Below are 117,895 nucleotides of genomic sequence, written 5' to 3' on the forward strand. Positions count from 1 at the left end.
ACATTGGAGAGTAGACAAACATCTCCGCTGATGTTGGTCATAGCAGCCAATCAGCATTTTGATTTCAGCAGTCACCTACAAGTTAGAAAACAAAAGCAAATATCTTATTGGTTGCAGTGATGTTTGTCTTCAATGTTAATATATATGCCTCTTAGTTTGGAAATTATTCAGGCAAGGTAAACATAAATATTTTAGGTAGCACTTATTATGTCAGAATGCAGCCTAACACCTGAACTGCATTACTAGATTGTTAGCTTCAAGGCAATACCAGATTGCCCCTATGGGGAAAGAAACAGTACATTATTCAGAGACATCTGCTGGTGAACCCAACTCATCTGTGACTGCCCAGGCTAGAATTCTAAAGATCTGTAACTAACATATTTGGCTACAGTTGGTTACCGTAGCCAACTGTTATGTCTCTCTCCTAGACTTTAGCATTAACTTGGTGTGCACTAATTTAAAGAACACTTTCCAGGTATAGGTTACAATGAATGTAATTGTGCTTCTTATCCGTAAAGGGATTCTGACACATCTAAACTAAAGAGACAAAATCGTGAAAAAAAAGTCACACAATTTCCCTCCCCGCCCCTGATTTGCATATGCAAATTAGGATTTGGATTCAGTTCGGCTGGGCAGAAGGATTCGTCCGAATCAGAATCCTGCTGAAAAAGGCCGAATCCCGAACCGAATCCTGGAATCGGTGCATCCCTAAAGTCAACCCCAAAATTAAAAAACAACAAAACAATTCTAAGCAACTTTCCAATATACATTTTTCTTTTTTAAATTTTCAGTGCTTTTAAAGTTATTTGTATAAACAATTGCTATTGAAAGCAGCATTTGATTAAAGGAACAGTAACACCAAAAAAATCAAAGTGTTTCAAAGTTATGGAATCATGTACTGTTTCTGTTAAAACTGATGTGTTTGCTTCAGAAACACTACTATAGTTCATATAAACAAGCTGCTGAATAGCAATGGCGGAAATTGAAAAAAGGCTATATGGCACAGGTTAAATAGTGGATAACAGATAACACCATTATGTTCTACAGAGCTTATCTGCTGTGTAACCTGAGCATTTTCTTCTTTGAATGGCAGCCCCCATTGCTACACAGCAACTTATTTATATAAACAATAGTAGTGTTTCTGATGTAAACACAGTTTTACCAGTGCAGGGGAATACTGCATTATATTTGTATTACTTTAAAACACTTTTCTTTTTTTGATGTTACTGTTCTTAACTCCTGTTGTTTCTTTTTAAACAATTTCTGTATTCCCCAGGTCTGTTAATCAGCTTCCTTGTCTTACATTGTATCAATAGTTTGAGCCACCAGGCAGAGAATAGAAAAAGACAGACAAACACTGCTTTCAATAGTATTCCATTTACAACTATTTTGAAAACCACAGACAATTTGTATACTACAGAGTTGCTTAGAATTATGTTTTCTTTTTTTAGGCATAAAATAATTTTTTGGGTTGACATTCCTTTTAAGGGACTCAAGAATGTATTTGCTTCTTGAGAAGTCCAGATACAGACTGATTAAAATAAAGCTATAACCCCAAAATGAATACTTAACCAACAGATAGTTTATATCATATTATGTGGCATATTAAAGTATCTTACCAAACTGAAAAATATCAGTAAATATTGCCTTTTTACATCTATTACCATGGGCCCCCATTTTATGATGTTCTGTGTGCTTAATCAAAGATCACCTGAACAAAAATACTGCTGCTGTCTGGAACAGGAAGAAGTGTGAGAGAACGTTTTCCATTATTTGGCTCATGTGACCTAACATGTACTGTATGTGTGCCCTTGATTTGTGTGCACCGTGAATTGTTTTGGGCATGGGGGCAGTTCTTAGTTCTTAAAATGGCAATATTGTAATTAGGATTACCCAATGCCACATGCTACTAAAAATGTATATTTTTATGAGAATAGTTTAGTTTAGCAGGGTTTTACATATTAGTTGTTTTATGCAATATATTTTTATAGAGACCTACATAGTTCGTAGTATAGTTTTCCTTTAACATTTGAAAATCCGCCATATTGCCAGGACAATGTTTGTCAATGTTATGCCTAATGAAACCTGCCAGAAAGAACTCTCATAATTAACCTGACTTCTGTTTTTGATTAACGTGCTGATAATATAATTGCATTTGTTACTGTTCATATTGTCTTGGAAAACGATCAACTGCAATGGGAACTCTGTCCAGCAGAGGGACACAGTGTATTTGAGAAGCCACATCTTTCTAACGCACCATGAAATGGGACCGGCTACTTTGATTAACTTGTTCATTTAAGATAATAATGATGAGAAGGTGCTCAAGGGAATTATGCTTGATCCTGTTTAGTTTATTTTAGAGATGAACAAGCACATCACCACCTTCTTAGATTAAGAAATCAGTGCTTCTTTTCTATTAAAAATGAGTATAAAACTGCCTGTTTTCCAGGAAGCAGCACCTGACTATTCCCTGAATGGATAATTTATATGACCTATAAAAAAAATGTAGGTTCTATTCGTATATAATTCTGTGTTATTGTTTAGAGATCATCAAAGCAGAAGAAGCAAAAAATTTATTTTATGTCTAATTTAAGGTAAAACACATACCTGGCTGATTTAACCTAATTTGTTTGTGTGCCTTTGGTATGTAAATAAGCGCATGAGCCAGAAAAATTAACTCCAGGACTAATTTTAAGATGAAACATTATTATTAGAAAAATTTAAGATTAAGATTCAGCTAATTTTTGACTGGTTGCTATGGGTTACTGCCCAGATGCAAATATGCCCAGTATTGAAAAATTAGCCTCCCAGTGTATCATCATCTTTGGCTCCCACTCACACACATAAAGAGGTGGAGCTAAAAGCTACAGCACAATGAAAGTAAATGCTAATATGTGTGTGAAGGCTGTTTGTTGCTTTGATTTGAAACTTCAATTAAGGCCTGACAGTAACAACGGGACAGGTTGCTAATTACATACACTTATTTGTGCTAAAGAAAAGGATCGTAGATCAAGGAAAACAAATAAAATTACTTCCCAGCAAAGGTTAAACAAAACATTAATCTCAATGCAAGGTCACCTGACCTTACCAATAACCCCTTGCTAAGGGATTCATCAGTGCAGAATCTATTTTGAGTTGTTCACCCTTGTGTAGCTTTTAATGAAAAAGGGCAACTGACTTTATATGAAATTCACAATAATTAGTTCACAGCAGTGGTGTCAAGGAGGGGGAACCATTCATCCTAATGCCTCAAAACTCAGAGACTTGCATGACTTTCCTCACCTGCTCTTCAGATGCTTGTTTGACTTCTACAGGCTTACAAGTTTCTAAAAAGTAAATGACTAAAAATGTTTTTTTAGACATCTTAGGTTCAGATGCCTCTTTGTGACTAATCCTTTGGCCTGGCCCAAACATGGTTAAAGACATATGGAATATATGCATCATGCTGCAACTGGAGCTTGCAGTAGTTTTATGGTTTTCTAAGATAGTATATAATATCACCTCCAAGCCTACCTTAATTTTCTTGCGAGGGCCCTCTCATAGCACTGCATTTCAAGTGCCTGATCAATAGGAGCAATAAAGAGTAGGACTACTAGGAAACAAATATACTCATAATTATTAAAAATAGTAGATGATTTAGGATCAAAATTACTCTTTTTTTCAATTACCTTCCATTTTCCATTTGTGATCATTTTTCTATTATTGAAGCTTATATCTAGGGCTGCAGGTTGACTTCAGCCCCACGATGCAAGCAGTATCTTCATTTGTCTTTCACGGAAAACACTCACCGGAATAAACATGAGACTTTGCATTTCGCACCAAAATCCGCCTAGGGTGTTTACTCCTGAACCAACACAAGGTTTCCAGAGGCAAAATAAGATACTGTTTGTGTCTGGCCCTAGTCTAAAGTTTCATTTTTCACCTTATGTCTTTCTAAAGCAGCTTTAGCAGGGGGGTCACCAACTCTGTAACTGTTCAAAATTGATACATTAGTTGATACATTTGTTATGTTTGTTCCTGCTGAGCAGAATTCCCAAGTTTCAGTAAAGGCAGCTGTTAGCATAAATACAATAGTTGCTAATACTCTAAAGATGCTGCTGAGAAATGTATCAACTAATGTAGCAAATTGTAACTATTCAGAATCTGCACCTGAATTACTGAGCTGCCAGACTCAAATACCAGAGACCTGAACATTAAACTTTAAACTTCATTTTTGGTAAAACGATAAAAAAAGGGAAAACAAATGAAAACTGAAAAAAGTGTTTGGAAGGTGACCAACCCTTTTAAAATAGAAAATTATTAATTTTCATTATTTTCCATAGGAGGATGACAAATATTTTTTGAAAATAATTTCTCAATAGTTAAAGGGACTCTGTTGTGGTTTTTATGGTGTAGTTTTTATTTCTAAATTACACTGTTTAAACTGCAAATAATTCACTTTACCATATAAAAATAAAAATGTATTCTTTTTTTTAGCTATAATATTGGTGTGTAGGCAGCCAACTCAGGTCATTGTGCCTGATGCTGTTTTCAGAAATAGCCAGCACTTCATAATGAAGCTGCTTTCAGACAGGCTATTGTTAGTCCATCTCAATGAAACTGGAGGAGTCGCAGCGAGACTTGGTTTTTTACTATTGAGTGCTCATATCAACCAGGGAGCTGTTACCTTTCCATTGTTCTGTTGTTAGGCTTCTGGGGGTGGAAGAGTAAAGAGGGACTGAAGGTTATCACAAGTCACATGACTGAGGGCACCTGGGAAATGGAAGTTATGTCTAGCCCTATGTACAATTTCAAAATTAAATATTATATTAAATCTGTTTGCATTTTTAAAAAACAGATTTCAGTTCAGAATTCTGCTGAAGCAGCAATATTAACTGATATTAACTGAAAAAAAAGTTTCCCCATGACAGAATTCCTTTAACTGCCTGGCATATTATTGGGATGCCAAAGTCATCCTATTCCTCCAAGGGCATTGCCATTTATACATTAACAGATATATCTATATTTGGGCAAAAAGTTTTAATGTTTTATTACTACAGTACTTGGTGCTTTATGATCAGAGGAGAAAGTAATCCAGCAAGTGGATGGAACTCATTACTCATATTCTTACCTACTGTAGTATAATTATGTAAGGGAGTAATGCAGATGAACCGATTTTAAAATGCTTATATGGTTGTATTGCTGCAACTTCTGCTCTGTATTGTAATGCAGCATATTAACTTTGTACTAGTCAATAATCCTTGAATGGGACCTTTGCTAATTACACACACAATAAAGTCACTACATCCTGTCTTACTAATGACCTGAGGCTGTCACCTGAAGGAGTTGTTGTAAATCCCTATATGGAAGCTGCATGCATGAGCAACTCTTTCCTCCTCCGGATACCTTAATGAGATGGTGTAGAACAATTTCATGCTCTGTTTGCTTTTTTCATCCTCTCACCACTGATGCATCTCCTGTCCAACAAGCTTCACTTGCTTAGCACAAAAAGCCACAAACTGTGTTTATCTTGCACCTGAATATCTAGGGAATTAGTGATCGAAGCACTTCTATCGTCTCCATAGGTAGCACCCTCAAGGGGACCCTCAGGAGACAACTCAAATACCTGTAATAGGGAGTCCCTGAATCATTACAAAGAGCTTAGAATGTATTCCTATAAAGGGTCCAGCCGGTCCTATCATAAATACAGATTCCCATCTGTGCATAATGGTGGTTTTTTCCCCATAAAAACCCTATTAGACCCTGTTGGAAATATACGAAACATGTTTTGCTTATTCTTTTTAAAGGGATACTGTCATGGGAAAAAAATTTTTTTTCAAAATGAATCAGTTAATAGTGCTGCTCCAGCAGAATTCTGCACTGAAATCCATTTCTCAAAAGAGCGAACAGATTTTTTTATATTCAATTTTGAAATCTGACATGGGGCTAGACATTTTGTCAATTTCCCAGCTGCCCCTGGTCATGTTTGGCTGCTGTGGGGGAAAAGGGAGGGGGTGATATCACTCCAACTTGCAGTACAGCAGTAAAGAATGATTGAAGTTTATCAGAGCACAAGTCACATGACTTGAGGCAGCTGGGAAATTGACAATATGTCTAGCCCCATGTCAGATTTCAAAATTGAATATAAAAAAAATCTGTTTGCTCTTTTGAGAAATGGATTTCAGTACAGAATTCTGCTGGAGCAGCACTATTATCTGATTCATTTTGAAAAAAATGTTTTTTCCCATGACAGTATCCCTATAAGGATCTGTACAGCTGATAGTACAGTGCTCTCCAGCTGAATGCAATGGACCATTCAACCCGTGTCTTATCCTGACTGCAGTTCAAGCCCCACTCTCTGCTTTGGTAATGCTGCTGTAAGATGCCATAGACAGTCACTATTTAGTGAGCTGGTAGGGGGTGGTTTGGGCCTCTGTGTACTTAAAAATCCAGAGCCTGTATTGAATCCCAGTCAGGTGTTCAGGTAGAGTGCACAGAGTTTCCAACAGGGAGCGTGGCTGGGTTGGCCCAGCAAAAGTCAAACTTAGCTTCAGCTTCTGCTCAATCACCATGCACTAAATCCACTATTGCTGCTGAATTTTTTGTTTTTCGTTACTAGTAGTATCACAGCAGAAACATTCAGCATGTCAAGTATGTGCCCCTTTACATGGTTGGTGTTTGTATAAGCTACTGCTACAACAAATGTGTTTATTTATGGTGGGGAAAGGGGTTATGCGCCTTTAACATTCCAATTTTCTGATTTTTTTCAATGATTCCCAGTTCAAATTATTAAAAGTCTTTGAAAGTTATGAGTAGGAGTTCATAAGCTATTCTTTGCTTTCTGTGAAGCCAACATAAGAATTTTAGTGTTAGAGGAAACTGTTCTCTTTTAGAATAAAGGATTTGTGCAGCAGAATTTCATACAGACTGTTGTGGGTGAGATGAGAGTTCAGGAGGCCATTTAATAGCAGGTTACATTAAGCTGGCCATAGATGCTAAGATCCGATCGTACGAATCAACGTACGATCGGACTTTCCCATCTCCCGACCCCCCACTAACCATTCAGATCAAAGTCTTTACCATTCCAATCAAATAAGAACAGATCACCCAATGTTCTGCCCCTGACAGCAATCGTACGATACTTATGTCTGATAACACTAGTGACAGTCTCCCTCTGAAAATCGTACGATCGGCAATACACGCAGAGATATTATCGGCAGGCGACAGAAATTTTCTAACCTGTCCTATCGACCACACGACCGATCTCCGACGGACGAAAAATGTCGGGACTCTCCACACACGGTCCGAAAATCGTATGAATCCACGATTCGTACGATCGGATCTTTGCACCTATGGCCAGCTTAAGTCTAGGCTGGATAGGATGAGAGCATGTATGAGTTGTTGGTTGCACAGAAAGGTGGAGGGATTTGGAATTATTGCATAAGGATAACAGACAGGTTTAACAGTGGTGTTAATAATGTAGTAAGATGTAGAGAGAAAGATATCAGAGACAATTTGAATTTGGTATTAATTTTTATTTTTTAAGGTGCATCTTTCTGTTCATCAGCTTTCCAGTTTGATATTCCACATCTTTTAGCTGGTTGCTGGGTCCAATTTACCCTAGCAACCAGACTGGTTTGAATGAGAGACTGAAATAAGCATAGGAGAGGGGCTCAGTAACTGTAGTTTGTTTGCCTGCTAGGGACAGTGTCCCACATCAAAAAGCTCAAAAGAGGCAGAAGATGGCAAATAATAACAAAACCGAATATTTAGTTTACTAAGATGTGAACTATTCCAATAAGGAGTGGGCTACTGTGGTGAATCAGTTGCTATGCAGGTATAAGGATCCATTATCCAGAGCATGGGAACAGAGGTTTCCGGATAAGGGATCTTTCTGTAATTTTGTATTAAAAAATTAGAACTATTTGTTTATAACGGACTCTGTGAGAGATGGCTTTCTTGCAATTTGGAGGTTTCTGGATAACAGGTTTCTGGATGAGGGATCCTTTACCTATATTTACTAATCAATTAATAAGATGGGTGGTCTGCTGGGACTAATTGGCACCCTTGTTTGCTTGGCTGCTCTATGATATAGCTGTTGTAGTATACCATTCTGTAAGGGGCAGATTTACCTAGGGTCGAATATCGAGGGTTAATTAACCCTCGATATTCGACTGCCGAAATTAAAATCTTTCAACTTCGAATATCGAAGTCGAAGGATTTAGCGCTATTCCTACGATCGAACGATCAAAGGAATAATCGAAGGATTTTAATCCATCGATCGAAGGATATTCCTTCGATCAGAAAATTGTTAGGAAGCCTATGGGGATCTTCCCCATAGGTTAACATTGGCCTCGGTAGGTTTTAGGTGGCGAACTAGGGGGTCGAAGAATTTTTTAAAGAGACAGTACTTCGACTATCGAATGGTCGAATAGTCAAACGATTTTTAGTTTGAATAGTTCGATTCGAAGTCGTAGTAGTAGTTGAAGGTCGAAGTAGCCAAATCCATGGTCGAAGTAGCCATATTCGACCATTCGAAATTCGAAGTATTTTTTCTTCTATTCCTTCACTCGAGCTAAGTAAATGGTCCCCTAAGTGTTGGGTATGCAGAGTCCTTGTAATGGTATCATGGCAATGTACCTGCACTGCTTAATTTCAGGTGCATAATTACAGAGGAAGCAGACCCTGTGGTTGCATTATACTATATAGTATGTAGTCTCTGTGGTTATGAACAGGCTATACCCTTCTCATTTTGACACCATTTTCTGCACTTAAGGGGTATATTTTTTATGACGCATGAGATGAGTCATTAAACAACATTAGTAATTAAACACTGATTATAACTGATGACATCACTAAGAACCATTTATAAGAGTATAATTGACAGTATAGGAGTTTTCAAATTCTCCCAAACTTCTAATTGGTGTTATCTGCCAGCCTAGAAGTGAATACTTATGTTGGAGAATCTTCTGTAAAGAGTAATAAAAAAAACTTTTACCGATTCTCTGACTATGAGGTGCCCATTCCATTTAACAGTTAAAATAATTATGTATAATGTGTTCAAGTAAATTTGCATGAAAAGCACACACCAAAAAAGAACTCTCCATTACGAAACATGGGAAGTCTCATTTACTGGTACTTGATTTATTGTTTACCCTTTGCTAATTATGCTTTCTGGTCTACATCACAAAATTTGTATTTCCTAATTTTTAAGGTGTAAGTTTTATGTTTCATACAAATGCAGAAATATTCACCATCACTAAGAAAACTTTGCAGTTTCTATTGCTTTATATCCTGAATGCATTTAAGGCATATTACAGACATTATCAGGACAACATTTTAAAAAGAAAGGTACCGTATGACTGAAGACAAATGAAAAAACAAAAAAAAATCTTACATTTTAAAAAAGGGCTTAAAATAAACCTGCTACCGCACAGAAGCACATCGACAGTATCTGTCTTTACTGTGTATGTAAGTGTATGCCATACACATCTTGGTCCTTTTTAATAATAGTTTTGATGCTCTTATCAAATCAGTGTAATTCTAGGTTAATTTGCATTTGTCTATCTGGGTCCTAGAGATGTCTAGCCGGCTATTTGAAAACAACACAGTAGCAGTTACAAACCTTTACAAGATACCTGCAACAAGGAAAGCTAAAAACTTGCATTAATAACAATGACATGAATACAAGCAGTTTAATATCTCAGGTATACAAACGTGTAAAAGTAACGTCTTGCTATAGGGATGCCTGGAATACATGTGACTGTGAGTACATGTGACTGTGAGTACACAGACAGACAGATACATGCATAAATACTTATTTGTGTGGGGTTGGGTTCTATGTGTATATTATAAACGTGTATTTCCACACTGCAATCCAACCTGAAGTCTGAGTACTAGTTTAGTTGAGTTTCTCTTGATCTATAGTCGTACAACTGAAATAACCTTTACTAATTGCACCCTAGAATATTTTATTCAAACTGCGTTTGTTACTCTATCTATTCCATGACTATATTGGCTGTGCTGATTATGATAAATATGATAAATATATATGAATGCTGCACTACATGACAGTGTTCATGCAATACTATACATTATATTTCAATGATTACGCTTTAGGAAAAAAAGCTTTACTGACCACAGTGGTGCCGAATTTGATATAACATGAGCCTGGTGTTCACATTACAAAATAGCAACGAAAAGAAACAAAAACAAAAAAAAGTGGTGATCGTGCTTTTAATTTGATTCGTGCTTTCATTTGTTTCCTTAATAATCTCATTAATAATTTCGTTATGGCAGAAATGTTTAGTAATTAGTGATCCGGTTTCATGAGGCACTTGTTACCCTGAATACACACTCACACTAAAGTAACATGCTGATCCCTAGTTACATTCATACAGTGCAAAGTCGATGAAGGTCTCAAATGACAACCGAAACGTTAGCGGTGTAATCTTATACTCGTTTGCACCCTGCACTATACAAACACAGGGGCCGTTTTTTTTTATACTTGGCTTTATATGCCACCTCTATAGGGATTAAAATATTTAGCAGTTTGTTGTCTCTCCCCCAAAGCGTTTTCCTATACAAATCGGAATAAAAGAAGAAATATAATTAGCACAAAAAAAAAAGAAAATGTGGGATAACTTTTTTTTCTCCAGGAAAACGAGAGGTTGAAGTGAAATGTTGCAGAAGCAGTGATATTACTACGACTAATAAAACATGAAGCAGCACAAGGTAAACTAATGCACTGGGGGGTTAGTAGCGCTGGGAGAAGAGTAGGCGTAATTGTAGCAGAGCAGTGGCAGTAGTAGGTAACACATAGGTGCAGTTTGTTACAGCCAGTGCCATCCTTGCCAAGTGCCACATAGCACATCAAACTGCCAATAAATGACATAACAATGCGCCTAGTACATAAACCCAAGTAAGATAATAATATGTGTATATGTAGCTGCTGTACATCAGAAGTCCTGTCAACCAAAGTGCAACTAACTGTTCACAGACCAAACTCCCTGAATTCCGACAACCTTATTCAGATTTAATTTTGGTGTCGGTGCAACTGTTTATTGCAATGGGAAATTGACTTTCTGCGCCGGAGAATGAATTGTTTCAGACACGTGGATAATATTATAGAATATATGTCTCGCCGTTTCAGGAAAAGGAAGAAAGATTTCCCCAGAGAAAAGGTTACACCTAACTCCCCTGCTGTTGTTGTACTACAACTCTCAGATCTCCTTACTGATGAAGAGACATAAATCGGCCCGAAAGCTTGCATTTTTTGTAATTTCTAGCATCCCCTGTCACAGCCAGAAAAAGCTTCAAACGTGACAGAAACGATACAAACTTCTACTTACACCCCTTCCTAACAGTTGCACCTCAAATGAAAGCGTAATCTCGGGGACACAATTTAGTTTTCTTTCTTTGGTACTATCCCATAATCCAGCTGCAGTAGTGGGGGAGGGGTAATCCTGACCAATGTGCTCTGTGCACTACTCGGTGAGTTTGGGGTGCTTATGTGTGCGCAGCAGGTGAGTTGCTGTGGAAAGAGAAAGGAAAGCAAATCACTTCATGTCATCCTCTTGGTAAGGTGCTAGTGCCCCGCGATAACCACGCCCACCTCCAACGCTATTGGCGGATGGTAGGATGACAGGCCGGTAGGGTCGGGGATTAGAAAAGAAACCTCAGAAAGGTACAATCTGACTCCAAGAAGCTAAAAGTATTTTCTTATGTCCCCAGCCTGAGCGCTTATCTTGTGTGAGCCACAGATAGGAACAGCACTTTAAACTGCCCACAACGATTCTGGACAGCGGGGCAGAGGGAGGGTCACAGGGCCACGACATCTTGGGAAGAGCGGAACTTTCACTGGTGAAAGACAAACAGGAGACACCAGGTATTTCATCAGCCCCAAGAAGCGCAAATTACAACCCCACTCCCGGAGACTCTTGGAACAGCCCGTTCCCTGGCGCTGAAGTGATTGGAACACTGGCACTGGGATAGGACTTGATGTAGGATACGTCTGGCAGCGCCTGTCACTACTAACCTGCTTCACCCCTACAACTACTGGCCCATAATACAGGGCAGCACCTTCACCTTGACAAAGGCACTGCCTACTCCGTACATTGGGGTCCTGACAAGGTGGGATGAGGATTGGCCTGCACTAGTGATCTGCCCCGGGGCAGCGCCATGTTTCTACCTCCAGTTAGGAAGGGCTTCTCCATCGAAGCTTTGGTTGGACCAGATCGAATTCCCGAGGAACCCCTTAGGCCCACTGCACTCAAGTACCCTGAACCTGGCCATGGGCTGACCCCGGCCCCTCTCCGGCCTGGGATTCGACTCCTGGGGCCCCCAGACCTTCTCTTCCCCGAACCAGCGGCTCCTCCCTATGGGTCTAGCTTGGGGCTCCCTCAGCATCGCCTACTGCACCGGGACCCTCTTACTTTCTGCCCCTGGATACTCCGACACCGGCTGCCAGGTGAGGCCTTAGCTATGGCTCTGGGATTGTATTGGGACTGAGTCTGGCACTACAGGGGTTATATGAGCCACTGCCAATGTGGGGTACAGCGATTACACTGGGAATTTAAAGACAGACATTTTATAAAGGACTGACTTTTCAAAATAAAATTGTCCAGGAGACAATGAGTGAGAGGGAAGGTAACAGTGTCAGACTGGGATACCAGGGGCCCACCAGAAAACCTTAGGCCGAGGGCCCACTTTCCAAACTATTATACCTCCTCTCTTCACTCAACCTCTTTATTCTCCTAGTCTTTTATATCTACTTACTATATTCTTTCATTATTACTATTTTTTCTAATATAGATATAGCGAATGACCATGAAATTGCCCAAATGTTTAGAAGCAAAAGGGCCCACTGACACCTGGGCCCACCTGGAGTTTTCCTGGTATCCCAGTGGGCCAGTCCAACACTGGAAGGTATATTTCTGGGGGTTGGCTGTTTGGGAGTTTGTGACCATAGTAGGTCCAGACTGAGAATTAAAATAGGCCCTGGCATTTCATGTACACAGAGGCCCAATCAGCCCACACAGAGGCCCAAACAGCCCACTAAATAGTGACTGTCTATGGCACCTTATAGCAGCCCCTCTGGCATTTGCCAGAACCCACAGATTGTCAGTCCGGGTCTGGACCATGAGGGTGGGGGTGTATTTGGGAGATGACACATTGAGGGTTAGACTAAAGACATGTATGTTGGATCCCAGTTAAGACAGAACTAGGTGCATTCAAATTCATGTAAACCACAAATATAAGTGATTATAGAGCTGTATGTATTGTCAGTAGAGAAAAACGGGTACATTAGCCATAAACCTTTTCGCAAAAGTGCTGAAACATTTATGTGACACGTTTTTACTCACAACACACACACACATACACTAATTCGTCTACTATATCATCCTCATATTTGTTGGGCTAGTGTACATTTGTATCCAGGGACAAGTATTAGCAAATGGTCATGTTCACCCTTATAAGAACTTTTATTCACCCCTATTTAGATGGTAAAGTTGTTGGGATCTCCACCTTCTAATAAAAAAAATATACAGAGAGTACAGTAATTACATTTTAATGTGTTTTAAAGTTATTTGTAAATGTAATTGCCATTGAAAACGGTATCTGTTAGTGGAGAAAAAGGTTCTCACAACATCCCAGAGGTAGTTCATTCCATATAACACGTTTAAAGGAGTTGTTCACCTTTGAGAAAACTTTTAGTATGATGTAGAGAGCGATTTGCAGTTGGTTTTAATTTTTTATTATTGAAAGTTTTTGAGTTATTTAGCTTTTTATTCAGCAGCTCTTCAATTTGCAGCTCAAGCGATCTGGTAACTAGGGTCCAAATTACCCTAGCAAACATCCATTGATTTGAATAAGACTACAATATGAATAGGAGAGGGCCTGAATGGAAGGGTCAGTAATACAAAGTAACAATAACAATACATGTGTTGCCTTACAGAGCATTTGTTTTTTTAATAAGGGAGTCAGTGACCGCATTTTGAAAGCTGCAAAGAGTCAGAAGAAAAAGGCAAATAACTATAAAATTATGAAAAAAATAAATAATGAAAAACAATTGAAAAATTGCTTAGAATTGGCCATTCTATAACATACTAAAATTAAAGTTGAACCACCCCAGTGACTACTGCATTTAAAATGTCCCTGTTCCCATGTTATGTATTATTTGGTAGGAGAATCTGTTGCTATTGCACTTTCCTGCCTGCCTGGGTAATTATGCGCAATCTGCAAACCAATTCAAGAACAAACAGTGCATTGAGGATGTATTTACTGCATAGTTGATAACTGATAAATGTAAAGAACGAAAGTAAATGCGTGTGTGTGTATATATAAATATGTATTCTCTAAGAACTCCTATCTACATCACACTGCATGGACATATAAATATATCAATATGCTGCCAATATTATCAGTTATTTCTCACGTTCTCTGATTACTCTCATTGCATTGCTCACCCCTTTGCCCAGTTCTTCCATCAGAATATCCACACACACACGTGATAAATAGAATGCTGATTTAGACACCCAACACATTTAAATATCAGATTGCTCCAGGCCAGCAAGAAGTTTCCTTAGAAAATAGTCGCAATATATATATTTATTGTAGTCAGCGGAAGTAAGAAGATATTTAGGGAAGAACTAGCGCGGCACATGCACTAGTTGCGTATTTTGCGATAACCGTGGCGCGATTTCTGCGCGAAGACTCTATCGATGTTGCTGAGCTGTAAGTCTCTACCTCGAAAGTAAATTGTACATTAACAACATACATGGCTGTATTTTTGCGAAAATTGGAACTAAATAAATGCTTTGGTCAAACTTCCTTGCTGTAATCGCACAAGGACGATTTCTTTTTTGTATTCTTCAGAGGTGTAAATGGTGTACCCGTGTGTGTAATATATCTATTATGGGAAAGGAATCTGTTTACATTATTTACGTTTTGCCGGCCTATTATATGTAAACATACATAATAAACACTAGGATGTAAGTCATCAACACACCTTTTTACTTTTGCAAATATCGCTTAAAGTGATACTGACACTAAAGATTTTATTTCAAAATATTAATCTGCATGAAAAGTTATATGACCCATAGGTCATGTTGATTGTTTTTCGCTGATAGTTCTGCTCTTGTAAGTAATAGTTACTTGAAGTTCCTAAACCTGACTGTTTTATCAACCTGACTGTCCCTTCTCAACTTGTCAGTTTCTTAAGACTTTATTAAGGAATATCTTACCGATACTCCGCTTGCACTCCTCTTCTGAAAAGGCGGCATGGCGACGATCCATCTGACGGCATTTGATTTCTCCTCCCTGGCTATCTCCTATAGAAGGCAGGGAGGAGATATTGAACACCACCCGATAGATGGTGCCTTTTCAGAAGAGGAGCGCAAGTGGAGTATCGGTAAGATATTTCTTAATAAATTCTTGCGAATGTAAAGTTAAATGTGTGCTGGTGTTTTTTTTTCCATTAAGGGCAAACAAATTTTTTATAAAAAAAAATTCACGTTACTGTTCCTTTAAGGTGCCATAGATGTAACAGTTATGATCTTTCTTGTCAAAATCTTTCCAAGAAAGATCGTTCATTTCAACACACACATGTAGAGCTGAATTGTCAGATACAGGTAGTAATAATAGAATTCTACCTGTATCTGACGATTCAATGGTAATAATAGGTGATGTTCAGGTGCCTTCAAAGGCACCCGATCAAAATTTATCTCCAGCCCGATTGATGAGCTGACCGATATCCAAGTCTTCTTCCGATATTGGTCTGCTCTTTTCCAACCATACACGCTCCGAATATCATACAAAAATTAGTTTTGTACGATATTATCTGTGCGTCTATGGCCACCTTAAGTTTCTAATGCTAACCGACTACTGCTGCACAAATATGGCAGCCCCTCTCATAGGGATAAAAGGGGATAAGAAAGGTAATGTAAAAGCATCAGGCAAATACTTTAATGGGAAAATTATAAATAGCATTTAGAGATAATGTTATTATAGATATTAAAAAAAATATTTTCTGGTGTCTGTATCTCTTTAAAAAGGGAAAAGTTTCTGATTAATACTGTATTATTGTAACTGTACACAATTGCATATACCCCGAAAAGAAAACCAAATGATATATTATTCAGTTTTAGGACTGACATAAGGAAATGTTTATAATCCATTAGAGCCATGAATGACCCATAAATGCATATTTATAACTGAATATTTGAATCCACCTTGACTTGCAAAAAAACTGTTTTGGGATCCTCATAAAACTTATTTTAGAGCCCCCTAAATATTTGGGAGTAAGACATTTTCATGTAAATCTACTGGGTCCCCTATAACAGCTGGAATCCCCATGAGTTGCAGGGCCAGCTTCCCCTATAGTTATGTCCCTGCACAATATTTTAAAGTATAGTATATGAAGTAACCATTACACCAGGCTTTTGCGTAATTTGCATTATGTGTTTTCTCAGTAATTGTAAATATGGGCTAAGTGTATAGAAAGAAGTGGGTGCAAGTAGGAGGGTTGCATTTTTTAGACTGAGATAGAAGATATTTAAGTCATTTGAAAAACTTCAACAATTTCATTAAAATGTATTAAAATGGCAAGAGCAGCAGTAGCTTTGGGGAGTGTTTATCAAAAGACACAGAGCGCGTTCACTTGAACACAGACCCACAAAATACCATTTCTAATATAAATGAAATATAGCTAAAACAATTCTACTTCACCTTCAGCTTTCCATCATCTTAAAAGTAATGTTTCACTCATCTGCGTGCCCTGTTTAGGGTTATATAATAAGAAACAGACATCATATACATTTTCTATTATACAGTATGTGGCCATTTAAAAATGCTAAACTTCTCTGAAGACTAAAACCCACAGAAATCTCTTTTTTCATCTAAAGTGGGATTGTATTTCTGACCACAACCCTGTCAAAACATCTGCAAGCCACAAACATTTCCATGGACTGAAATATACAACATGGCTGATAACTGTCAGCCACATAGTAGTCGTTAACATAGAAAATAAATATTAAAGCCAAAAGCGAATAGTGCTGTGTGTTCCTAATATTAGCAAGCAGCGTTCTTCTTTCATGTTAAAAATCTGTTTTACTTTACTTTAAACATGTGGTCATGTTTTGTGTTTTAACTGTTGACCGGGTTTGCTCCCTTAGCAACTGTAAATATAAACGGATCTGCACACACTCAAATTATGCAGTTGGGGAGCTTACCCCATTGATAAATGGGGTAATAATAAATAAATGGGGTAAGCTCCCTAGTTGTACTTCAGCAGTATATGAAAGGCTGCAGGTTGGGTAGGACTACATTATAATATATTTTATTCTTATTACATATTTTCATTATTAATTTATGAATGAATTAATGAAAGAGTCCTGCCCCCACAGGAAGAAATCTTTGCTTCCAGATTCCATATCCTTTGTTTGCACCATGTAGATTAAAACAACTTGCCAGCCTAGTTGAGGAATCTTTCCATATACTAAGTAAACCAAAAAAAAATCCCAGGAAAACACTTTAATTTTCAGCCTGGCAGTGGCCACAACTAGAGGTGCATTCTCTTCTCTTGATTAGCAAAAATAGACATTTCCCTATACAGGTATGGTACCTTTTATCCCGAATGCTCGGGACCTGGGGCTTTCTAGTTAATTGATCTTTCCATAATTTGAATCTTCATACCTTCCGGATAATGGATCCTATACCTGTATATTATTACATGTTTAATCATTTGTTATGTTTATGTACATTTCCTTCCTGAATGTCTTCCAATAAATACATGGTGAAGTGAGTCCACATTATGGATGTCAAAAATACAGAGTCTCTCTCCTATCTCCTCCCTAAAAAAAATTATTTTTATGTTTTGAAAACACTACTGTCCTTAAGTAGTGGAAGCACACAAAAATGTAGGGGACCTACTCAAAAGGGCCACATATCATATATCATGCTGCCGACTGTGCCGGCTAGCAATACTCTCAGAAACACCTGTATAGTATTCCCATTAAATTTCAAAAGAATGCCCCTACTTGCGTTTTCCTGCACATTCACACACTTTTCAATATGCTGTACATGTAAACATTTATTTTTGTACTTGTAAAATGTAATTGCTGCCTTGTGTTTATCTGAAAACAGCAGATAGTATTGTGTTTTATGTGTTTATCTGAAAACAGCAGATAGTATGGCGTTTTAATTAATGTAAATGTGGCAACATGAGTTACATTATGTTATAAGTGTCCATATAAACATTTCTATATACTGCCTGCGTTGTGTATCCCTGGTATAATCTTTATTTCTGTGGAATTAATATTTTCTTATGTATATTTTCTGCTCCTATACAGTGCTGATAATTCTTTATTATAGATAGACCAATACAGACACCAGATTTCAGATTGTTATGGACTAGAAGGGGCACCCAGACTTCCTTGGGATATATTTATCCAAGAGTGAAGTTAAAAATCGCCACAGTCCTCTAGAGTAAAAGCTTGATAAAGGGCTGGAATAGCCCGAAACGTCGCTCTGCTAATGGCATGAATAAATAATCTTTGATTCACATATCGGAGTGCTGCTGGAATTATTGCTTTACACTAGAGTAAAATTCCGCAACTCTCCATTCATTTCTATGGGATTTTGAAAGGTGTATTTATCAAAGGATGAACTTTTACTTTCACCCATTGAGAAATACGCTTTTAAAAATCCCATAGACATTAATGGAGAGTGGCGGAATTTTATTCAAGTGGACTGTGGCGATCTCTAACTTTACTCTGATAAATATACCCCCTTGTCTTACTTGGGTGTTATGTGCACCCTGTGCAGGTTAAATGTGTAAAAAAATATTCAGCGAGGTGCACACATACAAAAAGTATTTAGATATAGTACCAGTCAGTGCTATACCAATTTCTTTGCTCCTCCTGGACAAACTCACAGAGATTCATAGTTATGCCTATATGTTAGAGGCGCCTGTGAGATAGCATAGGATATTGTGTCTCCCAACTGTATGGCCATTCTACCTTGGGTGATGGACGTAAGATGAGATGTATGTTTATTTTAATATAGTGCTACTTGGATGCACAGTTATGTACAATAAAATAAAATTCAAACAGAATAATGTAAATAAAAACACAAAAATTACAAGAGAAAGGATGTTCTTCCCTTGGGAGCTGCAATCTTAAGTGGTGGTTAAGTAGACTTGCCTGCCCCCCCTGCAAAAAGGAACGTCATATTATTCACAAGTGCACCCCAAACCAAGGGACCCATGTGTGCAATCACACATACTGGGCAGCATGGGCATGAAGGTGTGGGTTGAACTGAAGTTATGTAATTTTTCCAAGGATTCCATTGGGTTTCATGTGGAAGACGAGTTGCTCTCCGATAGATTGGACTTGGATAAAATAGAGAATATGTCCTTGCAAGTGTTTTGCAACAAGCATAAGCAACAAAATCACACACATTGTTTTGAGTAATTTCAGTAGCTAACTTTGGGGCATATTGGAAGAAAAAACAATTCGCTTATCATACAACATTTAAAATAAGGACAAAAACAAAACTTCCCATGAAGTTCCCCCCCCCCCCAGAATTTTGTGTACATTTTTTACTCTTAATTTCATAAACAATGCCCTTTAAAAGTTTGTGTACACAAGTGAGCTCTTATTGTAAGATAGAACTTTACTTGTCCTGGGTAGGTCTTATGTTTAATACAATTACTCCAGACAAACGTGGTACTGATCAGCCTTCTTAAATAGCCAGTGTAAGGCTATGTGTAAGGATATGTATCGGCGTACATGTTTAGCCAAACCATAGCTTTTTTTTGTTGGTTAAACATGTTCTTCTTAAGAAGCTGTGTCTTTCTTGAATCCATGGAAGAATAATGACACTAATGGTAGTATGTGCTTCTTTTCTTTTCTGTTTCACGTTCATAAAACCTTGTGTTGGGGCAGATTCAATTAATTGTAAATAAAAGAAAATTCAATTAACTGTAAATAATAAAAAAGAAGTGAGACTGATAATAAAAAGAACCAGTTTTAAACTCGTTTGGATTTGTATGTAGTGTTTAAGGGAAAGATGTTGACTTAAAATGATCTGGGTGATATCAGTAACCTAAGAAAACACTGGGGCATTCTTGTGTGACAGCAGTAGAACAGTCACTTAAGTCACTGGTTGCATTCATGATAAGATGTCCAGAAGCTGATCTTCAGACTGCTATTTCAAATGAAAATAAAATTTAAAAAAAAGAGCATTTCTATATTTCACAACTACAACGTTTTAGTCAGTAGAAGTCAGAAGGCATATGAATTCCTTGATGAAGAATTTGCTCTGGGGTGTCACCGCAGAGCAAACTGTCATATTCATTTAATTTACCCCTCCAGGAAGATAGTGATCAGATTAACAGAAGAAATCTCAAAACAAAATTGGATTTTCAGAAATATTAAGAAAATTATTCACAAAGACTACAGTATATATTGTTATGCAGTTCATCCAATCTACTTTGTTCTTTTTACCAGTTGTGGAAGCTTTGTCCCCATGAAATTGTACTGAATATGAAAGTGTGAAAGTATGAAACATGATTCATTATATTAACCCCACTGTCAGTTTCCAAATACAGTACATACTTTTACAGTATCTTAGCAGTTATTCATGGGTGATGATGTGTGGAAGATTGTCAGGCACATCTTTGTGGTGATGCAGGATCACTTACTCACATATTAACTCATTATTAAAATAACTGATGCAATGCCTTTTGTGTAGAAAGCTATTATCACATTTTGACTTAATCCGATTTAACATTTCCCACAGCCATTTCTCTTAAATAGCATATCAGCCATGCCAACAAAATAATAATAGTCTTTACAGAGTTCTATAGTGGAGGTCACTGTGCAACATATGGAGAGTGCTGATTTGCTGAGTTATAGCTAGATAAGTTACATTAGGCACAATTTCACACAGGGACAAATGCAACATTGTGCCGGAGGGGACATTGGGGAATAAGTAATTATAGAAGGGGTTAACAAACCTCATTCTACAATTGCATCTTTAATAATATAGTTTTTGTTTGTACCATTTGTAGTATTATTAACACACAATTATAAATAAAACCATCAAAAACATAACTGATAATATCTACTGAATAATAAGAAAAACCCCTAACAAAAAGTAAAATAATGTACTCCCACTTTTAAAGGGACTATGACATATGTTCCTTATATTTAAAGAATGATAATATCCACCTAATGAACATTAGTACCATATTTTTCTTGGGTAAATTTGCATTACTTCCTATTTACTTTAAAAAATAATTTTTTAAGTGACAACACAATACCTTTGATAATAGAAGATGGCCATGTACCCACACACAGGAACAGTGGGAGCATCCTCTAATGTCAATTATTTATGTGGCTGAAGGTTCGTAGCGTCACCACGTTTCGGCTTAAATTGTCGTTTTATGTAACTTTAAACAGAGAAGGGGCTGGCAGCTGCAAAAAAGGAGTAAAAAAATAATATTGCCATGTGCCTCCCCCCTCCATGTGATATGGTTTAGTTACATAGCTTGATAGGGCTTCTATATATATATATATATATATATATATATATATATATATATATATATATATATATATATATATATATATATGTTTGTTTGTGTTGAGAGTTGGAGGGAGTTTGTCCCCCCCCCCCTTCAGCAGTATGTACATTAGAAAAATGTATTGTGTTTCTCTGCAAATTAGAAACAGTAAGGGTGTTTTCATGGGTGTTGGTGCCATGCTAAACACTGCAGTGGATAAAATACCCCAAATCAATGTCTGCAATACTATGGATAGGGAACTGGACCTAAATATATCTAAAACTTTTTGAATGCACATGATCATTGGAACACATAGGACACTCTTACAGGCCACCAAGTTCTGGTTTTCTATGCAGAATATTATTTTAAATACAACACAAGTATGTAGAAAATCAATTCTCTGTACACAAATCTAGAACCTTTCTGCATCGATTGTGATGACTTCCTTTTGCTTCATTTCCATCTCAAATAAGGTGTGCCCCATCTCAGCTGTAGGGTCTACGATCCTTGTTCCTCCTCCTCTGAGTCTGTGGATGTCTGCCTCCCCTAGGTGAGGAGGAATATACATAGATGTCTGACGTATAGACTTCTTTATGTGGGATACTGGGAACTGTAATGCAGCTACAATTATAAGAGTGTAGGTTGGACATCTACAGTTACTATTTTATTGTCCCCCAGGGGCCCCTCTGATGCTAAGAGCCCAGTAGCACACAGTGAATCTGTTTTGGCTAATAAGATAAAAAAGTGACCAAATGTTCCCCCTGTAAACACAGTAGTGAAATACATGCTATTACATGCAATGAGAAAATGACTCATTTGCAATATATGCTGACTTGATACTGTGGGACATGCTGCTACCTATAATAATAACCATAATAAGTTGGGTATTATTACCCTGTCACACAAACTTCCTGCCAATCAATAAACCTCTTTGCTGTTTGCTTCAATCCACTATAATTAAAGACGCCAAGTGTAAGAATAACAAGACATTTATATGGTGCATTTTTTCTTCACATTTATACATATATATTTACATATATAAAAGGGTAAAAGAACAATTTGCCAAAGAAGAACTCTAAAATCTCCCAATAGAGGGCCATGACATTCTCCTCTGGTGACCTATAGTGGACTGGCCTGTCACCCTTTTGTCATTGTTCCCTCCAGACTTCATTTTGCAGCTTCAAGCCTGTTTTTAGAGCTCATATGAACCGACAGATAAATAAGTATCTGCAAAAAGCAAAAAGCAACCCATGCCATTGGCAAAAAACCTTTGAATCATCATTCACTGATTTCTAAAAAGACCAATGTGTTTCAGGTAGACATTCCAACTGTGCCTCTGTGTCTGTTCATTCCACAGGACAATTTGAGAAAATTACGGATGACTGCCATGATAAAATTGAATTTCTTGCAGAGAATATTTAAAAGTGTATTTTTTTAATTGTATTAATGAAACATTCTGAGCCAATGAAGAGCTAAATGTAGCTTCCTAATAAAGCTTTATATTTCTTCACACCTACATCAAAACACTTAGAGCAAAGGAAGCTCCTCATAATCCATTTGACTGGAGTTTAGACACAACCCTTTTGGTGCAAAACCAGTTTAGCCCTGATTTCTGCTGAGAACAGGGACTACACTTAAAATTATATGGGTCCACTTTTTTGGGGGTTTCAATATTGTTGTTTTGAACCCCTCTTAGCCTTTATCATAGTTAGAAATACATGTCATTTTTTAATTACACGTAATTTCCAGAAATGTAATTGATGATTATACTGATGGCATATTAGGCTGCACCCCATGTGCTTGACTGGCAAACTGGAAGATGAATGAGAATAAAACATTTGAGGTAATACCTTGGAGAGCTGCCTCTAGTCTGTGGCAATACCATTCTTCATTCAAGGGAAGCATTTGAGAAATCTATGTTTGTTAGGAGATCCATCTTCCCAGATCAGTTTGGAATGTAGCCAGTCCATTTTTTACACAAAAGTTTTATAGACACACACACCATTATAGTTTAGGTGTGTTTTTGCCAAAGGCATGAGCCACCTATGATTATCACTCATTCTATATGGAGGTTGTGCGAGTTCATTAAACAGGACTTGACACATGAAACAGCATTATTTAGGCTGGAAATGTCACACAATATTTAAGAAAAAATACTTTTAGATATGAAAACAACCGAAACCATACATATTTACTTATTAACACAGGTTTAAAAATGCATTCAGCACATGCCCTATTCACACAGTATAAGCAAAAGAATGGTGTAATGATCCCTAAAGAGCACATCTGAGTAGCTGACCATAAGTAAGTCTAACAATTAAATATAGGGGGGGAGGGTTACAGAAAACACTAGTCTGTGGGAATGATAGCAATAGCATAAGGTAATAGCATGAGACTCCCCAAAATCAAAGCAGTTTAAAGTTAATTTATTTAGACAAAGATAAGGGTCTAACATGTTTTGTGTCTATAGCACTTAAGGTGGCCATACACGGATAGATCCGCTCGTTTGGCGATGTCGCCAAACGAGCGGATCTCCCTCCGATATGCCCACCTTGAGGTGGGCAATATCGGGCTGATCCGATCGTGGGCCCTAGGGCCCAACGATCGGATCCTAGCGTTCGCCAAACGGGCGGTCGGATCGCGGGACCGCATCAACGAACAGATGCGGCCGCGATCCGACGGGATTTTTAACCCCATCCGATCGAGATCTGGCCGACTTTCGGCCAGATCTCGATCGGGGAAGCCCGTCGGGGGCCCCCATACACGGGCCAATAAGCTGCCGACTTGGTCTGTCAGCAGCTTTTATCGGCCTGTGTATGGCCACCTTTAGTCATAGGCTATTCTATTCACTGATCTCTTGCTGAATGGGGGTATACAGGGCAGATTCAGGGAGATCCAGGGAGATCCAGCAACAAATCTCCTCTTCTTCGGGGCGACTAATCTCCCCGAACTGCCTCCCCTGCCTTCCCGTCGGCTAAAATGTAAATCCCCAGCGGGATGGCACTTGGTGCGATTCGTTTTCCAAAATCGCCCGAACTTTGAAGCATTTGAAAAAACAATTCGTTTTGTTACATTCCACCTTGTGCTTGCCAGCTCAGCAAACAGCTACAATTTGATACAGTAGTTGCTTTCAAAGCAAGTAGTTACAAAGCAACTTTCTCTATTAGTTGCTGTCAGAAAACATGTTGAGGGGTGGCTAAACTGCTGCTAAGAAACAGCAGCGATGTATGTATTAAAATGTAACATTTTAGAGTTGGCAAGACAAATTCACTTTTAGAAAACTGGAAACAATTTTAAACTATAGTAACAGCAAAAAGTAATTTGCAAATTTTACATTTTTATTTTTTAATCATCATGTCTATATTTCTACATTTATTGAGCTGCTGCTTTCCTTGTAATTTTATGCCTTGTTTCTTAATCCACAATGAGTGTGAAAAAGGCTGGGCCAAACCTAATATGTCAGTTCTCCTAATTGTCCACTAAATCTATAATTACATTTCTTTATGCCAAAATTTTTAAGCGATATTGTTGATATTCCACCTAGCTGACCAGTCCAATTCAGCTGTTGGTCAAAAAAATCAAAATATTTGACACTGAGACATTAACTTTACATGCATGAGTTCACTGGTTTTATGTGTGCACCCTTGTGCGCCTGGGATAATGATAGGTGCTTGCCAAACCACAATATGAATGCTTTGCTTTTATAGGTGTGTAGCGTGGTAATGGTATAGTATGGCATTGTTTATTTATATTTTTAGCATAATAGGAAATGTGCTTATTAAAACAAACGATGATAAGGTCTGGTGGATGATACAGTTAACTGCCTGCTTTCTCAATCTGAACAAAAGACAGTTGATGTACTTCTCACATAATATATTTTCCATAAAAAGATGCCTTGTTTCTCCTAATTTAGAATATCCTATATAAAGTCAAATTCATTGCAGAATACTTTTCTCCTTTTCAGTTTATTTTCAGAAGTATTTGCTTCTTTCGTAACTTATGCATCTTTAGCCTTCTCACAAGTTTTTTCACCTTTGAGAAGGTAAAAGTTATTTTGATCTATTGCCAAATGTTTTTCAGTATTTTATAAAAAAAAAAATTGCTGATTGAAAAGTCACTGAAGTTTTTTATTTTCACACATAAACCGATATATAAGTGGAAAGCACACACACATATATATATATATATATATATATATATATATATATATATATATAAATTTAAGGTTATGTGACACAACAGGCAAGTCATTGTTACGTGTCCAATTTACTGATTTACTCAAGTTGGTAGTTTTTATAACCAAAATTCAAGCTTTCTTATTTTTCCCTAGGAGAGGAGAATACTCCAGATAATTATTTGCTTCATGGTCCTTTCTCCCGCAAGCCAAAAAGGATACGAACTGCCTTCTCACCTTCTCAGCTGCTGCGTCTTGAAAGTGCGTTTGAGAAGAACCATTATGTGGTGGGAACAGAAAGGAAACAACTGGCAAACAGCTTGTGTCTTACAGAAACTCAGGTATAGTATCTTTTGATTTACAGTCCCAATATTACACAGTACCACCAACCAGACACACGTCATGTTGTAGCTGCCATTGTAATGCTGTAACTATGTGGTTTAAGAAACCTCTAGAAAATATTTTGCTGAATTCTGTACAAAATCGGAACCTTACTTTGTATATTCAAACTGAAGCAAAAAAAAAATGGTATAATCAGAAAGCAAATGCATTACTTTAAGTTGTGGAAAATCACATGAATTTAATTCAATGAATTTGCCTGACTAGTGGTGATCAGAGAATTTTTCCCAGGAAATGCCAATTGTTTGGCCAAGTTCAGCCTTTTAAATAAGCTATTTTGCAATAGGCTTATTGGGGTGGAGGTAAAGAGCAGTGATGTAACTATAGAGGAAGAGGCGGGGAACAGGAGGGCCCGGACCGTGGGGTCTGCTTCATCTGTAGCTGTAAGAAATCCGTCCTCCCCAGCCACAATCTTAAAGGAGAACTAAACCCTTAAATGTATATGGCTAGAAATGCCATATTATATAGTGAACTTATTGCACCAGCCTAAAGTTTCAGCTTGTCAATAGCAGCAATGATCCAAGACTTCAAACTTGTCACACGGGGTCACCATCTTGGAAAGTGTCTGTGACACTCACATGCTCAGTGGGCTCTGAGCAGCTGTTGAGAAGCTAAGCTTAGGGGTTGTCACTAATTATCATAATGAGGTTGGCCAGTAATATAAGCTGATGCTACAGGGCTGATTATTGAATTATGATGCTAGTTGCACTGTTTTCTGTGCTGCCATGTATTAATTATCTGTATTAATTACTAATCAGCCTTATATTGTGATATTATATTCTATGTGTACTGTATATCGTGAGTGGGTCCCTAAGCTCAGTCAGTTATAGCAGCATAGAGCATGTGCAGTGTATCGGCAGAAAAGAAGATGGGGAGCTACTGGGGCATCTTCAGAGACACAGATCTGTACTGCTGCCTTGGGTTGCCTTGGGCAGAAACACAAAACATAATGTACAACATTGCTAGCTACTTCTTTAGTTAAGCTTTAGTTCTCCTTTAACTAGCCAGAGCGAGCGGCCAGAAACCACAAACTGCATATATCATGAAATCATGGTGGTCATGAAATGGTGGGGTCGCCTGGTGTTTTTTTACTTGTTGTAATGCAATCCCAACCATATAAAAAGTGTTGTGTTTTTGTTATGTTGACTTGTTATATGTTTTTATATTCTGGGAGGTATGCACTGCAATGTTTGTACTAAACCAGCCCTTATGCAGGGATATTATGTCCTGAATTGTATAAATGGTTTGGTACTGTGTACCTTGTCATTTTTTTAGTTTATGTTGAAAACAAAATTGGTTGCTTTACATAACTGTATAGCATCTAGATATAATATATCATTACGAAGATTACTTTTTTCCACTTATGCCTATTTTCTACTCTCATTCTGTTCAGGTAAAAGTGTGGTTCCAAAACAGAAGGACAAAGCACAAGCGTCAAAAACTAGAAGAAGAGTGTCCAGAGTCTCAGCAAAAGAGGAAAAGCACCCAACACGTTAGTCGGTGGAGGATGGCAACGTGTCAGCCAAGTCCTAAGGATATTGACGTCACATCAGATGAATGAAATATTCAGTTTAAAGCAGTGGCTTGACTGGATGGAAGCAGACTGTCCATTGCTTTCAAAGACATCTTCCCTGCAGAAGTTCATTAAGTGAAGTTCATTTTGTTAAAGAACAACATAATGTCAGTCCATTGTTGTTACAATAGGACAAACATTCCCTGAACTTTTTGTCCACAAAGTTACATTAGGGAGTATCCTTACAGCGTTTCAGATGCAGGACTTAACAATGCAATTTTTATGTGATCTGGATTAACACAACATTTGAACTTGAAGGAACTACAGTATGCCATGCCCACTTTGCTACGATTGGGTTGTTTCCTATCACTTCAGTAGGGCAAATATTCTAAACACCTCTTGGGAACTGAATTGGGCAGGTTCTGCAAAGTGGGACCTGGCCAAGAGAGAACACTTCCCTGAGCTGAGTCATATAACTAGCCCCAGATGGTGCCTTTTAAAGACCCTGGCCCAGCCAATGTGTAACAATGGATGTCTTGTTGTCCACCTCCACAGGATGAGGATGCTTTAAAAATGCATTCATTTAAGGTCAGGCTTATTAAAGGGTATAGTTCTTTTAAAACTAAAACAGAAAAAAACATTTACCTCAGGAATCTGCTTTCTTCATTTGATGGAGCCAGTGTAAATATATATATATATTTAAGTTGAGATATGTGGTGTTGCATAAAAATGAACTACAGGTTATGAATACAGCTGGGAAATTAGATGAACTACAGATAAATTAAGATACAGTATTAAAGTTTATATGGTCTCCAAAAAGTGTAAATAAAGTGATGCTGCAATATAAAAGTGTGTCTTTATTCTAGTATTCTTGTATGTATATGTATATGTAGAAATGTTTTAATACTTTGTGTCAGGGAAGCAACAGTGATTGGGTAACTGTTGGGAAAATTTGTATACAAGTGCAGCTTATAGGCCCATGTCTGGGGCCCTCCGACGGGCTTCCCCGATCGATATCTGGCCGAAAGTCGGCCAGATGTCGATTGGACTAAAAATTGCATCAGTTGCAATGTTCGTTGATGCGGTCCCGCAATCCGCCCCGTTACCCATCATTATGCTAGGGCCCAACGATCAAATCAGCCCGATATCGCACACCTCAATGTGGGCATATCGGGGAGAGATCCGCTTGTTTAGCTACATCGCCAAACGAGCGGATCTCTCAGTGTATGGCCATCTTTAGCCTTAAAGGGGTTACTCACCTTAAAATGAACTTTTAGTATGATATAGAGAATGATATTCCAAGACAATTTGCAATTAGTCTTAATTTTTTATTACCTGTGGTTTTTAATTATTTAGCTTTTTTTCAGCAACACTCCAGTTTGGAATTTCAGCAGTTATCTTAGATAGGGTAATTTGGACCCTAGAAGCTAGATAACTTATCTAGCGACTAGGGTCCAAATTACCCTAGCAACCAGGCAGTGTTGTGAATGAGACACTAAGGGGCACATTTACTAAGGGTCGAAGTGAATTCGAAGTGAATTTTTGAATTCAAAAACTTTGAATTTCAAAGTAATTTTTGGGTACTTCGACCATCGAATAGGCCAAAATTAGATTAGAATTGAAAAAACTTTGAATATTCGACCATTTGAAAATTTAAGTAATGTCTCTTTAAAAAACTTCAACTTCGACACTTCGCCACCTTAAACCTGCCGAATTGCTATGTAAGCCTATGGGGACCTCCTAGAACCTATATCCAGTATTTGGCTAAGTTTTTAGAAGTCAAAGTTTTTTTTTGAAAATAGTTCGTTCAATCGATTTCTACGTTCGATCGAACGATTTGAATTCGATCGAAAACAGCTAAATTCACTCAAAAAAAAAATTTGCCTTTGTCGAATTTCGAAGTTTTACCACTTCGAAATTCGACCCTTAGTAAATGTGCCCCTAAAAGATGAATAAGAGAGATCTAAATAGCATTAAAATTGTAGATTAACAGAACAATAGGTTTGGCTGATGGGGTCAGGGACCCCCGCTTGGCTGGAAAGAGTCAGCAGAAGAAGGTGAATAACTTAAAACTATAACAAATAAAAAAAAAAGAACCGTCAAGTTGTTTTATAGCTAGCAGAAAAGATGTATTTCAATATTTCTTTTCCTGCTTTTAAAGAGCACCCACATATCTACATGTGCTATAAATGTGAGATGAAACCCACACAGAAGGAGGAAAAATATAAAAATTGCCCAGATCATAATCAATCTCAAGATACCAGTGCTGCAATGCAACAACATAACCTCTGAGCCAGGCTTGGTTTAGTTGTGGTATAGGTGGTATAGGTAGGTAATTGTTTTCATCAGCAGCCTAATACATCTAAAACAGAGACTATCATCTAAGTAAAAGTATTTACGTTTGCTTTAAAAAAAACAAAAAAAACGTTTGTGTAAAATAATTCTCTGATCCTGGGTTTTTTTATAACTAAATACCCACACTAATAATTTACCCATAATATGGATTTAATTACCATCAAGGTCAAGGCACTTTTTTATTTTTATAAAGAAATAAATAATTAAAAAAAAATAATCATTTGCTTAAAGGAACAGTAACACCAAAAAAAATGAAAGTGTTTTAAAGTAATGAAGAAATCATGTAATGTTGCCCTGCACTGGTAAAACTGGTGTGTTTGCTTCAGAAACACTACTATAGTTCATATAAACAAGCTGCTGAGTAGCAATGGCGGCAATTTTAAAAAGGTTATATGGCACAATTAATGGATAACAGATAACATTGTGTTCTACAGAGCTTCTCTGCTATCTACTATGTAACTTTGAATGGCTGCCCCCATGGCTGCACAGCAGCTTATTTATATAAACAATTGTAGTGTTTCTGAAGCAAACATTTATTACTTTAAAACAATTTCAATTTTTGATGTTACTGGTCCTTTAAAATGGACTCCTGTAAATTTGAGTTAGATAACAGATTCCATAGCTGTACTTGTAATTGTCACTATTTCCTTCGCGACAAAATTAGATGTCCTGTTTAAACACATGGTCTCGATTTTAGATCTACTGTCTGATATGCTCATTAAAGGCCCATAATACCATCCTTTTTATTTTCCCTAATAATTGCTTATTGGAAATATTAATTGTTGAAGGTATTTTTATTTTCCAAAACTTCTTTGAATATGTATTATTGGCTCAACTTACTTCTTCTTTAGACCCAGTCAAAGGTGTTGCCTGCATGATACCCAGTAAAAGCTGCCATGATCTTAGTGACAGCTGCAAGATATTTATCACCCCTAAGGTTCCCACAGCGTTTCTAATCCTAGTTTCGCTTCACCACGAATTTTGAAAATTTCCAGCGAAACTGGCGAAAAATTTGCGAAACAGCAATTTTCAAAATGGGCGCCGAACTGTCGAAAAGACTTTGACGCCGACGCCGGAGAGTTTTCGATGCAAATTTGCCGGCAGTGAATTTGCACCTGGCGAATAAATTCACCCATCATTTAGCAGTCAAAAGTGTGGGGTATGATGTCAGTGGGTGTGTCCAGACAAACAGATTTTTAAATGCTACTTTCATAGCAGGAACAACTCCTTGGGTGAGTGTATCTTGGTCAATACCAGTTTTTGCTTTGGTGGGGCATTATTTCTGCCCTGGGGATATGTTCTGTACCTTTCCAAGTAACTACAATGAAACATTTGCTTTCAAGTATATATCCTTCTCGTTATAACACTGAAATAGATAATTTTCAAAGGGCAATTTCTGATCAATTAAGCTTAATCTTTATGTAAATACTGATTAGTTGATCATGAAGGCTAAATACACGCTTCCCCTTATATGTATGTTCTCATCAATTGACGATGATATATGATGGCCCAATTGTGTGCACCTTATTTCTATTTGCACCATTTTACGATATGAATTTCAGCTGGCATGTCACTTGCCTCTCTAGGAATAGTATTTATAAATGTCAATAGAACAGTTTTTTTTAATGATCACACTTAGGGAGGAATTCACAAAAGTGGTGATATTGAGACAAAATAAAAGTGGAGATAAAAATGTTGGATTTACCACCAAATTCACAAACCTCTATCTCCACTTTTGTGAATTTGTCTTTTAAACAGACAATTTTCAGATTTTTCTTTTGTATGACAGACATTTTTTCTGAATTTGTCATTAGCTCTTACTACGCTTGTCAGCCAGCCATCAAATTGGAATTTTTGGGGGAGGGGATTTATTTTACCTAGGAAAATTATACATCATTTTTTTCAGGATAACATGGCCTTTCTACATCTGCCTAAATGTTTGTGTAATTCCAATTCTGTAACAAGATATAAGGGTCTAAATACAAGAAATGCTAATAATATAGGGATTTGTATCAGAAATATATGCACTCAAATTGCTAATATTGTCTCAATCATTAAACTAAAACTAGTAAAATAATGCAAGTGTGAGATAAACTTTTTACATATCAAATTGTATAAATTCGACTTTTTGTTTAATCAGTGTTTTACTTGTTTTGTTAACAAGGGTTTTACACCTAAAGGGTTAGAGTTAGACAGAAGCTTGTTCCCTGACTATAAAATGCTAATCCCTCTTCTTCCCCAATGAGGCACCAACAGGAAGTGTGAAATGAAGATTGTCTGAACCAAAGTAGAACAGTTTATTTTAGAATTGATCTGACACATGGGGAAGGGTTATACTGAGCTTTACTCCATTTTTTAAATGTCGGGGAGAAAATGTAATTTAAAATGTTGTTTTTGCGCCATTTTTATTTTTCACTAAAATATGAAAAGTGGCGGTTGAGTCGGAATTTAGGAGGATTTCTGTTTGTGAATATGGAGGAAGTATTTTACACCAGTTTACCACCACTTTTACTTCTAAACTGGGCTATCTCCACTTTTGTGAATTCTTTAATACCTGCCACTGATACAGTATATAAGTTAATTCAAACATACAGAGAAGAACTCCCCTGCAGCCTCAGCCAATCATTGCATGGACCATGATGCCAATTAAAAATGGTCTAAGAAAAATAAATGTGGTATTAAATAGCCAACTGGCAATGTTAACAAAACATTGGTGGTTGTGAGTGGATAGAGAGGATGGAATTAAGGAACTACTGAGGAATAGGTGTAGGGGTGTCATAAGGAGGGAACCTTGTGCAAAATGTTTTCACCAGAGCTCTCATTGTGCTCTTCATTGTCTTAAACATACGTTGTTAGTTAAAATGAAGAAACTAAATATGACTTAAAAGATGGTGCATATTCTAGCGCACACGTTTGCATGCCACATGCTGACCTGGAGCAACATTGTAATTTAATTCTTATTGCCTTCTTTTGTTCCTACCTCTGTAAGTGCAACAAGTCTGCCCATGGCACATGTCTAAGATGTGTTGTCTGTCAATCCTTCACTGGCTGCCCTTACAGGTAATCATTTATCTTCTGTCCATATTTCTCTGACAAAAAGAAACTATAGCCATGTATTCCCTTAGGAAAAACAAAATTATAGCTACATCCCTCTTAAGAACTTCAAAGACCATAATTCATCCATCACTACAAAACATTTCGGCAAACCGTCTTGAGAAAATTACATTTCCCCTTTCCAATAACTGAAATGTAGGATTATATCATAGGCTACAACTCATAAGGATTTTAACCCCAAAGCAGGAGTCAAGTATTATTCATTCAATCCCAGGATTGAAATAACTTTTGTGGCAACTCAAAAGTGTTATGTCTATTAAGACATAACCTTAAATATATATACCTCCTCCTCCTCCCCTGTGGATAACACCAGCGTCGGACTGGGCCGCGGGATACCAGGAAAAACCCCGGTGGGCCCCGCCGGCCCAGATCCGTTTTTTAATGTGGCAAGTAAAAAAAAGTTTGTGTGTGCGCACAAATGAGGAGACGCACTTGCGAACAAACCCGGTGCCATGTGCCTGCGCTCATACCCGACACCGCATACTCAGAGGCGTGCCGGAGCAGCAGGGGGGCCGGAGGGGGGCCCTGGGGCAGTAACCCCGGTGGGCCCCAAGCCCCCCAGTCCGACCTTGGATAACACAGTACCCCCAGAACATGATTAACCACCTTAGGGGCCCCTAACAATAATTTCCAAATGCTCAGACCCCCAGAACAAATACCAAGCTTAAGTTCCACAGTCAGAGCAGGACACACACAGGGAGCATAGGGAAGACAGAGGTTTAAACAATGAAGGGGCAAGTTAATCTCAGTACTGATACCTTTTAAAGTTTACACCTGGTAAGGAGACAAAGCAGACAGACTTTCATGTGGAGGGCCTCACAAGGGTGGGACACCAGTTGGACAGCCCTTATATATAACATGCCTTATGGAAACAGTAGTATTTCAGCAGTGACATAACGTTTATTGGATTAACAGAAAATATACAATATGCATCATAACAAATTTAGACAGGTGCATAAATTTTGGCACCCCAACAGAGAAATTACATCAGTACTTAGTTGAGCCTCCTTTTGTAAATGTAACAGCCTCCAGATACCTCCTATAGCCTTTGATGAGTGTCACTGGTGGCGGTAAGTTTGACCATTTGTCCATATAAAATCCAGTTCAGTTAAATTGGATGGCTGCCGAGCATGGACAGCCTGCTTCAAATCATCCCATAGATTTTCCATGATATTCAAGTCAGGGGACTGTGACGGCCATTCCAGAATATTGTGCTTCTCCCTCTGCATAAATGCCTTTTGTAGATTTTGAAGTGTGTTTAGGGTTATTGTCTTGTTGGAATATTCAACCCCTGCAAAACTTCAACTTTGTGACGGATGCTTGAACATTATCCTGAAGAATTTGTTGATATTAGGTTGAATTCATCAGACCCTCGACTTTAACTAGGGCCCCAGTCCCTGAACTAACCACACAGCCCCACAGCATGATGGAACCTCCACCAAATTTGACAGTAGGTAGCAGTTTTTTTTTTAGAATGCGCGTTCTTCTGCCGTGCAAAGAGCATTTTGTTATGACCAAATAACTCGCTTTTTGTCTCATCAATCCAAAGCACTTTATTCCAAAATGACTGTGTCTAAATGAGCTTTTGTATACAACAAGTGAATCTGTTTGTTTTCATACAACTGAATACTGCTTCACTAAAAATCTTTGTTCAGAAATCACCCCAGTACTCAGATGTTCCTGGGAAATGAAAGACATACCACTGTTATCTTTTTTTGTTGAAAGTGGAGTAAATTATTATGCAGGCTGAGAGGGGTTCCCAAACTGTTTCATATGACTGTATATACCCACCCCTCATAGGTGCACACAGGAAGTGTCCCTTATATGGAAAACCCTGGGTCCTTAGCATTCTGGATAACATGTATATATATCTCCTTGTGTGCCAGCACCCTTAATGCACCCTGAATTTAGACTTTAGATATGGCTAGTTTTTTTTAATCAAACATGGCAAAACGCACCTTAAGATAATTATTACAGTATGTGCAATATATAAGAAAAGGGTCTAATTCTTTCCATTGCTTGTTTAGATAGTATCTGGAAGGGGAAAACAAAGCACTGCATAATGGCACCACACCGATTCCTTGTTCCTTCAAAAGGAAATTGTCTGTTTTGACACATACATTACATCCGTAGGGCACATACTGTATATTTGGTATCCATTTGCAAATGTTTCTTGCTGGGCTCTTTTTTATGAGAACCTATGACGGCTAACTGGTAGTTGGGATAATGATAAAAGCCCACAGACATAATTCACAGGAAGAGTGAAGTTGCCATTTCCACACTGTAAATCTAAATGGCTGCAGGGACTTATGTGAGTATTGTCCTTTTTCTCCCTCTGTCAGTTCCCCTTTGATTCACAGCTGGCATGACAAGATAATCACATCCTGTCATTGACCTAAAATCTTCTCAATCGTTTCCTCATAGATCGGACGTGCATATTTTAGTGTCTAACACCTGTTTATGCTAAGGGCACGTCCAGACAAAAACTGGGCAGTAATAACAGCAGAGATCCGGCACAGCACCCACAGAGAAATGAAATTCTTTAAACACCAGTTCTGCTTTAGAATTCAAAAGATTATTGACCCCTTCACAAAATATTTATTTATTTTTTATTTCATTTTCTGTTGGGTCATATGAAAAAACACTGAGGAAATTGCCTGGTCCAATAACCCATAACAACCAACAAGAAGCTAACTACTTATTGGATGTTGTGTGTTAATGGTTTTGGGTTGGTCAAATTCTGCCTATGCTACTACATAACCATCAGTCCCTAAGTTTTCTGTGCAGCATAAAACCAGAAACACAAGAAGGATCATTCATGAGCACAATGCACCATGCAAATTACCATGGCATTTTTCCTTCCAGAATTCCAGTGTAATTGTGGCCTTGTGGGGAGTTGAGCCCATTGCAATTGTGCTTGATGCATCAAAATAACATTTGCTTGCAAATTAAGTGAAAGTTGTAATTAACATTTTAAGAGTGGGGATTGTGTCACTTCTAGTGAACGATATTAAAACAAAATTATCAGGTGATCCTTTTCCCCCACTTCTGCTGTGTCTATTGACACAACCCACTATTGGAACATTTGGCCCACCACCTTGGCAAAAGATCCAGAGTTTCCATATAGAGTTTCAAGAGCTTCAAGAAAACAGATAAAAAAAAAAGTGGTCAGTTTATTTAGAAATGCTGGATGACCACAAAAAAACTATGGAACGTTGACTGAGAACTTAACAACATTGACCTAAATGCTATTGCTATTGATAAACCATTCACATTATTATTGATTTACCTACAAATAATCTTAGCTGGAATACTTTTGGTCCAATTGTTGAGGAAATAAGATTTTTTTTTATCATTACTAGTTTATTGTTCATTTATTTGTTGTTATTATTGTGGAACTGCATATTTTTATACTTGTTATCAGTCTGCTTGTTTATTGTAAACCTCAATAAAATTTGAAAGATCCAAATGTTCCCAACCTCAATAGGCAGACTTGAAAATAATTCAGCAGAAGAGACAGAATGGACAGAATGGCACATGAGTTTCTAAAAGATCTATTTTAAGAAATCTTCTTAAATAAGAAAAAGCAGAAAAAATACTGCCACTATTGGGTGAAAACAAAAATGTACATATAAACTTACTTGCCCTTGAATCTGCCGGATTCACAATTGTATTAGTATTAGTGAGCTTGCAGAATTTGGTTCTTGTGCTCAGGTAACTTACCTGGTCTTCAGCTACTGTTCATCTTAGAGGTCAGTATTATCAGAAAAAAAACATAAAAACTACATATAGTTATGCACTTACAGTTGAACTGTTTCACTTTGTTTGTTTGAATTTGTTGCCCTTCAAACATAAAACACATTTTGAATGCTTCCACCCCCTAAATATTATTATATGGGCTTATATGGAAACAGTAGGAACAGATTTTTGGCAATATGCCACTTAAAACCATCCCCTGTAATAGCCAGGTGTGACAATCACAGAACGGGAATCATTTGAAGAAGATTTAGAACCTGAAAAACAGATGGTTTTCTCATTGCTGTCACCACCTATGCAAAAGAAAATGTGCTGCAAAAAAATGTCAGTTCACTTTGTCATCACTTGGGTCCATTTCCCGGGTTGTCAGGAATTTTGATGTACCATTAAAAGGGGAAAAAAATACAAAGAATGTGCATTTACATTATTTTGTAGTTTAATAAAATATTTAAATACTTTAAAGTGGTTAAATATATGACTTTTTCGGAAGTAAATTTTTGGGGCATGTAAGGTCAGATTGCTTATTCATTGTGTGCGCTTTGGTCAAAAGTTGGCTCCTGCTTAATGGGTAACATTTGCTAATTGTTGGAGCACATTTTTGTCTGTATAAACGGCATACATAAAAGAACCATGCCATACTATTATTGTATTGCAGCAGGTCCCATGGCACTGGATTTCTGGGGGAAAACACTGTACTTTAGGAGAAAAACACAGTCTACTGCACTTTTGTTTATATTGTGCCTGTTGTTAGCAAACTGGGAAGCATAAAGTAAGGGGCCGCATAGTGGCTCAATGGGCAGCACTTCTATTGTTACTTCATGGGCATGTTTAGAATTTTAATATAACTTTGACTTCTAGTAGCAATATAGAAGGTACATGCCGCTGTGTTTTAGATAGGCAGGACTGCCAATAGAAATCATGAGGCCCCTGTACAACACAATATGCTACAAAGGCCGCACAGACATGAGAGCTAAGACAGTAAATAAAATACTTTTGGACAAAGAATTATTAAGCCTGCCACCGCATTATACGGCACAACTGGTGGCCAGGAGATTACTAACAGATTTTTTAAAAAAACACACATTGCACCCCTACATGTAAAAAAAAAGAGCCAGGCCAGGGCCCTCTACCTAAAGAAAGAAAAAAAACAAAGAAAGTCACAAAGAAAAAAATAGGTGAACAACCCCTTTAAGCCTTTCTCTGCTCAAAGGGCAACATTTGCTTGTCATCTCTTCTGCTACTTGGCAAAGGTTTTTGTTGAGTCAAATCCATAGTGAGTTGATTCAAGTCCATCATAAACCTTATGTTATTAAATATCACACCGATCAAACAGGACACAATCATAGTATAACAGGTTAATGGAAAGTCTACTAAAGCACACAAAATGCAATGCAGTACACTTTGTGCTGGCTTGGACCTACCACTCCCTGGAAGAATATTTTCCTCTCTCACACACTTGCTTAAAGCATAAAATTCAAATCAAGCCTTCTGGAACTGCTTGTGCCTCACCTATCTGATTAGCAAAAAAGTACTAATTTGACAGTTTTATAGGGCAATGAATAAATAGATTGTTGGGACAATTAGAGTTGTATAATTGTTTTAATTAAATGTGCAATCCCACTTATCCAACCAGAACACAAGCTTCTGCAAGCAATTTCACAGGATAAACAATTCTAAGCTTGCTATTAATAACAAACATTTGGCTGCCTCTCTTTGCTTAGCAGATATGTAATACATTTTAGTAGAGCTCCTTGGGCTCATAACAGTTTGTGTTTTCAGGAGAGCCTCACAGCCGCACAGGTAATATAATAACAGATTCATTTAAATGGTATTATAAGGAATATGATAACTTTTTGACCACCTTCTTAGCAACTAATGCTGTCAGGTACAACTCTTTTCGTCTATGAGTACAAAGATGACTGATTCTGTCTGATGTCTGATTTGTCCTGTAATCTTCACTGGCAGAAGGTTCACTGGGCTTATGGCTAAGAGGCTGCAAATCGTTACCACGATGCACTGGCTTAACTACCTTTACCCTAGGAGGGCCTGAGCAACAATGGAACTTGGACTGCAGGGTCTGCTGCACCATAGTCCCTCTCCCCAACCCATCTTTTACCTTTAAAATAGCGTTGCGGTGCTGGGAGCGGGTCGGGTGGGGGCCAGGGGAAGAGGACTGTTTTCGCCTGTTATATATATAAATAAATTACATAAATCTCCAAGGTGGGGAGGAAGATGACAAAAGTCACTAAGGCTCATTTACATTTGCAGATGCAGTTGCGGTCCCCACAATTTCCCTGTAGTCAGTTGCATGTAAAACCACTTTTATTAAATGCACCAAGATGAGCTCCTTTGCATCTGAGTTGAGATCAGTGCTGCCCTGTCCTTTATACCAAATCAAGTGCTGCTGCATCTATTGATGCTGGTTGCGAAGGGAACCCTGAAGCTACCACCTGATCAGAAAGTAGCAGTAGCTGCTGGGTTCTCTTTACACCGAGCATCAATTGGCACAGCACACTTGTCTTTTGAGTTGGACACAGCTGTCACTCACAAACCAAACAACAGAAATGATGGCAGGCAGACTTCCATGCAATTGTGCCAGGCACAGTACTATTGTGTCAAGGACATTACCCCCTAGCGATTGCAATGGAGCTGGAATTCTGGTAAAAAAAATCCTGCATTGTGAGGAAAAAAACATGGCTATTGTGCTCAAAATCACACTTTGCTCATTGAACTTGTACTCTGAAAAAGACTATAAAATTACTTTGTTTCTCTGTACTCAAATTAAGAGCTCAACAGATGCTGCAGAATTCAGAGTGCATGCTCTGTTCCTTATATTTCTCTGCTCAGACTGAATTTAAACTGAATTTAAACTGCTCCCATACTAAATAACTTCTAACCATTCATATATTTTAACTGGGACAAAGAAGTGCTTGCTGAATGAGGGGGTATGCTCTTGCACTAGTTCTCCAGAATCTGCCAAATTACTCCTTACATGTTTTCTGTAGAGTTTACAGCTACAACTTAATATCCTATTTGGACAAACCCTTTGTGTGCTTAATCACCTGCTAACATTATCAGTAAAAGAGTGAGAATAATTAAAGAATGTTGGAGGACAATGAAGCAATTGCCACTACTTACTGATGGCTGTTATACAATACTGACTGTACTACCTGCTGCTCAAACTAGTACCCATTAGTACAGTAGCATTATAACAAATGTTAGGACACTCAGAGCCATAACTGATATTTGAAAGTGCAATATTTAGATTTTTGCTTTTTTCTGCTATAGTTCTGCAGAACTGTATGTCATCGGATTTACTTTACAAAAGAGAATTAAACCATTGGTAAATTCACTGAAGATGAGCAGAAAAAAACAGTGCAGAATTAAGAGCAAAAGAATATTATGTCTTTGCTGCTCATGAGTGGCATGATTAATACATTGTTGTCCAAAAGAGAAATGGTTAGCATAAATGTTAGCATAAATACCCAATTCTTAAGGACTCACCAAATAGAGTGATGGCCCAGATGCTCTTACCCCAGGCTCACAGCTCAAAGGAGCGGACACAAACCATATAGCAACAAAAGGAAGAGGGTGTAGGGCACACTGGAGGCCAAGCCAAGTCAGACCAGAGAATTAAAGAGAAAAATCCTTTATTGAAAAATCATCTCAAGTCTTAAGCGTTTCGTGTCATAGTGATTAAGTGTCACAGACACGAAACGCGTAAGGCTTGAGATGATTGTTCAATAAAGGATTTTTCTTTTTAATACTCTGGCCTGACTTGGCTTGGCCTCCATTGTGCCCTACTCCCTCTTCCTTTTGTTGCTATATGGCATAATTAATAAACATGGAAAGTGACTCTAATATATCAATCACTTTGGAATAACAGATTTCATCCGAACGTCTCTGTGCCATGGTAGAAGAATCTCTCGTCATCCTTCCAGTAGCACGCCAGAGCTTTTTTTCCTTCTATTCTAGTTCTGCTCTCAGTTCTCACTTCAAGGTGATAAAATCTAATTATCTGAAATATGCACTTAATGATGTGTTAATTGGTCTGTAGGAGTGAGAAGATGAGATGCTCGCTCATAAAGTAACTTTCTTTGTTTAACAAATGAATGAATATTTTGCAGGTCAAGCAACAATAATCGGGACTCGACTGGTTCATTTGAGATTTCTATGTGGTATTGATCTTCTCAATCAAAAATATTGTATTGCTGTTGACCAACTTCCTCTTTGTAAAGGGATTCAGAATATTATACACAAACCTGCTCATTACTTTTCATTACTAATGTCTGCCTTTGTTCCTCTCTGGACAGTCCTTTACAAAACCTAGCTAAAAGTTGTCCATCCTTATTAAAAGTCGACTTTACACCTCTCTGCTTATTATCTTCTATAAAGAATTTTAATAATCGAATTCAGTGTTAGAGTTGGCGAGTTCAGCATTTTAGATTGAGCCACCTGAGAAGTTCAGAAGGTAAAACCCATGCTGTCCTAAATGCAAAGCTAAGAATGTTTCTATGCTCCACTATTTGTGGGAGTGCCCTTTCATTTTTGATCTATGGGGGAAACTTGGGAGTTTTCTCAATGAAAAACTGAATATTGACCTCAAGTTATCTCATGAATTTGCTTTGCTTAAATTTCAGGCCCGCACTGGCAATCTGTGGGTTCTGGTAAATGCCAGAGGGGCTGCTGTAAGTTGCCATAGGCAGTCACTATATTTTCGGCTGGTGGGGGCTATTTGGGCTGCTGTGTGGCCTGTTTGGGCCTCTGTGTACCTGAAATGCCAGGGCCTATTTTGAATCTCAGTCCAGACCTTATGCAGGGAGTCCTCGAGTTACATACACCTGACTTACATACAACTTACACTTACAAACAGGTGCTGTTACAGTAACATACTATGGCTTGCTTGACTTTTATTAGCATTATTATTATTATTATTAGCTTTAATTAACTACCTGCCCCAATCCCCTTTGGTTTGTGATGTCTACCGCTGGAGCACAGAAAGGTAAAAATAATACTATGTTATGACAAACATCTGTCCAAGTTGCATTTAATATGTAAATGTAAATTTTTATTAGTTGTAGTTTTTTATTCATTTAGCTTCTTGTTCAGCAGCTCTCCAGTTTGCAATTTCAGCAATCTGGTTGCTAAGGTCAAAATTACCCTAACAACCATCCATTGATGGGTCTGGGTTGTGGATTACGGGTCTGGGTTGTGGATTGCAGATTGCGGGTACGGGTTCCAAAAAATGGACCCGCGCAGGCTCTAGCTGGTAGTGCCTTGCAAAAAAATTATACATTTGCACTGACTTGCAAAGGCCCTTAGCAACAGACATTGGTAAATGTTGGTAAATAAAGTTATAGATGAGGCATATTGTGCATACTGTCATAATATTGAATGGTGTACGTATGTTTGTATGAATGTGTGTGTACTAATTCTAAAAGTGAGTGGAATCAAGTTATGGAAATCTGGCATATTCACTCTAGTTTAGAGATCATGTCTTTCGGGGCAGCTAATAAATTGTGTTAATATTATTGCCATGGTAATGGTAAGATCTAAGAAGTGCAGCCTTCTAGTCATTTCCATAATAGAAGGGGAAAAAAATTAATTGTCACAAGTTTTAATTCCTTTGTACCCAAAGAGCATCCTTTATGTAAAAGGGGAGAATGTATGTCACCTTCCCTTTCTCTTCTGAGTTATTTCAAGGCAGAATTATGCAAATGAGCTTGTTTCACAGCAAAGCGTTAATTAACAAGGTGATACCTTTTACAATATTTGGTAACACGACAGATGCCTGCAGATGTATAACGCAACCACAGGAACTAGTGCATGCAATAAGGAAATGAAGATCAGGTGTGCTAATGAACACGCTGGCTCATTTAAATAAGGCCAATCTGTTTGGGGAGAAATTAATTAGTGCCACAATTACATTCAAAGAAAGATACAACGAAGGGGACCCTTAATGCTTAGATGGAAGCAAGAAAATACATGTATTTGTTGCGATACAATTTAAGCTGGGAATAAAAACATAGCATCAAGTATTTTTGCAAAAGCAATAGGGAAATGTGATATTAGCACTAAACATGTACAAAGGCTCATTAATACTAAAAAGAAATGTGTTATGGGTTACTAAAAGGTGGATGCAGAATATGTCAAAACCAATCTATGTTATAAAGGAGATTAAAGGTGCATATTCTGCATTTAACAACAATAGTCTTTCTACTGTTTATGTCTTACATATTCATGTAGATGGAAAACTCTGGGAGAACCTACTCTTTTACTAATTTATTTATCTTTAAATATCATTGTTTTACAAGTCTCGCATACACACAGGTATTGAATGGGGCAACCACTGTCTGAAGGAGTTATGGATTGTCACTGGTCTAGGATGACTTGTATGGTAAGTGAGGCACTACCTGAATGAACTATGACGTAGCAATGGAATGAAGGGGGTATGATATTCTCCAACTAAGGAATGAGTAATTGAAAAAGCACTAAACATAAGACAATGGAGAAAAGGTTGTTGTGAATGAGGAAGTATATCAGCTATATCATCTTGAATCATTCTAGAAAAGTTTAATTTGTCTCCTGTGCCTTGCAAACTATGGATTTGTACTAAGGAGAAAGCTTTTATGCTAGTAGAAAGATTATGGAGAGAATAAAACTGGGAATACATCAAATGGATCATTTTTGGATTCAGCCAAATACTTAATCCTCAACAAAGGACTTGACTGAATACTAAACAAATTCAAAGCTTGATTTGTATGTTTAAATGTTTTAATAAAGGAAACTGTACAGCACACATACAAACCATCAAATAAATATGCAAAACATAATACATAGATTTATACGAGATACTACAAAGTAGAAGAAAAGGAAAGAAATATTTATAGCAATATTGTACACCTATTTTTCTGACTATTTGTTCTGAATTTGGTCCTCTGTGAAACTCATACTGTTTTACCTGGTACAATATGGTTAGGATTGTTTCTTTACTTGTAGCCAATGGGTTTGGGGATTTTTTTATTTTGGCTAAACCAAATAAAAATAAAAATATTATTAAATTATTGCTCTTAAACAAATGATGAATCTACATTATTGGGCATGAAAAATACTGTTTATGGGACCTGTTATCCAGAATGCTTGGGACCCAGAGTTTTCCGAATAACTTATGATTCTGTAATTTGGATCTTCATATTTTAGGACTACTAGAAAATCATGTAAACATTAAATAAACACAACAGGTTGTTTGCTTCCAATAAGGATTAATCATATCTTAGTTTGGATAAAGTACAAGGTACTGATTTATTTTTACAGAGAAAAATGAATCATTTATAAAAAAACAATTGGATTATTTGGATAAAATGGAGTCTATGGGAGATGACCTTTCTGTAATTTTAAGCTTTCTGGATAACAGGTTTCTGGATAGTTGATCCTATACTTGTAATTTTGTTGTAAACTGTATGAAGCTCTTCCTAAAGTAACTTATACAGAGTCCGATTGGGCAGGCAGGACACCTGGAAAATACCTGATGGGCCCTGTCCACCCAGATATAACCTATTTTTGTCAACAGCTTAAATTGTAATTTGCACTATTTATATTTCTCTGGACTGTACTTTGTCAAGTACTCAGCTTCTAGTCCTCCTCAATTAGCAGCTATTAGTTTGAAATAATCACTTGTGTTTCTAAAGCTCTTTCTCTACTTCAACTGACTGTAGCAGGTCATTTAATGGATGGGTGCTTATCCTTGCAGGGCAACAGAATAGGAAACCTTGACTTCCGGAATGCAATGTCTATGGCACTGGATGGACTGGTTTTGTTTGTTTTCTTCTCCAAGGGAGAAAAAGAGAAGATTGCTGGTATATAATTCTTGCACAGAAATAGCTGGTGGTGAATGTAACACCTGTATTGCCCCAGGCAAATGGTCTTTACTCATCAGAAGCAAGTTAGTGGTCAGACATCACTAACCCATATCCACTTTAGCTCAAAGCTGTCGTTCAGAGCACTTAACTGATCCTTCTTGTCAGGTGCTCTAATCCATTTAATGTAGCCTTTTGACAATGGGGTAGAGCAGGCTTTTTCTCTCTCATGCAATCAGTTATTGTTCGTTCTGACAGTTTGCCTGAGATTTGTTTGTTATTTAATCATCATCAACACATCCTTAACGACTTTGGTTTCTCCCCTTATCAATGACTAACGAGAAATTAATGCTCACCTAAGACTTGAACAGATGGAAGCCGAGACAGCCAAGAAATGTTACAAAACAAAGGTGTTTTGGGAGGAAATGCTAAAGAGATGATCCTATTTAAGCTTTAAACTTTAGAACATTGTAATCTCTGCTTTCATTCATTCCAGGGTGTTTTGATTGGTGTAACCAATGTAACCGTTGGTAGGTATAGATAATGAACTAAATTTGCACTTATTCTTCATGGGATGTTTTATGAAATTTGGCCATTTATGCAATCAGCCTAAATCTGCCATAATAAGCCCAGATCCTGTTGATATTTCAAATTAGTCAATTTATCTGTCTTTGTTTACAGCTGTACTATATTTATCTCACCACCAGAAAACCTTTGGCAATTTTGGAGCACATAGATAACATGAGTGGCTCCCAGACTTTGGAGCTGCCCCCCATAAGGACTTAAATCAGTTGCAGGAAGGGCTTAGCCTCAATACCAGATAGAGTGAGAATTGGGGAGAATGTCCATTCGCTCGTTTAGATTCACTTGAAAACTCAGCATAAGGGTGGTGGCAGACAGGGAGATTACTTGCCCAGCGACAAATCTTCTTTACTGCGGGTGATAAATCTCCCCAAATGCCTTCCTGCTGGCAAGAATGCAATGCAAAGGATGGCATACATATCGCTTTGTTTTCCATAGTTGCACGAAATTGCCTCACTTCGGAATTCCGAAGAGATATGTCTGCCATCCTGCCCACAATTCACTTTCTTGCCGATAGGAAGGCATTTATCCCCATCTGCCACCACCCTAAAGGTTAGTTTGGATGAGATTTGGCATGTATTTGCTAAATGCCCATCTGCATCCATTGGAATAGCTGTATGCATGTATTGATCCCAGGAAATCATGCAAAAATGGGGAAGAAGACATTTTGATGCCATAACCTTGGATCGCCGCATGTTAGGGTGGTGGCACTCGGTGAGATTAGTGCCCAGTTGGCACTTAATCATGGGCCCATGATTAAGTGTCTACTGGGCACGAAACGTGTATGGCCAATGGAGAATGGCTGTATTTTAACCTGTTTCAATAAATAAAGCTTTCACTTTTTCAATCTGTGGCCCTGTGGATTTCGTAGAGTGCTGGTTGGCCCATTTCTGTCTGCTTGAATTCTATTGATCATGAAAAAGTCCAAGACAATTTTGGTAGAATCATGCAAGGATCCCATAGACTTTAAATGCCAAGTAACTCAAGAATTCTCCTTAACTCTTGAGAATGTTTGAGTAAGTGGAGTGATAGAAAGTTTTACATTCAAACAAATATGGTTTCAATGGTTCTTGGAAGTTTTGAATTAGCAAAGATTTTGGTTTAGAAACACGAATGAGAGGAAGGAAAGAAGTGTGATAAATAGAGAGAAATTGTGATCTGCAAAAGAAAAACCTTTTTTTTTTTTGACAACAAAATACATGGCCATTTAGTATGTAGTTGCAAAAAAACACTTCTTTGCAGTGCCCTAGCTGTCATGTTGTTTCTGTGAAAACACAGAGATGGGGTTGTTTTTATAGCATAGAATAGGATAAGAGCATTTTGAGATACTTCCAAAATCATCTGAGGCCTTTGGAAATTATGGAAATTACATGTTGTCAAAATTGTTATTTAAGGGGGGGGGGGAAAGCTGAATTCACAAGTTGGGTTGAGCATGAATTTGCCAAACGTTTATTTGTAAATTTATTTTCAAAATATTATTGTGACTAATGACATGGCGCACTTTCATATCTATTGTGATTTATGTTCTAGGAGCATGGCACTATCTACAAATTGAAGTTCTTCATTGTCTGTAATAAGCTAGGGCAAGGTAAGCTAAGGCAAGTTCCTTGCAGTTGCAGTGTACTTCTTGAGGAATGGATTTGGTTACATTTAGGGGGATTCAATGCATCCAGTTTTCGTAAGCATAAAATAATTACTGGTTAACTCAATTAGATTGAAACCAGCTGTAAGCATTTGCTACTGCAATTAAAATCAAAAACTGATACAGAAACAACACCATCATTTTATGAAAAATGGCGCCTTGAAAATGAAAAAACACATATATTTGTTAAAGATTATAGAATTTGAGTAACTGACTAAAACAGTGGAATCAGGCTATTTTCAGGTTCGACCTTCTCTTCTTTAAAAATAGATTCATTTTAACATTCTATTAAGCAAAATAAATAAATAAAAGCTAGACCTGTGAGAAATGCAGAAGTGTCTGTGAGCAGCAGATCAAAGCTATTCAAGCAATTGTAGACTACCTCAGCAAACATTATCACCCCAGCTGCAGCCTTAATTTGTGCAAGAAAAGGTGTGGGTGAGACCTGATAATTAGCACATCAGTCCAGGGCCCCTTGTGACAGATTGTTGGCTTTTGGGCTTCCGAGATTTATTTCTCACTGACATTAGAGGGGGTGCCATTTAAAGATAAAGCATTAACCCATTTTTTGGATGCAAAGACTGCATAAATGCATGTAATTAGGGAGGTGATCTTGTGCACCTGATTATGAAGCCATGTCTTTTGGTATATAGTAGTAGAATGTCAACCAAATGGTCTGGATTAATTCAACCATTGGTTACAGGGGTTAGGTGACATTTCCCACTATGTGACACAAAGCAGCAACACAGTTAATAGAGACCTCTGTGGAGCGTGATGGGTTACAGTAAGAATCCCAGGCTTTTAAACAGAGATAATTTTACATCTCCTTACACTAGATGGCCTTGATGGTGAGAGAAGAGAAGATGTGACATGACTAAGTGTCATACCTCTGCTAATTCTAATTATAATGTGCCCAGACTGGGGGGCATGTCACTGTAACACAAGAAAATTAGACAGTTCAGCCTGTTCTTTGAGACCTGCATGCAAATTAGCACTTCCAAATGTTACTAATAATGGTAATATTTTGCTTGATATCCGCCCTTAATTACTTTTTCAGCTGCTGCTGAAATTAAGCACTAATAATCACCAATGAGTTTAACAGCACTAAACTGCAGCTCCTTGGAAGTAAGGCAATTTGGATGATGTAATGATGCTTGTGCCTTAACAAAAAGTAAATAGCTCTGAGGTGAACAAACAAAACACTACAGGTCAGGGCTGATCACAGCTCACACCCAGAGTCCCCAGGAGGTACCAGGGATAATGCATAGGGGGCCTTCAAGTGGGGGCTTTGTACAGGAGAGACCTGCTGTCTTGCTGGATAGATATTACATTCTGTACTCTGTGCCAGCTGCTCCATCTGGACAGAAACTTCTGCCAAAATAAATGTGTGTTGCTGAATACCTGAAACACTAGGCTCACACAGGGAAAAAGGAAATATTTTAGACTCAATTTAACAGTGATGATCATCAAGGCATCATCAAGGTACATTGTTGATGGAACAAAAATGAGTATGATATAGAAAGCACAAATTGTATAAAATGTTATAAAATAGGTTTGAGGTGCGGGACATGAGCATGTTTGTGTGTGTTGGCGGAAAATGGGGATGTCAAAATGAAACAGAGAAAGGGAGAAGAGAAGGGAACATTAAAATAAACAGGAAGCATGTAATGCATTCAAAACAGAGAACTGGGAAATACAAGAGCAGAGGAGAAAAGAATAAAAGGAAGCAGATACAAGAAAGAGAAAAACAGTCAGAGAAAGGGGTATAGTGCCACAATTCAAAGTGAAATGGGGAGAATATAGTAAGAAGGAAGATGTGGGGAAAAGTGAAATGAATTGGGGAGGGGATATGGGAGAACAACAAGAGAAAATAGCTCTAATTAAAAACAGGAGCTGGAAAATAGCACAACGAGAAAAGGGAAACAATTCAATATATAGAGCTCACTGGAATCAAGTATCATTGAATCCTAAAAGTTGTACAAGTTGATGACCCAGATGAGAGAACCTAAAGGTAATGTGATTTGCCTCTTTGTGGCAACTTGTGATTTGAGCAAATCACTTCATTTTCTGTCCGGCCATATTTATATATAAAATATATAAAATTCAGCATAGCACTTTGAGTCACACTAATCCCAAGAGAGAAAAGCATTTTAAACATCTTTTTTCTTTTTGCCTTGCCTTACCCTTAGCAATTTTAAAGGGTAAGGCACTTGGAAGTTTGGTCATGCGTCTAAAAGATCTAGTAGATACCAAATATCATGGGAGCCCAAATCACCTCATGTTCCATTGCCCTTGTGTAGAAATGCCTCATGCTGTGCAATTCCTCTTCTGAGAAAATACATTATTCAGCCGGAATGAACCAGGTCCAAGGCAAGTCCTGTCTCATCCCTAAATCAAAGATACTAACACAGTGTTCCTCCTGTGCCCTTAAGGTGTTAATAAGATAACTGACTTTGATGCTGCTTTTGAGATTGGCTGAAAACAAATGCCCTTTGGATGCTAAATAGTGAACAAGCTGAGTATAGGAGTGTGTGTAACAAGGGTATCAAAACGACACTGAGTACTGGGCTTTCTCTACTCCAGTGGATTAGTGAAGGTCCCAACTTTGTTCATGCTTTCGAGTTCATCTAGCTCTACCTCAACCCATAACAAACTGATTGCAAAGTATCTGAATAGCTTGAAAGCTTTCCTTGAACATTGTTAGTGTTGAGTGCAGTTCAGAGGGGAATGAAGTTCAATCACCCTATAGGTACAATTATTACAAAGCGAACGCATAAACATTGACAAGTCATTGTGAATTTTCAAAAGACAGGGGCTACCTGGCTTTCAGAAAGCAGTACATGCTTGCACAGGCTTTTAGTTAGGACCCCGAGGCTGCTTCTAACTAAAATATAAGAGATGTATCCAAACTTTAAACACAGCCTGTAACTGAGGGAAGACAAGTCCTGCTGAACTATTTGACATATCCTTTGCCAGGTCTTCCTGGTGGAATAATAACCAAGTGAACCCTCCCAATCTTTCCAACGGATGAACTATTAATAAACTCATTTATATACCATCACAATTAATAATGCAATTCGGCAATCTGATTTATTTCAGAGTTTTATTAAAAAATGTATGGAAGTTATAAATAATACCATGACAGAAAATAAATGAGGAGTTAAAGAAATAGGCATTGCTCAAAAATGTTTCTTTCCCCAGCTCCTTTACAAGCATGGATTTGACCACTATGATATGCCATGTTGCCCATTCTGTGACCATCTCATCATATATCATAGTCGGTTTGTTGTATTTGTTATTGGGCTTATTCATGCAGCAAGGTTATATACCTCTAATGAATACAGAAATGCATATCTATCTGTAAATAAAATAAGGCCTGAGTAAAATCCTTGCTCTTACATATTAAGTAGTTGCCATTACTTCATCACATACTAAAAGTGCCACTATGTATAAAAACTGTTTAATGTGTAATGTGAGGAGGCCCAGGTTTTGACCTAAGAAGCTTGTAAGACAAGAAGGCCTTTTATCGTTTACTTCCATCTACAAGATTATTAAATAAAAGAAATTCTTCAGGTTAATCCCACGAGGTTATATACACAAAATCTGTTTAATAGTTTATATTTAGCAAGTTACTCCCTTTACATTCGCTGTCTTATTCCCTACATCTCATCCACAGTAAGTCCATCTATGCTCTACTTTTGAAAAGATATCACTTGCTATTGGTGATACTGCAGTCTTAAATGTTCCTTGCACGTGACAGAGCCAACATGTAAAATTGCCTTAAGATGGGATCCAAGTTCAAGGTAAGGGTTTGCATTTATATATCACACCAACCCATTTACCTTGGTGTGAAAGTCTCCAGCATTTTCGAGATACGAAAGCAGCCACTTCTGTTTATTGTTTCACTAATGTGAAATGTTTTCTACACTTTTTGCATGTGAGTACTTGACTTTGGCGGCATTTGGACTGCACTGGTACACAAATGAGTCTGCCAGGCAAACTCCACTTCCCACCTTCCTTGGCTTTGCTTTGGCTTTATTACTAAGGCACTTTCTTACTGTAACCATGACTAATACAGAGAGACACGCCAAGTAGAAGGCACCATTGAAAGAAAACAGGAACAATATAAAGAGCTCTGTTTTCTTGGAAAGTAGCAAATATATCTTCAGCATAGGTAAGATTTCACAGACCACTATGAGCAACGTTGTAAAAATAATTCCAAGTGGAGAAGGATATGACTTTGTTTTCTTTCTCATAGTTAAATATGATGCTGGGACACCAGATGATGGTATTCTACAGCTAACTTCTACATAGATCTTCAGCAAAATCGAGTACAGAAATAGAGTGAAAACCGACATAATGTAGACAACTGGAATCCACACTGGGAAACCTTTAAACAGAAGCGTTTGTGGGAAAGGAGTGACCAGTAGGCTGACAATGTAGAAGATGAATGAGGAAGACAAATATTTGATACCTATCAACAATAGTATGACAGAATAGAAGAAGCCCCAGAGTTTTTCTGTTTTCCACACCACATCAGACTGTTGCACAGAATGCACAGTCATAGGCACAACAACAGGAATGCAGTACAGCAGGTATGTGAAGCTATCTCCTGGTAAAACAGAGGGGAGCATCACCCAGTTACTGGTTTTAGAGTTGCTTGTATTCATTCCAAACCCCTCAACATCAGCAGTGCCTGAAAAAGAAAAGTAAATTAGTTTAGTTCTCTTCCTCGCTCTGATGTTATGGCACTACCCCGATCTTCATTTATTATGAAGAGAATAATGAAATATAACAATGTTTTAAGCCCATCAACTTTATACTAAAACTGACCTGAACTTCAGATTCTTTTGGTTCCCCCCTGAATAAATCTACCCTCTCTTTTAGCCAAAACCCACATATAGAGATGGCAACTTATTGACTTTTAAAAGACCATACAATCATCTAAATCAACTTTTATTAAACCCTCCATATATCTAAGTTGTACTCTCAAATATGCTCCTTCACACTCCCTTTTCACCTAGTTCTGACCTTCGACTCTCTCCTACTCGCATCACCCATTCCCAATTTCCTTACAAAGACGCATCAGACTCTCCTTGCCGCTTTAAACCATCACAAATTCCCTAAAACCCCACCTGTATAGAGAAGCTTCCTTTATGCATTCTCACTAATCAGAAGTCAATATACCTGAAAGAATCCTCACCATTTGTTTTGCATAACCTTATGGGGCACATTTACTAAGCTCGAGTGAAGGATTTGAATGAAAAAAACGTTGAATTTCGAAGTATTTTTTTTGGGTACTTCGACCATCGAATAGGCTACTACGACCTTCGACTTCGATTTTAACGATTCGAACTAAAAATCGTTCGACTATTCAACCATTCGATAGTTGAAGTACTGTCTCTTTAAAAAATACTTTGACTACATACTTCGGCAGTTTAAATCTACCGAGGTACAATGTTAGCCTTTGGGGACCTTCCCCAGCACTTTTCTAACCTTTTTTGATTGTAGAAAAATCCTTCGATTGATCGCTTAAAATCGTTCGAATCGTTAAATTCGAGGGTCGAATTCGAGGGTTTATTAACCCTCGATATTCGACCCTCGATAAATGTGCCCCAATGTGTCAAGTGTTCCCATCCCTTTGAATTGTAATTTCCAATCCTATATTTTATTCTGTTTTTTAAATTACTGTGGGATATGCCCTTGCTATATAAATAACTGAAGATAATGATGGTTAAAATAATGTCAGCAGATGGCCAGAAGAAATGGCATGGGTTAAAGAAAAATGTAATGCCTGACACTACTCACAATGACCTTGAGGCAGGGTTTATATCCCCCCCTCTCAAAAAAATTAGCTATTTCTTCTCTCCACCTGCTGACTTTATAGGACAAGCAAAAACCCATGAGATTTCCAGATCATTTGTTCATAATTATGCTTTCTTCCTATACCCATGCACATTTTCAAGTAGTACATACTCTGGAGTATTGAAATAAAAGAAATGAAATACTATTTTAAGTATTTTAAGTAAAAGTCAACGTTTTGCTCCATACCATTATTTCCTGCAGCGCTCATAGGTTTGACTAACGATTCACTGAGCTGTAGCAGGAGGTAGCTGTTGATCAGAAGTAAGGCTGCCAATGCTTGCAGGGGGTAGATCTGGCATTTTAGAGCTGAGATAAGAAGCCTCAAAGATGATTGTTTCTGATATTTATGCTCAGTTACTGGAGTATGTGGTGCTGAGAGGACTGCAGAGAGGGTGAATAAAAGCATTGCCACCAGGGAGAAAGCTAACAACAACTGAATGGCTGTTGGGGGAAAAAAGTTAAGTGTTATTACATTGTAATGTGGCATGGAAAGCATTATTATATTTTACATATTTGTGGCTAAAAACATTTGAGGACTCATTTACCAAAGTGCTAAATTAGGATGCAATTCATAATTTTCCCCACATTTCTACAAAATCAGTGGTATTCATTTTTCAATGATGTCACGTTTGGGATGAGTGTTAGCGTGGGATTTACTGTAGCAGGCCCGGACTGGCAATCTGTGGGTTCTGGCAAATGCCAGAGGGGCTGCTGTAAGATGCCATAGACGGTCACTATTTATTGGGCTGGTCAGGGCTGTTTGTGCCTCTGTGTACTTGAAATGCCAGGGCCTATTTTGATTCCCAGTCCAGACCTCAGATATTACTACTAGCTCAAGGCAGTTGCTTATTCCAATTTCCTTGTGTCCATTTTGCCCTGTCTTCCACACTTGAGCAAATTTTATCACAGCAAGATACATAGGCTTATTGAGGACATGTGCATGTTGTAAGGAGTGCACAAAACAGATTTCTTCTAATAAGCCTTTACAGTTATAGGACAGGCCCGGACTGGCAATCTGTGGGTTCTGACAAATGCCAGAGGGGCTGCTGTGTGGTTCCATAGAAAGTTACCATATAGTGGGCTGCTAAATGGGTTGTTTGGCCCTCTGTGTACTTGGAATGGCAGGGCCTATTTTGACTCCCAGTCCAGGCCTGTTATAGGAGACATTATCCAGAATGCTCGGGACCAAGGGATTTCCGGATAAGGTTTTTTCCCGTAATTTGGATCACTGTCTGCTAAAAAACATTTTCATTAAATACTAAACATTAAATAAACCCAATTAGATTGTTTTACCATCAATATTAATTCACGCAGCTTAGTTACCATCAAGTACAAGGTACTGTTTAAATATTTCAGAGACAAACATATTAAAATAAACTATTTGCTTAAAATTGACTCTGTGTTAGATGGTCCTGAATGTTTGGACCTTTCTTGATATTGCATTCCAGATAAAAAAAAAAACATACCTGTAGCCACTTTTGTGCTTGCATGGGAGAATTCTATTTCTTAGCACTCATTCAATTGTCTCCTTTCTGGCAAAAAATCCCATTCTTATCTTGCTTTACTACAGGTGTGGTTAAAGGGTGATATAGTTGCACCACTGGGTTGTAAATGCATCCCTGTGCAAACTTCTCATTCAGCATCAAGGTGGTAACTTTCTGCTTATTCTCTACTCCAGTCTACTTCTTTACTTGTCACAGTGAAATAGCTTCCATATTTTACCTTTCAAAGCCATTTGTATTTTCTGATGTTTAAATCATTTTGTACCAGACGAACATTTTGTATAGTTAAAATCTGCACTGCAATTCTTGTGCTACTTACCTGAAATAAAGGTTATGTCCTGGGAGTTGTTCATCTCCCTAATACACATGTATTCCAAGTAGATATGAAGGAGCCAACATATAGATATGTACCAGATAAAGCCTGTAGAAATAGATTTTGAATTGTTATAAATTACATAAAATATGGACAGCAAAACTCAAAAACCCTTTTGCAAGAAATAGCATGCGTTTTGCAAGCGCCATCATATATGTGTAGACACATATGGTTTAAATGCATGTTATTATTGTATATTTTGAGAAACCATCACATCTAATTCATTCTGCTAGGTATTTATAGAGAGCAGGCCAGACAGGACAACTTCACAAAATGCAGCTACTGAGCATAATAAGAATAGACATTTGAGTTATTGTTTTGTTTTGGGGTCAGGATCATACATGGAAGCTCAAGGCTAAATAATAGAAAAACTCATGTCCCAATGATACACCTTTTATAAATGTATGAACACTTCTACATGTGTTGCTCTAGAAGTAAACATCTATTTTAGCATTTGTTTTAACAGTATCTGCAATATAATTCTTGTTTAGTAGAATTTCAGGGGTATTGAAATAACACTAAACAGAAGAGCACAAATCAGTGAGAAGGACTTGCCATTCTGCTTTTCAGGTCACATCATGCATAATCAGCTATATCTTTATTATTCAGTTGTTACCATACAAGCAAAATATTTGTTATACATTGTAGATATTACAAGATGTATTCAAACACTTTTCGTTGCCTCTCATCTGAATTTATTTACATTTTGTACAAAAACATTTGGGTTCTTGGCAGAATACTCACCAACTGAAGGTATGTTGACTCGCACCTGTCTACAGATCCAGGCTGCTGATGGTTTTGGACTGGCCAGATTTAAAAGTTTATCGGACATCTGATGGATAAAGAAAATGTTTTTTATTACCAATAAGTAGATAAACTGGGTTTTTTCTTTTCCAGGTGAAAAAAGAATCCCACCTTTTTTCATTGTTTGTCCTGGACTAATCCTACCGCTTGCCAAAGAAACTTTAACTGTTGTATTTCCCTAAAATATATATATCATATGTGCCTACGCAAGCTAAACATTTGTCGATTGTCTTAACAAACAATCATGCATTGGGTAATGGTACAAATGACACTAGCTTTATTATTACTAAGGGTAATTCCTGCTGCAGTAGGCTTGCAACAAGACAGCAAGAGCAGAGAGATTACTTGCTTTCTTGGGAGGGAAGCATTGCTTTCTAGTAAGTATTTTGGCCTTGCACAGAACAGGAATAACACTTCTGATGAGTACATTGACTTTATGGACTCATGGTTTTCTTTGTTATTGGCAGGGCTTATTGCTGAGCTGGGTGTTGCAGAGTTACTAACCTGTGAACATTTGGGGGCAGTATGCGCTAAAGAAATTTAATTGGGAGCAGTTACAGGCAGGCTTTGCATTAATAAATGGAGGTTGAAGTTCATAATAGCTGCATAATTGTAGCAACCCTGGAAAAGAATGAAAGCCTGCAGCCCAATAAGGGAGGAATGCCATGAGGTTACTCTGACTGTACACCATCCATCAATGTATTTGACCTTCAACCTGAATGATCTGATCTTGTTCACTTTGGCAACACTCTCAAATATATTGGGCAGATTCTATGATACCATACATGTGCCAACATGTTTGTAGAAAATGGCGGGGTAACTATAAGAGGCTGGACCACTCAGTAAATAGATTTGTTTTGTTTTTTTTTCTTTTTTTAATGTCTAGGATAAGACATTGCATCTTGGCAATTAGCTTGGCAACGTTCTTTTTTTAAAACTTTAAGGAACACTATTGACAGTAAGAAAGAATTTGTGTGAAAGGTTGTGCTGTTGCATTCACAGACGTTAAAATATATAAATTGCTATTTTCTTTATGTGAACCCAAAATAAACTGGCTTGGTTCAGTTTCAGAAATAGTTTTCTCAGCATGGAGTGTCAAGTAAAATTATTATGTGCACATATCACAATATACCACCAGGCATAAACATATACCACATTTTGTGCTTTTTTTGCTTATTAAATGCTTATTATCAGTTGCATGTATTTAAGGGCACAGTGCTGTTGCATTCCCAAGCAAATTTTGGGGGTGATTTTGGGCACTTTGGTGCCACATATTAGGGACGTTAAAAACTGCAGAGCAATTCTTGCTGCTAGAAATACTGGGATCCCACTGCTTGGACTGGCAGACTTCTGTGCAGTGTGCCATCCTGGGGGTAAGAATTAGTAGTAAGGGAGACATTAGAAATCACTTGAAGTGATGCTACTGGCACAAGAGAAGCTATTATTTAATGGGTGTATATTGGATATAATGTATGGACTGTATATTGCCTTAGAGTTCAACAATAGATACATTTTGTACACATTTTTGCTGAGGTTGTACTATAAGATGATTAGTTCAAATGCCAAAGATAAGCAAAACAAACACTCTGCCATATTTCTTAACTGTTTGGCTGCTTTGTCATTCTCAATTTTGTTATTTAGCGCAACTAATGTGGCAACTCATAGTTCTTTGAATAACACATAAAGATAAATTAGGCTCCCTGTGCAAAGTAGCATACTATAAGAATATATAAAGAAAAATAAATAAATAAAACCCTTCTTAGAAATTGAATATATTTCACCTATTTTAACTGTAATTGTAAAATGCAAAATGGCATGGTAGTATATTAAATATATATATATTTACCAAGGACTTGTTGGTCAGTAGCTCCATTGATCCAGAATTCTCAGGTGGGCAGGTACCCTCCATAGTATGGAACACTGGTCTACACCGGTCTATGTTGAGCAGCTCGCTCTGGTCACTAGCACAGACAAACTGTGTAGGCAGATCTGTTACCTGCTTTTATAGAAACCTTTATCTTCAGTCAGACAGAGAACAATGTAAATGCCATACAATCAATAACCCTAATCAGTGCAACTTTATCATTACTTTCCACACAAAGCATGTGATTTGGGGGATTTGGGGCTTGGTGGCTACAGAATCATCTGGAACAGGGTAATGATATATTTAATACTAACTATGGCCATCATATTGCTAGAAACTGCTGCCAAATTCTGCTTTCCCTCAATGATGATATAAAGCCAATGCAGCTATGCTTATAGTAACAAATCTTATACAAGTGCAGATGGTTCTAACAAACCCCTAAAAGCAGGGGTCCCCAACCTTATTTACTCGTGAGCCACATTTAAATGTAAAAAGACTTGAAGAGCAACACAACCATGAAAAAGTCTTTGGGGATTCCAAAAAAGGGCTGTGCTTAGCTGTTTGGTAGCCTCTGCATGGACTGGTAGCTTACATGAGACAGTACACCTGGTTTTTATGCAACTAAAACTTGCCTCCAAGTTTGGAATTCAAAAATAAGTCTGGAATTCAAAAATAAGCACCTGCTTTGAGGCCACTGGGAGCAACATCCAAGGGGTTGGGGAGCAACATGTTGCTCATGAGCTACTGGTTGGGGATCACTGCCTAAAAGCATTCTGCATCAACCACAACAGTCACAATGCCCCTGCACAGAGGCCATATCCCGGCCCTAACTAGCAATTGAAATTCTAACAAATGCCTTAAGGCTGCTGTAACCTAGTGCTTTATAATGGCACTATGTGGGACTGTTAAGTGTTTGTGTATTTGAAAAGGAAGGGCCTATTTTGACAATCCAGACATGAAAACAACACAAATCCCCCCACTATCCCTTGGTTTTTATCCTTCTAATTCAAGTAGAGGTCTGACTGCAGTCAGTATTCAAAATTTCACAATATCCGAAGGAATAGAAAAGAACCCCCACTTGAACGATTAACACTAAGGCAGTCACAAAGTAATTTTGACACACTTATTAATAGTTGGTTAAATAGTAAGCACTTAGATAAACACCACTAATCAGTGCATAAAGTTAAATGTAACACTTATTAATAATTTGTAAAGTGCTGTGCAATAAATTATAAAGTGCAGTGCAATAGGTTAATTATAAGGAGCTCAGAAAGCCAAAGGATCTATAATACCACAATAATATTGAGCCAATTAATAGAGTGATACCTGGATTGATCACTAATTTCTAAATTAATTATAATGCTAAAGAAATTTTAATTGATTTCTATAAGTAATTTACTAAGATGACAATATTAATTCATTGAGTATAAAGTGCTGCAGTGCTGTATAAATTAATAATCCTTCCTAAATAATGACAATCCAGACATGGTCACATCCAATTTTTTTGTGTATGGCAGGCATTGATACCGTCATCTGTAAAAGCTGAAGGGGAGTCAAACACCAAAAAACTTCAAAAGAGGCTGCACAAGCCTGGACCCATGAAATAGTGAAGCCGGAGTCATGTTGTAAAAGAGTTAAAAAAGCTTACATTTATTTTCCATAAATAAGAAACAGGCCTGACGCGTTTCGTGTCTACCAAGGACACTTACTCATAGGCTAAATGTTCAACAATAAACACACATAATTTAAAAGAGAAATGGCCAATGGGAAATGAGTGGGTGGAGCCACTCGATGTGTCAGTTGAGGAAAAACTACAAATCCCAGAATCCAGTGAGAAAGACACACCTCCCAGGCCAGAGTGCTACAAAGGTGCTTAATTATGGAAAATAAATGTAAGCTTTTTTAACTCTTTTACAACCTGACTCCGGCTTCACTATTTCGTGGGTCCAGGCTTGTGCCAGCCTCTTAGGTGCTTTGTTTTTCATTCAAACTGATGGGAAGTGGTTACTGGCACACAAGGGCCACAGTCTCCTTGAATCAGCACCATTGCATACAAAGTGCCTTTTACCTTAATGGTTTCTTGCAAGCAAGAACAGGAATTGATATGAGTCTCCACAAAAAAAAAGTAGGAGAGTTATTAAATGACCTTCTGTCTGGATGGACCTTACACTGCACTCCATTAAATTAAGATATTGGGTTTGATTGATTATCAAAGCCCATTAAAAATTTAATTGGCTGCTATGGGTTATAGGACCAGGGCAAAGTAAGCCCTTTTATTATTATTATTATTATTATTAACATGTATTTTAAGAGTGCCAACATATTGCGCAGCACTGTTTTGTGCATATTTACAAAAAAGTTCTTACACAGCAATCACAGTATAAAACTGTTCATACAGAGTGAGCTGTCTGACCAGTTTTCATGTATTCAAACACTGCCTAATTATTCTAAGTATATAGATTGAAGCTAGATGCCCCATAAGTAGGTGACCCCTGTCAACACTAGTGATGGGTCACTGTTATACAGGACAAGTGGGGGGCTTCACATGCCCCACACTTGGCCTGTTCTGAAGCTCAATTTGCCCATTGATGAATCAGTGGGGATCAGGCAGAGATGGTGCCCCATATGGCACTGATCTAATGACATAAGAATAGTTACACTAGCTCTACATTGAGAGCCTTTGATGTGGGACAATCTGGAGACTGAGTCACTTTGCACATACACTATCACTCCACTTTTCAGTCTGCACCAGAACATAACTGCAATGGCTTCAGGTTATCACAGAGATTCTTACTTTTATTGTTCTTTTCCCTTTGTAATAATGGTGGTTATAATCTGACTGTTTGTTCAGATAAGACCAAAAGCTGCTGAATTGTCTACAGAGTCCTCTGGAACCAGCTGCCCTGGATGAGACCGGTTTCATCTTTGGTAACTTGTTTGCTTATCAGTTTATTGCATAGATTGCACTCATTGATCAATAATCCAGACATTGTTATAACACAAACCTGTGCATTAGAGACAGTTTTAATGGTTTGCAATCAGAAATTTTCCATAGAAGTTAAGGCAGGTAATACAGTATTTAATACAGAGAAGGTAGCATTAGCTATACTGTAACTGTTAGCGCACAGAGCAACAAATCTATATATCTAAAATAATGAGCCCACATCAGGCTTTTGTGTCCTCCAATTGTTGTCTGGTTTCACTAACCAATCTGATTATCACCAGACTACAAATGTTAACTGGAAGGAACTATCATATATTTGCCAAAAAACTAAAGAGCTGGGCGTTCTCTGGTAAATGTACTGAACACTGAAGATAAAAGTATTTTTTAAGGGGGTTATTTACATTTGAATTCATTTTTTAGTATAATGTAGAAAGTGCTATTCTGAGACAATTTGTAATTGGTCTTCATTGTTCTATTATTTGTGGTTATTGAATTATTTTTTGTTCAGCAGCTCTTCAGTTTGGAATTACAGCAGCTAACTGGTTGCTAGGGTCCAATTTAAACTAGAAACCAGGCAGTGGTTTGAAAGAGAGGCAGGCATATGAATAGAGATAGGAGGGTCTAAACAGAAACATAACTAATAAAACTGTAGCCTCACAAAGGAATATTTATTTGGCTGCTGGGGTCAGTGACCCCCATTTGAAAGTTGGAAAAGGGCAGAAGAGGATGGCAAATAAAATACATTTCTGAAACATTGTACTTACATAAGATGTCAAATAATAATTGTATTAGTATTTTAAAGACAGTAAAGGCAAAATAACATCCTATTTAATTTGTCTTTGATCTTGATGCATTTGTTGATAAGTTTCTCGTTACCGCTGGAGAAATGTTATCAGTGCAATCAATGTATTTACTTTGTATTTACAATTTAAAGATCCGGTGACCTCGCTGACTAAGCTGTTACTTGGAAACACGATAAACAAATGAAACTAACACACTAAAATGTTAGAAAATACAAATAAACTGCAAAAAGTCATTATCATGGTCTAGTATTTGATATATAAGTAAGTAAATAGGGGGAATCTAGCTGCAAGGTGACACTGATACACCCTGAATTTGTTATTTATGTGATGAGCATTTGTCTTAATGGCGATTAGATTTCTTTCCCTTTACAATTGTAGCAAAAAAATGTTGTTATTGTATGCAGTGAGAACAATTGTTGTTTTGATTAACTGGTCTAAACATATTTATATTTCATTCCTATTGTTTATGGCTCACGTGGTGTTTTGATTGCTAAGGTGGTATCAAAATGCTGCTATTGCCTTGAAGCACCACCTGGTACTTGTAAATAGATGGTGCATGTTCTAACACTAACTATTGGTTCCAAGTGGCCAGTGCTGGAAGCATTGATCATGTTAAAAATCTAAACTAGCAGAGAAAATTTTCATACAGTTCTGTGCCCTGTGTCATTCAGATGAGTCACTGACAGCCAGTGACAGGCATCATGGGGAACTTCATACAAGCTATTTTAGCAGCAGAAAGCAGATTTTTTTTGTGCTACCACTAGATACTAAGGGGCACATTTACTTAGCTCGAGTGAAGGATTAGAATGAAAAATACTTAGAATTTCAAAGTATTTTTTTGGCTACTTCCACCTTCGACTACGACTTCGACTTCGAAACGAATAATTCGAACTAAAAATCGTTCGACTATTCGACCATTCGATAGTCGAAGTACTGTCTCTTTAAAAAAACTTTGACCACCTACTTCACCACCTTAAACCTACCGAGCACCAATGTTAGCCTATGGTGAAGGTCCCCATAAGCTTTCTCAGCTTTTTTTGAAAGAAGGAAAATCCTTCAGTCGATGGATTCGAAGGATTTAATCATTCGATCGAACGTTTTTTCGATATTCGAAATTTTTACTTCGAGATTTTACTTCGAGGGTCGAATATCGAGGGTTAATTAACCCTCGATATTCCACCAATAGTAAATGTGCCCCTACGTACACATATTGGGGAAAATTCACAAAAGTAGATTAAACTAATGTTGGAATAAGAGATATTTTTGTGTGAAACTGAATTTAAAAGAAAGTCAGATTTACAAAGGCCTTCGTCCATTTTGTGAATATGATGGTTTTGTACACTTTGGAGAGAAATGTTCAGTGCAGAATGTCACTTTAGTGAATTTACAGCTCCTACTTTCTCCGTACAAATCTGGAGTACAACTTGCACAAAGCCAATGTTTTCGTTATTAACGTCATATTAAAAATATGGAGGTAAACTGGAGAAAATTGCTTTACTCCAACTGTTTGCCAGAAAAAAAACATTTTGGCACAGTTTGGCATAATAAAAAAAGGTGGCATACAATCTTAAAGGATTTTTTGGTGTAAATAAAAGAATATATCCCCACTATTCAAAAAACATTTGGAAGCTACACAAGATAGTAAAAAAATAGGAATATCTTTTCATTGCTAACCCCTGGATTCAATCAGAGGAAGCCACAAATGTCCTTAATTAGAGGTAATTAAGGACAATTACAGATGCAACTACATTTTACCAAAAACTGCAAAGTGTTAGGCTGGGTCTACATGGGCCAATAAAGCTGATACTCTGCCGCTCCAGACTAAGTCAGCAGCTCATTGGCATGTGTATTGGACCTGCCACTGTAGGTAGTGCTTTGTGAATGATCCCTAATGGATACAAACATTTTATTTGTTATGTCATAGTGTCTATTAAAGTTATAGCATACAGGAGACTTGCTCATTCTGATGTTGTTACTAGGGATCTGCATAGTCACACTGCATCAGTGGCAAAATGCTGAACATGTGCCATGGTTTAGCCTTCTAAGCTCCACCACTGCAAATACATTACCAATGCTCAGAAAGAAATTGCTGCAAAACTACAACCAAGCATTTTCAATTTTGCTAATACACATCCCCATATAATACACAAGAACCATGAATATCCTGGTGCTTAGTGATGACATCTGTTATAATTGGATCTCAGTGATGGCATTTCTGTCACATGACTCACTGAAACTTGTGTATTATAATAAAGTACCCCTTGCAAAAATGAGGATATTAGAAGTCACCTCAGAGTTCTATGACCTGTATAAAAACACTCTCCCTTTGGCCTTGTGCTTTTATATGGTCATGGAACTCCACAGTAACTTATAATATCCTTATATTTTACAATAGGGGGAACTTTATTCACTATATAATAGTATATTATCGAGGAAACAAAACTATAGAATTAAGGGCTCACAATGCAGATGCTGAAATATTTTGAAGTATACTGTACAGTATATAGGGCAGCATTAAGTAATTGTTGCTCACACATACATACATATTTAGGTGTGGTATTTAAAGGGCTTTACACCAATTTTCGCATTGGGCCTATGGGTCCTGGGGTCTCAAGTTCCCTCACACCAAAAATCATACATCACCATCTGGCAGAAACATATTTTGAAATCTAATCACTTAAAATCTTAAGTATGCTTTTAAAAAAAGGTGTCTAAACCTAACAATAAATGGAGTACTGAATATCTCCAAAACTAGCAGTTAACCCCTGATGGATTTATTGCACGCTTGCCCTTTCTAATGAGCAGGTTAGTGCTGTTTACTAATGAGAGGTTTTTAGCCCCCAGCAAATGGCAATTACCCCTGTGTTAGAACACACTTGTCAGGAACTGTCTGCTCCTTGTTTTTAGCTCTCTTGTGCTGTTATCTGTGTTTGTTGTTGTGAGGCTGCAGGGCTATCACGGTATCAGTCATAAATACCATGACCAACATGCCTCCCGGCTATTCAGCTAAAGGTAGACTTTCAAATCCTGTTTTTTAGTGTTGGCCCATTTAGGGCCATTAAGTTGCTTTGACTGTAAAAGATCCTCTTTGAAAGCTTTAAGCACATGAGGGCATTTCAGGATTGTAAAGTGAGATGATGTGTTTAGGTAGTGACCTGCCCTTCTCTGATATCTCCAAGTCATGTGTATATAGTACCATTCAGCTCATAAGGGATGAGTGTTTGTTTAACACCAAATGTGTTGGGAGTTTAATGTCTTAAATCCCTGCTCCTGTCTCCTCTTCACACCTTTCCTTCTCAATCTGAAATTTCTCTCCAATGGAAGACTTGTCAGGTTTGTTGTGTGAGATTGCTTGAAGCCCCCCTGAGATCCATGCCAGGAGCGATTTTATACAGTGTTAACTAGAAGAAAATGAATGTTGTCAATTGAAAAATATATATTTATTTGATTCATTCTTTGATGTTAATTTTCATTTTACTCCCGGCATGTTAAAAATAACACTTGCATTGCAAGCAGAGATGTTAAAGGGGTTGTAGATTATGCAGTATTTGGGAGACTATTGAAATGGATGGATTCCTTTGCCGAGTGGGGGTTTTGAACAGTACAGGATATACAACTGTCGGCTGTTGATGACATTGTTCATTATGGTAATGGAACACAAGGTGCACCACTGTAATTAAACACCCTTCTTTAGTGTCAGTACTTATTTTGTTATTTCTTTTAATGGGAAAAGGAATGTTCAATGGCACACCATTAAAACCATGCTGCCATTCAGCCAGTATTGCTTGGGAATACTGCTTGTCATGTCCCTAAGCAATCCACATTTTAAGAGTACTGGCAAATGGGGAGATTTGTCACCCGTGTTTAAATCTGCTCTACCGCGGGTGTCAACTCTCCCAGAAACAGTGTTGGACTGGCCCACCAGGATACCAGGATAAACTCCCGGTGGGCCCAGGTGTCAGTGGGCCCTTTTGCTTCTAACAATTTGGCCAATTTCATGGTCATTGCCTATTTCTTTATGGGAAATAATGCATAATAATGGAAGAGAATAGTAAGTATATATAAAAGACTAGGATAATAAACAGGTTGAGTGAGGAGAGGAGGCCCCACGGTCTAAGGTTTTCTGGTGGGCCCCTGGCATCCCAGTCCGACCCTGCCCAGAAATACTTTCCCACCTGCAATAAAGTAAATCACTGGTGAGAAAACATATACAGCACTTCTTTTCCCAAAATCACCCCAAGTTTCCTCACAAGGCAACTGTGGGCGAGTTTGGAAAACAAAGCACTGTGTATGTTTTCTCATCAGTGATTTACTTTTATAGCTGGTAAGAAAGCATTTGAGGGAGATTTGTTGTCTTAGGCAGCGCAGAATTACACGGCCGTCAAATCTCCCCTTTTGCCAGTAACCTAAAGGTAGGAACAGATGATGCACATCTCAGAATGCAGAGAAACGCAGGCCAAGAATACACTCTTCTACTGCTGCTCTGCTCTCATTGTCCCTTCACACAAATACATTGCCTTGGCTTGGGTGCAGGCAGACATGGACTCGGTGCCGAAATCTACAGCGTCTGTCGGCAACCGAGCCAATGTATTCAGGGAGTAGCTGATTCTTGGCCTACGGAGATCTGCATCGTCTGGCCCTTGCCTAAAGGATGCTATAATACAATTAAGCCATTCATTTTTGCCTGAAGAGTAAAAAAGGGTTGATAAAAATGTGTTTTGAAAATGAATAGTAACTTTTTATATTTGCTTATTTCTTGGTACACCTGGGTCTATTAACGATGTTACTATCACGAGATTCTAGCTCAGTCTCACCCATTAATTGTTGAAGAGTAAAAAGGGTTGATAAAAATGTGTGTTGAAAATGAATGGTATTTTTTTCTGTTTGCTTATTTCTTGGTACACCTGGGTCTATTAACAATGTTAACTGTCATGAGATTCTAGATCAGTCTCACCCCAAAAACAATTAGCAGTCCTTTGTTCTCATTTGCAACAACACAGCAGCCCGGTGACTTGTTTAGACAAGAAATGTGGGTAAGACAAGAAAACAAACAACTGTATGTGACATTGTACCTTTTAGTAAGGCTAAGTGTGATGTCCCATAGGGTGATTAGGAAATTGTGTTCACTTGCAGACGACAAAGCAGCCAAAACGACCTTGTCATCATCACAGGCTTTACAGTAATCAAAATATAAGCTAATAATCTTATCTAATTTTGTGCATGCACAAAGCATGAATTCTATGACTTAAAGCAGGTAAAATAAAATATTTTGATTTATGTAACAGTGACTATATGCCTTAAAAACAAATCAACACATCAAATTAAATGAGGACTACAATAAATATGTACATTTTTCCCTACCTAGATCATTGTATCATTAATAGTATAGAATACCAGAGAGCAGCAATCTTTACAATTCTTTTCTATCTTTTCTATCAACAGAAAGAGAAGCAACGGTTGTGGCATACTTGAATACACCCATGCTGTTTCCCATTAACTGCAGAATAGTGCTATACAGGATTGTGCCAGCCCGAAATACTCTAATAATATTATCCCTAATAGGTTATATAAAGATTTATAGTGACCGGTGTTTTGACTGCAATAGCAAATACATGGGGAATAACAGCAGTCAGGTCCCTTACTTTGATTATCTACTTCTTTTTGAAATAAGGAGACTGGTAACCCAAATATATTAGTGCAAAATGGAGCCTTTGACATATTTTTACTTTTCTTCATCCAGAAATCTTTTTTTTTTTAATATTTCCGGCATCTTGTAAATCGAACCCATTATTATTGGTTAATCCAGTTAAGCCAGTTTAGCAGCCACCAGAAAACATCAAAGCAATAGAACAAAATAAACATCTGACTTCTTTTCTGCTTTATAGCTACAAATCTGAGAAACTTTGTAGCTGCTGCTGACAGAAGAGACACAAGGTCACTGACCTGTATAGTCATCAGACGTAGACGTGACACAGGTGTCTGAATTACTTAAAGTTTTCCTCCCACATGCCCTAGATAAAAGGTCCCGGCACATTTGTATGCAAGTGCTGGTGGGGACAGCAGTTGGTTTTCCATGCAGAGCAGCTAATGACTAGGGTGGGGGCCACAAGGTTTCAGCACTGGTTTGCCCTATACACCCCAGACTGACATGGGTGTTGCTCACCATTAATAATGCACACCCCACACTATATGGTCCAAGGCAGCAGTGCTCTACAGAGGGTCACCTCTATAAAATCTTATAAAATCCCATTTACATTGGCAGATGGTAGTCTAAAAAGGTGTAAATAATTCTGCCACTTATCAAGTTTTAAACTCTTCTATTTTATCAGGTAAGGTCACCCAAAAGGGACCAGACTTGGTCTGGAAAATGTAAAATATTATCATGATGATTATTATTAACACATATTTCTACATATGCCAACATATTCCACAGAGCTGTACTATATATATATATATATAAGTGTACACACTGAACATACTGATTTATATTCAAAATCAACCAATAGCCCATAAAAGAGGTAAAGTGGGCCTTGCCCAAAAGAGCTTACAGTCTAAAAGAGTATCCATAGACTGAAGACAGAAGATCTGTAAGTCATAGCAGCAGTTAAAAGGTTACACGAGGTACCATAGAACATTAAAAACAATGGTACTGTTTAGTAAATATTGGCCACAACCAGGTCCGGACTGAGAATTAAAATAGGCCCTGGCATTTCAGGTACACAGAGGCCCAATGAGCCCAGATAGAGGCCCAAACAGTCCACACCAGCCCACTAAATACTGACTTTCTATGGGACCTTATAGCAGCCCCTCTGGCATTTGCCAGAACCCACAGATTGCCAGTCCGGGCTTGGCCACAACTGTCTATGTTACAGAGCATTCCAAAGGTGCAACACATAGAGCCATACTTACTAATCTACCAGATATTTTTTAAAGGAGATGCTCACCTTCCAAACATTTTTCGGGTCACTTGTTTTCAGATTGTTCCCCAGAAATAAAAACTTTTTTCATTTGCTTACAATATTTTATTTTTCACAATGAAGTTAAAAGTTTGCTATTCCTGTCTCTGGTGTTTCAGTCTGGCAACTCAGTGATCCAAGTGCAGATTCTGAACTGTTACAATTTGCTACATTAGTTGATACATTTCTCAGCAGCATCTCTGGAATATTAGCAACTATTGTATCAATTCTAACAGCTGCCTTTAAAGGGGTTGTTCACCTTCAAACAACTAGATATTGTGTTAAGGGACAAGATGTTGTCTCCTAACCTGAGGCTACATGCCTTCTGTCAACTAAGGGAGGCTTTTATGAGACAATTTCGCTCTCAGTCAATAGTGTTTGAAGTATATCCCCTACTGAAGCTTGTGAGCGCGGAGATGCTGGTCAAATTTACATCCAAAATCTACTGGCTGTTGGTCTGAGCCCCATCGGCCCCATTTCACCACACTTACCTCAAATGGCGCAACACATTGGTAGGTCTGGAAGAGGATCAATGGGAAGAAGCGACTGACAACTTATATCACTTTGTAATATATTCGCGAGATAGACTGACACAGTACAAATTCTTGCATCAGGTTTACCTGACACCTACCAAACTGTTTGGCAGAAGAGATAACAGCAATTGTCATAGGTGCCAAGCTGAACAGGCAGACTTTCTTCACATGACTTGGCAATGCCCCCAAATACAATTATTTTGGAGAGCAGTTACAACACACCTCTCAACTGCTGCTAACTCCCCAATGCTGTTTGCTGGGTGTACTGGATGGAGCTATCACGGGCAAATGCATGCACCTTCTTGCCAGAGGGATATTATACTATGCAGAAAATTGTATCATATTAAGATGGATGTGGCCTAGAGTTCCCACATTGAAAATGTGGCAAAAGCAGTTTAACAATTTAACAAACTCACATATATAGTACGGGGTTGCCCTGACAGATTTGATAAAATTTGGCAGCCATGGACTGATGCTGAAGGAATAACTTTCATGGGTGAATAAAGTGTACAACCAAATGGGCATAAGTGAACTGTACATGAAATAGCTTGTTAATTCTGGATGAAAATGAGAACTGTTAATGTTCCCCAGACCGGACCATAAACCCCCCCTTTTCCTACCCTCCCCTTGTCTTGTGAATGAAAATCAATAAAAATTTATGGTTTAAAAAAAAAATGCTCTATGTGGTTTACTACAGACAGGATTTTCTGCCTGGGTATGAATAATCCCTGATTACATGTGGATCAAGATGTTGTTCTCATACACAGGATGACTAGTTGGTTGTCGATTCAATCATGAGAGATTTCTTGCCATGTACACAGCCAATAGTAGTAAAAAAACCCATGTGAAATATTAAAAATCAGTCACTCTCCACACACACACACACACACACACACACACACACACACACTGTATGTCCTATGATCCAGAAATGTGTCTCACCAGGAAAGACAACTAACCAAGCAGATTAACATTTATAAATAAATCCTCCACATAAAAAAGTCATTGTGTAATATCTGGGTTTACATATGTTCATCGCACCAGTCTTGTATGTTTTGAGCAATTTTGGACTTACTAAATTCTTTAGAAAAAATGGAACAGGTCTCTTCTTATTTTAATTATCCCAAAAATATCCCTGCAAGTCCTGAGATGAAGCCATTGCTTGTAATGAATCTATAAACTGCTTGGAGCAGCTTCTGAAGAGGATGTGTCAGAAATCAATAAGAACCCTTCATTCATCCATTGGCATAATAGCCACTTACTGGAAAAGCTGGTAACAGCAAAATGAAGCTTCATAACAGTCAGCGCCTTTCATGGCTTTTCTTATTTTTTTTTTAATCTCTTCCTCCCTCTGCATTTCGCCTGAGGATTGATTGTCATTAGAGGGGAAGAAACAATATTTAGAGGTGTTGCTCTGTAAAGTTAAAATGGAATGGGCCCAGAGCTCCTTTTTGCTGGATGATGATGATAATGATGATGGGCAGGTTTACGCTTCAAACTATTAGCTCCAAAAGAAAAAAAGGGGTTGCAGAGGGGTGCCAATCCCATAAACTGTATGACTGGAACAAACAATTGCATATTTCACTATATATCATATATTTGGTGGTTGCAGTGAGTTCATAAAGTTGGATTAAGATATTGGTGGTGTTTGGGGTCAAGAAGTACACTGGCCTACAAGACCAAGTGGATCCAAACATAGGAAAAGCTTTATTTCCAGCATGGACCAATATAGAATCCTATGCCATTGTTTGCTGAGAAAGTGAGCCCTGGGTGTCTGATTCTTTGGGTTGCACTAGGAGACCCAGTCCAACACTAGTAGGGCCTTTGACTACATTAAAAATAATGTGATGCAGACCAATAAATAAAAGGAAGCCTGTGAGCAGCAGATTATTTATTATCTGTTAATTTATAAAGCAGCAAGATGTTACACAGTGCTTACAATGTAAGGCCCCTATTGTATTCACACATACTATGTTCAGTTTTATTAGTAGCTGTTATGGGAAACAAGAACCCACACAAACACAGGAAGGACATGCAACCTTCATGCAGATAGTGCTCTGGTTGGAATTTGCAAGTTACTACAATCCCCACAGGCATAAACTTAAACATTTGTGAGTTATACAAAAGGTTAACTGAACCAGAACCAGCAGCAGATATAATCAGTGCACCTTTAAAACAAGAAGGTAGAGGTATATGATGTCAGCGGTGGCAAATACTTTGTTCATGAAGGGCAACTGGTATGTTAAATATGCTTATAAAGATAAACCTTGTATAAAAATGTGATTTAAAAAAATACTAAATATTCAAAATACTATACAGCCACATTACATGTAACATTTGTATTTATTTATTTTTTTACATGATGCCAACGTTCCCTACAGTAATAATCTGACAGTTATTTCTCACTGCCCTGGTGCTACGTTTTTCACCAGAATATTTTTTTTCTCCAGTGTCAAATCTAACCAAGTTGATAATTACTTTTCTTGTACGTGACACCAAGATTTTAGACAGATAATTCCAGGAGGATTTACTAATTACAAAACTAAGAAATCCAATTAAAGGTACAAAAATGTAGCACATTGAGAGGTACCATTGTGCACTTCCTGTGGTCTGTTTTTTGGATTGCCAAGATAACAGGGCAAACCATTTTTGATTCCTTTCTTCCCATTGTAACTGACACGTGACACAGTAATATCATCAATGGCTTAACTAACCATTCTATTAAGATCCTGAGGTTTGCAGTAAAATTGACTACTTTATTCACATAAACTCCAAAGCAAACGTGACTTTTTCTATCCAAACATGTTACAGATATTGGACCAGTTATCCAGAATGCTTGGGACCTGGGTTTTTTTGGATAAATGTTCTTTTTATAACTTAAACCCAATATGATTATTTTGCTTCCAACAAGGAGTAATTATATTTTAGATGGGATCTTGTAGAAGATATTGTTTTATTACTACAGAGGAAAAGCATTTTTAAAAATTTGAATTATTTGATTAAAATGTAGTCTATGGGAAATGGCCATCCCTTAATTTGGAGCTATCTAGATAATGAGTTTCCAGATAATGGATCCCATATCTGTATATGAGCAGAATTTTTCCTGATGCAGAAACATTATACAAAGATAGTAGTGGTAGTCTGAATGATTGGCCAGGGCCACATTTAGCTCATAACTTTACATCTAGGAAACACTGGTAGATTAATCATTCATCCATAGTTCCAAACATATCTATGACAATAAATTGGTGTTCTCCCTGAATCGCACCGAAACTAACATTTAAATTGAACTGTTAGGTGTATCTAGGAGAGTGACTATGCTTTGTCACCACATTGTACTCTATGTGACCTTCAAGATGAGCTTTTAGGTGTGTCTAGGAGACCAAATTGGCTTTCTCCCTAAATCTCACCCTAGCTGGGCTTCAGACTGAGTCCCCTGTCCATTTTCTAAAGCAGATAAGACCCTAGCAATCAGATAGTTACTACAAATTGGCTAATAATATCAATGTCTACATCATACTAAAAATGTATTTAAAGACGAATAACCTCTTTAAGAAAATTTCAGTATAAAATCCATTTGCATTGCAACTGTCTGTTGTGGTCTTTAAATGGCTATATTCTTGATATGCTTACTGACCCTTAGCAATCAGGCATTTGTCAGAATGACGCAATACAATTCTATCATCACAATCAACTTGTTTCCTGGTTGCTGGGGACAGCTATATTAGCAACTGGATGCCATTCCAAACATCTACTCTGGGAAATAAAAGCAATAATGTGAATAATTCAAAGTCACATAAAGATACTAGAAAACCATAATTTTATTTTCCATTTGTCCCACATATCACTCTCCTACAATGGTTGGAAACAGTATAAAGCCCCTAGGATACTTGCGATTTTCCTGTTAAAATGTCATGTAGAAATTACCCACTAAGATTCAAAGCATTTTGGCCACCACTGTCCCCTGTGGGAGAGTTGCAGCAAAAAAAAAAGTCCCATGCAATATAGTCCTAAGAAGATCCCTACAAACTACTCCAGTCTTGCATTGGCTCTTCCATCTGAGAAGGGAGGTTTCTGTTGTGATGAGGACATAGCTGACACATTTTTTTTGTATCTGATTTAATATATAAAAATGGATAAATGCATATATATATACAACCCCCCCTAGAAACAACATGGAGTTTAGTAGATTACCAAAGCAAATCCTCTCTTTCATGCTCCAGGTACAGTAATAAAATCTAGAAGACAGTCAAGGTGCTAATCCTTTGGTAAATGGGAGACAATTGACCTCACTCTGTATAATTAAAGGATTAGCCCAGGGGGGTAGTCTATACAGTTTTACTTTTTAATGGGAGCAGAAAAGGCTTAATTGTAGGCCATGTGTCTGGACCTACAGGCCATTTGATCTTTGAGCACCAGGGTAGACTAGGGAATGTCCCATCTTTTCAGGGGGTAATGCAGGAAATATTTTCCAGCTATTTAATCCCCACCATGGGTATCCTCTCCGAACATTGTGTCTTGAGGTTTGAGGCCTCTCGCTCTGTTTATTTCTTCACTGGGTTTATTTCACATTGTCAATCTGCTTCCTGGGTTTGATAAAGGCCAGATTTTCTCATGGTGGGATTATCTCTAAAATCATGAGCCCTTTCAGCAACCATAATTTGGTGATGGGGTTTGTCTTTATTTATCTGGACAGAAAAGTTACCTAGTCTTACAAAGAAATATCTTCATTTTGTTTCTGTAGCCTTAGGGCAGAGACACACGCTGCAATTCGGGGAGATTAGGCGCCCAGCAACAAATCTCTTCTTCGGGGCAACTAATCTCCCCGAACTGCCTCCCCTGCCTTCCCGCCGGTGACTTGACTTACATTCTGGCCGGTGGGAAGGCAGGGGAGGCAGTTTGGGGAGATTAGTCGCCCCGAAGAAGAGGAGATGTGTCGCCGGGCAACTAATATCCCCGAATCGCAGCATGTGTCTCTGCCCTTACATGCAAAATACTTTTGGCTTGTTTAACTTTCTATGTAAAGTTAAATGTATTTATCCTTTATTAGACAAGTGATAACATAATATATACTATGTTTGATCTGATAATATTTAGTATTTATATAGTAGACACATGAATGGGGCTCTAGTGAGAACATTAAACATGAATATTTATCACATCTTTGTAAGACCTGTCCCATGGGGTGAAATGCTCATTTGACATCTCTGTATGTGACATTGCTAATAATAATAAACATACCACAACGTTCAACACTCCAGTCATCCTGTCAGTCATTCACTATGTCAATAACATTGATTTTGTTAAAGCTGCGAAATTTCATAATCGGGGTGTTGAGAGGGGAGTCACTCCTTCTAAACAAAGAAATAAAGAGATAAAACAATGGATGTAAGCCTCTCCAGGTGGAATTGATGGAGGAATGCTGGTGTCAGCCTTTACTTTAAGGTTAAGTACATCTGGGGGGGTTTGGATGAAGGTTGTGGTCATTGTGTTATTTGCTGTGTTTATGTTTTTCCCACTAATCCCAATCTTAATTCCATGTTTTGCAATCTGAGGCTGTGGAGGCTCCATTGTTTATTTGCTAGGGTAAGCAGGACTGAAACTTTTGAATCAAAAGGTGGCCATTTGGCAGTTTATCTGCCCGTGTATAAGGTCCCTCCAACAGGCCAACCCGACTAATATTTGGCTAAAAATCACCTAGATGCGACCATGCTGGTTTGATTTTCCTGTCAAAATTTCCCCACGCCCCTTTGAGAGTGAACGGAAATCTACAAATCTTCAAATATCTTCCTAAGATATACATGTTGTGTGCAACTATGAAGCCCACTAATTGGTACCCGGTTTCTTTTGTTAAGGCATTTCTTTTGAAATTATTGGGAGTCTGTTGCTGGCATTTATGATAAACAGAAGCTCCAATTACTAATATGCTCAGGCCACACAAATTAGAGGTTACTACAACCTGGTATAGACAGATCATCATCTCCTTCCCTCAACTGCTCCTTAAGGTGGCCATACACGGGCAGATTGGTCCTTTAGACTAATTCAGCAGTTTGGGGCATGGGGCATTCTGACGGGTCACCCGGAAAAATCTGCCAGATATTGATTGGGCAGGTTTGATTTTTTTTTTTGCGATCAAGGACCACATCTGCTAGTTGATGCAGTCCTCAATGCAGTCCTCATCCCATCAATGCCCATTTCCTTCATTAAGGCAGAATGATCAGATTAACTAGATATTGCCCTGCCTTCAATGGGCATATCGGATTAAGATCCGCTTGTTTGGTGACCTTGCCAAGTGAGCGCATCTTATCGTATATAGCCACCTTAAGACCAGCTTGCTACTGTATGAATAAAATTGGACATACACAGGCAGATATTAGCTGCCAAATCTGTGCCCTATAACTAAATTGGAAGCTTATCTGCCCATGTATAGGACTTTCCTAAAAATATCTGGCTAATAATTGGCCAGATATCTGTCAGGCAGGTTTAAAAATATTTTACAAGGACAGCATTGGTGCATTGATGCAATCCCCTTTCAGCAGGCCTGTGGGCCAAATGATCAGATCAGCCCAATTTGGCCCAGCATGAAGGTAACCTGTCAAGTAAAGATCTTCATGATGGTGACTTCACCAAACAAGCAGATGTTAATGTATGTGGCAAGCTTAAGGCCATGCAAGATAGGGGCAGACTACATGACATATTGCAAACATATATATGATTTATGACTTAATATTATACATGGGTAATATGAATGAGGAAAGCAATTTTAAGCATGCAGAAAAACTTGCCTAGCGAAAATGGTGAAAAAAGATTGTAATTCAGTAATAGCAGAAGTAGAATGGTTCAGTGCAAATTTAGTGATTTATGCTATAAAGATAACCATGTAAGGAGGCCGATATTACTGTATTTCCCTCCATATACAGTATATATCAGGAAGATGTATCAGGAAGCTGCACCCAAATATGGTTGTGCTGCACAGGGGAACTTAAACTCCCCCACCCCTGTGCAACAGTGTCACATAGAGGATCGGCAAAAGTTCTGAATCTGGGACGAGGATCGTTATAGGCGAATTAAATCATTAAAGGAAATGCAAAACAAATGAATGTAAATTTGATCATTTTTTTGTCATGTTCCTGATATCAAAAGGTTTTTAAACTGTTTATATAATGAATTAAGAACAACAGCACCACACTGTGGTCATTTATGTTGCTCTGCATACAAAATGACATTAGTGAGCAAAGAACTGTACTCTGATGTTTCTCTGGTCAGTTCTAACCAGTGTGGCATTACAACATCTTCCTCTACTCTGGAATTTTATTTTCAGCAGACTATTTCCATTCAGACTAAATGACCAACAGGTGGCACTGTTGTTTCAGTTGCATTCATTTTACAGTTATTTGTTTTCAGGGTTTACATTTCCTATTATTCATTAAAAAAATGGGTAAAGAATCCTATTTAAGACCAAAAATTCACGTTTTGTTAGAAAATGATAGATAAATATCAAAATATAATATTGCATACATGTTACAAGCTGTATATATACTGTATATATATATATATATATATATATATATATATATATATATATATATATATATATATATATATATATGTAGATATATATCTGGAAACTAAGAACACAGCACCAAGGGTCTTTGTTGAAAAAATATATTGTATTATGGCATGGTATGCCCAACCGACGTTTCGGTCCCCATTGGGACCTTTTTCAAGTTATACACACTAGGGATGCTCCGAATTCCAGGATTCGGTTTGGCATTTGGCCAGGATTCGGCCTTTTTCAGCAGGATTCGGATTCGGCCGAATCCTTCTGCCCGGCTGAGCCAAATCCGAATCCTGATTTGCATATGCAAATTAGGGGTGGGGAGGGAAATTACGTTACTTTTTGTCATAAAACAAGGAAGTAAAAATGTTTTCCCTTTCCCACCCCTAATTTGCATATGCAAATTAGGGTTCGGATTCGGTTCTGTCTTTCACAAAGGATTCGGGGGTGTTCAGCCAAATCCAAAATAGTGGATTCGGTGCATCCCTAATGGACACACATTTCAAATCACCACTTAAATAACCTCCACCCACATTGTAAGTTGTGTGCCAGTGACATCACAGTGTAGTTAACTCTTGTATGGCTGGCTATAAACCAGCATATTAACATTTAGCAAGTGTATATTTTAAAAGGTAAAATTCCCCTGATCCATAAACATATTTCTCAGCATTCAATTGCTTGAAAGAATGGGTTCCCTCACCTAGAAAAAAAAGATCAACCCCTTACAGAAACAGATGTTGGTATTCCAGAAATTATCTACTGGCAATAAAGCAGTTTAAGTGTAGCACAGTGTTCAATCCCTTAGGGGCCACACACCCTAGTTCATATGTCCAGAAGGCTTCCTTTTGTAATAATAAACGGTTAATGTCCCCTCCCTTTCGTGGGGTTTTGATGCAATCAATCGGCCTGCATTTAAATGTGGAAATGGGGTGTATGGCTTGAAACCAGTGCTGTGCTACTGGTTGCTTTGATATGTCCTGCTTTATCTTCTTTTGGTCATATCCAGGGTCCAGGGCTGCTGTATGGTCGACCTATGCATACTAATTCGATCTTTTAGTGGCCTAATGGTCTTTCCACAATACAGAAGCCCACATGGGCATTTGATAATATACACAACATTTTGTGACTGACATGTCAATCTGTGTTTTATCTGGTATGCCTTTCCATTATGTGGATGGTGGAATTTTTCTCCAGTGATCAAGGTGTTGCACATTACATATAGATATATATATATACATATATATATATATATATATATATATATATATATATATATATATATATATATATATATATATCCCCCAGATGGATTAATACACTGTTACTTGTGAACATTTTTTAGCTTTAATTTCTCTTTTTTTAAGCCAAAAGTACAGAACCCCTGATGACTGTAGAAGTACCGCCATCTTCTGGCCAAGTGAGAGACATCACTTACATATCTGACTATAATGAAGTGTTATCTAGTACCGTAAGTACAGAGATAATGAGCAGTGCTGGGAGGGAGGCCATTGGAGGGAACTGGGGTCAGGGAAAGGGTTTCTTTCTCCTTTAAGGGTCAGGTAATACTGAGCGTTTCGGGGAGATTTAGTTGCCTGGCGACTAATCGCCTCATCTTTGCGGCGACAAATCCCTCACTCTTACGCTGGCTAGAATGAAAAAATGCCAGCGCTAAGCACACGCATTCATTTTCCTGAAGTCGCCCAAGGTTTCCTCACAGCACAAGAGTCAGTGAAGGTGTTTGGGGAGATTGGTTGCCGCAAAGACGAGGCAATTAGTCGCCAGGCGACTAAATCTCCCCGAAACGCTCAGTGTGACCTTACCCTAAGACATTGTACTCCAAACTATTGAAAGACACATTATGGGATATTTAAAAGGTGGTGAGAGTTTCCCATTACTGCCTCCCTAACAGACATCTGACCAAAAATCATCCAGATGTCAGACAGGTTTGAAAAGCCTATCAGGCAAGGATCACATTTCTTGCACAATCTTCTACTGGAGATTCACTTAACGATTAGGCACATATTTTGTTAAAAAAGCCCTGCCCCTCTGTGCACATAGCAGGGGATGAAGGGGCAGTGAAGTCTGTGAACTGTCCATCATGTTGAAGATGCCAAAAAAGCATCTCTCTCAGGCCTCAACATATTTTATTGCCAGTGTTTGAGCCCCACCGGCCCCGTCACCTACACCTTTCCCTATAACTACAATATCCTCCCTGCCACAACCACATAACCAGCACCTCTGCTCTGTTCTATCCCTGCTTGAATTTGCACCTCTTGTGCTGTATTTACAAATTAATTTGCTGCAGTAGTTTAGGAGGGACCTTAGGCCTCTTCTTTTTACTTGTGTTGTACTCATATGATGACGGTTGATTTGACTGTGGCTTTCTCCTCTCCTGTGTATAAAGTTTTAATGATAATTTCCACAAGATGGCACTAGGGTTCATGATTTCCTTCTCTGCTCACTAAAAATGAATGTAAACAAGTAACCATTAATAATTAATGTGACCTGACAGCCCTACAAAGCAAAACTGAAAGGCAACATGTAACATGTCCTAGAAACAATATTTTCTATATATAATGCAGCATTTTAGAAAGTGCAGACCAAGCTGCCAATGTTTGTTCATGCATTCAGGCATGACATTTTTTTTTCTCACCCCATATAAATGGTATGAGTATAATTTGTAAGTTTTATAGTGGGTAAAATCATGGTGATTTGCTTTAAAAAGTCAAAAGTGTGCACTGAACCTTATTTACACACACATATATATGTGTGTGTGTATGTGTCGTTGCATACTTTTTGAAAATTAGATACAATTTCTAAAAAGAGTGATAATTTTATTTAAGATAGCTATGTTTTGGGATTTTTCTCAAATCTTTATTATGTGAGGCAAAGTAAGGCTATTCAGATAATAGATAAAAATGTAGCACAGCAGGAATATGGCCAAGAGAGAGGGCACTGTCCTATATCAGTGAATAGTGGACACTTGACTGAGTGCTTTTGCATTAGGGTTACAGTTGGGGGCTAAATCTTTGGTCATCTGTGCCTTCTTGAAAAATGATGGCAAGTTGCTAGAAGCTGTGTGCTATTGGTCACAGCCAGGTTACTTGACCTACAAAGTGTATAACTGCAGAGTTCTGGTTGCTACTTGTGTTGGCTCTGGATGGGCTTTGCATCATCACATTGGCACGGGTCTAGATTTAAACATTATGTAGACCACTTTTATGCCACCCAGGGGATTCCTGGCACCAGTATAGTGACCCAAACTCAGCGTCGGACTGGAGGGTCCATGGCCCACCCAGGCTTCTGACACTGGGGTCCCCACCCCCTTCCGGTTCCAGCCGCCCCAGCCATAACCCCCCTCTGGGCTCCCCATGCATACCTGTTCATTTTGATCGGCACTGGGGTGGGGCAAGATTTTACGCGGTGTCCTACCGGCCCAGTCTGACTCTGCCCAACCTTCATCTTATCCCATTGTAAGCCAGGTCAGTGGAGGTGAATTACCATTGTGGAATTCCACAAACTTCCATCTACTTTTGGGCAGGCCTGTACTGGCAATCTGTGGATTCTGGCAATGCCAGAGGGGCTGCTGTAAGATGCCACAGACAGTGATTATTCAGTGGGCCTGTGGGGGGAGGCTGTTTGGGCCTCTGTGTACTTAACAGGGCCAATTTTGAGTTCCAGTCTGGACCTGCTTATGAAACCTGACCTGCCATTGTTTATCCTACTGTATTCCACTGAGAGAAATTCTGCTTCTACCAAGGAATCAACCCTTAGGAGAATCCTCTCATAGTTAGTGTCAGTATTTGCTGTTGGTGAGGACTATGTTCCCCTCTAAGTGTTAGTAAGAGGTAGGAAGTGTGACACTCTGGCTGCCTGTACATGTAATTGTGGGGGAAATTAGCTATGGTAGGCAGGAAAGCTTCGGATCAGGAGCATAAAGACAGGCACACCATGTCTTCAGGCAAAAACACAGGTTTATTTTGCAAACTTTTCCCAACATACAGTCACTGGCATACAGTTAATTAACATTTCAACATCACGCATTCCCCACTCTGGGATTCTCACTATACAGGGTGGCTTCCACACTGTAATATTCAGGCTTCTCACAAAGCCCTGCTGACTCTCCCCTCCTGGGATATCAGATCACCAGCCTCTGGCCTGTCTCACCTTCTGGTTTTCCTCAATCACTTTTGACTCTCAGTCACCTGGTCACGTCTCCCTCTACTCCTTGCCCCAAGCCCCTCTGGGAGTTCCTAACACAGACAGGTAACTTTCCTGTTATTTACTCTGCTCTGAGAGACCTTCCTAACACTCTTGCTACAATTAAATACCTTTCCAAAGGACATCCTTCCAGTTGAAAGTGAGCTCCAGTATGCAAACTGGACCACTGGAATAGATTGTCGGCTTGCCTGTTCGTTTCAGAATACTATAGCTTCCAAGGCCAGACAGCAAAATTCTTTAAAAAGAGAAACCATGCCCTGTTTAGTAAAAACTCCCTTGCACCTTGGGGAGAAATTAAAGGCATAACTCACCTTTTTACACATTTCTTGGTCATTCTACTACAGAAGGTAACAGAAACTAGCCTGAACTGAACTGAAGTGTGGATACTAACAGTATTTTTACTATCCCTTTTTGGTCAACCGCTAGCAACTTGATGCTTTAGGGTAGGGGCAGACGGGCAGATTCGGGGAGATTTAGTCGCATGGCGACTAATCGCCTCTTCTGCGAGGCAACAATCTCCCCGAACTGCCTTCTTCCTGCCTTCCACCTGCTTGAATGAGAAAACACCAGCGCAATGCACTTTCGGTGCTTAGATTTCCGAAATTGCCTGTAGTTTCAGCACTTCAGGCGATTTCGGAAATCGAATTGCCGCAAGTACATTGCGCTGGCGTTTTCTCATTCAAGCAGGCGGAAGGCAGGAAGAAGGCAGTTCGGGGAGATTGTCGCCCCACAGAAGAGGCTATTAGTCGCCAGGCAACTAAATCTCCCCGAATCTGCCTGTTTGCCCTTAGCCTTAAGAGCACTATTCACTGTTTATAAATGGTGGAAGTATCTATTTTAACACTGATTCTTTGTACATCATTAACACTGGGTGTGTGACCATACCAGGAATGCTACACTATTTTTGTTTTCTGTTTTTTTTCCCATTTCCCCTTTTTAAGGGACACCATGGCCTGGATTTGGATTTGGAACTATGAGAATTAATAAACCTTGCATTCCCAGTTGCCTGGTTTATGTTAGGGAAAGTACACTTGGATTGCAAGCCCTACAGTTCAGTGTGTGCCTCAGCAAGGTATTTGCCTGCTTGTTCAGCTTTCTCTGTGGGTTCTTTCATTGTCACATTGCACTTTGTATATTTTCCCAGTGCTGACACTGGCAGGGCTGACACTCAGTGCTCATGTAAAGGAGGGATGACACTAGCAGCTCACCAAACTACCACCCTCCATGTAGTATTTGCATTTCACTAATATTATTTTAGAGGGCTGCAAAACCTAGTAGTGTTACATGGATAAATGATGTGCAAGTAGCTGTATCTTGAAACTGTCTCTTGCATACTTAGAAGGAGGGGAAGTGAAGGTTTTATCTGTTGTTAGGTGCTAGCAGGGATCTGAAGTGCTTGTCAGTAACATACTCCAGCAGAGGAATTTGTGACACATGCAAACTCCCTCACTGTTATGCTAATTCCCTTTGGAACAGATAGGCTACAGGAATTCATTACATTTAACACATCACATCTATTTTCTGAAGAGACAAAGTGTTGGCTACTCATGTGTTTCCTACAACACCATGCCAGGCAGCTCCCAGGAATGTGCCACTTCCATTTCTCATCTCTGCTGTCAACCTTCACCTTGTATTAACTTAAAATTTCCTATCAGTTTATGCACATGTATAGCTGCTAGTTGCATGCAGGGGTGTAATATCAGGGGCAGCAGCACTGGGTGGTCCAAAAGCATTGAAGACTCCCGATTCAAGGGAGGGCTGGCAACGTTTCTCGGAGGACAAATAGTATGTGTCCACTAAGCAGTAGTGCTGGTCAAGCCCATGCCTCAACTATAAACATAATTTTTCAAATAATTATAATTTTAGTGAAATACAATATTCAGTATGGATTTGTAACATGGCCAATAACCGTGTTCCTACAGTAAACATTTAGCATCTCACACATTAATAATTTTGTGGTACTATATTAAACTGAATGTTGTAACGCTTTGATATACACAATTAATATATTTGCCATCTTCTGGATTTAAAGGTGGTAAAAATTGTCGTATGTTTAAATTGTTTATGTCAGACTACCCCAGGGGTGTAAGTGCCAAGATTTTAGAAGAAGGGAATCTGAGGAGTCACTGTAGGAGAAGAGGGATTAAATTAGCTTCAGTCTGGATATATACAATGTGTGTGCAAAATGCTACAAATAGGTTTTACGCTATTCTAAACAAAAGATAACAAGTTAATGATAACGTTTTATTATAAATCCCAAATTGTAACCACTCAGTCCTTCTGCCAGGTCTGATCCACAACAGTTTTGTCTTCAAGCAGATCCACTAGCCACTGCACACCATAAAACCAGAATTTAATTTTATTTGCCTACCCACAACCTGCCTAATGCTCCCTTTTTCCACTGGTATCAATACCTGCTACTTTTGGTAATTCCTATACGCATTTACACTTTGTTAGCCCAAATCATGTAACACTCCCAGATGAATGGTTCACCTTTGAGTTAAATTTTAGTATGATGTACAGAGGGATATTCTGAGACAATCTGCAATTAGTTGTAATTTTTTGCTATTTGAGTTATTCATCTTTTTATTCAGGAACTCTCCAGTTTTCTATTTCAGCAATCTGGTTGCTAGGGTCCAAATTACCCTACCAAACCTACACTGATTTGAATAAGAGACTGGATTATGAATAGAGGGTCTGAATAGAAAGACCAGTAATAAAAAGTAGCTATAACAAAGTTGTAGCCTCACAGAGCATTAGTTTTTAAATGTAGTCAGTGACCCCATTTCATACCTCCCATTTTTTGTGGGACAGTCCCAATTTTGACAGCTCAACCTGCAGTCCTGGGTTGTTGTGTTGTGTTGTGACTTTCTCTTTGATCGTCTGCAATGAACAGCCAGAAAAAGATACAAAGTTTCTGAAATGTAATTAAATAAGAGGCTCTTGGCAGAGAGCCCAGAACACTCAGCACCTGCAATATGATACATTTGTAACTATTTAAGATAAGCAAAGATACAATTGTAACTATTTAAGAAGTTCTCTTTGGAGAACTGAGGCTCACATCTTAAAGAGCAATTTACCTTCATTAGCAAAACTGTATTACCATAAAAAATTGTCCTATAATTCCCAGAAATGTGTTCAAACTTTCCATAACCTGCTAAATGTTGTAAAATGGACATGGTATTTAGGGGGTGTGGCCGTAAACTGGGCATGGCAAAAATTTGTATCCCTCTTTACATTTTTGAAATGTTGGGAGGTATGCCATTTGAAAGGAAAATAATTTAAAATAATAAAAATAAATAACCAAGAATTGGAAAGTTGCTTAAAATTGGCCATTTTATAAAATACCAAAAGTTAAAGGTCATGATTTTTATGATGTATTTTTTATTTCTAAATTACACTGTTTACATTGCAAATAATTTATCCTACAATATAAAAATTGAATTCCTGAACCAGTAAGTATATTTTTTTCAAGTTGTAATATTGGTGTGTAGGCAGCCATCTCTGATGATGTGCTTTCAGAAAGAGCCAGCACTTTAGGATTGAACTGCTTTCTGGCAGGCTGTTGTTGTCTCAATGTAACTAAATGTGACGCAGTGGGACTTAGCTTTTACTATTGAGTGCTGTTCTTAGATTTACCAGGCAGCTGTTATCTTGTGTTAGGGAGCTGAGGGGATGATATCACTCCAACTTGCAGTAAAGAGTGACTGAAGTTTATCAGAGCACAAGTCACATGACTTGGGGCAGCTGGGAAACTGACAATATGTGTAGCCCCATGTCAGATTTCAAAATCAAATATAAAAAAATCTGTTGGCTCTTTTGAGAAACGGATTTCAGTACAAAATTCTGCTGGAGCAGCACTATTAACTGATGTGTTTGAAAACATTTTTTCCCCATGACAGTATCCCTTTAAGGGAATTAGAATCAGGATCTGACCGGGCCAACTGGACACCAGATCCGCTCCCAACACCAGCATAAAAATATTGCTCCCTGACAGCCCCCCTGCCCTGATTAAAGATATGCAGAAGAAGCAGGTACTCGCTGGGGGGGGCAGATGGAGAAGGGTTGCGTTTGGCGCTGGGGCTGTAGAGTTGGCAGAGGGGGTGTTGGGGCCTGGTGTGGGTGTGTGCAGGCCCTTGTTGTGACAGCCCCAGTCGGAATGGACTCTACAAATACAACACTGATTAGAATGCCCAGACAGAAACATAAGAGTTTGATAGCAGAAAAGAACCATAGAATTAAATGTAGATGGTCCCTTTATATTTCATCCTTGGAGACTAATAAAAAGGAATTTATTCTTAAACTTAAGGGGTAAAATGAGAGTATGAACGAATAAGGTAACCTTGCAAAATCGAAGTCATTCACATATGTCACTGTTTTGGCCACATTGTATTTATTTTGAAATGAAAATAACAGGTCAATTTGTTTCTAATTTGTTTTGTTTTTGTTTTTATTGTTTTCATGAAGAAATCTTTGGAATTTCATCATATGTAAATTTTTTTCTTTTGGAAACATATGTATTTTATCTTGTTAAGTCATTGTATTTTATTGAAAATTTAATAAAAAGAATTTTAAAAGAAAAGAAAAAAAACAGTTGGTCCTTATAGAATCCCCCTTTAGTTCCTAATCTAGTTTTCTTTTGGGTGTTTGAAACTAACTCATGGATTTTATTTATTTACTACCCCCATCAACAGGAACTCTATTCCATGTGTTCATTGCCCTGAAGTACCCTTCCTGCATGGGGTGGGAACGGGCTCAGTAAAGGAATTCAAACATGTATAAGGGTCTCTCTTAAAGCAACACCCTAGTCTCACTCTACTTTAGAACATAAATACTGTATATGAATCTAATATATCAAGGCAAGCTGTAAGTAAGATACAACATAGCAATCAATGCATTTTTCTTTAAGATTATATACCTGTATTTATAAACATAGATAGGGCACCTAGGTAACAAATCAGACTACTCTGTTGCATGGGCTTTTAGTACTGTCAGGTTACCAAGCAGCAATGGTAAATACTTTAGAAAGTGATTTGTTGTTGACATTAATTATGTTAGCAGAAAAGCATTGTTGTACTCCTGCTCGCAAAGCCACATTGTGTCTCAAAGAAACGTACACTGTCTTTTTGATTATGTTTTATTTTGCCATGGTATCATATGTGGACCTATTTTCTAATGCACTTTTTAATATGGGAGAAAGTAGCATTGCAATGGAGATGATTCAAAATAATTCAGACACGATGAAAACTTTTGTGAAGAGGGAAATCACTTTATTGTTTAGGCTTATGTAAAAAAAAAAAAAAGTTCTGAACTTCCAAAAATAAATATAAATGTATTACTTTAACACAGACATAACTGATTTCACAGACTGAAAGGAAATCAGGATAGTCTGTCCTGATACCCCCTTAGGTTTACAATGTAATGCAACCCTTCCTTTATCTTGTTCCATTATGAATTGATGGATGGATTCTGCTTTTCGCAGTGGGTGTTGCACAGATACTCTTGAAAACAGAGGGACAAATGCCAGAATCCATCATTTCACTCAATGCAAAGTGAGGGAACTGTTGCATTACACTGTGAGCCTAAAGGTGGCCATAGACTCAGCGATAATATTGTACGAAATTAACTTTCATATGATATTCAGTTCGTGTATAGCGGGAGATAAGCCGACCGATATCAGAGAAGACTCGCCTATCGGGCTTGCTGGAAAATTTTGATCAGGCACCTTTGAAGGTACCTGAACATCAGCCACTGTTCAAGCTGAATTGTCAGATACAGGTAAAATTCTATTGTTCCTATCTGTATATCTGGCGATTCAGCTCTGTATTGAAAGCAAACTCTCTTTCCTGTGATCATGTTACATTTATGGCTACCTTAAGGTTGGCTGGGAACTGGTCCCAGTGAGTAGAGACAATATATCATTCTTTCAGTTTCTGGAATCAGGTATTTTTGTGAAAAATAAATTATTATTATTTCTCTCTAGTGCCAACGTGCAAAACAATTTTCATGGGAACAATCTGCCTCAACATTTTCCAGTTTCATGGCTAGTTAGCTAGTGCCAATCCAGAAGATCTTACACAAACAGCTTGGTCATGTGTTTGATCTGTAATCATTCAAAGATCAGGTTCATTCCTGTTACAGCTCATTAGTACAGAATAATGTTTCAGAGCCACAGATAAAAAGTAACTATGGGAGAATTTGCACACACACAGAGCATTTGAAAAGGATATTATACAATTCTGTTTAACATAAGGTCAATCGATTGCGCTTGGGTTAAAAGAAAATTCCAAAGGAAGTGATGGAAGCACCGGGACAGCACCTCTAGTCAATCAGTTCAACAAGTAGAGGGGTTGCAAGGTCCATAATTCATTGCTTTATACAGGTATAGATTCGGGTTGTGGTGGGGGGGGAGGTTCGGCACCCTGGCTTATCATATGTTGACAGTTAGTTCATCCTTTTAAATACTGACTGACTAAAAAGGAGCTTAGAGACACACAATTTTATTGATTTTGCCCCTTAGGAATGTATATGATGATAAGGCACGCCAAACCCCACTTATAGAAAGGCTCAGATGACCTATATGTAAAATGCCTGTGTTTGAATTGTCACTCAAGCAAGTTACCTTTAAGTGCATGACACAAGTGGAGCTGAGAGAAATCGCTCATACTCTCACCCCTGAATACAGCAATGCCCTAAGCACGGTATGAAAATGGCCGTAGTTGGCTCTTCAGTCACACAAGTGATCTATGAATGCACAACACAAGGCTGTATGATATATTACTGTTATACTTAATGATGTTTTTGCATGGGTGAGCTTTGAGGCACACCTTAAAAAGGTGCATTTATATCTCTTACAATAATAGAACAGAGCTTGAAATTCTCCATGACTCACAAAACAAACAGACACTGTATCACTCAGATTGTTGCAGCTTCAAAACAGGGAACTCTTAAAATTGCATATAATCCAGGGTAATACACATAGGCAGTAAATCAGCAGGCTTAGTGCGTCAGCTGGTCATTAGCCATCAACTCCTCTATTCCTGCCTTGCATAATTGAAACTATAAATATCTGTAAGGTTGCAAAGAAATGCACATAATGCCTCCTGCGAGAAATACTGGGGCTCATTTATCAACACTGGGCAAAATTGTACCTGGGGTAGTATCCCACGGTTTCCAATTACATTTTTTTATTTTTGCGGTTGTAGCTACAGCTGATGAAAAAAATCCAATCACTGACTGGTTGCTGTTCTACTGCCCAGGGGCAGATTTGCCCAGTGTGGGCACTGAATAAAAGCGAGCAGGGTGAAAGGAGACTGGTGAGAGATGCCACTGTGCTGCCTTTGTTAAGGCATTGGCAATAAGAAGAATTCCAGTAGTAGGGAGGAGATTTCCATAGAAGGGAGTAGATTGAGCCCCTTTACGAATAAAGAGCAGAGCATTTTTGTGAGGGCAGAGACACACGTGGAGATTCAAGCATATTTTAGTCGCCCGGCATCAAATCTCTTCTTCTTCGAGCGACTAATCTCCTGAAATCGCTGGCGGGATGGCACTTGGATCACTTCGTTTTCCAAAGTCGCTGAGGAAACTTTGGGCGACTTCAGAAAATGAAGAGCTCTGAGTGCCATCCCGATGGCCATTTCTATTCTAGCCAGCGGGAAGGCAGTTTGGGGAGTTTAGTCATCCGAAGAAGAGGCGATTTGTCGCTGGGCGACTAATCTCCCCTTATCTCCACGTGTGTCTCTGCCCTAAAGGATCAGGTGAAAAAAAAGCGGATAGCACCACCAAAACATACTGTGACAAAATGAGCACCAAAGACATGCCAAAACCTACAGATTTAGCAGAATTTGTAACTTGCAATTGTCCAGGATCGGGCACTGCTGTTTACTCAGGCAACATATGGACACCAGCATGGCTACTATAAATTTTTTCACAGCAGGTGATTGGCCAGCAGAATTGGCATACTTGACATTTACTCCTTCATGGGGGGACAGATCGAAAGCAAATCCCAACACATTCAAGTAGACTCCAGTGAAATAGTTTCATCTCTAGCCAAATTATTTTTGAAAGGTATCAGATGTTTAGGTGATGGGTCAGCATTTTTAAAATTCCACACCTTCCTGTGGATTAATTACAGTATTTTACCCCTGGTCCCTTATCCTTGGTTCATGTGAACCACAATAAAAGGAACAGCTGTGAGGCTAGTGCTCAAGTGTAAGCAGAGCAAATGCAGAGGATCATGAGACCAGCGTGGAGACAGGACATGGAGATTATAAAACCAGGAAAGACAAGCCAGCCAATGACCGCATGTTGTCCTGCATTAAGACACTTCGGATTCAAAAGAATGGGAAACACTCAACCTATGGGTGGTGCTGACATTGACAGATGGGGACTGCTTGGGAACACCAAAGGGGGCTTGAGCCCCTTGTATCACCACCAGTGTCTTAATGGGCAAACGATGAAGCAGTGAAAGGCATTTTAAGCATTCTTTAAAACTATAGCACAAGACTTTCAGTCAGAAAGTTAAATAAGTAAAGCTATTGGATTCTGCGCAATCATTTTGTAAAATTTAAGGGCTAATAGCTGATTAAATCTAAACAAGCTACCATCTAAGAATATCCAGTACTGTACCAATGTGATCACAGCCTAGATTCAATGTGCCCTGATACAATACAATCAGCACACAGCACTTTTTTTCTTTTCCTTATATGATTATTATTTGTACAAATTTATAAACCCTACATATTACATAACACTGTACAATAAATCAGTGTATAAATTAAACATACAGATTAAATACAACCGATAACCAATGCAAAGGGGCCATCTGAAAACAGCTTACAATCTAAACAGAGAAGGGGGTATAAAATGTAAGGTGAGGGAATGGGCAAGATCAGGAATCAGCTAGAGGAGAGATGTGGCACTGAGCATTGCCACTGACAGCATATAGTGTATACTGAAGCTATGTTGGGTTAGATAAGGGTAAGCTTCTTTAAAGAAATGTGTTTTTAGCGCCATGGCAGAAGAGAAGATTAGTCACACGCTTTTAAACCTGTGATAACGAGGGAAACAAATCTCCCTAAAATGCTTTCCTTACAGCATTAAAGTAAATTGTCAGTGGGAAAACATATGCATCGCTTTGTTTCCGATATTGCCTCACAAACAAACTTCAGAAAATCAGTTGCTGCATATGTTTTCACACTAGCGATTTACTTTATTACTGGTGGGTAAGCATTTTTCGGAGATTTGTCCCCCACAGTAGAGCAGATTTAAACACGGGTGGAAAATCTCTCTGTCTGCCATTAGCCTTCAAAAATGGTTTCATGCCAGAGAGACTAGGAAAAAGTCAGATGGACTGATTTAAAAAGGTAAGATGAAAACCAAGACAAGGCAGTGTCACGAAGGCCAAGAGTATTGGGGACAGGAGGAAGAGAAGGCGTTCATAGGTTTCATAAGCTGCTAAGATATCTATCTATTAATAGAGAGAAGTGTTTTTTGCAGATAACGGGTGATCATGGGATGTTGTGGTTTAAAGCCAGATTGCAGGGGATCCAGCAGGTCATGGTTAAAGAGAAATAGTCTCAGGTCGGTGTATATTAAGTCATTTAGAGATAAAAGAAAGCCGAGAGATGGGACAAAGGTTACTAGAGGTGTCCATACACAGGCAGATTTGGTTGGCACTCTGCAAATTATTTTATTGGCTTAATGATCACTTGAACAAACAATTCACCCATTCATGATAAACAATGTGTGAGGAGACATTGGCTGTATCTTTCTTGGCTGCAAGATGTCACATATATTAACCAATGGTTGTCTGTCCATTTGTTCACTTTAGCAAAAGGCATGTGAACAATCATTTAAAAGGACACTGGCATGGGAAATTTTTTTTTTTAAAAAATGAATCAGTTAATAGTGCTGCTCCAGCAGAATTCTGCACTGAAAGCCATTTCTCAAAAGAGCAAACAGATTTTTTTATATTCAATTTTGAAATCTGACATGGGGCTAGACATATTTTCAATTTCCCAGCTGCCCCAAGTCATGTGACTTGTGCTCTGATAAACTTCAATCACTCTTTACTGCTGTACTGCAAGTTGGAGTGATATCACCCCCTCCCTTTTCCCCCCAGCAGCCAAACAAAAGAACAATAGGAAGGTAACCAGATAACAGCTCCCTAACACAAGATAACAGCTGCCTGGTAGATCTAAGAACAACACTCAATATTAAAAACCCATGTCCCACTGAGACACATTCCGTTACATTGAGAAGGAAAAACAGCAGCATGCCAGAAAGCATTTCTCTCCTAAAATGCAGACACAAGTCACATGACCAGGGGCAGCTGGGAAATTGACAAAATGTCTAGCCCCATGTCAGATTTCAAAATTGAATATAAAAAAATCTGTTCTTTTGAGAAATGGATTTCAGTGCAGAATTCTGCTGAAGTAGCACTATTAACTGATGCATTTTGAAAAAAACATGTTTTCCCATGACAGGATCCCTTTAAAGATGATTTTCTGACTGTCCCATCCAGGGCCAGATTCTTCTGGCGGGCGCCCCTAGGGAGCACAGTCCGATGACCAACCACGCAGTCTGAGCGCCCGCGCGCCCCCCCGCAAGGGCTACGTGTAAGCACCAGTGAACAGGGGATGCACAGGTTCCCATAATGTGGCTGGGCAGCATACCGCCCCTAATTTTTTACCACCCTAGGCCTGGACCGATTTCATCATCTCATGACGAAAATTTTTAAACCTGTCCAATCAGCTGTTGGGACGATTTTGTTGGAACAATTTGATTGTTTGCACCCCATCAATGTAACTATAAGTAGACAATTTTATCAGATCATGCTATAATCGATCATTTCAGATGAAGAAATCTGCCTGTCACTTTAAGATTTAAGATCAAGTGAGGATTTTTTTCAAAACAGGGGTGATGGAATAGATAGGTTAAGGCATTGATGAGACATGAGTTGGGATTGTTGAGAAGTTTAGAAGGAATGGGACCAAAATGGCTTGTAGTAAGGTGTGAGCAAACCAAAAGTTTTTTTAATTCCTCTTCAGTCACAGGCGAGTACAGAGGAGACTGGAGAGTGTTGAGGGAGTCCGATCACTTGGACAATGTTGTTGAGTGATGTCATTTCTCATAACACACAGAAGGGTTTGGGAAAGGGAGAGTAGTAGAATTAAAGGTAGAGAAAGGATGTCTGCAGAGTGCAGTGAAATAGTTTTATTTGGCTATGCAGGGGCTAGTATTAAAGGAAATTGTGTGTCTGACCAGTATTTGCAGCAATGGCGCTCAAGTGTACGTGACCATCTTGGAGAGCTTTTTTATTGTAGTGTTGACTGTATTATAATAGACAGAGGTAGCCAAATTAGAATAGGAGATATTTGATAATTTAGAATAAACAAGAGAATGTGAATGTGAGAGAAGAATGTAACATGACTAGGTTTTACAGCTAGTGTGAGCTGAATGGTAAACAGAATGGGATCAGAGAGGGATATGGATGAGATAGTGAAGTTGGAGATGAACAGATTTTGGTGTATATACAGTAAGAACAAGAGATTTAGCATAGCAGTGCAAGGAGGAATCTGGGTACAGAGATAAACCAAAGGAGGACGATAACAAAAGGATTTTAGAGACAGGGTGATGTTCTTCCTTTCTTTGCATGGCTCTCAGCTTAATACCACATTTTTATTTTAAAGCTACTAAGATCTGCGCCAGAGAGAAAAAAAGGAGGATTATCCATTAGCATTAGAAGCCGGCCTCTGTGCATTCCCTCTGCGTGTATCCAGGATACAAGTCAATCTCTGGTCATTCATCATCAGGATAAACTGCGGGGTTCTAGGGATCCTCACACAAGGACAGGTGCCTTAGTGAAAATAACTGAATTGCTAATCAATCCACCTTTGCTTTAATAAGGATATCCCAAAAATTGCCACTGTTGGGAGTCTTTGAAGATCTGATCTGGAAATCTCTGATACAAATGTTTTTTTTGACTGATTGTTAAACCATCTATAATCTTAGGGTCATTGTTTCCTCAATAAACACTAAAGGCTTTATTGGTTGTTTTTGTCAGAGATTAATTTGATGGCAAATGTGATTCAATTTTCCACAGGAAAGGCACAGTTGCAATGGTCAAAACAGGGAAATGGCACAAAAGAATTGTACTCATTGTTGGAAAGTCCTGACTCTTACATGCTGAGCCAAACATAGTCCAGATGTTAAATAACACCTCCCTACTTTGTGCGTACTTGCAGTTCCGCACAAGGAACATAGAATTTTCCTGTTAGGTTCCAAGTTTGTTCTCTTGCTAACCATTAAATATATGGGGTTGTTTTTCTTGCAAACACTTGTAACTATATGTAGTATATAGTTTCAATTGTTATGCGCTTTTCTGCACCACCAAGAACTTATATAACTGCACTGATTGCTGTACTCTACTTGAAAAAACTAAGTAGGGTTGCTGGCCCCCTAAAGAACATAATAACCAGTTTGGACTCTAATACAGGGGTCCCCAACTGCCGGGCCGATGCCCAGAACCAAGCCGCGGACACTCCTGCACTGGGCTGCCCAGCCCACAAAAACGAGGGCGGCTAATTGACGCTGGTGTGCCCAAATTGGACACGGCACGTCCAAACTTGCTGTTGACCCTCCCCCAACCGCACCCCCACCCCCGGTGGTTGCAAAAAAAAAAATTTGCACCGGTCCCCGGTCCAAAAAAGGTTGGGGACCGCTGCTCTAATATAAAAGCTTTAGGCTGAAGACCAAATTATCTTCTACTCTGTGGGGGAATTGCTCGCAGCAGAGGGTAAGGGTCAGGCAAAACAGTTCTATAGATGAGACAGCTTACTAAACCCCTCAGCACACCCAGGCTCTTCTTAAAAAAGTCCTATATATGAAATAATTGGCCAGAGGACTTTCCAGAAGAGATGAGCAAATGTTTTCGCCAGCCATGGATTCGCAGAGAAATTCCTCATTTCGCCATTCCTCATTTCGTAAAACTGTGGCAAAAACGTGCTGTTAAAAGATTTGCTGAGCATGAAAAGGTCGCCAAGACAAAAATATTTCTGAGACAAAAAGTCACCATAAGAAAAAACGACCATTGACTTTAATGCTTTAGGACAAAAAAGTCGCCATAAGAAAAAATACAAATTGACTTTAATGCTTTTAGACAAAAAAGTCACCATAAGAAGAAACACCCATTGACTTTAATGCATTTGGACAAAAAAGTTGCAGAGACAAAAAAAGTCGCCACAAGAAAAAACAGCCATTGATCTTATTGCATTTTGAGCGAGACAATTTTTTGGCCATGCTCCAGGGTCCTAGCCTATATTACCCTGGGTGCTATATCTGCCATTAGAATTCTTACTGGGACAAACCTCTTTGTCAGAACTGTTACAGGAATCTAATCAGACTTAATGTCCTCATTTTACAAGATGGTATAAAATGTATTTTATGATTGACAAGTTTATGTGATACAAGTGACACCAATAAGCAGGGGTTATAATTGATGACATCACTAGCATTCATATCTATATATTTTACAGGTCATTCATTACTCTTGTGAATTGTAAGAATATTATTGTACAGAACTAATGAAAAAAAATGTGAAGCGTTAAATATAATCTTGCCATTACAGTAAGTAACAATATTTCTGATGGCAGTGAAACAGTATTGACATTTATGATCATTTATAAGATAATAAGATCATTTTTTATCTATGTATTATACATAGATTCATCAACATCTATGGAATTCCTAGCACATGAACATTGCTACCTGGAGGTTGTTCTTCTCACCTTATGGCTCTTTGCAGATTTTTCCCTCTTTGTCCAACACTAAAATAAATACATCACCCAAAACCAGCATATGTATGTGGAAGCATGATTTTAAGCTTCATACAAATACAAATTTAAGACAAAAGCTATTTTGTTAAATGTACTTGGTTATGTAAGAATCACTTTGTGAGTAATCCAGTATCATGCATATTCATGAAATATATTTTGCAAACGGGAAGTTATCCTCATTTGCATTCTTGTCCAAAATTTGTAAGAAAGAATAAATATTTCCAAACTCAAGAATTTTGAAACCTTTTTTTGGAGTCTGATCAAATAAATGTAATTTATATACTGGGGTGTGTTGTGCATACATAAGTGTTCCTGACTAGGGGTTTAATCCCATATTCAAAGAAAATACCGTAATCATCTTTTCTATTAATGTATTTACTGTAATGTATAGCTCTGCACATAAAAGAAATTTTACATATGGCAATCCAGTGTTATAGCTAAGAAATACTTAAGAAGGCTTTGTCTTTTGAATGCATTGAGGTCCAGAGAAAAAACATACTTCTGTATCTCATCAATATCCACCCCATGGGTGCAGCAAGATTCTCATCTTTCTCATGGTAGTAGCACTGCTGAATACTCACTTGAATTGTCAGGTCCCTTCATATTTTCTTTAACAGACATTCAACTGATTCTCTCTAAAATTAATACCACGAGTCACCAAAATCATGGTTATATGTAAAATCCCAATCCTTGGTCACAGAATATTTGTCAGATGTTGTTGGCATGACCTATATTCAGAATTGTGCACATATTTAAGTGTGGAGGAGGACGCAAGAATGAATCTGAGACCAGAAGGGAGCTTACTTGTGCTTACTCTGCACCACTGTTATTATGTTTGTGCTTAAAGGGGTTTTCACCTTTATATTAACTTTTAGTATGATGTAGGGAGTGATATTCTGATACAATTTGCTATTTGCAAATGTTTACGGATTTTGAGTTATTTAACTTTTTATTCAGCAGCTTTCCAGTTGACAGTTTAAGCAGATTGCTAGGGTCCAATTTACCCTAGCAACCATGCATTGATTTGAATAAGATATTGGAATATGAATAGGAGAGGGCCTTAATGGAAAGACGAGTAATGAAAAGTAGCAATAAAAATACATTAGCAGCCTTTCAGAGCATTTGTTATTAGATGGGGTCAATGACACCCGTGTGAAAGCTGGAAAGAGTCAGAAGAAGAAGAAGGCAAATCATTGAAATAAACTATAAAAAATAAAAAACGAAGACCAATTGAAACATTGCTTAGACTTAGCCATTCTATAACATACTAAAAGTTGACTTAATGGTGAACCCCCCCTTAAAACACTGAGCTTTGCAGAAATTCCCCATTCCATTCTAATATACTTACTGTCAAAGAAGTCATTAATAGGGATCAACCCCAGGTCTCCCTGAGTCTGAATCTGCAGGGCCATTATCCACAGAGCCATTGCCCTACCCTAAAGATGTGTTTTCCTGACATGAAATTACATGACATAACTTAATATTGTTGGACCCATCCTTACTGATAGCAGTTATATGAAGTACTGATGTCTTGGGAACATCTTCAGTTGTAAATTAGCCACCTCACTTTATTATTTGTGTTATTTAGTAGCTGCACAGATATTGATAATCAATGGCTGTCACATGAAAACGTTTAACTGGGTGATATCATGTAGCTTGCCTTAGACTAGGCATTTATCTGGAAGGTCACAATTGTTTGATGATTAAACAGAGTATGGTGACCCCATCTGTTGTGTAGTCACCTTTGCATTCATTAGAATGTCCCATTGCACTGCATGGGACATTCATTTTTTCTCTGCTAGAGAAAAGAAGTTTTATTAGACAGAGTTGCTCTGTGTTGCTGTTTAACCGTTACTGCTGGACTATGGCTCCCAGCATGCTTTTAATTTGTTGGAAATTGCAATTCAACTCATTTGTATTAATTGCTGTTGATCATAAAACCATGACAGTGTGGGCTGTCAAGGACCTGGAAGTCAACACAACAGATTCCATGTTCTTCCTTGATATGTGCCGTGCCTTCAATTGTATGGCAACACAGCAAGGCCAAGATTAAAAATAGCCAGTAGGGAGGGAGTTAAAAAGAAAGTTCACAGTTATTGTACAAGCACGTTTATAAGCGCCTATATTTACAGCAGTGCAGCGACTGAAAGGAAATGAAACAGTTTAAACTGTCATTAAAAAGCTTCCCAAGCATTTAATCTCAGCTGCGTATTGATTTCACTTCCTACCAAAGTCACTGCGCATTGAGCAATAGCATTATTAGAGGAGGTGAAATTGCCTGTTCATAATGACTTTTGTAGGTAATACCCATTCTTCATTATTTCTTCTATAAATTGTGTTTGTTGGTAACAAACAAAACAACTTCAGGAAAAAGCAACTTAAGGGCGATGGGCTGACAGTTTCAATCACAGCTGTGAGTCAATCCCGTTAAATCAGTAAATCTTCAAAACTATGGATTATTCCTATTTCTTCCGCAAGCCTCTAATGGCTCTGACACATGACTATACACTTAATTTTAACCTCTGCTTCTATACTCCACATGTAGTAACCAATCACAGCCAGTCATAAAAAGGTTGCGACAAATGCCAGAGGGGCTGCTGTAAGGTACCATAGGAAGTTACTATTTAGTGGGCTGGAGGTGGCGGTTTGGGCATCTATATACTTATAATGGCAGGGCCTATTTTTATTCCCAGTCCAAACCTGAGTAGGAAATATTTACTGGAATACTGTAAAATTTTGTATATTATTACATTGCCCCTAATATCTCAACCAGACAGGTAGCAAGTAGAAGTTATTATGAACTTCTTCTTGGTCCATCCCTGTCACTGAAACCCTTATTAGGTATAGGTCATTTAAGTTTCTTTTGCATACAACAAGGGTCTTAATCCAGTATCTTCCTATTGATGGTTAAGGCTCCTTACCACTCACAATAAATCTGCCCATACAGAGGAAGGTCCTAATTTGGCCAGGTCAGCAAACAAGCCACCAGCAAGTCAGGGCCAAAAAACGTGATTCAACTGCTTAGTCTCCAGGTGAAAAATTTAATCACATGGGGGCACAAAGGGGTCAAAGGATTCATCAACTATAAATGCTTTCTGTCTCTAAGAGGCATTTTCTATGGACTTGTATACAACAACACCATCTGGTAGAAATAGACGGGCTCAGGTGTAATGCCCCATATGCAAAAAAAGACAGATCTCTATGTTTTTCCCCCAATGCAAAATTGTCCCCAGAAATCCTGCATGTGCCATGATGTGACGTGATGTGTCAGTTGCAATTTGATGATGAGAGTGGGGATTGCTAAAAACGCCATTCCACTAGCTATTAGGAGCTAAACAGCTGTTAACTTTTACTGGACTAAAGGAATTATTTCATTGGATGAGCAGAATTACTCTTACCTTCTGTAACTACTCCACACTCTGTTTTGATCACACCAAGAGCTGGTCACAAAAGTGAAAATGATAGTTAAAAATAATAATTTTCAGCTTTAAAAAGGAACTAAAGCTTGCTATGGTTATCTTAGTTAGCCAATAAAGGTATTACCTTCATACCACCTTTTTGTTATTTTTTTTTGTCATTTAATTTCAAAGACTTCCTGAACTGTCACAATAGTTTAGGGACCTTCAGTGGAATACAGAATATAAAGAATGTCTTACTAGAAAGATCACTGAATGTAACTGGCCAGGACTGGGCAGCCTGCAGCCTGTGGGTGTTGATGCACCATGACTTCCAAGTGTTTTCTCCCTAAAGGTGGCCATACACGGGCCGATAAAAGCTGCAGACAGACTGAGTAGGCAGCTTATTGGCCGTGTATGGGGCCCCCTGAAAGTCGGCCAGATCTCGATCGAATGGGACTATAAATCCCGCCAAACGAGCGGATCTCTCCGTGTACGCCCACCTTAACTGTATATGATAAGGGAAAATCACACTTGGGCACATCAACATCCTCACACAGGAAATGCCAACCAATGGGTATCCAGCGGGTGCTTAAATGCAATTTTCAGTCTATTGCCAGGAAGTATAATGAGTGGATCAACAAGTATATTCAAGCAGCTGCCTCACTGACCAAGGTCTTCTGAAGCCTTACTGACAGAGCATTATATGTGTACCATAGGGCAAATGACTCCTTCACTTCTGACTATTCACTCTAATCTGTAAAAACCCATGTCACACTGAGACACATTCAGTTACATTGAGAAGGAAAAACAGCAGCCTGCCAGAAAGCATTTCTCTCCTAAAGTGCAGGCACAAGTCACGTGACTGGGGGCAGCTGGGAAATTGACAAAATGTCTAGCCCCATGTCAGATTTCAAAATTGAATATAAAAAAATCTGTTTGCTCTTTTGAGAAATGGATTTCAGTGCAGAATTCTGCTGGAGCAGCACTATTAACTGATGCGTTTTGAAAAAAACATGTTTTCCGATGACAGGATCCCTTTAAATAATCAAAATACACTATCCACCACCGTTCCATTCTACGCACTTGTTTTTAAGTACAGTAAGGGGCAGATTTACTATGGGTCGAATATCGAGGGTTAATTAACCCTCGATATTCGACTGGGAACTAAAATCGTTCGACTTCGAATATCGAAGTCGAACGATTTTGCGCAAATCCTGCGATCGATCGATCGAAGGATTTTAATCCAACGATCGAAGGAAAATCCTTCGATCAAAAAATCACAGGCAAGCCTATGGGGACCTTCCCCATAGGCTAACATTGACTTCGGTAGGTTTTATCTACCGAAGTAGGTGGTCGAAGTATTTTTTAAAGAGACAGTACTTTGATTATCGAATGGTCGAATAGTCGAACGATTTTTACTTCTAATCGTTCGAATCGTTCGAATTCGATCGAATTCGATCGAATTTAACCAATTCGATGGTCGAAGTACCCAAAAAATACTTCGAAATTCGAATTTTTTTACATTCGAATTCTTCACTCGAATTTTGTAAATCTGCCCCTAAGTGTAATTTTAGGGACATGGTCCTGCACAGCTATGAGGGAAATATGCTGTGAGTTTGTGTTGGTTGTGCTAGCAAGTTTTTAACTGTAACAAAAATTAAAAGTTATGTTTTAGATACATTTTTACAACAATTACTTGAACTAGTTGGCTTGTAACATTGTAGATGGAATTGTGTCCTGTTCACATTCCACTCGAATTTGTTACAGATTTGTTTTCTAATACTATAGCATTGTAAATGATCCCTACAGGCAACTTAATTAGCTACTTATACAAATGACCAAAGTCTATGTGATTGTGATAGGGACCTTAGATTGTAAACTCCATTGGGGCAGTGAATAATGTATAATCTCTGTTGGCACTATAAAATAAAAAAAAAATAATGAAATTGATGGCCGTACATTTCTAAAACACTGGAGCACAAAGCAGTTATCACAGAAGTTTACTGAGTGAAGTAGCTGATATGGACACGTAGGGGGTTATTTACTAAACTCAAATTTATCTCATATTTTTATTAAAGAGGTTGTTCACCTTGAAATTAACTTTTAGTATGATGTAGAGAGGGATATTCCGAGACAATATGCAATTGGTTTTTTTATTATTTGTGATTTTTGAGTTATTTAGCTTTTTATTCAGCAGCTCTCCAGTTTTCAGTTTCAGTAATCTGGTTTCTAGAGTCCAAATTCTCCGAGCAACCATGTACTGATTTGAATAAGGGACTGGAATATGAATAGGAGAGGCCTGAATAGAAAGATGAGCAATAAAAAGTAGCAATAACAATCTATTTGTAGCCTTACAGAGCATTTGTTTTTTTATATGGGGTCAGCGAGGCCAATTTGAAAGCTGAAGAAAAAGCCAAATAACTATAAAACTGTATTTAAAAAAAATAATGAAGACCAATTGAAAAGTTGCTTAGAATTACCCTTTCTATATCATGCTAAAAGTTACCTTTAAGGTGTCTCTTCTTTTGGTATGCTTGTATATACAAGAAGGGACATGAACCAACTTTTATTCTGGGTTTATATGTTTAAAGTGGACCTGTCACCTACACATAAAAAACTGCATAATGAAAGTCCTTTCCAAATTAAATATGGAACCCCAAAAAATTTTTTCATTAAAACATCCATACCTGTAATAAAGGTGTTTAAATATCTAAACTGTCAATCAAATATTACCTGCCCCGCCTCTATGCCCGTGGCATAGAGGAGGGGCAGTCAATTACTTTCACTTTCCATTCAGCACTTCCTACATGTCACTGCACTCCTTACATTCCCCCTTCCCTCCTCAGGCTCTATATTTGTGTAGGGCACTGCACATGGACATTAGGTCCCCCATTCTGGCGCATACACAAGATTTTGGGGTGATACACAATTTCCCTTAATAACCGTGTCCACAAAATGGCAGCTGCCTGCTTGCTGTGATTGTATAATTCCAAAACAGAAGGAAACAAAATTTAAATAATAAATACAGTGTAAGTAAAATTTATTTTGCTCAACTAACATGATAGAAAAGAATTTGAAATTATTTCTTAGGGTGACAGGTCCCCTTTAATGAGGCCTTTTACATTTAAACCCGGAAAGAAGCATAATAATGAATCAGATCATGTATGTATTTACAAATTAATTTTAATTTTGTACATCAGACATGTAATCATAAATTAGAGTTATTGATTTCTAGTGTACCAACAAAACATTTTAGAATATTACAATAACAAACATAGAATTTACATAACTTAACAGACACGTGTATAAGAGGGCCCTGGTTGCAGGAGCTTATAATCTAATTAGTTGAAGAACAACTGAACAATAACATTGCTCTAAAGAATTGGTGATTTTCCTTCATGCTTTCTTGATGTCTGAGAATTATTGTGCATAAAAAGGTTTGTCTTAAGGGATAATTGAATAGTTTGGAGGGAAGGGAAGAGACTGATGGGTTGTGGCTGGCAGGGAATTCCAGAGAGAAGCAGAAGCTTGAAATCTTACAGTCAAGAATGGAATGAGGTGATGAGAGGAAAAAAGAAAGGTGAAGGTCAAAAGCACATTGTAGGGAATGTGAAGGAGTGTTTGAAATTAGAGCTGAAATGCGGTGAACCGTTTTCATCAATATAAATATTTCCCTCTTTTCTAATCCCTTACAGATATAAATATATAATATTAATATAAATGTTTTCACTACACAATGTTGTTGGTATTGGAAATGGTAGCAATAATTTCCCATATAAAATTCTGCAACAATGGTTAGACAATAAGGCTAGCTGAAAAACCCCTTGGCTAGTGAATTTTTGCCAGTTGTATAGACAGGTAAGTGGTTAACACACCAACGTCTATCCTTGCTGCAAGACCTATTTTAAAAGACAGCATTCCTCTTATTAGCTCCTTTAATGGAGCATAAAAGATATTATACTAAAGCAACAGCTACAAACACAACTTTAAATTATTATAAGAAAGAACATTAAGGGGGTTATTTACTAAACTCCGAATGCAAAATTCACAAAAAATCAGTGATTTTTATAAAATCAGAATGAATTTTTCTGAATTTATTAAACCCCAAGGATGGAAAAGTCTGAATCAGAAAATCCGGCACCTCAGACCTGTCGAGGTTGCATATAAGTCAATAGGAGATGCCCCAATGATTTTTTGCTGTGTGCTGGGTTTCATGAAATACCCAGAAGTTTTTGGGCAAAAAACATAAGAAAGTTTTCGGGTGAAAAAATCTGAAAAAAATCATGAAAATTCGATTTTTTTGGGAAAATGTTATGATAAAAAAGCGTAAAAACCCCAAGCAGATTTGATCGGAGTTTGCAGCAGAAAATGTTGAGATAAAATCTGACTTAAATAAATAACCCCCTCACTGTTACATATAGGTGAGGTTATTGTTTATTTATTTTTTCAGCATACTATTATTTTAACCCAGGATGGAGCAGTTTCTTCTGGGTGGAATTTGAAGGTGGTCTTAATAATAGATGAGGTTAGGGCAAGGAACAAAGACCCGTCAATCAGCTGACAAAGGGTTGAACTGCTTTTAACATGGTTATAGAATTTTATAGCTGGTCCACCAGAATGGAATGCCGTAAAATGAACTTGCTGCTTTGTCCAGTCATGTCAATGTTTTAACTGTTTCAACCTCTATTATTATTTCATTATTGCATTCATTTGATATATGTATTTTATGTATTTTCTTAAGCATATTTGAAAACATTTGACTTTTGTTTATTTTTTTATGATGTAAGATGTGAGAAAGCAAGTAGAGGCAGCACACAAAGCGTGGAGCTTGTAAATGAAAACAGGTTGATATAATGAAGGCATTTACTATAATTATGTTGCAACACGTTAATAGTTATTGTCTTACGTAAGTGGTTTAGTAGATATCTTCATTAGTGACTAAACTCCAAAATGCTCTATACAGAAATATACACAATGAGTTTGCCATTACAGTAACACAAAAAATAAGAATGTGGCTGTTAACACCCAAACAAACCACAACAGAATGGTTTTAGCAGTTATCCTTATTAAGTTGTTTAAACTAGTATTGTACAAAAGGTTAGTGTAATTCCAAACATTCTTCAGATGGTCCTCTCACCCTAGGATTAACTGAACTGCTTTATGCTTGGTGCCAGCCATACTGTCAAAATAACTATCTGCAGTGCTAATACCATTGCACAAGGATTAGTCTGGTAGCAATATGACATCTTGAATTTTGAGTGCATTGTGCATTGTTCAAGATCTGCAGTATTTGTTCCACTACAAAAAGATGTTTATTCCAAGAACTGGGCTAGGCAGCCTGGCAGCTCACAAGGGTTGATTAGAATGTTTACTTTGCTTGGTGGAGTCAGAGAAGGTTTATGGAAAGGCATGTACCTGTCTAAACACTGTAGGGATTGTTATACTGAACCAATTGAAAGCTCTTTTGCACTTGTGCAGCTTACAAGGGGTTTGTTGTAAGTATGCATTAAGTATGCATTGTCAATAGGGAAATATTCATTTTTTATTATTAAAAGATGAGACAGGACAGAAAATCACAAAATCGCAGTTTGCAGTTAGCAGCTGTACAATTCAATAATGTAAAAGGCTGGGAAACTCCACTGTTACTTGGGAGTACTGAGGGGACCATTAGAACAATGCTCTGTATTGTGTCAGAAACATTCCTGCAGCTTTGAATTATCAAGGAACTCTTTGTGGGGGTGAAATGATTTAGGACTATAACTTTGATCTCCAGGTTCGCTGAATGGGACACACCTCTCCCAGCTAATAACAAGAGCTTGAATGCCACTCCCTTCCACAAGAATACAATTACCTTCTTGCTGTGTCCAAGGCACTCAGGTTCTTGTAGCACACAGAGAATTATAATAAATTGACACACACTAAGTTACTTTTATATGAATTTCCATTTTGTTATTCTTCTATCCTGTTATAAGGGGGAAAAGCTGCTGACCAAACATTTTTGCTTCCTCTGTAGTTACACCACTGGTTAAATTTAACAAAATTATTTTCATAAGAAAAAATACCAAGTCTGCATGAGATCCGAATAATGTTCTGTAAGCAAGTGGAGTATCAAATTGGGCATTACTAGCATATACTGTATTGCCTACAATTCACCCTGACTAACTCTTTGCCTTATTATTAGTAGACTGATTTGAATAATAGAAAGTCAGCAAAAAAGGTTAATGGCAAAGTGGACAAGTTTGGGGAATAGGTGAAATAGGTGAAATCCCAGTGATAAGCTGGGAGAGGACCAAGTAAGGAGAACTGAGCAGAGTGAGAAACAGAGGATGAAGCAACAATAGTGAGATTAGCAAGAAAAGAAGTAATACGATGGGCTGAAGTGCAGATATCATCTAAAGGTGCCCATATATGAGGAGATATTCTTGTTTGGAAAGGTGTAAACAGGTGTAATGCAGGTGGTCAGTGGCAAGACCACTTCAACAAAATGAGGCAGTCTTTGATCCAACAGTATTTTTAAACCTGCCCGATTTTCAGACAGATGTCGGGGAAGTCCGTCGGAGGGCCCCATACACCTTAAGAAGAGCAATTGGATAGTGTACAAAGAGACAATGGTAATATGGAGGAGAATTATCAAACTCAGAAAAGGAAAGACGATGGTGAACCCAGGGAAAATAGGTTAAAGGGAAAATCTGGTAGGATGGGGAACAGTAGGAGCAGAGGAATAAGTAGGGTGTAGAGTAAGGTAAAAGACTGGAATATTTTTAATTAGGTGAGGAGAAATATCTAGAAAATTGGGGTGAGGTGGTGTAAGCAGTGAGTAAACAGGCTATGAGAGTGGAAATGAAGTAGAGGTGAGAAGAAGGGTGACAAGTAAAGTAAAGTGGAAGGAGTAGGTGAGGAAAGTGGGAAAACAGGATAGCAAGATAATACATTAGGTGGGGAATTAGGGGAAGTAGGTAAAGCAGGTATTGGAATGACGAGTAAGATTCTAGTTCCATCTTCGTTTTCCATTCATCATTTTGCATACACAAAACTGTTCCTTCTCACACTAATGCCTTCACTGAGCTTCCTTTCCATAGGCTTAAAAACCAAAGTGGCAGAATAGCCTGATCCTTCCACATATGAAATAAGGGTAATTACACGTATATATAACTCAAAGTTGCTCCCCATTTGTTTTAAATGCAATTTGCCTTGAATCCTGGGTTAACCTGTCATGAGAGTGCACCTTCAAATAGAGGCGATTGCCACTGAAATCAATCAGAAGTAACTGCAAGCATTTTGTTGCTCCCCAATGGAGTTATGAATCATCCAGATCCCAGAATTGCTATGTGTGCCATTCCCTTTGTGAATGTGAACCTTGTACTAGAAAACTTCGAAAAATAAATGCAATCATATTTTTCACTTGTTGCTGGGACATGTTTATGTGCCCCCTGTTAACTTTATGAGCTCTCTGCTTTGCTTTATAGCAGCCTTACATTATCTTTACTGCCAATATCAGTAGCCATCAATCAGTTGTAGTTTCTACTAATTACCAGACTTTATTGCCAGTCCCTATCCTGGGATCACCCTTGGCCTATATGGAGACGCATCATTTTTACACATTTACACTCACAATTACTGAGGTTAAAAAATGCTTCTGGTGGGTTTCTCCTATCTATGAGGAACATAAAGCAGCATTTTACCTGTGTTCAGTGGATCAGCCTGGTGCCATGGCATCAGTACTTAGTAAACATTCAAATTGTGCCAAAAGGGACCTTGCTGTAAAGCCTTACAAGTAGTTTGGATAAAGAATGAAATAAATGAAGTCTGGACAGCATTCCACAAGAAATTGTGCAATACATTTGAGCAGAAGGATATGTCATTTCCAGCCATTCTGTTAATATTCACCTTGATTACTGATCAACTGGGAGTTTCAAAGCGATTATTAGATAGCTAGGATTGGGAAGTTAGTTATAAACTCTAGCTCAAACATTTGTACATATTGCTTAAAGAAATAACTTCCAGATAAATATGGTTTCATAAATTATTTTTTCATGTATGTCTATATTTCAGTTGTTAACATAATGCTGCCAATGACTTTATTTCAGCAATATTCAGACTCTTTGATGACAGCATCTAAGTTAAACTACATAGTAACATAGTAAATTTGGTTGAAAAAAGACACACGTCCATCAAGTGCAACCTTTTAAATCTATATATAACCTGCCTAACTGCTAGTTGATCCAGAGGAAGGCAAAACAGTTCAGTTGAAGCCTCACCAATTTTCCTCAGTGGGGGAAAAAATTCCTTCCTGACTCCAAGACGGCAATCGGGCCAGCCCCTGGATCAACTTATACTATGAGCTTTCTTCCATAACCCTGTATAAACAACCACCCTCTGTACCCAATCCTGTAGCCAGTTTCCTATCCATGGGCGAACAACTTCATTAAGCCCAACAGCCCTTAGTTTAGAAAGCAGTCGTGTGTGAGGCACTGTTTCAAACGTCATGGCAAAATCCAAATAAATTTGTCTGACATGACCTATCCTTCATAAAAATTTTGAATGTGATCCTTAACAAGCCTTCAAATAATTTTACAGATTTACTGGCCTATAATTGCCAGGGTGAGATCATAATCCCTTTTTAAATATAGGAATTATATTAGCTTTCCTCCAATCCATAGGTACAATACCAGATGAAAAAGAAATAGGGGCCAGTCTAAAACTGAACTAAGCTCTCTTAGGAACCGTGGGTGTATTCCATCTGGCACTAACGCCTTGGTCACATTAATTTTTATTAAAGCTTTATGAACCATATCCTGAGTCAGCCACTGATTAGATTGAGCTGAGCCATTAGTGCAGCTATGAAGTGAGCCTGGGAACTCTGACTCCACTATTGTATACACTGAAGAAAAGAACTGATTTAGCACATTTGCCTTTTCTGTATCTGTTGCAACCATACTGGTACCATTATGTAAAGGAGTTACACTCTCAACCTGCATCTTTTTACTATTAATATACTCAAAAAACTTTTGGGGTTAGTCTTAACCTTCCTGCATGTATTCATTTATAATTGTTCAACGCTACTCCTGATCAAGTAATGATAACATGCATTAAGTTGGTATGTTAAGTGTGCAAAGATCCTGCATAGGTGGTTGCTGGGTTATAGCAATCCAGAATGGCAACAATTCCCAGCAATCCCTGAAAGTCTACTCTTGTGGGTGTTTGCGACTTTTAGACCATCAGCTATTGGAAAGAGACAGAATGAAGAATCATTTGCTCAAGGTTGTTATTTTAAAACTCAGAGATGAACAATACATGTGGTTCATCCCTTGCTGCCAACATGCCCATGCCACATTGTTTGGGATTATTAGACTCTAGAAGCCACAATGCAGATGTTGACAAAATCTAAAATTTTATTTGTTCTCATATTATTTGGTAATGCAGTTAAAATCTACATAGGGATTACCAAGGATTATTCAGCACTGTAAGTGTGTCACTTAAAACGATTGTGAGTTCTTTTTCCTTTTAACATGTTTAGTTGCAGCCATAGGCCTAGTTTACACTTAACAAAAACATCTTTGAATGCTGTTACTACAGGTATGGGACCTGTTATCCAGAATGCTCGGGACAGGGGGTTTTCCGGATACCGGATCTTTCCGTAATTTCTTTTTCCTTTTAACATGTTTAGTTGCAGCCATAGGCCTAGTTTACACTTAACAAAAACATCTTTGAATGCTGTTACTACAGGTATGGGACCTGTTATCCAGAATGCTCGGGACAGGGGGTTTTCCGGATACCGGATCTTTCTGTAATTTGGGTCTTCATGCCTTAAGTCTACTAGAAATCCATTTAAACGGTAAATAAACCCAATAGGCTGGGTTTGCTTCCAATAAGGATTCATTATATCTTAGGATCAAGTACAAGGTACTGTTTTATTATTACAGAGAAAAAGGAAATCATTTTTAAAAATTTGGATTATTTGGTTAAAATGGAGTATATGGGAGACAGCCATTCCGTAATTCGGAGCTTTCTGGATATCGGGTTTCCGGATAAGGGGTTCTACACCTGTACTAAACTTAATATTGCATGATGAGGTGAATAAAGGCTCAGGATTTGCAAATGCATTTGTCCTGACCCAGGGGCAAGGGAAGTTTTGGTTAGAAAATAATATACATAATATATCCTTTCTTGAAAGTAATATAATCAATAACTGTATGTTCCACCAGTCTTACCCTGGGCACAAATGCATATCAGGGCCACCATCAGGAGGGTACAGGTAGGGCTGTTGCCAGGGGCCTGGCCAAATTTTGATCTGGGATTGGTCCTGAAAAGGTAGCACATATTTATGTAATTTGCATAACTTATATTCACTATTTATATGAACTACTTATTATAGCTATTTATATTGGGATCTACAAGCTCTCACCTACATAAACAAAACTTTATAGCAGTGAAATGACCAGTCATTGGGCCCCACAGCAAGATCATTAGGAACAGGACATTTCCCATGAACATATATTGCAGCTGCTTATCACTTCCACTGGGCCCCCTATAGTTCCTGACAAAAAAGTTCATTTTTGTCCTACAAAACCTACCAAACTTTCTTTTTCGTAAAACATTTTGAGGCCAAAAATGTTGTTACTACTCATGGAGGGGGCCCCAGACAAATAGCTTGCATGGGGCCCCAATATTTCTGATGGCAGCCTTGCTTATGATTGTTACATTGTAGTTTTTAGGTGTTACTCTTTTGGTATTTTTCTTTATGTGAGTAAAAGTTATGTTGGCGATATTAGACAAGTTATGCGAATTACTCCTGGGATTTTTTTACTGCGGAAAAGCACCTAAAATTGACTCTTTATGTGCCATAACATTAATTTTCCATTTGAGCCTCTAAGTATGCACTGAATAGTATGATTGTAGCCAGCTTTGGCATGTGTTTCAAGCAGGTGGTAACTAAAGGCAGTGCTTACTTTGTAGACTGATGTCAAGCAGCCAGTTTTCTGAATGCCGGAAAATGTACCTTCTGGTTCTAGAATGTTAACAGCCTCTTCAATTACAAAAATGAATGCCAATAAAGTTGTAATGTAGTAGCCTTGGCAACTGGCTGGATGCATAGTGTAGACTTTACAGTTACTATGCAACCATGCAGCCTGCAACGGATCCAGCTGCTATTTAGTTTTTCAGCATATGATTTTTTATTTTAGGGATACAAGCAATATACCTAACAAATCTATGAGGAAACATAGTGCAGACTTAAGTATCGGCAGGGCTATCATATTTCATCTTTGCACCAGGACAAATGACAGGTTCTTACATTGATATTATAAAGTTTGCAGACATACTATTGCTATGTTCAGTATTGTCTGTTGTCCTATTGTAAGGTATGGCCATGTTTATCAGAATACCCTGCTAGGAACTATGTGGGCCTTTGCCTTTAGAACTACTGCTTTAATCTAGAGTCATCGGGTAGTGTCACATTTCTCCACCAGAAAAATCCACAATTGCTTCTCTTGGCTTCCACATAGAAGTACAGATATGGGAACATTGCAATGAAACTAGCATTTAGGCAGGTTCCATTCTGGCGACAAAAGGTTGATATTGATGGATGTGTGTCTTTTTCAGCCACTGCTACTATGTAAGTCCACAATTAAAGGATAATTATGGTCACCCTTATTAAAGGTAAACTGTGGTCTCCTTAATGAACGTTTCTTTTGTATTCTCTTCATATTTGTTGAAAGGTGTGTACCAGCTGAAACTGACAATGAGCCATTTAACCGTTATGTAAATCGCTTATCTAACATCCAAATCTACCATGTAATTTAGCAGTACCATGTAATGGAATTGCATTCTAATTGGTCTAGTAGAATATTGTCCAATTGTTTTAAAATGCAGGACACTTATCCCATACAAAGGTATTTCCTGCCAATAAAGTCAATTTAGTAACTGTCTTGGTGCCTAGTAACCTTGGAGAAAATATGACGTTATTTAGGGCCTCCATTAGTCGATCCAGTAGATTATTTTAAGGGTAGCTAAATAGGAAGAGCAGCAGCTGGGTCTGTATCTCTGGGGACATTTTTAATAATTCCTACAAAGCAGAATGGCAGCATCAGAATACCTGCTCAAAGCGGACATTAAAGTGACTCATTTGTTATTTCAAGTCCTCATGAATGGCCCCATGGGGGCTGGGATCATAAAGCAAGTGTGAGCAGTTAAACAATAACCACTGTGTGCTGTATAGCAAATGACCAGAACAATAGCCTGAAAATCAGGAAATAAAGGTAATCAGCAAGTGCCTCTTGCACTCTGCATCCTGCTCAGCCCCAGCTGGGGGCTGGGTATATTCACCAACACAGACCAAAACTATTGATGCTCTGTATCCAGCTGGGGAAAATCAGCATACATTTCATCAAACTTTCTATAGCTTTATAAGGATCTTCCCACATTCCATAGAAACAATAACAATTTTCCCTTGGATAAATCCAAAGGGAAGAAAAGTTTTTTTAATCCTTTACTAGCTAGTTATATTTGCTTAGCCTTTAAAAAGACACAGATAAGAAAGTTTACCTTGTGTTTGCAAAAATCTGATTTGATCTATTTAGATGCAACTATCTTAATGGTGCCAAGTAGCCCATTCTGTAAAACATTTAGTTGTAGACAACCTATTTGTGGTTGTTCTTTTTATGCATATAATCTTACACATATCTTATTTAGTTAGGTATTTTAAAAAAGAATTTCATCAGTGATGTGCTGGGCTTTCAAGGCCTTCATCTCACACCACATCAATCGGGTTAGGGTATCATCTAACATTCTGACATAGATCACCAGCAAAGTAGCAGAAGTTTATTGCTCTATTTATAGTTAGTCACGCTATCTATGCACCTAAGAGGATTCATGCCACTGGAAAAATTGTCAAGTTGTTTCATTCATGTAAGCAAAATAGAAATGCCTACATAACAATTATAATTTATACATGTGTGTATATACAGTATATATTATACAGTATGCTCTGTCTGGAGCCAGGAGTTGAATAGCACTGACCGGTGCTGTGACTGAAATATGATATTAAGTTATGACAGCGTAACATCAGGGCTTATGTTGTTCTTTTTTATATTCATTAGTCATTAAACTATTGATATTATTTCTGTTTTTCAACAGAAGAGAGATAATGTATTAAATCTACATTAAATCACATATTTTACAACTGTAGAGTTGTTTCCTCCGATTAGCTACACTTTTTTTTTATTTCAGTCACTTTGCTAATTAACCCTGGGTAGGGTTGCCACTTGGCCGGTATTTTACTGGCCTGGAATGTAAAGATGATGGTTGGTCCCAATGTTATTAATAGGAAAAAAACATAGATATATAGGAAGGCCGGTATTTTTTTTCTGAAAAGCTGGCAACCCTAACCCTGGGCAGTGATATAAAATGAGGTTCAGATTGGATCTCTGACCACTGAGATATGAAAATTCTGCTTGAGTTTGAACCAATGAATTGCTGCTATGCAAATATATGTCACAATGTGATTAGATTTTGCTATGTAAGTATATATACTTACAGTCCTACAGGTGATGCCCTCAAAAGGCAATATATGCCAAGGTGCACAGTGACATAACTTTGGGGGCCCGGGCTCCCCCTAACCATTTTTTACAGTCGCCCCCCTCCCCAAAAAAAATCACAGGTCACTTGGCCAAAAAATCACAGGTCACTTGTAGCCCCTGTAGTTATGCCACTGATAATAAAGCTACATGATGGCCCCAGGGCCAAATAAAGGGAGGGTCCCATCAACTAGCTGATCTGGTCCTTGACTCAATGGGGAAAATCAAACCTGACCGATCCTTATCTGGCCAATTTTTGGCCAGATATTTGTCTGGTGGGCCCATCGGAGGTCCCCATACATGGATAGATAAATAGCCAAATTGGTCTAAAATGGCTTGAATCGGCAGATTAAATCTGCCCATGAATGGCCACTGATATACCTTATCTGCTTGCTAAGCACACCACTGACTGCTTATTGCACCTTTGTACAACACAGGCAGCCCTCCAGGTCCTCAAATGTATATTTTTTAAAGCACCACTTCACACCCCTCTGCACTGCACATCTCTACACTAGAAAACTTTCAGTATTATAGAAGATAGTGTAATCACTATAAGTAGACACCACATTTTTACCAATAGGCTGCTAGTGCACATCGGAAAAAGCCATTTTGATTGAATAAGTCATTAATGACCCTTTCCATTTAATATAATATTTCCTCCCCAGTATTCTTTTTAAGAGGTGATCCCTTTCAACTACCCACAAATGAATGAATCAACCCACTTTTTTTCTACACATCAGAGTGGAACCTACTAGCACGTAATTTTAAGTGTTATTGCTATTGACTATAGCAATAACTGCCTGTAGCAAATACTCATTTGTTGTAGAAGCTACTTGTTTGGCCCAAAGGCCAATGTATGGTTAACTTAAAGCAGAAAGTGATCTTGCATGAAAGTGCATTTTATAACATTCTTGGGTAATTGAATAATGATCTCTGTTCATCGGTAGAACATCTAAATCATGATATTACATGCAAGGGCAGAACTCCCCCTAAATTCGGGGGGGGGGGCTAAAAGAATGTGAAAGTGTTTGTTCATACTAACGATGTGTGGGATTAATCCAAACAGGATAGTCACTGACAGAATGACTCTAAAAACATTAGTTAAGTATCACTGTTTGCCTCACTGTTGGTTAGTTTTTCTTATAAATAATCCACCTTTCTGCTAAAACACTGTGCCTCTGTTTACCAGAGGGAGGTTGTTTGCAATACACATTACATATCCACCTTTGCCTACATTTACAACAGCTGAGAAGTGATTTAGGTTTGACCTCCCATGTCCCTTTTCTGCAGGGGTTATTCAAAATCCAGTGTCTTGAATATTTAAGCAACAGATTATATTATATTAAGTGACATATTAAAGAATCTTACCAAACTAGTACATATATAATTAAGTAAATATTGACGTTTTACATCTCTTGCCTTAAACGACCATTTCGTGATGGTCTGTGTGCTGCCTCAGAGATCACCTGACCAGAAATACTGCAGCTCTAACTGTAACAGGAAGAAGTGTGGAAGCAAAAGACAGAACTCTGTCTTTTAATTGGCTCATGTGACCTAACATGCATGGCTTGTTCAGGGTCGGACTGGGCTGGTGGGCCGCCATCTCTTGTGGCCCAGATCTGCACCCTGTGCCTTTTCTTATCTTCCTGCTGCAACTAGCCAGTCACAGCAAAAACACAGTGCGCATACGTGCGTACACAGTGGAGGGGGGCTAAGGAAGCAGCCCCGGTGGGCCCCAGGGTGATCCTGGGTTTGCTTGGTTTGTTCGTGTGCACCATGAATCTTACGATCCCGGGGGCGGCCCTTATTTTTTTTTAAATGCCAGTTTTCTATTTAGGATTAACTAATGGCACATAGTACTAAAATAGTATTTTGTTATGAAAATTTTTTATTTACATGAAGCAGGGTTTTTACATATGAGCTATTTTACGCAATATATTTTTATAGAGCCCTACATTGTTCGGGGGGTATAGTTTTCCTTTAAAAAACAAAGCATACAGAAACATGCATATTAATCAAACCTGTACATTTATTTAGAAAAATAGTTAAATCTTATTTTATTTTATTTTTCTTTCCTCCTACATGTGCTCTGAAAATGTATTAGTACAAAACAGGGATTCTGCATATATATATATATATATAGAGGCTCATACATTTTTTTTATACCAACTTTTGGGTCCCGAAGCTGATTCCCAGATTTAATCTGTGGGAAAAAGTTTCAGAGACCCTGCACTGAAGTCATGCATAACATAAGTTGTAGTGCTTATTGAAGAGTTAAGTGAGTTATCTTTCACTGTTGCCTGCTGTACACATTATCAGATCTTTTTCTTTTTTTTATATGTGTTACAGATGCATGATGTACTGGCAAGGTTCCACTCTTGACTCTGTGTCATCAGTTGTAATGTCTATCCTATTAAGGGGACCAAGGTTGAACTGATAATGAATATGGGCCCATGCTGAACAGTAACATTCGCTCATTTTGAAAGCCATGATCATGGTTTTCAATTAACGCAATAAAGGAACAGCAATATAAGTGGAAAAAAAATACACGTCTAAACTACTGCTCAGAGTTTGTAGAAGAAAACATTAGGCGGGAACCCCTCCCATGCTCCATTTATAAAATCAATTAAGATGATAAAGTGCTGCTGTGCTTTGATGTGCTTTGATGGCACACCCCACTCAGTGTATGCCTGTCTTGTTTCTTATGTAAGTCTTGTGTGTTATGAACATGTGAATTATAGAACTGCATTCTAGTACCCCTATGAGGTGCAGCATTTGGTCAGGGGCTGCTTACTTTATAAAACTTTATTAGTTAGAATAAAGTGTGATGAATAGTGTTTGAGGGCAGATTTGTTAAAAAAAATCCAGTAGTTGTTCTAGTTGCCCCTTTCTGCCTATGTACTCATTGTACAACAACATGTTCAAAGTATAGGGCTGATCATTAATAAACAGAAGGTATATCATCATGAGCAAGGTTACACTTTAATTTTCTTTGTCGTTGTATTGATCGCTGTATCTATAATTCTTGCTCTGTGGACAAAGCAGCAGTGATTAATGATGATGTTTATATCACCTCCAAGCAGAACTTTATTATAACCAATGTGGTGATGTATCTGATGAAGGTCATGGCTTAGAGTGCATAACATAGAAGATCATGTTTGTTTATAAAAGCAAATTTAAAGTTGAAAACAATTGTTTTAATCCATTACATTAATGACAGAAAAGTAAATATGAAGTATGCCGCCAGAAACTCTTTCCACATGTCCCACAGAAGGACCTTGATATAGACTTATTTGGGCAGAAATAAACCAGCTCTGCTCCAGCACTCATTTCTTAATTGGTTTATTTTGTGATATCTGGAAACCCAAGGATCTTCAAAGTTTTTGAGCTGGTTTAGGACTGTTAATCATATCAGTATTTGGCCACTAAATCGGGTATTTATAGCTTGTACCTGATCATATATTTATTTATTTATTAATGTACCTGAGATTTATAAGCTTTGCTGAGCTACTATAACAGCTAAGCAGCTCCAATAAAAGGTAACATCCCTCTTGGATGTTTAATTCATAATGCTGCATTTGGTTGGGTTTCTCTGACTATCTGATTCACAGGGCTTCGAAATGTACAAAATGAAAGCCCAGGCTTTGTCCACCTACTCGTTTAGACCTTTCTCAGGAAGATCTTTGTAAAGCTTTTTTTAACTATAGATAGTAGGATAAAACATAGACACATAACACCATAGCCGGAACAAACTGCAAGAATACACAGATGGGCCATTCTTTTTCTGAGAAGTTACTGGCATCGCCCTAACTCTATGTGGGAACCCATTATCCAGAAAGCTCCAAATTCCAGAAAGGCTGTCTCCAAAATCTATATTTTATCTAAATAATTAAAATTTTAAAAAATTATTTCCTTTTTCTCTGTAATAATAAAACCGTACCCTGTACTTGATCCAAACTAAGATATAATTAATCCTTATTGGAAGCAACACCAGCCTATTGTGTTTATTAGGGGGGGGGTTATTTACAAAAATTTAAATTTATCTCATAATTAAAATAAAAAAACTCAACCAAACTCCCAAGCGTGATTTTGCCTTATTTATTAATAAAATAACTCAAATAAATCGGATCGGAAAAGAAACCTGATAAAATCTAGTGAAAATCCAAATCGTAGATTTTTTCAGATCTTTTTCCCGAATCGCTTGATTATTTTGGGGTTTTGCCCAAAAACCCAGATTTTAGCAGATTATTGGGCTACGTCCAGCACAAACCATGATATCTTCAGATTGGGATAGGGAAATCTCCCATCGATTTATACGTGACCTCAACAGGTCTGAGATGGCAGATTTTTGGATTAGGGCTTTTTGCACCATCGAGGTATAATAAATTTTGAAACTTTTGCATTTTTTTCACGAAACATTCGAGTTTTTGCCCCATAAAGCCAGACCATTAAATTTCCAGTAAATAACCCCCTTAATGTTTAAATGATGTTCTAGCAGACTTAAGGTATTAAGATCCAAATTAGAGAATGATTTGTTATCTGGAAAACCTCAGGTCCTGAGCATTTTGGAAAAAGGTGGCCATACACTGAGAGACATCGCCACACGAGCGGATCTTTCCCCAATATTCGATGTGGTCAGACGAGCGGATCTCTCCCTAATATTCGATGTTGCCAAATGAGCGATATCGGGCTGAGCCCAACGATTGGATCATGATGAAGGGTTAACGAGCGGTCTGATCGGGACCGCATCATCTGCCCAAGTTTCGGACAGATATCAATCAGGAAAGCCTGTCTGAGAGCCACATACACGGGCCAATATGCTGCCGATTTTGTCTGTTGGCAGCAGGGCCAGAACTAGGGGTAGGCAGAGTAGGCATGCAAAGCTGGGGGGGCACCAGGCATGTACCTGCTCTGTCGCCTACCCCATGTCGGGTCCCGTCTCTCCCTGGCTGCCACTGGAATTTTTGTGCGTAAATGCACTTCTGCGCATGCGTGCTCGAGCGCAGTTTCTCACATGCACGCTCGAGCACAGTTTCTCACATGCAAGCTCGAGTGCAGTTTTCCGCATACGCAATCAAGTGTGCTATCAGCCGGCGCCGTGGCCACCCAGGTTGCCTAGGGTGCCTGGCCGGTTGGCCTGGCTCTGGTTGGCAGCTTTTATTGGCCGTGTATGGCCAGCTTACGAGATCCCATACCTTTTAGCTTTTAGCATCTACATGCGTCCATACCCAGTGCTAAGCAAACACTGATTGAATCAAGACCTATTGACATAAATCTTCTGTTATTAGTGTTAGCTGGCAGCCCTCATGTGTATGGTCTCCTGTTTTTCATTTGTTTCTACAAAACAAAAACAGTGTATCTTATTTTTATTGTTTCCATTAATGTTTTGAACAGCTTTTACAGATAAACCATGACAATAAATATGTTGGGCTTGATTAAGTACTCTTCTTGCTTATTTGCTACCTCCTTACTTTCTGCTCTATAGTGACCTACTCCCATCACTTTATTCATCTAAGCAGACTTTAAGTCAATATATGTTCTTATTTTTGCACAAAATTAAAGTACTCTCTGTCTGTTTGAATAATCCCTTCAACCAGAGGTATTGCCTATGATTGCAAGAGATTTGTACAGGGAAATATCTTTAGCACTGTAACTGATAAGAAATCAATAGCTCAGCTGGGATATTTATCATCTCATTGTTGACCGAATGATAAGTAGCAGGTGAGAAGTTCCTTTAAAGAAATATTGACACAAGCAAAGCTAGCCTATTCTTGCCTACTTGAGATGCAAAATACCAGGTATGGACTGGACTCCACCAGAATAAATCAGTCGAACTCTAATGCACAACACAAAATAAGAGTGTGGGTAGAAGCTCTTAAAGAAATGCTATGGATGCTTTGATAATGTGCTTATGGGGAGGGGATTCTCAGCCCAAGCAATCGTGCAACATGCTGTACTGCAATTATTTTAACTGCATCTCTTTCTTCCTGCTTTGTCAATAGAGATCAAAGCATGTTAGCACTGATAAGCAAATTACATGATTTGTAAATGGCAAATATGAACTGATATTATGACATGTCAAAAAGAAAAATGTCCCCACCTTTGAACTTTTTTTATTTATTATACATTTTTCACTAAAGAAAAGCGTGAGGTGGTAAATAATTAAACTGTATCTGTCAAATTATTATTCTGGCTCTTTAGGGTTAGGCCACACTGGGCGTTTTGGGGAGATTTGATCGCCTGGCGACCAATCGCCTCGTCTTTGCAGTGATTAATTTCCCCAAACGCCTTCCCTGACTCTGCACCGGCTAAAATATAAAAATGTAGGCGCTAATCACAGGCGGTGATTCATTTTCTGAAGTCGCCCAAAGTTTCCTCGTGAGGCAACTTCGGGCGACTTCGGAAAATGAAACGCCGCATGTGATCTCCCCAAAACGCCCAGTGTGGCCCTTAAAAGTAGTATTTCTCTGACTGTAAATATTGCTTGCAAATCTGGTGAGGCTCAATGTTGCTCATTGCTTTCTCTACAGAGCATGACAGAAGCTTCTGAGCCTATAGACACATGTAATCCTATTATATAAGTTGAAGTCCACCTTTAAAGAGGTAGGTTTAAAGAAGTAGTTTACTTTACATTTCAACCTTTGTGCACACATATGGAGTGTGTTTTGGTGTGAAAATGCATACATTCACATTACCGGGCCAGTAGTGAGTGTTCCCCTGCATC

General features: G+C 38.2%; 2 protein-coding genes across 2 annotated transcripts; one reads left to right on the forward strand and one right to left on the reverse strand.

Moving 5' to 3' along the window:
- The first annotated feature begins 11,563 nt into the window (after positions 1-11,563).
- Positions 11,564-28,492, forward strand: emx1l.L (empty spiracles homeobox 1 like L homeolog). Its single transcript, XM_018252265.2, has 3 exons — positions 11,564-12,448; positions 25,878-26,062; positions 27,514-28,492. Exons 1-3 carry the CDS (start codon positions 12,160-12,162, stop codon positions 27,679-27,681), a joined length of 642 nt encoding a protein of 213 aa, XP_018107754.1. The 5' UTR covers positions 11,564-12,159; the 3' UTR covers positions 27,682-28,492.
- A 21,539-nt stretch (positions 28,493-50,031) lies between these two features.
- Positions 50,032-57,461, reverse strand: XB22062450.L (uncharacterized XB22062450 L homeolog). Its single transcript, XM_018252266.2, has 5 exons — positions 57,329-57,461; positions 55,423-55,510; positions 54,625-54,726; positions 52,990-53,244; positions 50,032-51,634 (listed from the first exon to the last, which is right to left on the reverse strand). Exons 1-5 carry the CDS (start codon positions 57,389-57,391, stop codon positions 50,844-50,846), a joined length of 1,299 nt encoding a protein of 432 aa, XP_018107755.1. The 5' UTR covers positions 57,392-57,461; the 3' UTR covers positions 50,032-50,843.
- Between the last annotated feature and the right edge of the window lie 60,434 nt (positions 57,462-117,895).

The sequence above is a fragment of the Xenopus laevis genome, chromosome 3L (genome assembly GCF_017654675.1).
Source record: "Xenopus laevis strain J_2021 chromosome 3L, Xenopus_laevis_v10.1, whole genome shotgun sequence".
NCBI classification, from domain to species: domain Eukaryota; kingdom Metazoa; phylum Chordata; class Amphibia; order Anura; family Pipidae; genus Xenopus; species Xenopus laevis.

Bases quoted from the DNA above. Each gene is read 5' to 3' on its own strand.
- emx1l.L (XM_018252265.2), top strand. From the start codon at position 12,160: ATGTTTCTACCTCCAGTTAGGAAGGGCTTCTCCATCGAAGCTTTGGTT. The intron at 12,449-25,877 runs GTGAGGCCTTAG...ATTTTTCCCTAG, and splicing joins ACTCCGACACCGGCTGCCAG to GAGAGGAGAATACTCCAGAT. The intron at 26,063-27,513 runs GTATAGTATCTT...CATTCTGTTCAG, and splicing joins TGTGTCTTACAGAAACTCAG to GTAAAAGTGTGGTTCCAAAA.
- XB22062450.L (XM_018252266.2), bottom strand. From the start codon at position 57,391: ATGGAGGGTACCTGCCCACCTGAGAATTCTGGATCAATGGAGCTACTG. The intron at 54,727-55,422 runs GTGAGTATTCTG...CTATTTCTACAG, and splicing joins AGTCAACATACCTTCAGTTG to GCTTTATCTGGTACATATCT. The intron at 53,245-54,624 runs GTAAGTAGCACA...TTCCCCCAACAG, and splicing joins GGACATAACCTTTATTTCAG to CCATTCAGTTGTTGTTAGCT.